General features: G+C 42.5%; 7 protein-coding genes and 1 long non-coding RNA gene across 8 annotated transcripts in view; all 8 read right to left on the reverse strand.

Annotated features, from left to right (window-relative positions):
- Nucleotides 1-450, reverse strand: part of LOC106563974 (uncharacterized) — an 11,374-nt gene extending 10,924 nt beyond the window's left edge. Inside the window, exon 1 of the mRNA XM_082958494.1 lies at nucleotides 398-450. The gene's annotated coding sequence lies outside the window, so the exon portion shown is untranslated. The remainder of the gene's footprint in view (nucleotides 1-397) is intronic.
- A 5,368-nt stretch (nucleotides 451-5,818) lies between these two features.
- On the reverse strand, nucleotides 5,819-12,693 carry LOC106563976 (uncharacterized). Its single transcript, XM_082958495.1, has 2 exons — nucleotides 12,073-12,693; nucleotides 5,819-7,870 (listed from the first exon to the last, which is right to left on the reverse strand). The coding sequence occupies exons 1-2, from the start codon at nucleotides 12,461-12,463 to the stop codon at nucleotides 6,654-6,656; spliced, it is 1,608 nt and encodes a 535-aa protein (XP_082814621.1). The 5' UTR covers nucleotides 12,464-12,693; the 3' UTR covers nucleotides 5,819-6,653.
- A 21,241-nt stretch (nucleotides 12,694-33,934) lies between these two features.
- Nucleotides 33,935-44,857, reverse strand: LOC145859343 (uncharacterized). Its single transcript, XM_082958393.1, has 3 exons — nucleotides 44,854-44,857; nucleotides 43,031-43,168; nucleotides 33,935-36,891 (listed from the first exon to the last, which is right to left on the reverse strand). The coding sequence occupies exons 1-3, from the start codon at nucleotides 44,855-44,857 to the stop codon at nucleotides 35,627-35,629; spliced, it is 1,407 nt and encodes a 468-aa protein (XP_082814519.1). The 3' UTR covers nucleotides 33,935-35,626.
- Nucleotides 44,218-54,037, reverse strand: LOC145859381 (uncharacterized). The gene is made up of 2 exons (XM_082958497.1): nucleotides 53,465-54,037; nucleotides 44,218-46,069 (listed from the first exon to the last, which is right to left on the reverse strand). Exons 1-2 carry the CDS (start codon nucleotides 53,841-53,843, stop codon nucleotides 45,348-45,350), a joined length of 1,101 nt encoding a protein of 366 aa, XP_082814623.1. The 5' UTR covers nucleotides 53,844-54,037; the 3' UTR covers nucleotides 44,218-45,347.
- A 12,568-nt stretch (nucleotides 54,038-66,605) lies between these two features.
- On the reverse strand, nucleotides 66,606-91,467 carry LOC123725377 (uncharacterized). Its single transcript, XM_082958496.1, has 2 exons — nucleotides 90,810-91,467; nucleotides 66,606-68,870 (listed from the first exon to the last, which is right to left on the reverse strand). Exons 1-2 carry the CDS (start codon nucleotides 91,237-91,239, stop codon nucleotides 68,104-68,106), a joined length of 1,197 nt encoding a protein of 398 aa, XP_082814622.1. The 5' UTR covers nucleotides 91,240-91,467; the 3' UTR covers nucleotides 66,606-68,103.
- A 4,121-nt stretch (nucleotides 91,468-95,588) lies between these two features.
- Nucleotides 95,589-105,781, reverse strand: LOC106593405 (uncharacterized). Its single transcript, XM_082958394.1, has 2 exons — nucleotides 105,772-105,781; nucleotides 95,589-98,327 (listed from the first exon to the last, which is right to left on the reverse strand). The coding sequence occupies exons 1-2, from the start codon at nucleotides 105,779-105,781 to the stop codon at nucleotides 97,120-97,122; spliced, it is 1,218 nt and encodes a 405-aa protein (XP_082814520.1). The 3' UTR covers nucleotides 95,589-97,119.
- An 18,078-nt stretch (nucleotides 105,782-123,859) lies between these two features.
- Nucleotides 123,860-132,024, reverse strand: LOC106592793 (uncharacterized). The gene is made up of 2 exons (XR_014379560.1): nucleotides 131,496-132,024; nucleotides 123,860-125,827 (listed from the first exon to the last, which is right to left on the reverse strand). It is a non-coding gene; the product is annotated as an uncharacterized LOC106592793 (long non-coding RNA).
- Nucleotides 132,025-136,517: 4,493 nt separating this feature from the next.
- The window catches only part of LOC106592788 (uncharacterized), an 8,222-nt gene continuing 560 nt past the window's right edge, over nucleotides 136,518-144,179 (reverse strand). The window contains exons 1-2 of the mRNA XM_014184122.3: nucleotides 143,878-144,179; nucleotides 136,518-137,364 (exon numbers count right to left, since the gene is read on the reverse strand). The exon at nucleotides 143,878-144,179 is cut by the window's right edge and continues 560 nt beyond it. Of these exons, the coding sequence (XP_014039597.1) occupies nucleotides 136,598-137,364; nucleotides 143,878-144,179 (1,069 nt within the window). The 3' untranslated portion in view covers nucleotides 136,518-136,597. The remainder of the gene's footprint in view (nucleotides 137,365-143,877) is intronic.

Below are 144,179 nucleotides of genomic sequence, written 5' to 3' on the forward strand. Positions count from 1 at the left end.
GTGTAAACGAGGTAACTGACGTTCGTGAATCACTTTTCTGGAGTCTGGAAATGTCGGTCTAGGTTATTTTCTTTACACAGCTAGTTAACTACAGTGGCTAACTCAATGACTAGTCTAATTCCTCCACAATAGTGTTACTTTTAGTTAGTAGCTAAGTGTAGTTAGCTAGCCTCAACCAAATATATTGTCTGTGCCTCAACGCTCGGTCGTAAAGGCTAATAGGTAGCTAACGTTAGTTAGCTGGCTGGGACTTATCAAACAGAATTAGCTATGGGCAGCTAGCACACTGAATTTAACTTTAGGTCCCTGGATATTTAACAAAAAGTTATATATATAATCAAGAGTTCTCAAATGTAAATAAAAAAAATAAATGCTAGCAAAATAGTTAGTTCACTACCTGAGGTAAAGTAGCGTGCCTCCATCTTTGTTGTTGTTGGAGTGCGGCGTCATGTCCACTATTTTCTACGTCACGCATTATAGCTCACGTCACCCTTCTGCTGACTGGAGTTGGTAACGCAGCAAAATCATTTTAGGACACATTTTACATTACTTCAGTCAAACAAAATAAGCACATAGGTCTATAGCGCCTAAATGGTGTACCAGTCGATATGAAATATTGGTGTTCCACATTTATTGATATTCAGACCAAAATATGTTGCATTAATCAAATAATTTTTATACTGAACAAAAATATAAATGCAACATGCAAACATGTCAACGATTTTACTGAGTTACAGTTCATATAAGGAAATCAGTCAATTGAAATAAATTCATTAGGGCCTAATCTATGGATTTCACATAGATTAGGGTGAGCATAGGCCCACCCACTGGGGAATCAGGCCCATCCAATCAGAATGAGTTTTTCCCCACAAAAGGGATTTATTATAGGCAGAAATAGTCCTCAATTTCATCAATTGTCCGGGTGACTGGTCTCTGACGATCCCGCAGGTGAAGAAGCCGTATGTGGAGATCCTGGGCTGGCGTGGTTACACGTGGTCTACGGGTGTGAGGCCAGTTGGATGTACTGCCAAATTCTCTAAAACGACTTCGGAGGAGGCTTATGGCAGAGAAATGAATATTAAATTCTCTGGCAACAGCTCTGGTGGACACTCCTGCAGTCATCATGCCAATTACACACTTCAAAAGTTGACACATCTGTAGCATTGTGTTGTGTGAACAAACTGCACATTTCAGAGTGGCCTTTTATTGTACCCAGCACAGGGTGCACCTGTGTAATGATCATGCTGTTTAATCAGTTTCTTAATATACCACAGCTATCAGGTGGATGGATTATTTTAGCAAAGTAGAAATAATCACTAACAGGGATGTTAGCAAATTTGTGCACAACATTATAGAGAAAGAAGCTTTTTGTGCGTATGGAACATTTCTGGGCTCTTTTATTTCAGCTCATGAAACATGGGACCAACACTTTGTTTTTGTTCAGTACACAACCAGCGCCTGTGTTTTCTCTGACATGGTGGAATAACATTGATGGAAACATTCATGAGGTTGTGAATGTTTTTCATGTCAACAACTTATCAATGTTATCATAACTAAGAGAGTTCATTCCTTAAGTACAAGACCTCAGCTGAATCTGGTAATAAAGGATGTGGCTGTTGAGCTAGTAGCTAGAGGAAAATACTAAACTAGGCACAAACTGATTGAATCAATGATGTTTCAACGTAATTTGTCAACAAATTGTGACATGGAATCGACGTGGAAAATACATTGGATTTCCAAAAAGTCATCAACGTAAACTATTGTTTTGACAGTGAAATTTCAACCATAGGATTGTCATCATAGTAACCAACGTTCAACAGACAAGCCTTGTATAAAATACAGTGCCTTTTGAAGTAACTTATTTCACATTTTGTTGCATAAGTATTCAGCCTAAATGAGTTCAGGAGTGAAAGTTCCCGAGTGAAGCAGTGGTCTGAGGCACTGCATCTCAGTGTGAGAGGCGTCACCACAGTCCCTGGTTCGAATCCAGGCTACATCACATCCGGCCGTGATCGGGAGTCCAATAGGGCGGCACACAATTGGCCCAGCATTGTCCGGGTTTGGCTAGGGTAGGCCGTCATTGTAAATAATAATTTGTTCATAACTGACTTGCCTAGTTGAATAAAAAAATATATAAAAGTGTGGCTTAACAAATCCCATAATAAGTTACATGGACTCACTCTGTGTGAAATAATAGAGGTTCACATGATCTTTGAATGACTAACTCTTCCTCAGTCCCCCATACATACAGAGTCTGTAAGGTCTCTCAGTCAAGTATTGAATTTCAAGCACTGATTCAACTACAAAGAACAGGGAGCTTTTCGAAGTTCTCATTAAGAAGGGCAGTGATGGGTAACAATAACAAATGTTATTGGGGAAAAATGTACCAAATCATTTTGTTTACATCTTCAACATAGAAATGCTACTGAAACTTGACACATATGACGGAGACACCTGTGATTCACTAAATTATATTTTGAAAGAGGAAGCAAAGTATACTGCTCAAAAAAATAAAGGGAACACTTAAACAACACATCCTAGATCTGAATGAAAGAAATAATCTCATTAAATACTTTTTTCTTTACATAGTTTAATGTGCTGACAACAAAATCACACAAAAATAATCATTGGAAATCCAACATGGAGGTCTGGATTTGGAGTCACAGTCAAAATTAAAGTGGAAAACCACACTACAGGCTGATCCAACTTTGATGTAATGTCCTTAAAACAAGTCAAAATGAGGCTCAGTAGTGTGTGTGGCATCCACGTGCCTGTATTACATTTACATTTAAGTCATTTAGCAGACGCTCTTATCCAGAGCGACTTACAAAATGGTGCATTCACCTTATGATATCCAGTGGAACAACCACTTTACAATAGTGCATCTAAATCTTTTAAGGGGGGGGGGGGGGGTTAGAAGGATTACTTTATCCTATCCTAGGTATTCCTTAAAGAGGTGGGGTTTCAGGTGTCTCCGGAAGGTGGTGATTGACTCCGCTGTCCTGGCGTCGTGAGGGAGCTTGTTCCACCATTGGGGTGCCAGAGCAGCGAACAGTTTTGACTGGGCTGAGCGGGAACTGTGCTTCCTCAGAGGTAGGGGGGCCAGCAGGCCAGTGGTGGATGAACGCAGTGCCCTTGTTTGGGTGTAGGGCCTGATCAGAGCCTGAAGGTATGGAGGTGCCGTTCCCTTCACAGCTCCGTAGGCAATCACCATGGTCTTGTAGCGGATGCGAGCTTCAACTGGAAGCCAGTGGAGAGAGCAGAGGAGCGGGGTGACGTGAGAGAACTTGGGAAGGTTGAACACCAGACGGGCTGCGGCGTTCTGGATGAGTTGTAGGGGTTTAATGGCACAGGCAGGGAGCCCAGCCAACAGCGAGTTGCAGTAATCCAGACGGGAGATGACAAGTGCCTGGATTAGGACCTGCGCCGCTTCCTGTGTGAGGCAGGGTCGTACTCTGCGAATGTTGTAGAGCATGAACCTACAGGATCGGGTCACCGCCTTGATGTTAGTGGAGAACGACAGGGTGTTGTCCAGGATCACGCCAAGGTTCTTAGCACTCTGGGAGGAGGACACAAGGGAGTTGTCAACCGTGATGGCGAGATAATGGAACGGGCAGTCCTTCCCCGGGAGGAAGAGCAGCTCCGTCTTGCCGAGGTTCAGCTTGAGCTGGTGATCCGTCATCCACACTGATATACTGATCATACACACTGTATGACCTCCCTACAATGCCTGGGCATGCTCCTGATGAGGTGGCGGATGGTCTCCTGAGGGATCTCCTCCCAGACCTGGACTAAAGCATCCGCCAACTCCTGGACAGTCTGTGGTGCAACGTGGCGTTGGTGGATGGAGTGAGACATGATGTCCCAGATGTGCTCAATTGGATTCAGGTCTGGGGAACGGGCGGGCCAGTCCATAGCATCAATGCCTTCCTCTTGCAGGAACTGCTGACACACTCCAGCCACATGAGGTCTAGCATTGTCTTGCATTAGGAGGAACCCAGGGCCAACCGCACCAGCATATGGTCTCACAAGGGGTCTGAGGATCTCATCTCGGTACCTAATGGCAGTCAGGCTACCTCTGGCGAGCACATGGAGGGTTGTGCGGCCCCCCAAAGAAATGCCGCCCCACACCATGACTGACCCACCGCCAAACAGTCATGCTGGAGGATGTTGCAGGCAGCAGAACGTTCTCCACGGCGTCTCCAGACTCTGTCACGTCTGTCACGTGCTCAATGTGAACCTGCTTTCATCTGTGAAGAGCACAGGGCGCCAGTGGCGAATTTGCCAATCTTGGTGTTCTCTGGCAAATGCCAAACGTCCTGCACGGTGTTGGGCTGTAAGCACAACCCCCACCTGTGGACGTCGGGCCCTCATACCACCCTCATGGAGTCTGTTTCTGACCATTTGAGCAGACACATGCACATTTGTGGCCTGCTGGAGGTCATTTTGCAGGGCTCTGGCAGTGCTCCTCCTTGCACAAAGGCGGAGGTAGCGGTCCTGCTGCTGAGCTGTTGCCCTCCTACGGCCTCCTCCACGTCTCCTGATGTACTGGCTTGTCTCCTGGTAGCGCTTCCATGCTCTGGACACTACGCTGACAGACACAGCAAACCTTCTTGCCACAGCTCGTATTGATGTGCCATCCTGGATGAGCTGCACTACCTGAGCCACTTGTGTGGGTTGTAGACTCCGTCTCATGCTACCACTAGAGTGAAAGCACCGCCAGCATTCAAAAGTGACCAAAACATCAGCCAGAAAGCATAGGAACTGAGAAGTGGTCTGTGGTCCCCACCTTCAGAACCACTCCTTTATTGGGGGTGTCTTGCTAATTGCCTATAATTTCCACCTGTTGTCTATTCCATTTGCACAACAGCATGTGAAATTTATTGTCAATCAGTGTTGCTTCCTAAGTGGACAGTTTAATTTCACAGAAGTGTGATTGACTTGGAGTTACATTGTGTTGTTTAAGTGTTCCCTTTATTTTTTTGAGCAGTGTACTTTAAGCATATGTTTTCATTTCAAACTCCTCTAACCAAAGCTAATTGTATGGATTTTTTTCCTAATAATAATGTAAAATTAACATCTGTACAGAAAGACTCATGTGAAGGCCAAATTACAGAGGAGGAACTGCTTGATGCAATTAAAGCCTTTAAGGATGGGAAAACTCCAGGGCTGGATGGCATACCAGTGGAGGTATATCAAACCTTTTTGATGTACTCAGAGGACCGTTATTAGCATGTTTTAACCACTCCTATATAAATGGTAGATTATCAGACACTCAACAAGGTCTGATTTCAATATTCATTTTCATTGTGTGTAGATTGATGAGGGGAAAAAAACATATTAGAATAAGGCTGTAATGTAACAAAATGTGGAAAAAGTCAAAGGGTCTGAATACTTTCTGAATGCACTGTACCTCCTTTGAATTATATAATAATTTACATTTAGTAATATCCAAATCATACAATGAAAGACAGATGTTTTATACTTGTATTCACACAATCGACACTCGTAAAAAAAAGGGATTAGATTATCTGATTTTAGACATGATTATATCTCGAGATGAAAACACCACAGTAGCTCTCTCTATCTTAGAATAAGGTCATATTTTAACCCAAAATTGTCACTTTTTACCCCAAAAGTGTCATTTGTCATGAAATGTCCTCTTGGATCGCTGAGATTAGAATGTGTACTATCTATTTCATTATTGTAATTATATATTTATAAAAAATCTGATATTATGCATTTTACCACAATTTCCACAAAGTACTAATTACCATAACTGTTATAAACATTTATATAATTTTTTTTTACATTGCTCTTGTAATGTAAAGGTCTGAGTTAAATAACACTGAAAATATTTTGTATTTTTATTAAATCAGACTTTTTTCCCAACATGTCCACAGACACTGTGTTTGTACATAATAAATATTATAGTATAATGTAAACTTCAACTAATATAGAATTTTTATAATTTATGGACAAACTACAGCAACATACTTTGGGTATTATTTTAAATAAGTTAGGTTTTTCTAAAGTAAAACAGTATAAAATGACCCAAGAATTTAATCCAGACGCATTTTGGAGAATTAGGGTTGAAAATGTACAAACTTCAGGCGAAAATAAAATATATTGAAAATAAGACACTTTGCCTAAACTTAGTCCTCAGAATGATAGTTCATTTTTGCAGATGCATCATGGTTATGTAACTACATTTTCTACAGACATGTTTAAAACTGGTTGCATGAGAATCACCCATATAAACAATTTGATTTCATGTGACATAAACAAAAACACTAATTCTCAGTCAAAAACATCAGACAGAACATAGCTCCTCAATTCTCTCGTGTCTTCTCTTGTGTCAGTTCAGTTTGGTTTTGATCAATGCCCTGTTTTATTTTTTATTTTTTGTAAATATTTATATAGTCGCCAGCATTATTTGTCTACTTGCAAATAAAAAATAACTCTCTCTGGGCAAGAAAAGTTATCTGGTGTGTTTTCCACTGATCGAGAAAATGTCTTTGCACAATGAGAGCAGTGGTATGTCTTCTTTCATGCTTATTCAGGTGTCTTAACCAGTTAAATCTCTTTCCCAACTGGGAGCACTGAAAAGTCTTATCCTCTCCTGTGTGTCCTGTCATGCCTATTCAGGGACCCTAACTTAGTAAAACTCTTTCCACACAGGAAGCAGAGGTGAGGTTTCTCTCCTGTGTGTGTGTTCTCCCATGTTTTTTCAGATACCCAAAGTGGGTAAAACTCTTTCCACACAGGGAGCATTGGTAGGACTTTTCCCGGGTGTGCGTCCTCTCATGCTCTTTTAGGTTCCCCGACCGGGTAAAACTCTTTCCACACTGGGAACATTGGAAAGGCTTTTCTTGTGTGTGTGTCCTCTCATGCTCTTTTAGATTCTCTAACCGGGTAAAACTCTTTCCACACTGGGAACATTTGAAAGGTTTTTCTCCTGTGTGTGTCCTTGCATGCCTATTCAGGTCCCCTAACTGGGTAAAACTCTTTCCACACTGGGAGCAGAGGTGAGGCTTCTCTCCTGTGTGTGTTGTCTCATGTTTTTTCAGATACCCTAATTGGGTAAAACTCTTTCCACACAGGGAGCATGGGTAGGGCTTTTCTCGTGTGTGTGTCCTCTCATGCTCTTTTAGGTTCCCTAACCGGGTGAAATTCTTTCCACACTGGGAACATTGGAAAGGTTTTTCTCCTGTGTGTGTCCTCTCATGCCTATTCAGGTCCCCTAACTGGGTAAAACTCTTTCCACACTGGGAGCAGAGGTGAGGCTTCTCTCCCGTGTGTGCTTTCTCATGGTTTTTCAGATGCGCTAAGTAGGTAAAACTCTTTCCACACTGGGAGCAGTTGAAAGGCTTCTGTCCTGTGTGTATTTTCTCATGATCTTTTAGGTTCCCTAACTGGGTGAAACGCTTTCCACACTGAGAGCATTGGAAAGGCTTCTCTCCTGTGTGTATTCTCTCATGATCTTTTAGGCTCCCTAACTGGGTAAAACGCTTTTCACACTGAGAGCATTGGAAAGGCTTCTCTCCTGTGTGTATTCTCTCGTGCTCCTTAAGGCTCCCTAACAACCTAAAACTCTTTCCACATTGGGAACAGTGGTAAGGCTTCTCTCCTGAGTGTATTTTCTTATGTCTTTTCAGGCTCGCTAACTGAATAAAATTCTTTCCACACTGGGAACATTGGAAAGGCTCTTCTCGTGTGTGTGTTCTCTCATGCTTTTTTAGGTTTCGTAACTTAGTAAAACTCTTTCCACAGTTGAAGCAGTGGCGTCGTCTCGCTGGTTTGGACGTCTCTGTGCCTGGTTCCTCTGAGGGACTCTTCCCGCTGTCAGAGTGAGAGTCTGATCTCTCTCCTGCCAAAGACAAACAGAGTATTTAGTTTAACAGAATATTTAGTTCAACAGAGTATTTAGTTAAACAGAGAGACCTGAATGAAACCTCCACATACATTTTACTTTGACATCTTAGTCATTTAGAAGACACTGCTAATGCTAATTAATGATGCTAAAAATACTTGAAAAAAATCCATCAACAGTTATGATATGACTAGAATGACTAATTAGGGGTTCACAGCGAAGCTCCGAAAACCCATTGTTATTCTCTTTCTTCTTCTTTTTGAACGTTCCCATTTAAATCCTTCATAAATCCACTCTACAAGGGCCTATCAACTTAAAATATTTTAGGGTCATCAAATCCATTACAATGATGAACCATGTTAAGTTTGGCATTGATATCTTTAAAAAATAAGGAAACTATTAACAATTTACTTTTATTTAATGCTAATGATTTCAAATAAATCATTAAACAAATAAACTTCTCATAAACTAAGTCAGATTCACTCCAAATTTGGTCTTTGGACTCATTACATCAGTCTTTAAAGGTTTTGAGAAAAGAATTGGTTGCTGCATTTAAATATGGCCGTACTGTAGCTATAGATGCACGTTACCACATATGCTAATGATAATGCTAATTAATGCTAATGGTAAAAAATACTTGAAAAACCTTCTTCTTATGTACCAGCTATAGATGCACGTTACCACAATTTGCTAATGCTAATGCTAATTAAAGCTAATGCTAAAAATACTTGAAAAATCTTCTCATGAACCACAAGTCAGATTGACTCCAGATTTGGTATATATATATATATATATATACTCAATTAATTAGCCTCTAATGAATTTGAGAATGATTAGTTGCTGCATTCAAAGTCGGACACGCTACACTAGATGGCACCATATCACACCAGGGCTATAGGAATTTAATACATTTGCTTTATAGTCACACAACTTTATAGCTGTGTGACTATAAAGTTGCTGCAACCTTAAGATGGCTGCACCAGACCAGTTGGTGGCACTATAGATATCATTGGCACCAGTGGCAGCATAGGAGCAATAACTATTGATCAAGTGGACTTTGTCTCATGCAAATGAAGGTCAGATTTAAATTATGCAGATGAACAATGTGAAATATCATGATTTGTATAATCACATATTGTTTCCCTATTATGGGGTCTGAACGTAGTGAAAAGTGGATAATTTATTCAGGAAAATGAGAAAGCAGAAGTCCTGCCTGCTTGTGCAGTCAGCGTATCACAGCTGTGAGAGTGTATTGAAGTATTTTGGAACGCTAATGTGGATTTAAAGGGCCTTGTGGTCATGTGGCAGAGCAATTCCCGTACCAGGCTGTGATGCAGCCAGGTCAGGACGCTCTCGACGGTACAACCATAGTATTTTGGAGAAGACCCGGTGAATGCCGAATTTTCTTCAGACGCCTTAAGAATCAGAGGCGCTGTTGCGCCCTCTTAATAAAGACTGGTGGTGTGAGGTTGGCTAGGCGGTTGGATTTTAACAGGAGGCAACAACAGATCTTGACTTTTCTTGCCAAGAGAGAGTTTTTTTATTTGCAAGTGGAGGAATAATTCTGGTGACTGTATTTACCCCCAAAAAACGAAATAAAAACAGGGCGTTGATCAAAGACAAACTGACCTGAATAAAAATAAGTAGAGCTCTATGAAAAAAAAACGACTTAAATATGTGACTTGTTTCAGGAAACTAGGCGTATGTCGCTCGTCACTACTTCACAGGAGAGGCATTTGAACGTAAACATACTTTAAATATTTTTATATTCAAAATGAGTTTTTAGGCAGAAATGCCTTCTGGAACATGTGAACTTTCATGTGCCTTAATAACAAATTTGTATGCCATCTGTAAATACGAATACAATTGTTAAATTACGATCCTAGTTGGTTTAGCCAATAGAAAAAGTCATGAAGCTTCCGCTAGCCATTTATGGCTGAGAATGGATGGGCTGGACATGCCGAGAGATGAGTTCGGATTGGTCTGCCATCTAGCACGCTTCTGTCAATAACATGACCTGCTTAGTATGTGTAGCTAATCCTTTCTAATGCCGCTTTTTGAAAAATATTACAGAGGCCGAGTTTTGAAAATCAGTGGAATGCCCGGTGGAAGCAGATAATCATAAGAAAGGAGATGGAGAAAATGTAGACATTTGATTGTAAATGCGGAGGGAGTCAAAAAGAGAACACAGAAGGCTGATGTATAAAACACCTCCGGATTACAACTTCAAACTGAGGGAAACCTTGGCTAACGCTAGCTGGCTCGCTAGCTAATGTTACGTGTATGATCTGTGTAGAAATATTATTCGTATCTCAGAGCCGCTAACTAAGATTGAACCTAGTTAGTTGGTACACTTTAGTTACTTGTAGATTCATGCAGGGTAGTAAAGTTATGAGTTGGGATTATGGTTCACAATCTAAAACAAATGACTCCACTATGCAAGTAACCATTTCACTGTAGCAATTACACCTTCTGTATCCTGTGCATGTGACAAATACACTTTTATTTTATATAGTGTGTGTTTACCAGATGCGGTAACGCGAACAACAACATGACCTGCACCAAAGTCAAATTAAGATATAACATTAGGCCAACAAGACAGTGTCCAAGTTCTAAAATTCTCCGGTAGAATACTCCGCTTTTATTTCGTCATACTCACAGTCATATGCTATTAACTTCTAAATAACTTGCAAATAATGATCTTGTTGCAAGTTTATTTTCCTGTAATAATTCATACAAATGAGCTAAAGTTAAGACGTTGTCAGCTATATGATATGGTCATTATTTGAACTGGCTAGCCAGCTAACTTATTGTTAGATAGCCAGCTAACTTATTGTTAGATAGCCAGCTAACTTATTGTTAGATAGCCAGCTAACTTATTGTTAGATAGCCAAACTTATTGTTAGATAGCCAGCTAACTTATTGTTAGATAGCCAAACTTATTGTTAGATAGCCAGCTAACTTATTGTTAGATAGCCAGCTAACTTATTGTTAGATAGCCAGCTAACTTATTGTTAGATAGCCAGCTAACTTATTGTTAGATAGCCAGCTAACTTATTGTTAGATAGCCAGCTAACTTATTGTTAGATAGCCAGTTAACTTATTGGCTAACTAACAAACTAGAAACAAACCAAAACATTGTTTAGAAAGTTTGTTTTAGTCGCCTGGTTTGACAGATTGAAATATACTAAATTCATTTTTAAACAGATGGTGTTGGTGTTAAAATACACCAGTTATGCTATTTTGGACCACCAGACTGATAATGTCATGCAGCCTGTCATTTTTGTGTTTATACTTTTTTTTAAACGACAACAAGTTTGACGTCAGACGACAATAGAATGTTAATGATGTCCCTGCGACAACGGTCTATAGACATGTCGATAGACATAGTAGAAACCAGCCTTTAGTCTTGACATCTTTGGTTGTTTACTACGCAATCTTACTCACTCTGTTTAGCACATGGCCTCACATGTGAATCCTTAAAGAGATGGGTGGAGCTCAAGGCTTAAGAGGGTGTGAACGATGCTGAATGGGTATGGACAAAGACGAGCTCTCCAGTAGTTGTACCAAAACATTCAAGAGGCCATTTTCTCTAAAGTTAGGTTACAAGTTTATCAACTTTCAAAGCAAAATGTATTTCCCATTGTTCCTCACCCGCAGTGTATGATACACCATTTTCGTGCTCTGGGTCTCTACTTGACCATGTGACCTAGACACCCCAGACCAACGTTGGATTGATCACAGAGTAGGGACACATATTGCACACCCTTTGGTTTTCCCATAAAGAACTTACACAATTTATACAAATATTTAAAATATGTCTATAGCTCTTCAATCATGTGACCTACCAGCCTTATTTCAACTGTCCATTATTCCTTATATAAGTAGACAAGTTGCCCACCCTTTGGTTTTCTCTCTTTGGTTCTCATAGCATTTCAGCAACATTTGTAGAAGATATATTTAAGTGATTATATATATATGTACGTATATATACTTAAAAAATAACTTAAAATTGAATAGCTCCTTCACAATGTGACCGAAACACCTCAAACCAACTTAAGGGTAGGTTTTCCCATAAAGCACTTTCATGTTTTTAGATAAATATTTGAAACTTTCTATAGCTCTTCAACCATGTGACCTAACAATCTTCAATGATTGAAGAGTTTGTGCCCCTGTTTTAAGACAGTAACATTACTTACTAGTATTAATCAGATCTCCCGTATCTTCCTCTTCTTGTCCCTCCTCCTCCTCCTCTTCTTCTTCCTCCTCCTCCTCCTCCTCCAACGTGACAGTAATCTCCCCCTCCTCCTCCACTCCAAAAACAGCATCCTCCTCTTTCACTCCGAAAGCTTCTTCTTCTTTCACTGTAACTTCTTCCTCTTCTTTCACTGTAACTTCTTCCTCTTCTTTCACTATAACTTCCTCTTTCACTGCAACTTCTTCCTCTTCTTTAACTTTGACAGCCTCACCCTCTACTTCTTGTTTTACTGTGACATTCTCTTCTTCCTTCTCCTCTTTCACGGGAGCTTCTTTCTCTGTCCAGCAGACCTCCTCATCTTTAGTAGGGGGGGAGTAGTTTAGTGAGTTCATGGTCGGGGATGTTAACTAGCTAGATATTTAGTATTAGCAACTAACCTAAGGTTAATGCTAACTTAGCAAGCCAGCTACCCAACAAACAACGTAAATATTACATTAAATGGGCCAACAACTAGATACGACAGAAGTATGTTTAAAACACACTGAATAATATACACCAAAACAGACTAAAGAGATGTACTGTTTTTGGCTATGAAGGTAGCTGACTACTTGTTATTGTTGAAGAAGCGTCCTCCTGTCCACTAGATTATACGTCACACTCTGGCAGCATCACCCGAAAGACGCACATCGCCATCTGCTGACTGGAGTTGGTAACGTGGTAGGGGATTTCTACACTGCCAATTATAGAGTCAATAGGTTTATGTAGTAAAATTGGATTCTAGAGTTCAATGTTAAACAGTAGTGGAAAAAGTACCCAAATGTCATAATTGAGTAAAAGTAAAGATACCTTAATAGAAAATGACTCAAGTAAAAGTGAAAGTTACCCATTAAAATACTACTTGAGTAAAAGTCTAAAGTATTTGGTTTTTAAATATACTTAAGTATCAAAAGTAAATGTAATTGCTCAACTAAGTCAAATTAAAAGTAGAAATAATTTAAAAATCCTTATATTAAGCAAACCAGACAGCACCATTTTCTTGTTTTTTTACATTTACGGATAGCCAGGGGAACACTCAGACATAATTTACAAAAGAATGTGTTTAGTGAGTCCGCCAGATCAGAGGCAATTAGAGACGACCAGGGATGTTCTCTTGATAAGTGTGTGAATTGGACCATTTTCCTGTCCTGTTAAGTATTCAAAATGTAATGAGTACTTTTGGGTGTCAGGGAAAATGTATGGAGTAAAAAGTACATTATTTTCTTTAGGAATGTAGTGATGTACAAGTAAAAGTTGTCCAAAATATCAATAGTAAAGTAAAGTACAGATACCCCCCAAAAAACTCCTTAAGTAGAATTTTAACGTATATTTACTTAAGTTCACTGATGTTAAATGAAATGTCCTTTAAATTAGTCATTTCACTCAGATATAAAACATTAAGGGCCAGTTTCCAGGACACAGAGCCCTGTCCAGACTAAAAAGCCTGTTCTATGTAGAATTTCCATTAAGTTTGCTTTTAAATCCAAGACAACGCTTAATCAGTGTCCAGTAAAAAACACATTTGACTGCTTGTCATATTGTTAACCCAGTAACTAATGTGAACTGATGTACATGTAGTGTAATCCTGTTCTGTACACTGGGTCATATTGTTTACCCAGTAACTAATGTGAACTGATGTACATGTAGTGTAATCCTGTTCTGTACACTGGGTCATATTGTTTACCCAGTAACTAATGTGAACTGATGTACATGTAGTGTAATCCTGTTCTGTACACTGGGTCATATTGTTTACCCAGTAACTAATGTGAACTGATGTACATGTAGTGTAATCCTGTTCTGTACACTGGGTCATATTGTTTACCCAGACATACCCATTGGGTTACCTTCTACCATTCTACACAGACATACCCATTGTGTTACCTCCCACCATTCTACCCAGACTTTTAGCTTTTTTTATGATCATGTATCAAGATGAAAAAAACTAAAGTAGGCCTATTTCTGAGGAAGATTTCATATAAACTATTTGATTTCAGGTGGCATAAATAAACACACAAATTAATGGTGGAAAAAATTATTGGAACCATTTCCCTGTTTGACCACTAGGTTTTATGACACCTCCATTGTGGGGCTCTATTGTGTTAGCTCCCAACCATCCAGGCCAGGTATACCCATTGGGTTACCTCCCAACCATCCTGGCCAGACATACACATTGGGTTACCTCCCAACCATCCAGGCCAGATATACCCATTGTGTTACCTCCCAACCATCCTGGCCATACATACCCATTGTGTTACCTCCCAACCATCCAGGTCAGACATACCCATTGTGTTAGCTCCCAACCATCCTGGCCAGACATACCCATTGTGTTACCACCCAACCATCCTGGCCAGACATACCCATTGGGTTACCTCCCAACCATCCTGGCCAGACATACCCATTGGGTTACCTCCCAACCAAGTCTTTAAACTATTTGTTAATGATCATGTTTCAAGACGAGAAAAACAAAAACATTTGTATTTTATTATAATTTTTTTGTATGATTTCATATAAATAATTTGATTTCATGAACAAAAACACAAATTACCAGTCAAAACATAAGTTACAACACAGCCTCTCTATTCTCATGTGATGTCAGGTCCTCTGATCAGGAACATTTCCACAATGAGAAAAGTAGAAAGGATTCCCTACAGAAAGTGTTATTTCATGTGAATTCAGGTTCTCTAACTGATTAAAACTCTTTCTACAGTGGGAACAGTGGTAGGGCTTCTCTTCTCGGTGTAGGGCCCTATAAAATCTGTTATTCTTTTTGCCTGATTCTGTTGAGTTTTTCCCCCAAATTCCGTTTTCTCCGTTTTGTTTTTCCAGGTTTCCCGTATTCTTTCAGGTTTTTTCTCTCAAAAATCATGCTTTCTTTAATAGATAACCAGCAACATTGGATGTTCTAAGTCCACAACAATAGGTAAACCACATTAGGAGAACACTTTTGAGGTCTGGAAAAAGTAAGAGAAAATTCCATTTCAGTGCACCCATAGCAAGTGGCTGTTCTTTCCACCTTGGAAAGAGAGTTGGGCCTTTTCAGGGCACTCTTGTAAGAATCTGATTGTCCAAAATGGTTCTGACAAGCCTTATGCTGTTGTCCTTCTTTGTAGTTGTCCTGGGGTCCAGTGGCTTGTTGGGTCGTCCTGAACAGAACTACAGAGTTTATTTTCCTTCCATTCGCTCTTGAAGATGCTTCTTTGAATATAGGCTAGCCAGCCGTGTCGATGGTTCCCCAGTGGGGCGATGAGCGTAGCGTAATACAGATGGTTTGAGCAGAGTAGTAGAAGGGTCCTACTTAGATTCGCTTTCGAAGATACTTTAGTTAGGACAGCTAATCAGCCATACCAGTGATTGTCCGTAATGGTGAGTTCATCGTCTCTAATCCTCATGTTGAGATTCAAAGTTTAAACCACTTTAAACGTACAGATGGAGCTTCACGTTTTTCTGGTCTGGTATGTTAATTTCTAACCCATCATTTATAAAGTTTGTTCCAAAGGGGTGTTGAGGATCAGCGTGGCAGATGTGTTGTTACCTACCCTTACCACCTGGGGAGGCCCATCAGGAAGTCCAGGATCCAGTTGCAGAGGGAGGTGTTTATTCCCAAGGTCCTTAGCTTAGTGATGAGCTTTGAGGGCACTATGGTGTTGAACGCTGAGCTGTAGTTAATGAATAGCATTCTCGCATAGTTGTTCCTTTTGTCCAAGTAGGAAAGGGCAGTGTGGAGTGCAATGGAGATTGCATCATCTGTGGGGCTGTATGCAAATTGGAGTGGGTCTAGGGTTTCTGGGATAATGGTGTTGATGTGAGCCATGACCAGCCTTTCCACGTACTTCATGGCTACAGACGTGAGTGCTTTGGTCGGTAGTCATTTAGGCAAGTTACCTTAGTTTTCTTGGGCACAGGCAATATGGTGGTCTGCTTAAAACATGTTGGTATTACAGACTCAGACAGGCAGAGGTTGAAAATGTCAGTGAAGACACTTGCCAGTTGGTCAGTGCATGGTCGCAGTACACGTCCTGGTAATCCGTCTGGCCCTGCAACCTTGTGAATGTTAACCTGTTTAAAGGTCTTACATCGGTTGGGGAGAGTGTGATCACACAGTCTTCCGGAACAGCTGGTGCTCTCATGCATGTTTCAGTGTTATTTGCCTCGAAGCGAGCATAGAAGTAGTTTAGCTCATCTAGTAGGCTTGTGTCACAGGGCAGCTCTCGGCTGTGGTTCCCTTTGTAGTCTGTAATGGTTTGCAAGCACTGCCACATCCAAAGAGTGTCAGAGGCGGTGTAGCACGATTCGATCATAGTATTGACGCTTTGCCTGGGGTTATATCCTGCTTGTTTGGCCCTGTCCGGGGGTATCATCGGATGGGGCCACAGTGTCTCCTGACCCCTCCTGTCTCAGCCTCCAGTATTTATGCTGCAGTAGTTTATGTGTCGAGGGGCTAGGGTCAGTCTGTTATATCTGGAGTATTTCTCCCGTCTTATCCGGTGTCCTGTGTGAATTTAAGTATATTATTTATTTATTTCTTTCTTTCTCTCTCTCTCTCTCGGAGGACCTGAGCCTTAGGACCATGCCTCAGGACTACCTGGCATGATGACTCCTTGCTGTCCCCAGTCCACCTGGCCGTGCTGCTGCTCCAGTTTCAACTCTTCTGCCTGCGGCTATGGAACCCTGACCTGTTCACCGGACGTGCTACCTGTCCCAGACCTGCTGTTTTCAACTCTCTAGAGACAGCAGCAGCGGTAGAGATACTCTCAATGATCGGCTATGAAAAGCCAACTGACATTTACTCTTGAGGTGCTGACTTGTTGCACCCTCGACAACTACTGTGATTATTGTTATTTGACCATGCTGGTCATTTATGAACATTTGAACATCTTGGCCATGTTCTGTTATAATCTCCACCCGGCACAGCCAGAAGAGGACTGGCCACCCCTCATAGCCTGGTTCCTCTCTAGGTTTCGGCCTTTCTAGGGAGTTTTTCCTAGCCACCATGCTTCTACACCTGCATTACTTGCTGTTTGGGGTTTTAGGCTGGGTTTCTGTACAGCACTTTGAGATATCAGCTGATGTAAGAAGGGCTATATAAATAAAATGGATTTGATGGTTCGTCGGAGTGCATAGCGGGATTTCTTATAAGCTTCCGGGTTAGAGTCCCACTCCCTGAAAGCGGCAGCTCTAGCCTTTAGCTCAGTGTTGCCTGTAATCCATGGCTTCTGGTATGTACGTACGGTCACTCTGGGTACAACATCATCAATGCACTTATTGATGAAGCCAGTGACTGATGTGGTGTACTCATCAATGACATCGGAGGAATCCCGTAACATATTCCAGTCTGTGCTAGCAAAACTGTCCTGTAGCTTAGCATCTGCTTCTTTTGACCACTTTTTTATTGATCAAGTCACTTGTGCTTCCTGCTTTAATTTTTGCTTGTAAGCAGGAATCAGGAGGATAGAATTACGGTCAGATTTGCCAAATGGAGGGTGAGGGAGAGCTTTGTATGCGTCTCTGTGTGTGGAGTAAAGGTGGTTTTTTTCCCCTCTGGTTGCACATTTAACATGCTGATAGAAATTAGGTAAAACTGATTTAAGTCCCCGGGTACTAGGAACGCCGCCTCTGGGTGAGTGTTTTCTTGTTTGCTTATGGCGGAATACAGCTCATTCACTGCTGTCTTAGTGCCAGCCTCTGACTGTGGTGGCAGGTAAACAGCTATGAAAAATACAGATGAAAACTTTCTAGGTAGCTAGTGTGGTCTACAGCTTATCATGAGATGATCTACCTCAGGCAAGCAATAGCTCGAGACTTCCTTAGATTTTGTGCACCAGCTGTTATTTACAAAAATACATAGTCGCCGCCCCTTGTCTTACCAGACGCCACTGTTTTATCCTGATGGTGCAGCATATAACCAGCCAGCTGTATGTTGATAGTGTCGTCGTTCAGCCACGACTCCGTGAAGCATAAGCTATTACAGTTTTGAATGTCCCGTTGGTAGTTTAATCTTCCGCGTAGGTCATCTATTTTATTGTCCAAAGATTGCACGTTTGCTAGCAGAATGGAAGGAAGTAAGGGTTTATTCAATCACCTACGAATTCTCAGAAGGCAGCCCGCCCTCCGGCCCCACTTGTGCGAAGTTACGTAAAACAATTATCTCTTATAGCTTCTCAAATCACACCCCTCTCTAAACAAAAACACTTTCATAATTTTCATATTTCATGCACAGACACTTCACACATATAGTGGGTATACTTTCCAAGTTACAGTATTTCCTTTATAACATTTTTAATGACATCACAAAATAACAATTACATTAGTTTTCTTTAGATCGCCTCTGACCATTCCCCACGTTCTATGTTATAAATATTGTTCCCATATTCACTTTTTAACATGTTAGAGAATCGGCGGGAAAAGTCTATTGAAACAAAGGACATTCCTTTGGTGAATCTGGGAGAGGGAGACCTGAATCTTCTCCCCTTGATTTACAACAGGATGTGAGTTGTTGATCCCCAATAGTTCTTTCCTATCCCCTTTCTGCAGGTGAAAGGGGGTCTGATTGAAGTTATTAATTGCAAACCTGATCTGACCTATTTGGATTCTCGTGGACAGTCATGACACTCTTCAGAAAGTTGCAGGAAATATGATTTGCTGAACCATTCTGTTCATGTCATGATGAACGTGGGCAAATTAATACATTTTCAATACATTTAGTTGATTCCCTACTAAGCTCAAAACATTTTAGAATATTGTTGAATTCCGTTTTATTTTCTGGATTCTGTGATTTCATCCGTTTTCTCTGTATCGCAGATTTTATAGGCCCCTATCTGTGTGTCCACTCATGTGAACCCAGACTCCCTAACCAGGTAAAAGTCTTTCCACATTGGGAGCTGTGGAAAGGCTTTTCTCCAGAGTGTATTCTTTTATGTATTTTCAGGTTAACTAACATAGTAAAACACTCTCCACTGTAGGGAGATAAGGCTTTGTTCTCAACTATCTTCATACCATCTATTTGAGAGAACCCTTCACCACACTAAGAACATTGGAAAAGCTTTTCTCCTGTGTGTATTCTCTTATGCTCTTTTAGGTACCGTAACTTGGGAGCATTGGAAAGGTTTTTCTCCTGTGTGTGTTCTCTCGTGAGCTTTGAGGTCCCCTGATCGTGAAAATCTCTTTTCACATTGGGAGCAGTGATAAGGCTTTTCTCCCGTGTGTGTCCACTCATGCTCTTTTAAGTTCCCTAACCGGGTAAAACTCTTTCCACAGTGGGAACAGTGATAAGGCTTTTCTCCAGAGTGTAGTTTCTCATGACTCTTCAGGTTAACTAACCAGCTAAAACTCTTTCCACACTGAGAACATTGGAAAGGCTTTTCTCCTGTGTGTGTCCTCTCATGCCGTTTTAGGTACCCTAACCAGCTAAAACTCTTTCCACAGTGGGAGCTGTGATGTCGTTTGGCTGGTTTGGGCGTCTCTGGTTCTGGTTTCGCTGAAGAACTCTTCCCGCAGACGGAGTGAGAATCTGGTCTCTCTCCTGCCAAAGACAGAGTATTTAGTTAAATACTAAAACAGAGACCTGAATGAAACCTCCACATGATAAAATGGTCTTCTTATGAGGTTTAATCCAGACTAGATCCCTCAATAAAAGAGCAGATGGTATACATCCAAAAGTCAAGTGCAGTTGAGTTTTGTTCGCCCCCTGTGTAAATACATGTCAGAATCACCTTTGGTAGTGATTACAGTTGTGAGTCTCTAAGAGCTTTCCACACCTGGATTGTACAACATTTGCCCATTATTATTTTCGAAATTCTTCAAGCTCTGTCAAATTGGTTGTTGATCATTACTAGACAACCACTTTCAGGTCTTGCTATAGATTTTCAAGCAGATTTAAGTCAAAACTGTAACTTGGCCACTTGGGAATATTCACTGTCTTTCTTGGTAAGAAACTCTATTGTAGATTTGGCCTTGTGTTGTAGGTTATTGTCCTGCTGAAAGGTGAATTCATCTCCCAGTGTCTGGTGGAAACCAGGTTTTCCTCGAAGATATTTATCCTGAAAAACTCCCCAGTCCTTAAAGATGAGAAGCATACCCACAACATTATACAGCCACTACTATGCTTGAAAATATGGACAGTTGTACTCAGTAATGTGTTGTATTGGATTTGAACGAAACATAACACTTTGTATTCAGGATAAAAAGTGACTTGCTTTGCCAAATGTTTTGCATTTTTACTTTAGTGCATTGTTGCAAACAGGATGATTGTTTTGGATTATTTTTCTTTTCACTCTGTCAATTAGTTTAGTATTGTAGAGTAACTACAATGTTGTTGATCCATCCTCAGTTCTCATATCACAGCCATTAAACTCTGGAACTGTTTGAAAGTCACCATTGGCCTCATGGTGAAATCACTGAGTGGTTTCCTTCCTCTCTGGCAACGGCGTTAGGAAGGACGCCTGTATCTTTGTAGTGGCTGGGTGTATTGATACACCATCCAAAGTGTAATTAATAACTTCACCATGCTCAAAGGGGTATTCAATGTCATTTATTTTTGGGCTGTCCGACTAAAAGAAAATATCTTGGTCGACCGAAAGTCCTCTGTTCTTTCGACCAATCGTAAAACTTGTATATCTAAAAACATCTGTTTTTGCTTTGTCATTAAGGGGTTATTGTGTTTAGATTGATTAACCTCTCTGTGGTATGTGGGACGCTACCGTCCCACCTGCGGGACACACTATTCAACAGCCAGTGAAATAGCAGGGCGACAAATTCAAAACAACAAAAATCTCCTAATTCAAATTTCTCAAAGATACAACTATTATATCCCATTTTAAAGATACACTTCTCGTTAATCCAACCACATTGTCCGATTTCAAAAAGGCTTTACGGCGAAAGCATAGCATTAGATTATGTTAGGACACCACCTAGACAAGAAAAACCACACAGCCATTTTCCAAGCAAGGAGAGGTATCACAAAAACCAGAAATACAGCTAAAATTAATCACTAACCTTTGATGATCTTCATCAGATGGCACTAATATTACGTCATGTTACAAAATACATGTATGTTTTGCTCGATAAAGTTCATATTTATATCCAAAAAACCCATTTTACATTGGCGTGTAATGTTCAGAAATGTTTTGCCTCCCAAAACTTCTGGTGAATGAGCACATCAATTTACAGAAATGCACATCAATTTACAGAAATACTCATCATCAACGTTGATAAAATATTAAACTGTTATTCAAAGAATTATAGATACACTTCTCTTTAATGCAACCACTGTGTCAGATTTCAAAAAAACTTTACAGCGAAAGCACACAAGGTCAGATGAAAAGTCAAAAACGTTATATTAGTTTGTAGAAACATGTCAAACGATGTATAGAATCAATCTTTAGGATGTTTTTAACATAAATCTTCCATAACATTCCAACCGGACAATTACTTTGTCTTCAAAAAAGAAAAGGAACAGAGCTGACTCTCACGGGACCGCGCGCCACTAAGCTCATGTAATTCTCTCAGTCATCAACTTCCAGGCCCTCTTGTTCGCTCTCTACTCACGGTAGAAGCATGAAACAACGTTCTAAAGACTGTTTACATGTAGTGGAAGCCTTAGGAAGTGCAAAATTAACCCTAAGTCACTGTTGCTTGGATAGGCAATCAATTGAAAAACTACAAGCCTCAGATTTCCACACTTCCTGGTTGGATTTTTCTCAGGTTTTTGCCTGCCATATGAGTTCTGTTATACTCACAGACATCATTCAAACAGTTTTAGAAACTTCAGAGTGTTTTCTATCCAAATACTAATAATATGCATATCCTACCTTCTGAGCCTGAGTAGCAGGCAGTTTAATTTGGACACGCTTTTCATCCAAAATTCCAAATGCTGCCCCCTACCCTAGTGATTAAGGAAAATAACAATTTGAATCCATTTTAGAATAAGGCTGTAACGTAACAAAATGTGGAAAAAGGTCAAGGGGTCTAAATACTTTCTGAAGGCTCTGTATGTAATGGGGAATTGATAGACACTAACAATCAAACAAACAATTCACACAATGAAGTCATGAAACAATAAATGTGCACAAATTGGCGGGAGAGAGCGCATTCTGGAGAGAGAAGTGCGTCTTAGCCACACTCCCCTTCCAGGCTGTATCACATCCAGCGTCGTCCGGGTTTGGCCTGGGTAGGCCGTCATTGTAAATAAGAATTTGTTCTTAACTGACTTGCCTAGTTAAATAAAAGGTTAAATAACATTTTTAAAAATCTATATATTATTATTGGACTGTGCCATCCCCGTTGCCATGGATTAGTCCACTGAGATGGGCGTGTGCCATAAAAATAAACTGATATATTTGCTACTGAGTGATTAATAGCCTATCGACCAAAATACTAATTGGGGTCAGCCCTAATTCAAAATAATTATAATTCTTAAAATAATGTATACCCTTTTACCAACAGGTGCCCTTCTTTGCGAGGCATTGGAAAACCTCCCATCTACCAACAGGTGCCTTCTGATGCTCACAGGCAATGTGATTTGAAAGAGATTTCTGAATGTTCTTCACCCAGCATACACCCCTCCAACCAGACATGCTTTATCTACTCATTTGCTGGATGCAGAGTTCAACAGAGTTCAAGTGAAGGTCAAGCAAATCATAGAGAAAGCAGACTGTATTGCAATCAGCTCTGATGGGTGGTCGAATGTTCGTGGGCAAGGAATAATTAACTACATCTCAACCCCTCAACCAGTATTCTACAAGAGCACAGACACAAGGGACAACATACACACCGGTCTCTACATTGCAGATGAGCTGAAGGCAGTCATCAATGACCTTGGACCACAGAAGGTATTTGTACTGGTGACAGACAATGCTGCGAACATGAAGGCTGCTTGGTCTGAAGTGGAGGAGTCCTAACCTCACATCACACCCATTGGCTGTGCTGCTCATGCATTGAATCTGCTCCTCAAAGACATCATGGCACTGAAAACAATGGATACACTCTGCAAGAGAGCCAAGGAAATGGTTAGGTATGTGACGTGTCATCAAGTTATAGCAGCAATCTACCTCAACAAGCAAAGTGGGAAGAATAAGAGCACCACATTGAAGCTGCCTAGCAACACCCGTTGGGTTGGTGTTGTCATCATGTTTGACAGTCTCCTGGAGGGGAAGGAGTCTCTCCAAGAAATGGCCATATCACAGTCTGCCAATATGGACAGCCCCATCAAGAGGATCCTCCTGGATGATGTATTTTGGGAGAGAGTGGTAAGCAGCCTGAAACTCCTGAAACCTATAGCAGTAGCCATTGCACGGATTGAGGGAGACAATGCCATCCTGTCTGATGTTCAGACTCTGCTTGCAGATGTAAGAAATCGGTACTGCCCTGCCCACTTCACTGTTGCTCCAAGCAGAGGAAACTGCAGTTCTGAAATACATTAAAAAACGAAGACTTCTGCCTGAAGCCCATACACGCCGCAGCGTACATGTTAGACCCCAAGTATGCTGGCAAGAGTATCCTGTCGGGTGCTGAGATCAACAAGGCCTATGGTGTCATCACTACCATGTCTCGCCACCTTGGCCTGGATGAGGGCAAGGTTCTTATCAGTCTGGCGAAGTACACTTCTAAGCAAGGGCTTGGGATGGAGATGCAATATGGCAGTCGTGCCAGCATATCTCATCAGCCACCTGGTGGAAGGGACTTTGTGGATCTGAGACTCTTTCCCCTGTTGCCTCCATCATCCTCCAAATCCCACCAACATCAGCCGCCTCAGAGCGCAACTGGTCCTTGTTTGGGAACACACACCAAAGCATGCAACAGGCTGACCAATACAAGGGTTTAAAAATTGGTGGCCATCCGGGCAAATATGAGGCTTTTTGAGCCAGACAACGAGCCATCCTCAACAAGGTTGGAAAGTGACAGTGAAGATGAGGCCTCAGAGTCTGATGTTCAAGAGGTGGACATTGAGGAGGTCCAGGGAGAAGACACGGAAGCCCGAGAAGAAGACAACCAAAGCTTTAGTCTCTAGACTATCATTTTAGATGTATGTTGAAAACGTTTTTGGGAGATGCGATGGATCATTGGGGATCATTCAATATTCCCTTTCTTTTGTTGTTCAGTGAAATGTGAAGAGTCAACTCATTTAATTAAAGTTCAATTCGTAACTAAGTTGTTTTTTTATTTCTATTTGAAGGATTTAATAATTTGCAATTATGTCTACTTATGATAAGGTAAAATGTTTATGTTTCTGTCTCCATATATGGTAAATATCCAACGCAAAAAACATCTACATTTAAATGGTATTAATATTAATTTGCATATAATTCCATTAAATATATTCACGTTAATTCCCATATATTCACGTTAATTCTCACGGAAAGTTTCCACCTCTGAATATTCCCCAAAATGTGCAACTCTAGTAGCAACACAACATAACAACAACACAACATGGTAGCAGCACAAAACATGGTACAAACATTATTGGACACAGACAACAGCACAAAGGGCAAGAAGGTAGAGACAACAATACATCACACAAAGCAGCCACAACTGTCAGTAAGAGTGTCCATGTAGCTTAACGGTGAGTTTCAAAAGCATGATACTGTTTTGATGATATGGTTTTGATGTGATTTTCAATTGCATTTTCATTCAGTGGTTAGAGGGACAATAGAGCCCTGAGTACCAGGCCATTAGGACCTGATGGAGGGTCAATAGAGCCCTGAGTAGCAGGCCATTAGGACCTGATGGAGGGTCAATAGAGCCCTGAGTAGCAGGCCATTAGGACCTGATGGAGGGTCAATAGAGCCCTGAGTACTAGGCCATTAGGACCTGATGGAGAGACAATAGAGCCCTGAGTTCCAGACTATTAGCGACCTGATGGAGGGACAATAGAGCCCTGAGTACCAGACCATTAGCAACCTGATGGAGGGACAATAGAGCCCTGAGTACCAGGCCATTAGGACCTGATGGAGGGACAATACAGCTCTGAGTACCAGACCATTAGAGACCTAATGGAGGGACAAGAGACCTGATGGTAGTTAGCAAGTTGAATACTACCAATGCATGTCCAGAGTGCATAAGAGGTGTTTACCAGTGACTCAGCAGTCATGTGGAATTTGACTATGGTCATGACTCATAACTGCCGGTGTGGTGGCAATACGGTCACCACAGCAACAGCCCTGCTTATGACACCTTCAAAATGGACGGGACTAGATACATAAAAGGACTTTCATTGCTAAACAGTTAAACAGATATGAAAATACCCCCCCCCCCAAAAAAACATTCTGTTCTGTCACCTCATAAAACATTTCAGCTCAAATCCAAAATGCTGGAGTATAGAGCCAAATTAAACGGTTTAGCTTCACTGTCGTAATAGATAGGGTATTGTCACTGAAGGATGGGTTTGAAGAAATGGAACGACTCAAATTCATAGACAGAGCGATGAAGCCAAGAACTGACCATCCATGATATAAACATTATAGTTTTAACCATCTTTTTGACAATGTTGGGTTTTATTTCACTTATTAGATGTGATGCATTACCATTTACAGTAGATGTAGGCCTAAGTATGAATGGACTGTAATGCACTAAGAGGTTTATATTGTATTAACATAGATTGAGCAACATATAATAGACATGACTAACTGGAGGGTTGCTGGCTAGTAGGAGTGTAGGCTGAGTAGACTCGTGACACACACACACACTGCCTGGTTGTGGGGCCGCTCAAGGACAGGTGTACGGGAGGGGCTGGTAGAATGGAAGATAGCTGTAGCATAAAAACAGGCACTGTCCTTGAGTGTCTGACTCTCGGTTACACACACGAAGATAAGCTAGAAGACAACTATGCCTGGCAACAAAGATGCGTCTAGAGGCTGGGACCAGCCTGCACGCCAACGATAGGCTGGAGTAAGTCTAAACCACACCCAAGCCTCTACTATGACAGGCCCTCAGGGAGAGGGAACTAAGTCTGTCAAGAAGTATTTAAAGTCAAACTTGTGATGTTATTCCAGTTCTCTGTTTTGCCCTGCGTGGTGAGACAGCGACCCCGTATATACGAGCCACATATTTACTATTCAAGTGTTTGCATTAATTAAAGTACAAAGAAATCAGAAGTTACTATGTGCTGACTATTTTGTTCCGATACCAGATCGAATTGACGCAACTTTAACAACAATTACATCGTTTACACACAATGGAGTAAAACAAGCTTATATTTTTGGTTCCTGGTGGAGGTAGGACAGTTGAACTAAACTCATTCGGGATTTATAAGTTATTTTCTCCAATAAATGATGGCTAAGGCTCTATATCATTAATTCAAAAGTCCCAAAATGTATGTACAAATCGCAGCTTGCCCCTTTAACAATTCCTACAGCACTGAACAACATATTTTTTAAAGGGATACTTTGCCCTTTATCTCCCCCAGAGTCAGAGGAATTTAAGGATAACTTTTTAATCTCTGTGTGCAGTTTGAAAAAAAAGTTGCTAACTAGAATTAGCTCAATGACTGGATGTCTATAGAAAGTCATGCTAACAGATACCCATAGACTTCCAGTTATTGCGCTAATGCTAATTATCATTGGCCAACAAAAACTACATCTAACGTCCTTCATACTGGACACAGAGACATAAAAACAGTATCCATGAGCTCATCGGACTCTGGGGTTAGTAAAAAAAGGGCCTCGTTGCCAAAATCCCAAAGTATCCATTTGAGTCCAGAAATTCAGTGGAATGGCCCCTTTGGCTTTAAAACCACACATAAGTTCAACAACTGCAGAGTTTGTGCCCCTGTTCTAAAGATAATACTCACTGGTGTTAATCAGATCTTCAGGCTCCTCCTCCTCTCCTAAAACGTCTTCCTCCTTCTCTTTCAATGTGATAGCCTCCTCTTCCTCCTTTTTCATTCTGAAAGCTTCTACCTCCTCTTCTTCCACTGTGACAGCCTCTATCTCCTCTTCCTCTTTCACTCCAAAAGGTTCTTTCACTGTAACATCCTCCTCTTCTTTCAATGTGATAGCCTCCTCTTCCTCCCTTTTCATTCTGAAAGCTTCTTCCTCTCCTTTCACTGTAATAGGCTTCTCTTCTTCTTCTTCTTCTTTTACGACAATGTTCAGCCCCTCAGAGTCGTTCTCCATCCAGCAGACCTCCTGTTCTTTAGAAGCGGGGGAGTATATTTGTGAGCTCATGGTCGGGATGTTAGCATTAGCGATTAGCCTAGTGCTAGGTTCAGTATTATCAATCTTAACAAATGTGTATATTGAACAAGCAAATTACGTTAAAGTTAACTAGTAGATACAGGATTGTGTTTAAAAACACTGAGATCAATATACATAAAAATGGTCTAAAGAGCTTAATTGTTTCAGTTTTATGTTGGTTATTTTGGAGTCTGAAGCAGTCTTGTTGTTGAAGCTTTTTGTGGCGTGCAAGAAGCCCATCTAAACGAAGCATATCGCCATCTGCTGACTGGAGTGGGTAACGCAGTATAGAAAAATATTCACTATATTGTTTATTAAAGATGCACTTATGCTCTTCCATTAACTGGTTGCTAAAATTAAAATATGTTGCCTTATTTCAGTTTGTAACAAAACAAACAAGTACACTTGTAGATAATAATTGTACCATCTTAACCGCTGTGAAATATATTTTCCATAACCAAACATGTTGTATTTTCATGTTGTATTTTTCTCTTGAGGGAGCTGTGTGCCTCAATACAGGACGTCGCCACTAGAGGTATCAGTGAACGCTATTACCATCAAATAGGCTTGGGTTTTGCTAGGACATAATCTGAGAGCTCTGGCTCAGAGGGTCACATTTTCAATCCCAGTGGTAGGCACTTGTTTTTATTTTTTTGCAACTTCAAAATGTTACATTTCATCCCAAACGCATCAAAATGTGACATTTCGAGAAAAGTGGGAAAAGGTCTAATTCTGCAGTGAGACTGAGAGCTTGTTGCAGACAGAGCTCCAGATGCCTAATCTAACCCATCCCCGTGTTATTTCTGATAAAGGTGTTGTAATTACAACCAACAGCTGTGGTTTCTATGGTTTCTGACACATCCAGGTCTATGTCCAAATCCCAAATGGAACCCCATTTCCTGTCTGAACTGAAATCTTTACAACTAGAGAAACAGTTTTACAAAGGGTGTTTCAGAGCAAAATGGATTGAAGAAATTGGGGGAAAAGAAACCCTTTGAAAAGAGAAACTACAAAAAGAAAATCTATAAACGGCACTCAAAATGAACGATGTATTATGCAAAGATCCCATAGAAATATCAACGTTTGTCAACTCCTTTTATGGAAAACGTTTAAAACTCACAATTTTAGGAAGACGGTTGCAAAAAAGCTACATTTGCCACATTCAGAACTACAGAACTACATTCAGAACTACAGTCCCTGTGATTGAGGGTGAATTCCACTCCGTTTTCTACAGTATGTGATTGAGGGTGAATTCCACTCCGTTTTCTACAGTATGTCCCTGTAATTGAGAGTGAATTCTACTCCGTTTTCTACAGTATGTCCCTGTGATTGAGGGTGAATTCTACTCCGTTTTCTACAGTATGTCCCTGTGATTGAGGGTGAATTCCACTCCGTTTTCTACAGTATGTCCCTCTGATTGAGGGTGAATTCCACTCCATTTTCTACAGTATGTCACTGTGTTTGAGGGTGAATTATACTCCATTTTCTACAGCATGTCCCTGTGATTGAGGGTGAATTCCACTCCGTTTTGTAAATCACTGAAGAGGTTCTCGCATTAGACTTAGATCTGCCAGGATGTGTTCGGAATTTGACGTAGTCTGGACGCAATCAGGCCACCGAAAATGCATAAGCAATGTAAAGAGACAGGGTGAATGAGTGGGGAAAGTACATTCTACACTGAAGAAAAATGTAAACGTAACATGTAAGGTGCTGGTCCCATATTTCATGAGCTGAAATAAAAGATACCAGAAATGTTCCATATGCACAAAAACCTTATTTTTCTCACATTTTGTGCACAAATTTGTTTACATCCGTTATTATCTGACCCTGCTGGTCATCTATGAACATCTTGGCCATGTTCTGTTATAATCTCCACCCGGCACAGCCAGAAGAGAACTGGCCACCCCTCATAGCCTGGTTCCTCTCTAGGTTTCTTCTTAGGTTACGGCCTTTCTAGAGAGTTTTTCCTAGCCACCGTGCTTCTACACCTGCACTGCTTACTGTTTCGCGTTTTAGGCTGAGTTTCTGTACAGCACTTTGTGACATCAGCTGATGTAAGAAGGGCTTTATAAATAAATTATATTGAAATTTGAATTCCACTCAGTTTTGTAAATCACTAAAGAGGCTTTGAATTCAATGAAACAAAGGAAATCCCCTGGCCCTGACGGCCTGTAAGTTGAATTTTATAGGCAGTTTTGGGAGTGACTAGAAGAGCCTATTTGTTTCCGTCTAATCACGGACTAATTCAGACCTGGGACACCAGGTGAGTGCAATTAACTACCAGGTAGAAACACAAAACCAGGATGTGTTTAAGCCCTCCAAGGACTAATATTGGGCATCCCTGGTCTACCATTAATCTTGTCCGTGTGTGGTTTAATTATTTAAAAAATAAATAAAAACATTTTCAGAAACATATTTTAGGAGGAGGGAGGGATGTAAACAAAAGACAGAAATATTATAATTGCTGCCAGCTCCTGGAAGAATCCTAGATGTTCTGTGATTTACGACGCATTACATTATGATGTCATTTATGACCATCAGCTCCTGGAATCTATATAATCCAATCATACTAGCACTGGTTATAGGGGGAAGAGAGATTGAATATATCCCTATGTTATTGCTTAACACAATATACATTTGGTTTTTATTACCAGTGTGTTATCCAATTACCACAAGTGTAATAATAATCAATACAGATATTTAATCAAAATGATATATTAGCTATTGCTTCCTTAATATTATTGCCTGTAGGTAGTGGTTAACCTCCGTGAGCTGTAATGTTCAGCTCTAACACGCAGGACAAGACTGACCACAGCTCTCTTTGCTGTAACATTACATAACCTGCAAAATCGGCAGTGTTTCCTACTTACAAAGCATGTAGAGGTCTGTAATTTTTATTATAGGTACACTTCAACTGTGAGAGACGGAATCTAAAACAAAAATCCAGAAAATCACATTGTATGATTTTTAAGTAATTAATTCGCATTTTATTGCATGACATAAGTATTTGATACATCAGAAAAGCAGAACTTAATATTTGGTACAGAAACCTTTGTTTGCAATTACAGAGATCATACGTTTCCTGTAGTTCTTGACCAGGTTTGCACACACTGCAGCAGGGATTTTGGCCCACTCCTCCATACAGACCTTCTCCAGATCCTTCAGGTTTCGGGGCTGTCGCTGGGCAATATTGACTTTCAGCTCCCTCCAAAGATTTTCTATTGGGTTCAGGTCTGGAGACTGGCTAGGCCACTCCAGGACCTTGAGATGCTTCTTACGGAGCCACTCCTTAGTTGCCCTGGCTGTGTGTTTCGGGTCGTTGTCATGCTGGAAGACTCAGCCACGACCCATCTTCAATGCGCTTACTGAGGGAAGGAGGTTGTTGGCCAAGATCTCGCGATACATGGCCCCATCCATCCTCCCCTCAATACGGAGCAGTCGTCCTGTCCCCTTTGCAGAAAAGCATCCCCAAAGAATGATGTTTCCACCTCCATGCTTCACGGTTGGGATGGTGTTCTTGGGGTTGTACTCATCCTTCTTCTTCCTCCAAACACGGTGAGTGGAGTTTAGACCAAAAAGCTCTATTTTTGTCTCATCAGACCACATGACCTTCTCCCATTCCTCCTCTGGATCATCCAGATGGTCATTGGCAAACTTCAGACGGGCCTGGACATGCGCTGGCTTGCGCAGGGGGACCTTGCGTGCGCTGTAGGATTTTAATCCATGACGGCATAGTGTGTTACTAATGGTTTTCTTTGAGACTGTGCTCCCAGCTCTCTTCAGATCATTGACCAGGTCCTGCCGTGTAGTTCTGGGCTGATCCCTCACATTCCTCATGATCATTGATGCCCCACGAGGTGAGATCTTGCATGGAGCCCCAGACCGAGGGTGATTGACCGTCATCTTGAAATTCTTCCATTTTCTAATAATTGCGCCAACAGTTGTTGCCTTCTCACCAAGCTGCTTGCCTATTGTCCTGTATCCCATCCCAGCCCTGTGCAGGTCTAAAATTGTATCCCTGATGTCCTTACACAGCTCTCTGGTCTTGGCCATTGTGGAGAGGTTGGAGTCTGTTTGATTGAGTGTGTGGACAGGTGTCTTTTATACAGATAACGAGTTCAAACAGGTGCAGTTAATACAGGTAATGAGTGGAGAACAGGAGGGCTTTTTAAAGAAAAACTAACAGGTCTGTGAGAGCCGGAATTCTTACTGGTTGGTAGGTGATCAAATACTTATGTCATGCAATAAAATGCTAATTAATTACTTAAAAATCATACAATGTGATTTTCTGGATTTTTGTTTTAGATTCCGTCTCTCACAGTTGAAGTGTACCTATAATAAAAATTACAGACCTCTACATGCTTTGTAAGTAGGAAAACCTGCAAAATCGGCAGTGTAGCAAATACTTGTTCTCCCCACTGTATATAATTTAAAGCATTCATTCACACAAAGTACCAGTCCAAAGTTTGGACACACCTACTCACTCGTTCACACCTACTCATTCAAGGGTTTACTTTATAAAAAAAAAAAAAAAATTCTACATTGTAGAATAATAGTGAAGACATCAAAACTATGGAATAACACATATGGAATCATGTAGTAACCAAAAAAAGTGTTAAACAAATCAAAATATATTTTATATTTGAGATTCTTCAAAGTAGCCACCCTTTGTCTTGATGACAACTTTGCACACTCTTGGCATTCTCTCAACCAGCTTCAGGAGGTAGTCACCTGGACTGCATTTCAATTAACAGGTGTGCCTTGATAAAAGTTAATTTGTTGAATAGCTTTCCTTCTTAAATCAAATCAAATTGTATTGGTCACATACACATGGTTAGCAGATGTTAATGCGAGTGTAGCGAAATTATTGTAAATGCATAAAAAAACAAAATACTGCATAGTTTCCTAAGGACTCGAAGCGAGGCGACCATCCCTGTCAGCGCCAGTAAGTGGTTTCCAATCAGTTGTGTTGCGACAAGGTAGTACACAAGGGGTGGTATACAGAAGATAGCCCTATTTGGTAAAAGACCAAATCAAATCAAAGTTTATTTGTCACGTGCGCCGAATACAACAGGTGTAGACCTTACAGTGAAATGTTTACTTACAGGCTCTAACCAATATGTGAACAATACAGTGGGGGAAAAAGTATTTGACCCCCTGCTGATTTTGTACGTTTGCCCACTTACAAGGAAATGATCAGTCTATAATTTTAATAGCAGGTTTATTTGAACAGTGGGAGACAGAACAACAACAAATAAATCCAGAAAAACGCATGTAAAAAATGTTATAAAATTATTTGCATTTTAATGAGGGAAATAAGTATTTGATCCCTCTGCAAAACTTGACTTAGTACTTGGTGGCAAAACCCTTGTTGGCAATCACAGAGGTCAGACGTTTCTTGTAGTTGGCCACCAGGTTTGCACACATCTCAAGAGGGATTTTATCCCACTCCTCTTTGCAGATCTTCTCCAAGTCATTAAGGTTTCGAGGCTGACTTTTGGCAACTCGAACCTTCAGCTCCCTCCACAGATTTTCTATGGGATTAAGGTCTGGAGACTGGCAAGGCCACTCCAGGACCTTAATGTGCTTCTTCTTGAGCCACTCCTTTGTTGCCTCGGCCATGTGTTTTGGGTCATTGTCATGCTGGAATACCCATCCACGACCCATTTTCAATGCCCTGGCTGAGGGAAGGAGGTTCTCACCCAAGATTTGACGGTACATGGCCCCGTCCATCGTCCCTTTGATGCGGTGAAGTTGTCCTGTCCCCTTAGCAGAAAAACACCCCCAAGCATAATGTTTCCACCTCCATGTTTGACGGTGGAGATGGTGTTCTTGGGGTCATAGGCAGCATTCCTCCTCTTCCAAACACGGCGAGTTGAGTTGATGTCAAAGAGCTCCATTTTGGTCTCATCTGACCACAACACTTTCACCAGTTGTCCTCTGAGTCATTCAGATGTTCATTGGCAAACTTCAGACGGGCATGTATATGTATTCTTGAGCAGGGGGACCTTGCGGGCTCTGCAGGATTTCAGTCCTTCACGGCGAAGTGTGTTACAAATTGTTTTCTTGGTGACTATGGTCCCAGCTGCCTTGAGATCATTGACAAGATCCTCCCGTGTAGTTCTGGGCTGATTCCTCACCGTTCTCATGATCATTGCGACTCCACGAGGTGAGATCTTGCATGGAGCCCCCGGCCGAGGGATATTGACAGTTATTTTGTGTTTCTTCCATTTGCGAATAATCGCACCAAATGTTGTCACCTTCTCACCAAGCTGCTTGGCGATGGTCTTGTAGCCCATTCCAGCCTTGTGTAGGTCTACAAACTTGTCCCTGACATCCTTGGAGAGCTCTTTGGTCTTGGCCATGGTGGAGAGTTTGGAATCTGATTGATTGATTGCTTCTGTGGACAGGTGTCGTTTTTACAGGTAACAAGCTGCGGTTAGGAGCACTCCCTTTAAGAGTGTGCTCCTAATCTCAGCTCGTTACCTGTATAAAAGACACCTGGGAGCCAGAAATCTTTCTGATTGAGAGTGGGTCAAATACTTATTTCCCTCATTAAAATGCAAATCAATTTATAACATTTCTGACATGCGTTTTTCTGGAAATTTCTGTTGTTATTCTGTCTCTCACTGTTCAAATAAACTTACCATTAAAATGATAGACTGATCCTTTCTTTGTCAGTGGGCAAATGTACAAAATCAGCAGGGGATCAAATACTTTTTTTCCCCCACTGTAGGTAAGTAAAGAAATAAAACAACAGTAAAAAGACAGTGAAAAATAACTGTAGCGAGGCTATATACAGTAGTGAGGCTATAAAAGTAGCGAGGCTACATACAGACTTAGTCAGGCTGATTGAGGTAGTATGTACATGTAGATATGGTTAAAGTGACTATGCATATATGATGAACAGAGTAGCAGTAGCGTAAAGGAGGGGTTGGCGGGTGGTGGGACACAATGCAGATAGCCCGGTGGACCATAATAATCTCTTTGCTTATTTGAGCTGTTCTTGCTATAATATGGACCATAATAATTGGCCCGACCAACCAGTGCAGAAGCACTGGTTGGTCGGGCCAATTATTATGGTCCATATTATAGCAAGAACAGCTCAAATAAGCAAAGAGAAATGACAGTCCATCATTACTTTAAAACACGAAGGTCAGTCAATACGGAAACTTTCAAGAACTTCTAAAGTTTCTTCATGTGCAGTCACAAAAAAAACTGGCTCTCATGAGAACCACCACAGGAAAGGAAGACCCAGAGTTACCTCTGCTGCAGAGGATAAGTTGATTAGAGTTAACTGCACCTCAGATTGCAGCCCAAATAAATGCTTCACAGAGTTCAAGTAACAGACATCTCAAAATCAACTGTTCATAGGAGACTGTGTGAATCAGGCCTTCATGGTCAAATTGCTGCAAAGAAGCCACTACTAAAGGACACCAATAAGAATAAGAGATTTGCTTGGGTCAAGAAACAAGAGCAATGGACATTAGGCCGGTGGAAATCTGTCCTTTGGTCTGATGATCCACATGTGGGATTTTTGGTTCCAAGCGCCATGTCTTTGTGAGACGCAGAGTAGGTGAACGGATGATCTCCGTATGTGTCGTTCCCACCATGAAGCATGGAGGTGGTGGTGTGATGGTGCTTTGCTGGTGACATTGTCTGTGATTTATTTAGAATTTAAGGCACACTTAACCAGCAAGGCTACCACAGCATTCTGCAGCGATACGCCATCCCATCTGATTTGCACCTAGTGGGACTATCATTTGTTTTTCAACAGGAGAATAACCCAAAATACACCTCCAGGCTGTGTAAAGGCTATTTTACCAAGAAGGAGAGTGATGGAGTGCCTCATCAGATGACCTGACCTCCACAATCACCCGACCTCAACCCAATTGAGATGGTTTGGGATGAGTTGGACCGCAGAGTGAAGAAAAAGCAACCAACAAGTACTCAGCAAATATGGGAACTCCTTCAAGACTGTTGGAAAAGCATTCCAGGTGAAGCTGGTTGAGAGAATGGCAAGAGTGTGCAAAGCTATCATCAAGGCAAAGGGTGGCTACTTTGAAGAAACTCAAATATAAAATATATTTTGATTTGATTAACACTTTTTTGGTTACTACATGATTCCATATGTGTTATTCCATAGTTTTGATGTCTTCACTATTATTCTACAATATAGAAAAGAGTACAAATAAAGAAAAACCCTGGAAAGAGTAGGTGTGTCCAAACCTTTGACTGGAGCTGTATATTGCTACAGACATGTTTAAAACTGGTCTCATGTGAATCACCCACATATACAATTTTATTTAATGTGGCATAAACCAAAAAGACAAATTCTCAGTCGAAAAAAAATCAGACAGAACATAGCTCCTCAATTCTCCCATGTCTTGTCAGGTCCCCTGACTGTGAACATGTCTTTCTACAATGAGAGCAGTGGTATGTCTTCTCCTCCTGTGTATGTATTATTTCATTCTTATTCAGATGCCTTAACCAGTTAAATCTCTTTCCACACTGGGAGCAGTGGTAGGGCTTATCCCCTACAGTGTGTGTCCTGTTATGCCTATTCAGGGCCCCTAACTTTGTAAAACTCTTTCCACACTGGGAGCAGAGGTGAGGCTTCTCTCCTGTGTGTATTCGCTCATGCTCTTTTAAGTTCCCTAACCGAGTAAAATTCTTGTCACACTGGGAACATTGGAAAGGCTTTTCTCCTGTGTGTGTCCTCTCATGCCTTTTCAGGTCCCCTAACTGGGTAAAACTATTTCCACACTGGGAGCAGAGGTGAGGCTTCTCTCCTGTGTGTGTTTTCTCATGTTTTTTCAGATACCGTATGTGGGTAAAACTCTTTCCACACTGGGAGCAGTGGAAAGGCTTCTCTCTTGTGTGTATTCTCTCATGATCTTTTAGGTTCCCTAACGTGGTAAAACTCTTTCCACACTGGGAGCATTGGAAAGGCTTTTCTCCTGTGTGTATTCTCTCGTGATCTTTAAGGCTCCCTATCTGGGTAAAACACTTTCCACACTGAGAGCATTGGAAAGGCTTCTCTCCTGTGTGTATTCTCTCATGCGTTTTCAGGCTCCCTAACCTGGTAAAAGTCATTCCACAGTGGGAGCAGTGGTAAGGCTTATCTCCAGAGTGTATTCTCTGATGGATTTTCAGGCTCCCTAACTGGGTAAAACTCTTTCCACATTGGGAGCAGTGGTAAGCTTTCTCTCCAGAGTGTATTTTCTTGTGTATTTTCAGGCTCCCTAATGGAGTAAAAACCTTTCCACTCTGAGAGCAGTGGCAGGGATTCTCTCCAGGGTGTATTTTCTTATGTATTTTCAGGCTCCCTAACCTGGTAAAACCCTTTCCACAGTGAGAGCAGTGGTATGGCTTCCTTCCTTTTTTGTGTATACCTTGATGCCTTTTCAAGGTCCTTAACCGGGTAAAACTCTTTCCACACTGGGAACATTGGAAAGGCTTTTCTCCTGTGTGTGTCCTCTCATGCTCTTTTAGGTTCCGTAACTTAGTAAAACTTTTTCCACAGTGGGAGCAGTGGCGTCGTCTCGCTGGTTTGGACGTCTCTGTGCCTGGCTCCTCTGAGGGACTCTTCCCGCTGTCAGAATCTGGTCTCTCTCCTGCCAAAGACAAACAGGGTATTTAGTTAAATAAAGACCTGAATAAAACCTCCACATACATTTTACTTTGACATGTTAGTCATTTATAAGATCATTTTATTCAGAGTGCATCCATCAACATTTAAGCTGACATTCCCTGAAATCAACAACGAGAATTATAAATGTTATCGTTTATTACTGTTTTTTTATATATTTTTCCAGACGGTTCAGATGCCTCTCTGTGGAATAAACGTCGTAACCCTAACCCATTCCGATGGACGGCAGTGTCCTAACCAAAACTCACTTCGATGGCGGCAGGGTCCTAACCCACTCCAATGGACGGCAATGTCCTAACCCTAACTCACTTCGATGGCTGCAGGGTCCTAACTCATTCCAATTGGCAGCAATGTCCTAACCCTAACTCACTTCGATGGCGGCAGTATCCTAACCCACTCCAATGGACGGCAATGTCCTAACCCACTCCGATGGACGGCAATGTCCTAACACCTAACCCACTCCAATGGACGGCAGTGTCCTAACACCTAACCCACTCCAATGGACGGCAGTGTCCTAACACCTAACCCACTCCAATGGACAGCAGTGTCCTAACCCTAACTCACTTCGATGGCGGCAGTATCCTAAACCACTCCGATGGACGGCAGTGTCCTAACACCTAACCCACTCCAATGGACAGCAGTGTCCTAACCCTAACTCACTCCGATAGACGGCAGTGTCCTAACCCACTCCAATGGACAGCAGTGTCCTAACACCTAACCCACTCCAATGGACGGCAGTGTCCTAACACCTAACCCACTCCAATGGACGGCAGTGTCCTAACACCTAACCCACTCCGATGGACGGCAGTGTCCAAACCCTAACTCACTCCGATGGACGGCAGTGTCCTAACCCACTCAGATGGATGGCAGTGTCCTAACCCTAACCCACTCCGACGGACGGCAGTGTCCTAACCATAACTCACATCGATGGCGGCAGTGTCCTAACTCACTCCAATGGACGGCAGTGTCCTAACACCTAACCCACTCCAATGGACGGCAGTGTCATAACACCTAACCCACTCCGATGGACGGCAGTGTCCTAACCCTAACTCACTCCGATAGACGGCAGTGTCCTAACCCACTCCAATGGACAGCAGTGTCCTAACACCTAACCCACTCCAATGGACGGCAGTGTCCTAACACCTAACCCACTCCAATGGACGGCAGTGTCCTAACACCTAACCCACTCCGATGGACGGCAGTGTCCAAACCCTAACTCACTCCGATGGACGGCAGTGTCCTAACCCACTCCGATGGATGGCAGTGTCCTAACCCTAACCCACTCCGATGGACGGCAGTGTCCTAACCATAACTCACATCGATGGCGGCAGTGTCTTAACCCTAGCCCACTCCAATGGACGGCAGTGTCCTAACACCTAACCCACTCCAATGGACGGCAGTGTCATAACACCTAACCCACTCCGATGGACGGCAGTGTCCTAAGCCTAACTCACTTCGATGGTGGCAGTGTCCTAACCAACTCCGATAGATGGCAGTGTCCTAACCCTAACCCACTCCAATGGACGGCAGTGTCCTAACCAAAACTCACTTCGATGGCGGCAGGGTCCTAACCCACTCCAATGGATGGCAGTGTCCTAACCCTAACCCACTACGATGGACGGCAGGGTCCTAACTCACTCCAATGGACGGCAGTGTCCTAACCCTAACTCACTTGGATGGCGGCAGTGTCCTAACCCACTCCAATGGACGGCAGTGTCCTAACCCTAACTCACTTCGATGGCTGCAGGGTCCTAACTCACTCCAATGGGCAGCAGTGTCCTAACCCTAACTCACTTCGATGGCGGCAGTATCCTAACCCACTCCGATGGACGGCAATGTCCTAACACCTAACCCACTCCAATGGACGGCAGTGTCCTAACACCTAACCCAGATGGACGGCAGTGTCCTAACCCTAACCCACTCCGATGGACGGCAGTGTCCTAACCCTAACTCACATCGATGGCGGCAGTGTCCTAACCCTAACCCACTCCAATGGACGGCAGTGTCCTAACACCTAACCCACTCCAATGGACGGCAGTGTCCTAACACCTAACCCACTCCGATGGACGGCAGTGTCCTAACACCTAACTCACTCCGATGGACGGCAGTGTCCTAACCCTAACCCACTCCGATGGACGGCAGTGTCCTAACCTTAACTCACATCGATGGCTGCAGTGTCCTAACCCTAGCCCACTCCAATGGACGGCAGTGTACTAACACCTAACCCGCTCCAATGGACGGCAGTGTCCTAACACCTTACCCACTCCAATGGACGGCAGTGTCCTAACACCTAACCCACTCCGATGGACGGCAGTGTCCTAACCCTAACTCACTTCAATGGTGGCAGTGCCCTAACCCACTCCGATGGATGGCAGTGTCCAAACCCTAACCCACTCCAATGGACGGTAGTGTCTTAACACCTGACCCACTCCGATGGACTGCAATGTCCTAACACCTAACCCACTCCGATGGACGGCAGTGTCCTAACCCTAAATCACTTCGATGGTGGCAGTGTCCTAACCCACTCCGATGGATGGCAGTGTCCTAACCCTAACCCACTCCGATGGACGGCAATGTCCTAACACGTAACCCACTCCGATGGACGGCAGTGTCCTAACACCTAACCCACTCCAATGGACGGCAGTGTCCTAACACCTAACCCACTCCGATGGACGGCAATGTCCTAACACCTAACCCACTCCGATGGACGGCAGTGTCCTAACTCACTCCGATGGATGGCAGTATCCTAACCCACTCCGATGGACGGCAGTGTCCTAACACCTAACCCACTCCGATGGACTGCAGTGTCCTAACCCTAACTCACTTCGAAGGCGGCAGTATCCTAACTAGAGGTCGACCGATTATGATTTTTCAACGCCGATGCCGATTAATCGGCCGATTTTTTAAAAATGGATTTATTTATTTGTAAAAATGACAATTACAACAATACTGAATGAACACTTATTTTAACTTAATAGAATACATCTATCAAAACAATTTAGCCTCAAATAAATAATTACAAAAACAAAGTGTTGGAGAAGAAAGTAAAAGTGCAATATGTGCCAATATGTGTAAAAAAGCTAACGTTTAAGTTCCTTGCTCAGAACATTAGAACATATGAAAGCTGGTGGTTCCTTTTAACATGAGTCTTCAATATTCCCAGGTAAGAAGTTTTAGGTTGTATTTATTATAGGAATTATAGGACTATTTCTCTCTATACCATTTGTATTTCATATACATTTGACTATTGGATGTTCTAATAGGCACTTTAGTATTGCCAGTGTAACAGTATAGCTTCTGTCCCTCTCCTCGCTCCTACCTGGGCTCGAACCAGGAACACATCGACAACAGCCACCCTCGAAGCAGCGTTACCCATGCAGAGCAAGGGGAACAACTACTCCAAGTCTCAGAGCGAGTGACGTTTGAAACGCTATTAGCGCGCACCCCGCTAACTAGCTAGCCATTTCACATCGGTTACACCAGCCTAATCTTGAGAGTTGATAGGCTTGAAGTCATAAACAGCGCGAAGAGCTGCTGGCAAAACGCACGAAAGTGCTGTTTGAATGAATGCTTACGAGCCTGCTGGTGCCTACCACCGCTCAGTCAGACTGCTCTATCAAATCATAGACTTAATTATAATATAATAAACACACAGAAATATGAGCCTTAGGTCATTAATATGGTCGAATCCGGAAACTATCATCTCGAAAACAAAACGTTTTTTTCTTTCAGTGAAATACAGAACCGTTCCGTATTTTATCTAACGGGTGGCATCCCTAAGTCTAAATATTCCTGTTACATTGCACAACCTTCAATGTCATGTCATAATTATGTAAAATTCTGGCAAATTAGTTCGCAACGAGCCAGGTGGCCCAAACTGTTGAATATACCCTGACTCTGCGTGCAATGAACGTAAGAGAAGAGACACAATTTCACCTGGTTAATATTGCCTGCTAACCTGGATTTATTTTAGCTAAATATGCAGGTTTAAAAATATATACTTGTGTATTGATTTTAAGAAAGACGTTGATGTTTATGGTTAGGTACACGTTGGAGCAATGACAGTCCTTTTTCGCGAATGCGCATCGATTATATGCAACGCAGGACAGGCTAGATAAACTAGTAATATCATCAACCATGTGTAGTTAACTAGTGATTATGATTGATTGATTGATTGTTTTTTATAAGATAAGTTTAATGCTAGCTAGCAACTTACCTTGGCTTCTTACTGCATTTGCGTAACAGGCAGGCTCCTCGTGGAGTGCAATGTAAAGCAGGTGGTTAGAGCGTTGGACTAGTTAACCGTAAGGTTGCAAGATTGAATACCCAATCTGACAAGGTATAAATCTGTCGTTCTGCCCCTGAACAAGGCAGTTAACCCACCGTTCCTAGGCCGTCATTGAAAATAAGAATGTGTTCTTAACTGACTTGCCTAGTTAAATAAAAGGTGTAAAAAAATAATTTAAAAAATAAATATATATATCTAATTTTTGTATATAATTTATTTATTTTTAATCGACAAATCGGTGTCCAAAAATATCGATTACCGATTGTTATGAAAACTTTAAATCAACCCTAATAAATCAGCCATTCCAATTAATCGGTCGACCTCTAGTAGAAACTGCAGTCATTTTCAGTATTCTTAGCAATGATTTAGGAATCCTTGTGAGTAAGTATTAGCTTGGTTGCCACTTGTTGTTCGCCTATTGAAATTGAACTTTAGTTCATGAAAATAAATAATGTTAGCTAGTCAGCTACTTAACCCTGTTGCCCAAAGCTAACGTTATAAGCAGCCAGCTAGCTTCATCTGACTAGTGACGCTCGACCGGACTTGGTTATGTGTTGTAAAGCTAGCCACAATAAGGATTAGTCACAATAGTGAAATTGCGGTGTGCCTTCAAAGTAAAAGTGTCATTGACAGTGAAGCAAATGAATACAAATAGTAGAATTATCCCAGACTTTTATTTTGAAGGCTAACCACAAAGTTCACCATTGTGGCTAATCCTTATTGTGGCTAGCTTCACGTAGATGGGTCCACACCACCATTAATCAAATAAAAACTGTCTTATAAATGTAGGGTTATTTTAGATGATGACACCTAGCTATATAGTTAGCTAGCTACAGAGCTAGCTAGCTTTTCTTTTATAACCAGCATTGTAGGTGCGCAAGACAATTTTACCAGCATCGATGAATCGTTGTGGCATGAAATACAAGTGATAGTGTAATCAATGTCTAATAACTACGTAAAAAATGTATTTTTTACATTTAGGCACCCTTTCCAATTTTGACGGTCCATGACCTTGGCTGTCTATGCTGATGATACGTTTGACTTTGAATGTGAGTTTGCATGACCTCAGCTCAACCTATTAGAAAACCGGGCCGGCCCATTTTGGTAGGGGGGCCAGCCATTACCCACTGATCTTAACAGGCCCAGGGGCCGCCGGCCACGTCACCATTACCCACTGATCTTAACAGGCCACAGGGGCTGCCGGCCATGTCACCATTTTAATATACAAAATATATTTTTGTATGTGTCAATTTTGACCAGCCCACCCAACAAAAAAGGGTCCATCCCATCTGGCATATTTCAGAATTGCCAGATGACCAATCTGCTTCTGCATAGACACCTTGAACCAATTTAGGATTGTTCACACAATAGGGACACCCATTGCAAACCCTTTGGTTTTCTCATGAAGCACTTATACAAATGTATCTAAATATTCGATTTTTAAAAACAATTTAAAAAGCTCTTTCACCACGTGATTTAGAAACATAATTACAACTGTCCATTATTCCTAACATAGAGGGATGTTGCACACTCTATATTTGTAAAAAAAAATAGAAACTTTTTAAGAAAATGAACATGTTTTTAAAAAGCACTTCCGTTTTCAATAGGTCCTTGGCCATGTAACCTAGACACCCCAACCCAACGTTCAATTATTCACAGGGTCGGGACACACATTGCGCACCCTATGGTTTTCCCATAAAGTACACATTTTTCTATAAATACTTGAAACTTTCTATAGCTCTTCAACCATGTGACCTTGCAATCTTCAATGATTGAAGAGTTTGTGCCCCTGTTTTAAGACAGTAACATGACTTACTAGTATTAATCAGATCTCCCGTATCTTCCTCTTCTTGTCCCTCCTTCTCCTCCTCTTGTCCCTCCTCTTTCAACCTGTGACATTCTCTTCTTCCTTCTCCTCTTTCACGGGAGCTTCTTTCTCTGTCCAGCAGACCTCCTCATCTTTAGTAGGGGGGGAGTAGTTTAGTGAGTTCATGGTCGGGGATGTTAACTAGCTAGATATTTAGTATTAGCAACTAACCTAAGGTTAATGCTAACTTAGCAAGCCAGCTACCCAACAAACAACGTAAATATTACATTAAATGGGCCAACAACTAGATACGACAGAAGTATGTTTAAAACACACTGAATAATATACACCAAAACAGACTAAAGAGATGTACTGTTTTTGGCTATGAAGGTAGCTGACTACTTGTTATTGTTGAAGAAGCGTCCTCCTGTCCACTAGATTATACGTCACACTCTGGCAGCATCACCCGAAAGACGCACATCGCCATCTGCTGACTGGAGTTGGTAACGCAGTTGAGGAAAATATTTTCAGACAAAACGTTTATTTTTTATTTAATTGAAGTGTGATATTATATGGAAACGTACAAAAACAAACATGTGATGATTGACTAGTGCAGATTTTTAAAGAGTGAGAATTTAAATACTATTGGTAGAGCATGGCTCAGTTGGTAGAGCATTTTCTTTCGTACTGGTCCCCCGTGGGAATCGAACAGTAATGCCAAGATTGTGGGTTTGATTCCCACGGAGGACCTGTACGAATGAAAATGTATGTACTCACTACTGTAAGTCTCTCTAGATAAAAGCGTCTGCTAATAGACAAAAAAAGATGTGTGTATATATATATATTATATATAAACAAGCATTTAAGACCATTTCATATTCATTCACTTAAACAGATGAACAGCTAGATCTATACTCCTTCTACATACTGTAACAATTTATACATGTATATAATGACCCCCCACTAGTGGCTAACACTTTTAAACAATATGAGTACTTTTTGTATTGAGGAAAATATGTTGCATTAATCAAATCCTTTTAACAATCAGCACCTGTGTTTTCTCTGACATGGTGGAATAATACTGATGGGAACATGCACGAGGTAGTGAATGTTTTTCATGACAACATCTTATCAATGTTGGCAGAACAAATGGAAATCAAATTGTCGGATGCCGCGTTAACGTGCTAGACATGGCATGAATGTGGTGTGTGGTGGCCAAGGTATCTCTTTAGTATTGTTATAGTAGATGTATATTGTTTGTAGTTACCTCTGGTTAAGAGTGCTAAGTGATATTCAAAGCCTGTTTATTGCTAGAAACATTACCAAGTGTATTGTATATAGTTTTAGAACTTTGTTGAAGTGTATTTCATTTAGTGCCCATGTGGATATTCCTTGTTTGACCCTGTTTCGGTTTCCATTCAATATCCTAGTGAAACCATCCTTACATCTACAATCATCTATCCACCCTAGTGAAACCATCCTTACATCTATAATCATCTATACATCCTAGTGAAACCATCCTTATCTCTACAATCATCTATCCACCCTAGTGAAACCATCCTTACATCTATAATCATCTATACATCATAGTGAAACCATCCTTATCTCTACAATCCTCTATCCACCCTAGTGAAACCATCCTTAAATATGCAATAATTTCTCCATCCTTACATCTACAGTACAATCCTCTATTCACCCACAGAAGACCAAAGAGCAAAACCTGTTTTAATAGAAGGTCAAAAGGCTACCCAGAGATACCCATTGTGTTACCTCCCACCGTTCTACCCAGAGATACCCATTGTGTTACCTCCCACCGTTCTACCCAGACATACCCATTGGGTTACCGCCCACCCAGCCTTTGAGCTATTTTCTCAAGATGATTTTTTTTTTTAAGTAGGCCTATTTTTATAGGAAGATTTCATATAAACTATTTGATTTCAGGTGGCATAAAGAAAAACCCAAATTATCAGTCAAAAACAGAACACAGCCTCTATCACCTTGTGTGATTTCATCTTCTCTAACTGGTTAAAACTTGTTCCACAGTGGGACCAGTGGTAGTGCTTCTCTTCTCTGTGTGTCCCCTCATGTAAACCCAGACTCCCTAACCTGGTAAAAGTATTTCCATATTAGGAGCAGTGGAAAGGCTTTTCTCCAGAGTGTATTCTTTTATGTATTTTCAGGTTAACTAACATGGTAAAACATTCTCCACTGTAGGGACATAAGGCTTTGTTCTCAACTATCTTCATACCATCTATTTGAGAGAACCCTTCACCACACTAAGAACATTGGATAAGCTTTTCCCCTGTGTGTATTCTCTTATGCTCTTTTAGGTAGCGTGACTTAATATAACTCTTTCCACACTGGGAACATTGGAAAGGCTTTTCTCCTGTGTGTGTGTTGTCTCATGAGTTTTTAGGTCCCCTGATCGTGAAAATCTCTTTCCACAGTGGGAACAGTGATAAGGCTTTTCTCCTGTGTGTGTCCACTCGTGCTTTTTTAGGTGCCCTAACTGAGTAAAACTCTTTCCACAATGGGAACATTGGAATGGCTTTTCTCCAGTGTGTATTCTCTCATGCCTTTTCAGGTTAGCTACCACGGTAAAACTCTTTCCACACTGGGAACATTGGAAAGGCTTTTCTCCTGTGTGTGTTCGCTCATGAGCTTTGAGGTCCACTGATCGTGAAAATCTATTTTCACATTGGAAGCAGTGGTAAGGCTTTTCTCCTGTGTGTGTCCACTCATGCTGTTTTAGGTTCCCTAACTGAGTAAAACTCTTTCCACAGTGGGAACAGTGATAAGGTTTTTCTCCAGAGTGTATTTTCTCATGCCTTTTCAGGTTAACTAACACGGTAAAATTCTTTCCACACTGAGAACATTGGAAAGGCTTTTCTCCTGTGTGTGTCCTCTCATGCCGTTTTAGGTACCCTAACCAGCTAAAACTCTTTCCACAGTGGGAGCAGTGATGTTGTCTTGCTGGTTTTGGCGTCTCCAAGTCTGGTTCCCCTGAAGGACTCTTCCCGCTGTCAGAGTGAGAGTCTGGTCTCTCTCCTACCAAAAACAGACAGAGTATCTAGTTAAACAGAGACCTGAATGAAACCTCCACATGATAAAACAGTCTTCCTATGAGGTTTAATCCAGACTAGATCCCTCAATAAAAGAGAGCTTGTTCTGACAAAGTGGATGTAGGGTAAATCCAATACATTTTTGAAAGCATCCCTTTTGATATATTAAAAAAAAAAAGAAATTTCCATACATGTTTGCCAATGGAAGTAGTGCTCAGAAAGTGACTTTTTGGACTTCAATGCCAAAACATACAGGAGATAAAGGTGCTCAAAGTTGACCCATTTTGCATACCCCACCATACCATGAGACATTCATGTCTTCATCACAGGAAAAGATAAACAGTTTGAGTTTGATATAATTTAAAACCTTCCATACAGTGTTGTCAAACCATTTGATTATTTCTTGATTTGTTTTATAAAAATTATGTACTAGGTTGCTTTGCTGCCTCTGGTACTGCGGGCCTTGAACGTGCGCAAGACATCATGAAATCAGCAGATTATCAGAGTGGCCAAAAACTGGGTCTCCATTGAAGGTTGTGGCTCTTCCAGCAGGACAACGACCCCAAACACACATGAAAATGCACCCAGGAATGGTTAAGAAGAGACGCGGGACTGTTCTGGAGTCACCAGGCAAGAGTCCAGATCAGAAACATTAAAAACCTATGGTGAGAGCTGAAAACAGCAGTTGGTGGAGGACACAAATGTTACATCTAATATATATTTTTTTATAACTGAGCAAAAGGTGTGTGAGTGCAAACTTGAATGTTGTGAAAATTCTGTGCAATTTATAATAAAATACATAATTATTCCCATACCATTATTACACAGAATCAGACACATTATGCTACCCTCTGCCTATTGGCTACTTAGCTACTCACTGCCCCTTTAAGACAAAAAAAAGCTCTTTACCTGACTCTCTTTTCAAAGATGGCTAGAAATGTACACATTTTGTGCTCTTGTAGGAAACAATCCCTCCCCTATTGCTGACTACAAATGACCTATAACTGGGCTAATAACTCACTAATTAGCAAACGATATGAACAAATGCACAAATGTGCCCACGTGGCTACATGCAGCTCTCGCTTTGATCTCAAAACAAGCGCATCTACTCACGACCGCTCATGCTGTAAACACAGTCCAGTTCAAAATGAACAGCATAGATCCATATATGGCAATTGTTTATTTGCATATAGGCCTACTGCAGCTCTGACTGGTTATGGCGCACCGGTCTGTGTAGAGTATGGGCCTGAGTCATGCCTATCAATACAATAGCGTTCTGCCTACAACAAAATATCTCGCATAGTTAGTTTTGCATACTAAGTCTTGCATAATTAGTTTTGTTTCGTTACATTGCATTGAAAGTTGTTCATATACACCCCCAGGAAGAATATGACACTTTTTGTTTTACAATTTCTGACAAGCGAGCACTTAGATATGGTCATTGTCACGTTTTTATAAATTCTTAGAATGTTTGGGAATGACCTATACTGAGGCATTTGTGAATATTCTATAGCAAAACAGAATGGGAAAGTGGTCGTGTGTTTGGAGAATTAATAGACTCTGTAGTAAATACAACCTAATAAAACATCTGTCTCGTCCAGGACCAGAGTCTACACGGTGCGCCATAGCCAATCAGAGCTACAGTAGCTCTTTATACAAACGAGCCATTTGCTACACGGGCCCTGACATCATTCACTTTGAACTGGACTGTGTGTTTACAGGCAGGACCCACAGTCTACCCGGTGCGCTATAGCCAATCAGAGCTACAGTAGATCTGTGTGTTTACAACTGTAGATCATTAGAACACATTTGGCAAAAAGCCTCAAAATGCACCTGGATGGATTTCTGTAACTATGGAAACACCACGGGAGTCCTCTTTACATTTGGGAACTTTACAGTCCTATTGATCAAACAGCCATGAAAAGGTAGGCTATATTTCCCTATATGCACAACAACAACTAATGCTAGCCAGACCAAGGATGAGCTAAAATCTAACAAAGGAACATTAGATAAAACCCTCTCAAATGTCAAAATTGCACTGATAAACGATGGGTATGCAATAGTAACCAGCCTGTTTGTCCTTCTGTCCTTGTCTGCCAATGTATGCTTGTCCCAACCAAGCACCCAAGCTAACTGGCTAAAGTTGGCTAGCTTGCTAGCTAGCTACTTCCATATACAAATGAGAGAACACCTCACTCGGAACCTTTTCCTCATCCTAGCAGAGCAGGTTAAGCTGTTTACATGTTATCTAGCCGGTTCGTGACTAACTTACTTTTTTTGCCAACGTTTACTGTCACCGGCCATATTCAACGGGTGTTGGCGTGTTCGTAAAATCATCAGTTATTCTGTGCTCTGGCACACTCAGACGAGAGTGCTCTGAAATCAGAGTAGCTAGCCAGAGTGAATTTCTGAAGAGATATGCTAACTGGACAACAGTCGTTCATGTTCAGCATAGCTAGCTAGCATAGTGTTGGGTTATATTTCATTAAACTAGATGTGTTGCATAGCATATGAATACATTAATGTTAAACATAACAGGTTTGTATTGCATTAACATAGAACAGACGTGACTAACTGGAGGGTTGCTGGGCAGCTAGGGTGTAGGCTGAGTAGACTCGTGACACACACACACACAATGCCTGGTTGTGAAGCTGCTCAAGGACATGTGTTCGTGAGGAACTGATAGAGGGGAGAATAACTGTAGCATAATAAAAAGACTGTCCTTGGGGTTACTGACTTTTGGGTGAAAAACACAAAGATAAGCTGGAAGACAACTACGCCTGGCAACAGTGATGTGCCAAGCTCAGCCTCTACTCTGACAGGCCCGCTCTGAGCGGGAACTATCTGTCAGAGCATTAAAAAATAACTTTGTGTTTAAACAGTTAGTTCTCTGTTTGCCCTGCGAGGTGTTACAGTGAACCCGTATATACGAAAATTGCATTTACCATTTATTCTGCCTGACTAATTCTATTAATAAACAGCTGAAAATATATTTAGTAGCCTAGTGTTAAATTCTGTTCTGATACCAGATTCGAAAAGGTCAGTCACTCACCGACTCCTCCAATGACATGACATCCTCCCAGCACCTAGCTAGCTAAGGTTAGGCTCCATGTTTTTAGCATGCTAAATAAAGAGCTACATACATAGATACGCTAGCCTATTAGCCACTGACTTGTGATCATTTGCCTTGCTAATCTGATTGTATTGACATTCCCAGCCTTCATTACATTCGTCTGTTTTTGTCCAAAATATTGAGTCATTGAAACTGAAACAGTACATCCCGAATGGAGGCAGCAAACAATGTACCAGGCCAGCTGTAATTTACAACCTGATAGCAATATGTTTTGGCCTATCAAGAAATGTGCTTTGACCTCTTTCTCCCCTCTCTCTCCAGATGAAATCTCGCGTCTTGTGACGGCCGGCCGCCCAACAACCTGCCCGCTTGACCCTATCCCCTCCTCTCTTTTCCAGACCATTTCCGGAGACCTTCTTCCTTACCTCACCTCGCTCATCAACTCATCCTTGACCGCTGGCTACGTCCCTTCCGTCTTCAAGAGAGCGAGAGTTGCACCCCTTCTCAAAAAACCTACACTTGATCCCTCCGATGTCAACAACTACAGACCAGTATCCCTTCTTTCTTTTCTCTCCAAAACTCTTTGAGCGTGCCGTCCTTGGCCAGCTCTCCTGCTATCTCTCTCAGAATGACCTTCTTGATCCAAATCAGTCAGGTTTCAAGACTGGTCATTCAACTGAGACTGCTCTTCTCTGTGTCACGGAGGCTCTCCGCACTGCTAAAGCTAACTCTCTCTCCTCTGCTCTCATCCTCCTAGACCTATCTGCTGCCTTTGATACGGTGAACCATCAGATCCTCCTCTCCACCTTCTCCGAGTTGGGCATCTCCGGCACGGCCCACGCTTGGATTGCGTCCTACCTGACAGGTCGCTCCTACCAGGTGGCGTGGCGAGAATCTGTCTCCGCACCACGTGCTCTCACCACTGGTGTCCCCCAGGGCTCTGTTCTAGGCCCTCTCCTATTCTCGCTATACACCAAGTCACTTGGCTCTGTCATATCCTCACATGGTCTCTCCTATCATTGCTATGCAGACGACACACAATTAATCTTCTCCTTTCCCCCTTCTGATAACCAGGTGGCGAATCGCATCTCTGCATGTCTGGCAGACATATCAGTGTGGATGACGGATCACCACCTCAAGCTGAACCTCGGCAAGACTGAGCTGCTCTTCCTCCCGGGGAAGGACTGCCCGTTCCATGATCTCGCCATCACGGTTGACAACTCCATTGTGTCCTCCTCCCAGAGTGCTAAGAACCTTGGCGTGACCCTGGACAACACCTTGTCGTTCTCTACTAACATCAAGGCGGTGACCCGATCCTGTAGGTTCATGCTCTACAACATTCGCAGAGTACGACCCTGCCTCACACAGGAAGCGGCGCAGGTCCTAATCCAGGCACTTGTCATCTCCCGTCTGGATTACTGCAACTCGCTGTTGGCTGGGCTCCCTGCCTGTGCCATTAAACCCCTACAACTCATCCAGAACGCCGCAGCCCGTCTGGTGTTCAACCTTCCCAAGTTCTCTCACGTCACCCCGCTCCTCCGCTCTCTCCACTGGCTTCCTGTTGAAGCTCGCATCCGCTACAAGACCATGGTGCTTGCCTACGGAGCTGTGAGGGGAACGGCACCTCCGTACCTTCAGGCTCTGATCAGGCCCTACACCCAAACAAGGGCACTGCGTTCATCCACCTCTGGCCTGCTCGCCTCCCTACCTCTGAGGAAGCACAGTTCCCGCTCAGCCCAGTCAAAACTGTTCGCTGCTCTGGCACCCCAATGGTGGAACAAGCTCCCTCACGACGCCAGGACAGCGGAGTCAATCACCACCTTCCGGAGACACCTGAAACCCCACCTCTTTAAGAAATACCTAGGATAGGATAAAGTAATCCTTCTAACCCCCCCCCCTCCCCCCCTTAAAAGATTTAGATGTACTATTGTAAAGTGGTTGTTCCACTGGATATCATAAGGTGAATCCACCAATTTGTAAGTCGCTCTGGATAAGAGCGTCTGCTAAATGACTTAAATGTAAATGTAAATGTATTGGTGAATTATATTAATTATCCATTGAACTGCATCCATCTATTCTACCAACAATGCCTTAGTGTACATCATGGAACGTTGAATCAAGTAGAACCTATTTTAAAAACCTCATATAGAGTTGGTTTTGTAGCATAAACTGGGAATTTGACTGATATTATGATTGACTGTTTCCTTCATGTCTGCAAAATAGTTAAAAACACTACCAGTTCCATTTGAAAGTGGCAGAAAAAAAAATATCCACAACTAAATATAAGTGTTGATATTAGTTGGCGGGGCCTTTACTCCAACATTGTGTTTTGATGTATTTCTGATACCTTCTCTGGGGTCTTAGAGGTTCTCTAAGGTTCCCCTTTTCATCTGTTTGACAATAAATCAAAGCCTTTACTTATTCCTAATTTATAGGGATGGAAAATGGTTCAAATGTACATATGCCTTAATTTTAAAAAATATATATACAATCTCTTAGCTTTCATTTGATACCCAATTTCACATGAACTTCTCATTGGTGCTCATTGGTCCTTTTTACATGGAAATGACCATTTAGAAATGAAATCACTATATGCATCTAGTCTCCCCATTTAAAAGGTGTCAAAAGTACTTGGACAAATTCACTTAGGCCTGTATGTGTATTAAAGTAGTCAAACGTGTAGAATTTGGTCCCATATTCATAGCACGCAATGACCTCATCAAGTTTGTGACTCAAACTTGTCGGATGCAATTTGCAATTTGTTTTGGTTGTGTTTTAGATTATGTTGTGCCTAATATAAATGAATGTTAAATAATGTATTATGTCATTTTGGAGTCACTTTTATTGTAAACAAGAATAGTACATGTTTCTGAACACTTCTATATTCATGTGGATGCTACTATGGTTACAGATAATCATGAATGAATCATGAATAATGATTAGTGAGAAAGTTAGAGGCATGAATATCATACCACAAAAACATTCTAACCTACCCTGTTATTGGTAATGGTGAAAGGTTAGCATGTCTTAGGGGGTCTGAGGTTTATGCCTCTGTAATGGTGAGAGGTTAGCATGTCTTAGGGGGTCTGAGGTTTATGCCTCTAACTTTCTTAGTCATCAATATTCACAATTCATTTATGATAATCCATAATCCTGGTAGCATGTAGAAACATATTATATTCTTGTTTACCCTCCAACAAAAGGTTGGAGGGTATTCTGTACTGTGGCCTCATGAAACATTTGAGCTCAAATCCAAAACGTTGGAGTATAGAGGCTAAATTAAAAGTTTTAGCGTCACCTTGCAGTAGTGAAAAGTACTTAAGTAAAAATACTTTAAAGTACTACTTAAGTCATTTTTTGGGGTTATCTGTACTTTACTATTTATAATTTTTTTTACAACTTTTACTCCACTACATTCCCAAAGAAAATAATGTACTTTTTACTCCTGACACCCAAAAGTACTTGTTACATTTCGAATGCTTAACAGGACAGGAAACTGATTCAATTCACGCACTTATCATACTGCCTCTGATCTGGCAGACTCACTAAAACAAAAATGATTTGTTTGTAAATTATGTCTGAGTGTTGGAGTGTGCCCCTGGTTATCAAAAAATGTATTAATTAAATTGACAATTGTGCCGTTTGGTTTGCTTAATATAAGGAATGTGAAATTATTTAAACTTTTACTTTTAATACTTCAGTATATTTTAGCAATGACATTTACTTTTGATAGTTAAAATATTTGGTTTTAAATATACCTAAGACTTACTCAAGTAGTGTTTTACTGGGTTACTTTCACTTGAGTAATTTTCTAATAAGGTATCTTTACTTTTACTCAAGTATGACAATTGGGTACTTTTTCCCACCACTGTCACTGATGGATGAGTTTGGAGAAAGGTAACCACTCTCAAATTCATAGACAGAGCTATGGATGCAAGGACTGACCATGCCTGAGATCAAAATGACCATTTCAACCACGTTTTGAGGCTATAGAGTATTTGTTTACAATTACATCGTTTACACACAATGGAGTACACCAGGTTTGGGTTCTGGTGAGGTAGGACAGTTGAACTAAGCTCATTGGGTATTTCTAAGTTATATTCTCTAAGAATCTATGGCTAGGCCTCTGTATCATTCATTTGAAAGTCCAAACATGTAGGTACCAATCGCAGATTTCCCATTTAACAATTCCTACGGTACTGAACAACATATTTAATTGTAAAACTATGGTGGAATGCCCCTTTGGCTTTAAAGCCATACATTAAATCAACAACTGAGTTGTGTGTCCGTGTTTAAGACAATACTCACTAGTGTCAATCAGATCTCCAGTCTCCACTTCCTCTCCTTCAACCTCCTCCTTTTTCACTCCCAAAACATTTTCCTCCTCTTTTATTGAGATAGCCTCCTTTTCCTCTTTCACTCCAAAAGGTTCTTTCTCTTCTTTCACTGTAACATCCTCCTCTTCTTTCAACGTGAAAGCCTCCTCGTCCTCCTGTTTTATTCTGAAAGCTTCTTCCTCTTCTTTCACTGTAATATTCTCCTCTTCCTCTTTTACGACAATGTTCAGACCCAGAGCTTCTTTCTCCGTCCAGCAGATCTCCTCTTCTTTAACAGGGGTGAAGTATCTTTGTGAGTTAATGGTTGAGTGTCTTTGTGAGTTCATGGTTGGGCTACCTAAAATTAGCATTAGCCTAGTGCTAGGCTCAGTATAATCAACCTTAACAAATGTGTAAACTTAACAAGCAAATTACACCGAGATCAATACACACAAAAATGGTCTAAAGAGCTTCAATGTTTTGGTTTTACGTTGGCTAGCTACCGAGTGGCGACTGAATGTATCAGTAGCCGTGTTGTTGTTGAAGAAGCGTCCCGTGTCACGTGGGCCACTAGATTCTTCTTCTTCGATTAGGTTTAACGGCAGTTGGCGTGCAATGTTGCATTACCGCCACCTACTAGACTGGAGTAGAACTCAATTATACTTGCGTTCCATCCCTGCAGTACAGTTGATAACCATTGCTATAAATTGGAAGATGGCATCGGAGGAGATGGCTGCTGTTTTATTGTCTCTTAACCAACCGTTGTATTTTGTTTGTTTTTTCACGTTGTTCGTAACTTGTTTTATACATAATGTTGCTGCAACCGTCTCTTATGACCGAAAAGAGCTTCTGGACATCAGAACAGCGATTACTCACCTCAAATTGGACGAATCATTTTAATTTAATGAGTCGGATGGGAAGGATATACTCCAAACACCAAAACAGGCCCTCATCACAGTCATTCGTTTGAGAAGGAGACTGAGATTTCGCGGAAAGAGATCAGGGTGCCTTGTGAGGATCAGGCCACGAGTGGCTAACCTGCCTTTGCCCTCCGTAATGCTAGTTAACGTTCAATCGCTGGAAAATAAATGGGACAAACGGAAAACACTTATATCCTTCCAACCGGACATTAAAAACTGTAATATCCTATGTTTCACCGACTCGTGGCTGAACGACGACATCAATAACATACAGCTGGTGGGTTATACACTATTGGCAGGATAGAACAGCAGCCTCTGGTAAGACACAGGGCGAGGGCCTGTGTACAGTCATGGCCAAAAGTTTTGAGAATGACACAAATATACATTTTCACAAAGTCTGCTGCCTCAGTTTGTATGATGGCAATTTGCATATTCTCCAGAATGTTATGAAGAGTGATCAGATGAATTGCAATTAATTGCAAAGTCCCTCTTTGCCATGCAAATGAACTGAATCCCCAACTAACATTTCCACTGCATTTCAGCCCTGCCACAAAAAGACCAGCTGACATCATGTCAGTGATTCTTTCTAACCCACAGGTGTGAGTGTTGACGAGGACAAGGCTGGAGATCACTCTGTCATGCTGATTGAGTTCGAATAACAGACTGGAAGCTTCAAACGGAGGGTGATGCTTGGAATCATTGTTCTTCCTCTGTCAATCATGGTTAACTGCAAGGAAACACGTGCCGTCATCATTGCTTTGCACAAAAGGGCTTCACAGGCAAGGATATTTCTGCCAGTAAGATTGAGCCTAAACCCTTTATCGGATCATCAACAACTTCAAGGAGAGCGGTTCAATTGTTGTGAAGAAGGCTTCAGGGTGCCCAAGAAAGTCCAGCAAGAGCCAGGACCATCTCCTAAAGTTGATTCAGCTGCGGGATCGGGGCACCACCAGTACAGAGCTTGCTCAGGAATGGCAGCAGGCAGGTGTGAGCGCATCTGCGCTCACAGTGAGGCAAAGACTTTTGGAGGATGGCCTGGTGTCAAGAAGGGCAGCAAAGAAGCCACTTCTCTCCAGGAAAAACATTAGGGACAGACTGATATTCTGCAAAAGGTACAGGGATTGGACTGCTGAGGACTGGGGTAAAGTCATTTTCTCTGATGAATCCCCTTTCCGATTGTTTGGGGCATCCGGAAAAAAGCTTGTCCGGAGAAGACAAGGTGAGCGCTACCAGCCAAGGGAGTGAGCTCACTCACAATTTTGCCTAAGAACACAGCCATGAATAAAGAAGGGTACCAACACATCCTCCGAGAGCAACTTCTCCATCCAGGAACAGTTTGGTGATGAACAATGCCTTTTCCAGCATGATGGAGCACCTTGCCATAAGGCAAAAGTGATAGCTAAGTGGTTCGGGGAACAAAACATTGATATTTTGGGTCCATGGACAGGAAAGTCCCCAGACCTTAATCCCCACAAATTCTGTCAAACTCCAAGCATTGATTATGCAAGAATGGGCTGCCATCAGTCAGGATGTGGCCCAGAAGTTAATTGACAGCATGCTAGGGCGGATTGCAGAGGTCTTGAAAAAGCAGGGTCAACATTGCAAATATTGACTCTGCATCAACTTCATGTAATTGTCAATAAAAGCATTTGACACATATGAAATGCTTGTAATTATACTTCTGACAAAAATATCTTAAGACACAGAAGCAGCAAACTTTGTGGAAATTAATATTTGTGTCATTCTCAAAACTTTTGGCCATGACTGTATATTTCTAAACAACAGCTGGTGCACGATATCTAAGGAAGTCTTGCGGTTTTGCTTGCCTGAGGTAGAGTATCTCATGATACGCTGTAGACCACACTATCTACCTAGAGAGTTCTCATCTGTATTATTCGTAATTGTCTACATACCACCACAGACTGATGCTGGCACTAAAACCTCGCTCAATGAGCTGTATACCGCCATGAGCAAACAGAAAAATTGTCATCCAGCGGCGGCGCTCCTAGTGGCTGGGGACTTTAATGCAGGGAAACTTAAATCAGTTTTACCTCATTTCTATCAGCATGTTAAATGTGCAACCAGAGGGGAAAAAACTCTGGACCACCTTTACTCCACACAGAGATGCATTCAAAGGGCTCCCTCGCCCTCCATTTGGCAAATCTGACCATAATTCTATCCTCCTGATTCCTGCTTAGAAGCAAAAATTAAAGCAGGAAGCACAAGTGACTTGATCAATAAAAAAGTGGTCAAAAGAAGCAGATGCTAAGCTACAGGACAGGACAGTTTTGCTAGCACAGACTGGAATATGTTACGGGATTCCTCCGATGTCATTGATGAGTACACCACATCAGTCACTGACCAACTGGTAAGTGTCTTCACTGACATTTACAACCTCTTCCTGTCGGAGTCTGTAATACCAACATGTTTCAAGCCGACCACCATAGTCCTTGTGCCCAAGAACACTAAAGTAACCTGCCTAAATGACTACCAACCCGTAGCACTCATGTCTGTAATCATGAAATGCTTTGAAAGGCTGGTCATGGCTCACATCGACAACATTATCCCAGAAACTCTAGACCCACTCTAATTTGCATACTGCACCAACAGATCCACAGATGATGCAATCTCTATTGAACTCCACACTGCCCTTTCACACCTGGACAAAAGAAACACCTATGTGAGAATGCTATTCATTGACTACAGCTCAACGTGATCAAGACAAAGGAGCTGATTATGAACTACAGTAAAAGGAGGACCGAGCACGGCCCCATTCTCATTGATGGGGCTGTAGTGGAGCAAGTTGAAAGCTTCAAGTTCTTTGGCGTCCCATCACCAACAAACTAACATGGTCCAAGCACACCAAGACAGACATGAAGAGGACACGACAAAACCTATTCCTCCTTGAGGAGACTGAAAAGATTTGGCATGGGTCCTCAGATCCTCAGATGGTTTTACAGCTGCACCAACGAGAGCATCCTGACGGGTTGCATCCCTGTCTGGTATGGCAACTGCTCGGCCTCCGACCGCATGGCATTACAGAGGGTAGTGCGTATGGCCCAGTACATCACCAGGGCCAAGCTTCCTGCCATCCAGGACCTCTATACCAAGCGGTGTCAGAGGAAGGCCCTAAAAATTGTCAAAGACTCCAGCCACCCTAGTCATAGACTGTTCTCTCTGCTACCGCACGGAAAGCAGTACCGCAGAGCCAAGTCTAGGTCCAAGAGGCTTCTAAACAGCTTCATCCCTCAAGCCATAAGACTCCTGAACACCTAATCAAATGACCACCCAGACTATTGGCATTGCCCCATCCCCCAGCCCCTTCTTCTACGCTGCTGCTACTCTCTGTTACTATCTATTTATAGTCACTTTAATAACTCTACCTACATGTACATCTTACCTCAATTACCTCGACACCGGTGCCCCCGCACATTGACTCTGTACATTGATTCACCCCCTGTAAGGACCAACGCTGGAGATGAGAAGCAGGTACGGGGAGTCAACATTTAATCAGGAACAAACATGTAACAAGACAGGCAAAGCGTCAGCACACGGGTAAACAACGACATACGACAATCAGTGCTGAAGCAGGGAACAGAGCGGGGAACCAGACATATATAGGGAAGGTAATGACAGAGGTGATAGAGTCCAAGTGAATCCAATAATCGCTGATGCGCGTGACGGGGGGAAGGCAGGTGTGCGTAATGATGGTGGCAGGAGTGTGCAATGCTGGGGAGCATGGCGCCCTCAAACGCCGGTGGGGAGAGCGGGAGCAGGCATGACACCCCCTGTATATAGCCCCGCTATTGTTATTTACTGCTGCTCTTTAATTATTTGTTATCTTACTTTTTTTGTATTTTCTTAAAACTGCATTGTTGGTTAATTAAGGGCTTGTAAGCAAGCATTTCACTGTAAGGCACATCACTGTGCCTTCTTCAGGGTGATGCCGAAACGTTGGTGGTTTACCCAATAAATTATATTTATTTAATTTTTATAGCCCTCAGTTTACTCACCATTAGTCAGAACCTCTACCAACGTTTTGGGGGGGGGGGGGGAAGCCCAGCTCATGGTTTTTATTAGACTCTTCATCAACACTTCATTCATTTCTGCTATAAAGTCCATCAAAGTAATCCTCTCCGTACGTCCCAAATCTCGGCTCCTTCCATCTGCAGACAGAGGGGCAGCTATAACTCTGAGGAAGACAAAGACCTTCCGTACTGAGCACCTGGACATCCTGCTGAAAGAGCGAGACTTCTCTGAGTGAGGGGATGTGTACCGCTCAGCTTTGACCACTAGGAGAGCCGTTGAATGGATGTTGAGCTGGACATCACTATTGAAAGGGGAGAGAGGGGTTTGTACTGCTATCATTGACCACTAGGGGAGCCCTAGAGGGGATGTTCAAAGGGACATCCTGTTGAAAGGGGAGAGAGGGGTTTGTACTGTTATCATTGACCACTAGGGGAGCCCTAGAGGGGATGTTCAAAGGGACATCCCGTTGAAAGGGGAGAGAGGGGTTTGTACTGTTATCATTGACCACTAGGGGAGCCCTAGAGGGGATGTTCAAAGGGACATCCCGTTGAAAGGGGAGAGAGGGGTTTGTACTGTTATCATTGACCACTAGGGGAGCCCTAGAGGGGATGTTCAAAGGGACATCCCGTTGAAAGGGGAGAGAGGGGTTTGTACTGTTATCATTGACCACTAGGGGAGCCCTATGGGGGATGTTGAAAGGGACATCCTGTTGAAAGAGCGAAACATCTTGGGGAGAGAGGGATGTCTAGTTTTCTGGATGCAAGGACATCTCTGTCAAGGAAAGCCACCGTACAGAACAAGGAACAAGGAAAGTCACTGTACAGAACAAGGAACAATGAAAGCCACTGTACAGAACAAGGAACAAGGAAAGTCACTGTACAGAACAAGGAACAAGGAAAGCCACTGTACAGAACAAGGAACAATGAAAGCCACTGTACAGAACAAGGAACAAGGAAAGTCACTGTACAGAACAAGGAACAAGGAAAGCCACTGTACAGAACAAGGAACAAGGAAAGTCACTGTACAGAACAAGGAACAAGGAAAGTCACTGTACAGAACAAGGAACAAGGAAAGTCACTGTACAGAACAAGGAACAAGGAAAGTCACTGTACAGAACAAGGAAAGCCCCTGTACAGAACAAGGAACAAGGAAAGCCACTGTACAGAACAAGGAATAAGGAAAGCCACTGTACAGAACAAGGAACAAGGAAAGCCACTGTACAGAAAACAAGGAACAAGGAAAGCCACTGTACAGAACAAGGAACAAGGAAAGCCACTGTACAGAACAAGGAACAAGGAAAGTCACTGTACAGAACAAGGAACAAGGAAAGCCACTGTACAGAACAAGGAACAAGGAAAGTCACTGTACAGAACAAGGAACATTGTTCTGATTTGCATTTTGCATGTACATTTCATAATACTTGTTTTTTTTTTCTAACATGCTTACAGTATATGTTTGTTTTGGACTGTTTAAGACATTAAACTCAGCTGTTATTGTTGCAAACAATTATTACTGAAGTAGCAGTCAGGCTAGCTAGCATGCTAGCTTACCATCAGAATAATAGTAGAGAGAATTATTTATTTCAGCTTTTATTTCTTTCATCACATTCCCAGTGGGGCAGAAGGTTACATACACTCAATTAGTATTTGGTAAAATTGCCTTTAAATAGTATAACTTGGGCCAAATATTTTGGGTAGCCTTCCACAAGCTTCCCACCTTAATTTGTGTGAATTTTGAACCATTCCTCCTGACAGAGCTGGTGTAACTGAGTCAGGTTTGTAGGCCTCCTTGCTCGCACACGCTTTTTCAGTTCTGCCCACAAATTTCCTATGGGATTGAGGTCAGGGCTTTGTGATGGGCACTCCAATACCTTGACTTTGTTGTCCTTAGGCCATTTTGCCACAACTTTGGAAGTATGCTTGGGGTCATTGTCCATTTGGAAGACCCACTTGTGACCAAGCTTTAACTTCCTTACTGATGTCTTGAGATGTTGCTTCAATATATCCACACTTTTCATCCTCATGATGCCATCTATTTTGTGAAGTGCACCAGTCCCTCCTGCAGCAAAGCACCCCCACAACATGATGCTGCCACCCCCATGCTTCACGGTTGGGATGGTGTTCTTCGGCTTGCAAGCCTCCCCTTTTTCCTCCAAACATAATGGTGGTCATTATGGCCAAACAGCTCTATTTTTGTTTCATCAGACCAGAGGACATTTCTCCAAAAAGTACAGTCTTTGTCCCCATGTGCAGTTGCAAAATGTAGTCTGGCTTTTTTTATGGCGGTTTTGGAGCAGTGGCTTCTTCCTTGCTGAGTAGCCTTTCAGGTTATGTCGATATAGGACTCGTTTTACTGTGGATATAGATACTTGTGTACCTGTTTCCTCCAGAATCTTCACAAGGTCCTTTGCTGTTGTTTTTGGATTGATTTGCACTTTTCGCACCAAAGTACGTTCATCTCTAGGAGACAGAACGCGTCTCCTTCCTGAGCGGTATGACGGCTGCGTGGTCCCATGATGTTTACACTTGCGTACTATTGTTTGTACAGATGAACGTGGTACCTTCAGGCGTTTGGAAATTGCTCACAAGGATGAATCAGACTTGTGGAGGTCTACAATTTTTAGATTGTGGAGGTCTACAAATTTTTCTTGGCTGATTTATTTTGATTTTGCCATGATGTCAAGCAAAGAGGCACTGAGGTTGAAGGTAGGCCTTGAAATACATACACAGGCACTCCTCCAATTGACTCAAATTATGTCAATTAGCCTATCAGAAGCTTTTAAAGCCATGACATCATTTTCTGGAATTTTCCAAGCTGTTTAAAGGCACAGTCAACTTAGTGTATGTAAACTTCTGACCCACTGGAATTGTGATACAGTGAATTATAAGTGAAATAATCTGTCTGTAAACAATTGTTGGAAAAATTACTTATGTCATGCACAAAGTAGATGTCCTAACTGACTTGCCAAAACTATAGTTTGTTAACAAGAAATTGATGGAGTCGTTGAAAATCTAGTTTTAATGACTCCAACCTAAGTGTAGTTAGGGCTAGGGGGCAGTATTGACACAGCTGGATAAAAAACATACCCGATTTAATCTGGTTACCACTCCTCCCAGTAACTAGAATATGCATATACTTATTACATATGGATAGAAAACACCCTAAATTTTCTAAAACTGTTTGAATGGTGTCTGTGAGTATAACAGAACTCAAATGGCAGGTCAAAACCTGAGAGATTCCTTTACAGGAAGTGGCCTGTCTGACCATTTCTTGAACTTCTTTTCCATCTCTATCTTTTACTAAGGATCTCTGCTCTAACGTGACACTTCCCACGTCTTCCATAGGCTCTCAGAGCCCGGGAAAAAACAGAATGTCGTCATTCCAGCCCCAGGCTGAAACACATTATCGCCTTTCTCAAGTGGCCGATCAAGGGACTCTGGGCTTATGCGCGTGACCCGACCGCCCCCGCCTTTGTGATTTTTTCCTCTGTTTGCCGAAAAGGAGATTCCCTGTCGGAATATTATCGCTTTTCTACGAGAAAAATTGCGTAAAAATTGATTTTAAACAGCGGTTGACATGCTTCGAAGTACGGTAATGGAATATTTAGAATTTTATTGTCACGAATTGCGCCATGCGCGCGACACTTCTTTACCATTTCGGATAGTGTCTGGAACGCACGAACAAAACGCCGCTATTCGGATATAACGATGGATTATTTTGGACCAAACCAACATTTGTTATTGAAGTAGCAGTCCTGGGAGTGCATTCTGACGAAGACAACAAAAGGTAATCAAACTTTTATAATAGTAAATATGATTATGGTGAGTGCTAAACTTGCCGGGTGTCTAAATAGCGAGCCCGTGATGCCTGGGCTATGTACTTAGAATATTGCAAAATGTGCTTTCACCAAAAAGCTATTTTAAAATCGGACATAATGAGTGCATAGAGGAGGTCTGTATCTATAATTCTTAAAATAATTGTTATGCTTTTTGTGAACGTTTATCGTGAGTAATTTAGTAAAATGTTAGCGAATTCCCCGGAAGTATGCTAGTTCTGAACGTCACATGCTAATGTAAAAAGCTGGTTTTTGATATAAATATGAACTTGATTGAACAAAACATGCATGTATTGTATAACATAATGTCCTAGGGTTGTCATCTGATGAAGATCATCAAAGGTGAGTGCTGCATTTAGCTGTCTTCTGGGTTTTGGTGACATTATATGCCGGCTTGAAAAATGGGTGTCTGATTATTTCTGGCTTGGTACTCTGCTGACATAATCTAATGTTTTGCTTTCGTTGTAAAGCCTTTTTGAAATCGGACAGTGTGGTTAGATTAACGAGAGTCTTGTCTTTAAATAGCTGTAAAATAGTCATATGTTTGAGAAATTGAAGTAGAATGGAGGTTTAATGAGGCCAGCTGCATATTAGCCAATACATATGGCATAGCCTACAGATACAGCATAGCCTACACATACAGCATAGCCTACAAATATAGCATAGACTACACATATAGCATAGCCTACACATATAGCATAGACTACACATATAGCATAGCCTACACATATAGCATAGCTTACACATATTGCATAGCCTACACATATAGCATAGCCTACACATATAGCATATCCTACACATATAGCATATCCTACACATATAGCATATCCTACACATACGGCATAGCCTACACATATAGCACACCTTGCAGTACAATCTTCTCTAAAAACAGTTGTACAATGTGCTGTGCAATAAAATACCCAGAGTTTGATTTCTAAACCAGATGAGTTCTCAAATAGCAGCTGCCCAATACCATGGTGGGCATGCATAATGTTGGATGCATTGGAATATAAGGTATGGAAACTGATAAAGAGCCTGTAGGATTATAGAAAAAGCCGTTTGGGAAATGAATGTTTGAGTTTCAAATACTAAATGTTCACATGAATGTGAGTACATGTAAATGGTTTACATGATTCACTTTCCTACTAATCTTCTAAAATCTTACCAATCCATTCATTATTCTACTAACTATGACTGAGAGAAATGGACGATTCATACAGATACATTGGAACAAAGGACACCATCACAAATAGTGGGGCTCCCGAGTGTTCTAAGGCACTGCATCTCAGTGCAAGAGGCGTCACTACAGTCCCTGGTTCCATTCCAGGCTGTATCACATCCGGCCGTGATTGAGAGTCCCATAGGGCGGCGCACAATTTGGCCCAGTGTTGTCCGGGTTTGGCCGGGGTAGGCTGTCATTGTAAATAAGAATTTGCTCTTAACTGACTTGCCTAGTTAAATAAAGGTTTAAAAAATAAATAAATAGTGTTTCACCATTTATTGAGTACGGAGACAATTATCAAAGGTGTCTCAGGATTTCTCTGAATGTCCTTGAGTTGCCCAGCCAGAGCCCGGACTTGAACCCAATCGAACATCTCTGGAGACCTGAAAATAGCTGTACAACGACGCTCCCCATCCAACCTGACAGAGCTTGAGAGGCTCTGCAGAGAAAAATGGGAGAAACTTCCCAAATACAGGTGTGCAAAGCTTGTAGCATCATACCAAAGAAGACTCAAGGCTGTAATCGCTGCCAAAGGTGCTTCAACAAAGTACTGAGTAAATGGTCTGAATACTTGAATACTTAAATGGTCCGAATAATGTAATTGTGATTTTTACTTTTATTTTTTAATTTTTTTAATTTGCAAAATATCTCAAATCTGTTTTTGCTTTGTCATTATGGGGTATTGAGAATTTTAGAATAAGGCTGTAACGTTACAAAATGTGGAAAAAGTCAAGGGGTCTAAATACTTTCTGAAGGCACTGTATAAGCATATATGCACGGTCTCTAACATCTCTCATAGCATATATGCTCGGTCTCTAACTGTGCATCTCTGCTCAATCATTTAATGCTAATACATCAATTGCAAGATATTAGCTCCTTGTTCCTCAACTTAATAATAATTGCATAATGGTAAACCTAGACACTTGCATCTTAAAATATTCTGAGTGTTGATGCAAGGCTCACAACCTTGGCTATATCCACTGGATTCTATTATGGGCCCTATAGCATTCACATGGTAATGGAGTCAGATTGATTAATGTAGTTTATTATTATTATTCAACATCATTATTACACATCTACAGTGCCCTCCACTAATATTGGCACTCTTGGTAAATATGAGCAAAATCGGGCTGTGAAAACAATGTATTTGCTGTTTATCCTCTTTGTGTTTCACAGAAAAATATTCACACAAATTGAGCCTTTAATTGAAGTAAAATGGTTGAAAAAGAAATTCTCCGAAACATGTGTGCCACAATTATTGGCACCCCTAGAAATTCTTATTAGTAAAATCTAACAGATGTATATTAAAATTCATATTTTACGTTTTTTTAAATTCACCTGAGTGATTAGGAACACTTACGTGGTAAGCCATGACTTCCTGTTTCACTGGGGTATAAATATAAGCTGACACAGGCCAAGTTCCCATAGCGTAACGGTTGAAAATGCCCATTTCCACAATCAGGGCAATAATTAAGAAGTTTAAAGCAACTGAAGATGTTAACAATCGGCTTGAAAGAAGACGTGTCTATATTGACCCCACACACAGTGAGGAGGATGGTTAGAGTGGCCAAAACAATCTCTAAGGATCACAGCTGGACAATTGCAGACGTTAGTTGGGTCTTGGCGTCAGAAAGTCTCCAAAACTACGATCAGACGCCACCTACGTAACCACAAGTTGTTTGGGATGGTAGACATGAAAAAATCCTTTGCTGTCATCAAACAACAAACTCAAGCGCCTACAGTTTGCCAAACGTTACTGGAACTTTCAATGGGACCGGGTTCTATGTTCAGATGAGACCAAAATATAGCTTTTTGGAGACAAACACCAGAGGTGGGTTTGGCGTAGACAGAAAGATATCCATGCAGAAAAGTACCTCATCCCCACTGTGAACTATGGTGGTGGATCTTTGATGTTGTGGGGCTGTTTTTCTTCCAAAGGCCCTGGACAACTTGTTAGGAAACATATTATCATGGACTCCATCAAGTACCAGCAGATATTAAACCAAAACCTGACTGCCTCTGCTAGGAAGCTTAAACTGGGCCGTGGTTGGATCTTCCAGCAGGACAATGATCCAAAGAACACCTCAAAATCAACCCAAAAATGGTTCACTGACCACAGAATCAAGGTTTTGCCATGGCCATCCCAGTCCCCTGACCTAAACCCCATAGAAAACCTGTGGGATGAGCTGAAGAGGAGAGTTAACAAGTGTGGACCTCAGCATCAGAGATTCTGTATGGAGGAATGGTCTCAGATCCCTTGCCATGTGTTCTCCAACCTCATTACGCATTATAGGAGAAGACTCAGTCAGAGATGTTATCTTGGCAAAGGGAAGTTGCACAAAGTATTGAATGAAGGGGTGCCTATAATTGTGCCACACATATATTTGATGATAAGAATGTATTTTTTCTTTTAATTATGTTACTTTAATTAAAGGTTAGAGTTATGTGAATATTTTGAATGAAAGACCAAGAGGATAAACGTTTTGCTCATATTTACCAAGAGTGCCAATGTTAGTGGAGGGCACTGAAAGTAAATGGTGACTCATTCAGTCGATGGGGATTTCCACCAACCTACATAATGTTTGGATCATTTCCACCAACCTACATAATGGTTGGATCATTTCCACCAACCTACATAATGTTTGGATCATTTCCACCAACCTACATAATGGTTGGATCATTTCCACCAACCTACATAATGGATGGATCATTTTCACCAACCTACATAATGGTTGGATCATTTTCACCAACCAACATAATGGTTGGATAATTTCCACCAACCTACATAATGGATGAATCAATCATTTCCACCAACCTACATAATGGTTGGATCATGTCCACCAACCTACATAATGGTTGGATCATTTCCAAACTATATGGTGACTCAGCCAGTTGATGAGTATTTCTATATTACACTACAATTTCAAAATGTTCAACAAAAATGTACTGGATTAGTTGAAAAGTGATAAGGAACTTACATACTATGCACGATTTAGACATAGTGGAAGATACACTGAATATATACTGAGATGGACCAAGATTTGTGTTGCTTTTGCACATATTTCATCATTGGTTTTGATAGAGTCTGTTGATTGGTCGGTGGTTGGGATATTGTTTTTACAATATGTTCAAATCAAATCAAGCTTTATTTATACAGCACATTTCAGACATGGATGCAACTAATAAAAACGATGAAAATAAAAACTACACTAAATATTTACACCACAACAAACATAAGAGGATAAAAACTCAAGAATAGCAATAAAAACTGAAATACTAATGAGCATTCTAAGGAAATGCCATTGATTAAAATAGTAAGAATAGGATGTAATATCCGACCAAAAATATAAGCTTGTTTATTCCATTCTTTGTAAACAATATAATTGTACCAAAAAATGGTCAGTTGGTTGCATAAATAATAATTATGATTACTAAATGTGACATGAAATGTAAATATGACGAAATATCAAAACAAAATGTACACCCCTTTGTTAATATGTATTGGCAGTAATTCACTTAATGGTGAGGCATGGAATAATAAAAAATGTAATCGTTGAAAAAATACGTCTTTAAATAAATGTAAAAAAAAAAACGTAGATTGGATGTAAGGGCAGTCTTCTTTTCAACGACATTTTGCTATGTGGGAGGAGCCCAATGTCAAAACACAGTTTTAACGTGTCCAAATCAATAACCAATATGAAGAATCTGTTTGTGATATATTGAAAACCTAAACATAAAATGTACTATCTACAAAAACACAATAGTAATCATATTACTTGTATTTTTTTAAACAACCACCTTATAAAACTGCCCAACCACCAAAAACACTGTTGTAACAATAAATCACTGATGGGGGGAAATCAGGTTGTACGTGCTGTTGAAACTAACACAACTAAAATAACACATGGAAATGGGAGATGTATTTTACCTCACTGATTAGAGGACAACCTGCAAAAGACAGTCAGCTACATTTTGGAGTGATGCATTTAAATGTAGGGGTCATTAAACAAAGGAACGCAACACTTATTTGTCATCACTCATCGATATCATGTTGAAATCAATTGTGGAGAGGAGGGAGATGAGGTTGCACGTCCTGTTAAAACTAACAGCTCAAAAACCACACGGAATCTGGGAATAATGTGTACATCACTGGTTAGAGGACAACTTGTAGAAAATAGCTAGATACATTTTGAAGTGTTACATTTTGATTCAAGTGGGTCGCCAACGTGGTAAGTGTAACACAACACTTTTTGTTAATCACATAAATAGTACTCTTTCATTTCAGAACCTGTATTTTTTTTCCCCTGATGAGGCTAATATCCATATCATGCTGGAATCAATAGAACAGGGGGCAAACGTTTAGGGTTCTACATTGTGACATTATTCATTAAAATACTCCTACTACAATGTTTAAACATTCTACACTGTGACATCATCGTATTGATGTCATGAAACAACTCCATGTATTTCTTTCACCAGCGTTTCTCTTCCCACATCGATCACAGCTATGAGGTGTCTCTCCTATGTGTGTTCTCTGGTGTGATATCAGGATGTTTGGCTGAGTAAAACTCTTCCCACATCGATTACAGCTACAAGGGTTCTCTCGTGTGTCCGCTGGTGTATAGTCAGTCTGCTAGATGTAACACATCGCTTCCCACATTGATCACAGCTATAAAAGATTTCTCTCCTGTGTGTGTTCTCTGATGTACCTTCAGCAAGCTTGAGTGATTAAAACTCTTCCTACATTGATTACAGCTATAAAGTTTCTCCCCAGTGTGAATTGTCTGGTGTAATTGTAATGTATATAATTTTGAAAAGGTCTTCCCACAGTCAGAGCAACTAAAAGATTTCTCCCCTGTGTGTGTTGTCTGGTGTGTTTTCAGGCCACTTCGAACATTAAAACCTTTCCCACATTGATCACAGCTATAAGGTTTCTCTCCTGTGTGTGTTCTCTGGTGTATAGTCAGACGGCTAGATGTAACAAATCTCTTCTCACATTGATCACAGCTATAAGGTTTCTCTCCAGTGTGTGTTCTCTGATGTACCTTCAGGCAGCTTGAGTGAGTAAATCTCTTCCCACATTGATCACAGCTATAAGGCTTCTCTCCTGTATGGATTCTCTCATGTCTTTTTAGGTCTGCTGAAGAGGTGAATCTCTTCCCACAGTCAGAGCAGTGAGCTGTATCGCCTGTGTGAATTCTCTGGTGTACTTTTAGTGAATCTAATCTTGAGTAACTCTTCCCACAGTCAGAGCAGTGGTGAGATTTCTTCCCTGTGTGTTTCCGCTGGTATTTCTTGTGGTGTTCTGATGTAGAAAGACTCTTCTCTGCCTCGTCAGCTTCATGAGGTTGTTGAGGCTCCCCAGACGATCCACGATAGTCATGTCTCTCTCCTGTGTGAACAACAAAGTCAGACAGATGGTTAAAGACCACAACAGCAGAAATCCACTGTTTCTTTTAGCTGAAAGGTGATGCCCATGATGTTGTACAACAACTTACATCTGTAATGAATGTTTAAATGGTTTTATAAACTTATTTGAAAATTGTCTTAACATGACAGTCAGTGATCAACAACAGTCATATTTTGTCTTATTTTTTTCACTTGAGTAGTAAAGTTGATGACTCTAGGCTAGAATATAGTCCCCTTTCTGTGCTGAAATTGCCGCATGAGGGCGATGCACATGCAATATGTTGCAGAAACTCCTCCCTGCTAATACAGAAACCACTAGTTATGGATGTAGTATATCTGCATGGAGCAAAAATGGTGAGCGAAGACTTTAGTTTTTCACAATGTATTCTGCATATTACCACACAATATCAGGACAAGATCAGGAGTGCTACTCAAGGAAACTCACATTAAGTTCTGTGTCGCTATTCACTAATTCACCACCATGGGGGAAAACTCAGGGGAGTTCTCATAGGCTGACAGCAAATATAGCCTCCATTTCCAGGTTGCTTGTGAGTGCATTTCACACTACTTTTGGATTATAATTGCAAGGCTCGCTTGAATCTCCTGCTTAATATAATGTTTGTGCAATCGTCGCAAATCAGCTGCTTTCTACTTAAAAAACACTTCAATCAGTAAAATGCTCTTTGGCTAGCTTTGCTACCAGCACGCCAATGAGCATTACCATTCAGGCTAACAACTGCTGCATCCAAAATAGGTATTTTGCAACGATCAAAACCAAATATCTTAGCGACTCAAGAAATAATCAAAACAACAATTGTAAGCCTATGAGAACCCCAAAAAGAAGTAATAACCTGGAAAATCTAGACTGTTGAATGGTCCCAGATGGTGAACAGTTTATTTAGTAATAACCTGGTAAATCTAGACTGTTGAATGGTCCCAGATGGTGAACAGTTTATTTAGTAATAACCTGGTAAATCTGTCGTGTTTATTGTTTTTTGTCCTGTGGATGCTTTACTCGTGTTTATAAAAAATATGAGTATCCACATTCCCGCTGCGCCTTGGTCCATTCCTGACGACAGTCCTTACAGAACTACCCACCACATAAGGACCAAGCAGCGGAGGAGGAAGGAGCATCGGGTTGATGAATGGACTTGGCAGAGTGAACGACGATTCTGGGAGGACAAACGAAGGGAGCTAAGGGAACCCGAAAGGCAGCCCCAATAAAAAATTTTGGGGGGGCACAAGGGCTGTTTGGCGGGGCGAGATTGGAGCCCCAGGCCAGCTCCCCGTACCCTTGTGGGGCAGAGACAGACTGGACAGGTCCCGTGCTTTGTGGTAGGGGCTGTGGTGAGGCCTGGGATTTTCAGGCCGGCACGCACAGTACCAGCGCCCCGCATATGCCAGGGAGGAGTGAGCATCAAGCCTGAAGGGGTGATGCCAACCCTGCGCTCAAGACCGCCAGTGCGCCTCTACGGTCCGGTGTTTCCCGCTATACACACTAGCATTGTGGTGCGTGTCTCCAGGCTGGCATGTCCAGTACCAGCCCCACGCATCAGGCGTCTAGTGCGTCAGCCCAGCCTTGCCAGTCAGGAGCTGCCAGAGCCGACCGCCAGTCAGGAGTCGCCAGAGCCGCCCGCCAGTCAGGAGTCGCCAGAGCCGCCCGCCAGTCAGGAGCCGCCAGAGCCGCCCGCCTGTCAGGAGCCGCCAGAGCCGCCCGCCTGTCAGGAGCCGCCAGAGCCGCCCGCCTGTCAGGAGCCGCCAGAGCCGCCGCCTGTCAGGAGCCGCCAGAGCCGCCCGCCTGTCAGGAGCCGCCAGAGCCGCCCGCTAGTCAGGAGATGCCAGAGCGGCCCGTCTTCCCGGATCAGCCAGAGTGGCCCGCTAGTCAGGAGATGCCAGAGTGGCCCGACTGCCCGGAGCTGCCAGAGTGGCCCGACTGCCCGGAGCTGCCAGAGTGGCCCGACTGCCCGAAGCTGCCAGAGTGGCCCGACTGCCCGGAGCTGCCAGAGTGGCCCGACTGCCCGGATCAGCCAGTGGCCCGCCTGCCCGGATCAGCCAATGGCCCGCCTGCCCGGATCAGCCAGAGTGGCCCGCCTGCCCGGATCAGCCAGAGTGGCCCGCCTGCCCGGATCAGCCAGAGTGGCCCGCCTGCCCGGATCAGCCAGAGTGGCCCGCCTGCCCGGATCAGCCAGAGTGGCCCGCCTGCCCGGATCTGCCAGGGTGCCCCGCCTGTCCTCCGGTCCAGCCCGCCTGTCCTCCGGGCCAGCCTGAGTGGCCCGCCTGTCCTCCGGCCCAGCCCGAGTGGCCCGCCTGTCCTCCGGCCCAGCCCGAGTGGCCCGCCTGTCCTCCGGCCCAGCCCGAGTGACCCGCCTGTCCTCCGGCCCAGCCAGAGTGGCCCGCCTGTCCTCCGGCCCAGCCAGAGTGGTCCGTCTGCCCGGGTCAGCCCGAGTGGCCCGTCTGCCCGGTGCAGCCATCGGTGCCACCGAAGTGGGCAACGCGGAAGGTGGAGCGAGGTCCACGTCACTCACCTGAGCCACCTCCAGGATAGGTGGGTTGGGGAGGGAGGGTGTAGCACAGTGCCGTCGTTGACGACAGCCACCCTCCCTTCCCTCCCTTATTGTTTACGGGGTATTGTTTATTGGTTTTGTTGGGGTATTGGGGATTTTTTGTGTTTTCTTTTTTAAGGTGCATTCCGGGGTCTGCACCTTTGGGGGGGGGGGGGGGGGGGGGTACTGTCACGTCCTGACCAGCAGAGGGAGCAATTGTATTAGTTTTGGTCAGGACGTGGCAGAGGTTTTTGTGTTATGGGTAGATTGGTTGTTGGACTCTCAATTGGAGGCAGGTGGTTCTAGTTGCCTCTGATTGGGAGTCCTATAAACAGGTGTGTGTTTTTCTTTGGGGTTGTGGGTAGTTGTTTTTGCATTGCGTTTTGTGTGCCTGCAAAACTGTTCCTGTCGTGTTTATTGTTTTTTGTCCTGTGGATGCTTTACTCGTGTTTATTAAAAATATGAGTATCCACATTCCGCTGCGCCTTGGTCCATTCCTGATGACAGTCCTTACAGGTGAACAGTTTATTTAGTAATAACCTGGTAAATCTAGACTGTTGAATGGTCCCAGATGGTGAACAGTTTATTTAGTAATAACCTGGTAAATCTAGACTGTTGAATGGTCCCAGATGGTGAACAGTTTATTTAGTAATAACCTGGTAAATCTAGACTGTTGAATGGTCCCAGATGGTGAACAGTTTATTTAGTAATAACCTGGTAAATCTAGGCTGTTGAATGGTCCCAGATGGTGAACAGTTTATTTAGTAATAACCTGGTAAATCTAGGCTGTTGAATGGTCCCAGATGGTGAACAGTTTATTTAGTAATAACCTGGTAAATCTAGACTGTTGAATGGTCCCAGATGGTGAACAGTTTATTTAGTAATAACCTGGTAAATCTAGACTGTTGAATGGTCCCAGATGGTGAACAGTTTATTTAGTAATAACCTGGTAAATCTAGACTGTTGAATGGTCCCAGATGGTTAACAGTTTATTTAGTAATAACCTGGTAAATCTAGACTGTTGAATGGTCCCAGATGGTGAACAGTTTATTTAGTAATAACCTGGTAAATCTAGACTGTTGAATGGTCCCAGATGGTGAACAGTTTATTTAGTAATAACCTGGTAAATCTAGACTGTTGAATGGTCCCAGATGGTGAACAGTTTATTTAGTAATAACCTGGTAAATCTAGACTGTTGAATGGTCCCAGATGGTGAACAGTTTATTTAGTAATAACCTGGTAAATCTAGGCTGTTGAATGGTCCCAGATGGTGAACAGTTTATTTAGTAATAACCTGGTAAATCTAGGCTGTTGAATGGTCCCAGATGGTGAACAGTTTATTTAGTAATAACCTGGTAAATCTAGGCTGTTGAATGGTCCCAGATGGTTAACAGTTTATTTAATAATAACCTGGTAAATCTAGACTGTTGAATGGTCCCAGATGGTGAACATCAGTTGTTTTCCCCCACGGTGGTCATTCTACTTGTTTATGACGTGACTCTGAGTCATCAGGTTGCCATGGGCTACATGGGGTGTTTTGGTTTCACTCTGGGTTGAGCAGACAAACAGAGAGGGGACAAAGTCTGTCCTATTTCAGTGGCTGATAATACAGGGGGCGATCCAGGATTGGTCCATTTTAGTTTTAAACTAATACTATACTGTATATGAGTCTTTCTATTAATAAAGAGGACAATGTGGGACATTGGGATCACATTTCTAAATGACTGGAAACAAAAACACATTTCATGCAGTTCCACATGTGAACTTACAGGAATAAAAGACTATATACACTGAGTGTACAAAACATTATGAACACCTGCTCTTTCCACGACAGACTGACCAGGAGAATCCAGGTGAAAGATATGATCCTTATTGATGTCACTTGTTAAATCCAGTCCAAATCAGTGTAGATGAGGGGGGAGGAGACAGGTTAACCCCTTAGAGTTGATGTGTTCACACCCACTGAAACGTAATTCGTATAATACTAAAATCACCATAAGAATCTGTCTGTTTAATCTACAGATATCTGTATCTGTATATAGGCTGCATCTCAATCCACTGCATCTGCCGATATCAGCCTTCCTCATCAGCGCCGAAAGGTGGCAGAGCTACAGTGGTGTTGTAAAAATCAGTCTTCTCACAGGAAGAAAAAAAAAAACGTTTGTAGCGTCCAAACAGTTTGGGCTCCAACACTAATATGATCACCTACATTGTTTTGCTTTAGGAGGCCCAGAAACCTGACAAGACTGGTTTGAAGGTAGTTCGGTACCAGTCTAATAAATGAATGGAAGTCTACAGAATATAGAAGTTGTTTGGTGCCTAAAATAGGGGTTTAATATGTGTTAAATAAAATAGTTTCGTTTTTAGGTTATTCATTGTTAAGCCTACAACATGTTTAAACTTTCAGTCTGGTAGATAGCATTAGTGTTATGATACAGCACACTGGCTGGCTCGTGTGTGGGTCTGTGTGTGGATCTGGGAAGTGGGGTGTGTCTGTGGCAATCCACTGACGTTAGGCGTGCAGCACGTTGGCAGTGCTTTCTGGGACTTGTAGTGCAGCGCATCACGGGCGGTATGGAAGCAGGCCAAACTGAATTGACAAGCCAAATAACTGCGCGGGCCGTATAGAAATGTGTCACGGACCGGAGGTCCTTGTGTTTGACACGTGCTCTAGACAGTCTGAATTATTATTACAGATGACTGGGGAAACACAGACAGTGATGATGTCATCTGTAATAATAATTCTCAGACAGTGATGATGTCATCTGTAATAATAATTCCCAGACAGTGATGATGTCATCTGTAATAATAATTCACAGACAGTGATGATGTCATCTCACGGGGACATACAGTTTGTTGCCATCTTGCTGCAAGTCTCTTTCAGGACATGAACCTCTCCCTGGGAGACCTGTAAACTGTTCTTAAGGTCTTGCACCTCTCTGGTCAGATCGTCCTTTCTTTTGTTAGTTGAGTCCACCAGTATTTGGACAAGGCTGTTGAAGCTATTTTCCTGTTGCTGTAACGATTGCTTGTGGACATATTTGTGTTGATGTAAAAGATCACATACCTGTCATAGTTAAACACTGTTCTCTCCATTACTCCAACCTTCTTTAACTTTGGGCGGCATGATGGTAGCAACGTAGGCTAACGCTGGTACTCCACGAAATTCCAACCAGCACAGCTCATAAAGCCAATCACAACAAAACAGCAGGAATTGAAATATCCACAAGCACATGATTAACTGAGAGCAAACGCGTCATTGGATTCAAATTTAACAGGCTAGTAAACCAAAATGTTTTAAAGGAAAAACTTTCTGGAAAAGTTTTAAAAGTTTCCAAACATTAACGCCCGTCCAACAGACTGTCGACCAATCGAGTTCACGTTGTCATGCTGCGTCACGTGCTTGCTAAGCTAATAGTTACGAAACCCCTTCTAAAAACCAGTCAAGAAACCTGCCTATTTTCCTCGAAAGTACATAATGTCACGATTTCAAAGCTATACTATATTACAGAGAAGGTAATTATCTCACATCCATTAAAATATATTGTGCTTCTTGTTCACGTAGTCTAATTCGTGAAAATTGTATTTAGAATGGTGCTGCATTGGAAAGCGGACGTTTTATTGGCTCCTGACCAATTGTGGTATTTTGTGAGGTTTTTTATGATGATCATAACTTGTTTTAAACATAATGTTTCCACCATTGTTTCCTATGACCGAAAAGAGCTTCTGGATATCAGAACACTTTTCACTGACCTTGACTTGGACGAGGACTTTTACTTCAATAAGTCAGAGGAGAAAGACATATTGATTGTCCGGGATCAGGCCCAAATCCCCGACACTTGAAGAAGGTTCTATAGAGGCCGGCGCAGGGGGCACCCTGATGAGACTAGAGTGAATAAATCTCCTCTACCCTCAGTTCTATTGGCGAATGTGCAATCACTGGAGAATAAACTGGACGAGGTCTGTTTGAGACTCTCCTATCAACGGAACATTAAGAACTGTAATATACTAATATAATATAGCTGCTTCTCAGAGTCATGGCTGAAAAAGGACAATATACATCTAGCTGGTTTTTCTATGCATCGACAGGATTGAACGGCAGAGTCTGGTAAGATCAGGGGGGACTAGAGGGAAAAACTAGATCAGAACAGCAGAATCTGGTAAGATCAGGGGGGACTAGAGGGAAAAACTAGATCAGAACAGCAGAGTCTGGTAAGATCAGGGGGACTAGAGGGAAAAACTAGATCAGAACAGCAGAGTCTGGTAAGATCAGGGGGACTAGAGGGAAAAACTAGATCAGAACAGCAGAGTCTGGTAAGATCAGGGGGGACTAGAGGGAAAAACTAGATCAGAACAGCAGAGTCTGGTAAGATCAGGGGGACTAGAGGGAAAAACTAGATCAGAACAGCAGAGTCTGGTAAGATCAGGGGGACTAGAGGGAAAAACTAGATCAGAACAGCAGAGTCTGGGAAGATCAGGGGGAACTAGAGGGAAAAACTAGATCAGAACAGCAGAGTCTGGTAAGATCAGGGGGGACTAGAGGGAAAACTAGATCAGAACAGCAGAGTCTGGTAAGATCAGGGGGGACTAGAGGGAAAACTAGATCAGAACAGCAGAGTCTGGTAAGATCAGGGGGGACTAGAGGGAAAAACTAGATCAGAACAGCAGAATCTGGTAAGATCAGGGGGACTAGAGGGAAAATCTAGATCAGAACAGCAGAGTCTGGTAAGATCAGGGGGACAAGAGGGAAAAACTAGATCAGAACAGCAGAGTCTGGGAAGATCAGGGGGAACTAGAGGGAAAAACTAGATCAGAACAGCAGAGTCTGGTAAGATCAGGGGGGACTAGAGGGAAAACTAGATCAGAACAGCAGAGTCTGGTAAGATCAGGGGGGACTAGAGGGAAAACTAGATCAGAACAGCAGAGTCTGGTAAGATCAGGGGGGACTAGAGGGAAAAACTAGATCAGAACAGCAGAGTCTGGTAAGATCAGGGGGGACTAGAGGGAAAAACTAGATCAGAACAGCAGAGTCTGGTAAGATCAGGGGGGACTAGAGGGAAAAACTAGATCAGAACAGCAGAATCTGGTAAGATCAGGGGGACTAGAGGGAAAATCTAGATCAGAACAGCAGAGTCTGGTAAGATCAGGGGGGACTAGAGGGGAAAACTAGATCAGAACAGCAGAGTCTGGTAAGATCAGGGGGACTAGAGGGAAAACTAGATCAGAACAGCAGAGTCTGGTAAGATCAGGGGGGACTAGAGGGAAAAACTAGATCAGAACAGCAGAGTCTGGTAAGATCAGGGGGGACTAGAGGGAAAAACTAGATCAGAACAGCAGAGTCTGGTAAGATCAGGGGGGACTAGAGGGAAAAACTAGATCAGAACAGCAGAATCTGGTAAGATCAGGGGGGACTAGAGGGAAAAACTAGATCAGAACAGCAGAGTCTGGTAAGATCAGGGGGACTAGAGGGAAAAACTAGATCAGAACAGCAGAGTCTGGTAAGATCGGGGGGACTAGAGGGAAAAACTAGATCAGAACAGCAGAATCTGGTAAGATCAGGGGGGACTAGAGGGAAAAACTAGATCAGAACAGCAGAGTCTGGTAAGATCAGGGGGGACTAGAGGGGAAAACTAGATCAGAACAGCAGAGTCTGGTAAGATCAGGGGGGACTAGAGGGAAAAACTAGATCAGAACAGCAGAATCTGGTAAGATCAGGGGGACTAGAGGGAAAAACTAGATCAGAACAGCAGAGTCTGGTAAGATCAGGGGGACTAGAGGGAAAACTAGATCAGAACAGCAGAGTCTGGTAAGATCAGGGGGGACTAGAGGGAAAAACTAGATCAGAACAGCAGAGTCTGGTAAGATCAGGGGGGACTAGAGGGAAAAACTAGATCAGAACAGCAGAGTCTGGTAAGATCAGGGGGGACTAGAGGGAAAAACTAGATCAGAACAGCAGAGTCTGGTAAGATCAGGGGGGACTAGAGGGAAAAACTAGATCAGAACAGCAGAATCTGGTAAGATCAGGGGGGACTAGAGGGAAAAACTAGATCAGAACAGCAGAGTCTGGTAAGATCAGGGGGGACTAGAGGGAAAAACTAGATCAGAACAGCAGAGTCTGGTAAGATCAGGGGGGACTAGAGGGAAAAACTAGATCAGAACAGCAGAGTCTGGTAAGATCAGGGGGGACTAGAGGGAAAAACTAGATCAGAACAGCAGAGTCTGGTAAGATCAGGGGGGACTAGAGGGAAAAACTAGATCAGAGCAGCAGAGTCTGGTAAGATCAGGGGGGACTAGAGGGAAAAACTAGATCAGAACAGCAGAGTCTGGTAAGATCAGGGGGGAATTGAGGGGAAAACTAGATCAGAACAGCAGAGTCTGGTAAGATCAGGGGGGACTAGAGGGAAAAACTAGATCAGAACAGAAGAATCTGGTAAGATCAGGGGGACTAGAGGGAAAAACTAGATCAGAACAGCAGAGTCTGGTAAGATCAGGGGGACTAGAGGGAAAACTAGATCAGAACAGCAGAGTCTGGTAAGATCAGGGGGGACTAGAGGGAAAAACTAGATCAGAACAGCAGAGTCTGGTAAGATCAGGGGGGACTAGAGGGAAAAACTAGATCAGAACAGCAGAGTCTGGTAAGATCAGGGGGGACTAGAGGGAAAAACTAGATCAGAACAGCAGAGTCTGGTAAGATCAGGGGGGACTAGAGGGAAAAACTAGATCAGAACAGCAGAGTCTGGTATGATCAGGGGGGACAAGAGGGAAAAACTAGATCAGAACAGCAGAGTCTGGTAAGATCAGGGGGGACTAGAGGGGAAAACTAGATCAGAACAGCAGAGTCTGGTAAGATCAGGGGGGACTAGAGGGGAAAACTAGATCAGAACAGCAGAGTCTGGTAAGATCAGGGGGGACTAGAGGGAAAAACTAGATCAGAACAGCAGAATCTGGTAAGATCAGGGGGACTAGAGGGAAAAACTAGATCAGAACAGCAGAGTCTGGTAAGATCAGGGGGGACTAGAGGGAAAAACTAGATCAGAACAGCAGAATCTGGTAAGATCAGGGGGACTAGAGGGAAAAACTAGATCAGAACAGCAGAGTCTGGTAAGATCAGGGGGGACTAGAGGGAAAAACTAGATCAGAACAGCAGAGTCTGGTAAGATCAGGGGGGACTAGAGGGAAAAACTAGATCAGAACAGCAGAGTCTGGTAAGATCAGGGGGGACTAGAGGGAAAAACTAGATCAGAACAGCAGAGTCTGGTAAGATCAGGGGGGACTAGAGGGAAAAACTAGATCAGAACAGCAGAGTCTGGTAAGATCAGGGGGGACTAGAGGGAAAAACTAGATCAGAACAGCAGAGTCTGGTAAGATCAGGGGGGACTAGAGGGAAAAACTAGACCAGAACAGCAGAGTCTGGTAAGATCAGGGGGACTAGAGGGAAAACTAGATCAGAACAGCAGAGTCTGGTAAGATCAGGGGGACTAGAGGGAAAAACTAGATCAGAACAGCAGAATCTGGTAAGATCAGGGGGGACTAGAGGGAAAACTAGATCAGAACAGCAGAGTCTGGTAAGATCAGGGGGGACTAGAGGGAAAACTAGATCAGAACAGCAGAGTCTGGTAAGATCAGGGGGGACTAGAGGGAAAACTAGATCAGAACAGCAGAGTCTGGTAAGATCAGGGGGACTAGAGGGAAAACTAGATCAGAACAGCAGAGTCTGGTAAGATCAGGGGGGACTAGAGGGAAAACTAGATCAGAACAGCAGAGTCTGGTAAGATCAGGGGGGACTAGAGGGAAAAACTAGATCAGAACAGCAGAGTCTGGTAAGATCAGGGGGGACTAGAGGGAAAAACTAGATCAGAACAGCAGAGTCTGGTAAGATCAGGGGGGACTAGAGGGAAAAACTAGATCAGAACAGCAGAGTCTGGTAAGATCAGGGGGGACTAGAGGGAAAAACTAGATCAGAACAGCAGAATCTGGTAAGATCAGGGGGACTAGAGGGGAAAACTAGATCAGAACAGCAGAGTCTGGTAAGATCAGGGGGGACAAGAGGGAAAAACTAGATCAGAACAGCAGAGTCTGGTAAGATCAGGGGGGACTAGAGGGGAAATCTAGATCAGAACAGCAGAGTCTGGTAAGATCAGGGGGGACTAGAGGGAAAAACTAGATCAGAACAGCAGAGTCTGGTAAGATCAGGGGGGACTAGAGGGGAAATCTAGATCAGAACAGCAGAGTCTGGTAAGATCAGGGGGGACTAGAGGGAAAAACTAGATCAGAACAAAAGAGTCTGGTAAGATCAGGGGGGACTAGAGGGGAAAACTAGATCAGAACAGCAGAGTCTGGTAAGATCAGGGGGGACTAGAGGGAAAACTAGATCAGAACAGCAGAGTCTGGTAAGATCAGGGGGACTAGAGGGAAAAACTAGATCAGAACAGCAGAGTCTGGTGAGATCAGGGGGGACTAGAGGGGAAAACTAGATCAGAACAGCAGAGTCTGGTAAGATCAGGGGGACTAGAGGGAAAACTAGATCAGAACAGCAGAGTCTGGTAAGATCAGGGGGGACTAGAGGGAAAAACTAGATCAGAACAGCAGAGTCTGGTAAGATCAGGGGGGACAAGAGGGAAAAACTAGATCAGAACAGCAGAGTCTGGTAAGATCAGGGGGGACTAGAGGGGAAATCTAGATCAGAACAGCAGAGTCTGGTAAGATCAGGGGGGACTAGAGGGAAAAACTAGATCAGAACAGCAGAGTCTGGTAAGATCAGGGGGGACTAGAGGGAAAAACTAGATCAGAACAGCAGAGTCTGGTAAGATCAGGGGGACTAGAGGGAAAAACTAGATCAGAACAGCAGAGTCTGGTAAGATCAGGGGGGACTAGAGGGAAAAACTAGATCAGAACAGCAGAGTCTGGTAAGATCAGGGGGGACTAGAGGGGAAATCTAGATCAGAACAGCAGAGTCTGGTAAGATCAGGGGGGACTAGAGGGAAAAACTAGACCAGAACAGCAGAGTCTGGTAAGATCAGGGGGACTAGAGGGAAAACTAGATCAGAAAAGCAGAGTCTGGTAAGATCAGGGGGACTAGAGGGAAAAACTAGATCAGAACAGCAGAATCTGGTAAGATCAGGGGGGACTAGAGGGAAAACTAGATCAGAACAGCAGAGTCTGGTAAGATCAGGGGGGACTAGAGGGAAAACTAGATCAGAACAGCAGAGTCTGGTAAGATCAGGGGGACTAGAGGGAAAACTAGATCAGAACAGCAGAGTCTGGTAAGATCAGGGGGGACTAGAGGGAAAACTAGATCAGAACAGCAGAGTCTGGTAAGATCAGGGGGGACTAGAGGGAAAAACTAGATCAGAACAGCAGAGTCTGGTAAGATCAGGGGGGACTAGAGGGAAAAACTAGATCAGAACAGCAGAGTCTGGTAAGATCAGGGGGGACTAGAGGGAAAAACTAGATCAGAACAGCAGAGTCTGGTAAGATCAGGGGGGACTAGAGGGAAAAACTAGATCAGAACAGCAGAATCTGGTAAGATCAGGGGGACTAGAGGGGAAAACTAGATCAGAACAGCAGAGTCTGGTAAGATCAGGGGGGACAAGAGGGAAAAACTAGATCAGAACAGCAGAGTCTGGTAAGATCAGGGGGGACTAGAGGGGAAATCTAGATCAGAACAGCAGAGTCTGGTAAGATCAGGGGGGACTAGAGGGAAAAACTAGATCAGAACAGCAGAGTCTGGTAAGATCAGGGGGGACTAGAGGGGAAATCTAGATCAGAACAGCAGAGTCTGGTAAGATCAGGGGGGACTAGAGGGAAAAACTAGATCAGAACAGCAGAGTCTGGTAAGATCAGGGGGACTAGAGGGAAAAACTAGATCAGAACAGCAGAGTCTGGTAAGATCAGGGGGACTAGAGGGAAAACTAGATCAGAACAGCAGAGTCTGGTAAGATCAGGGGGGACTAGAGGGAAAAACTAGATCAGAACAGCAGAGTCTGGTAAGATCAGGGGGGACTAGAGGGAAAAACTAGATCAGAACAGCAGAGTCTGGTAAGATCAGGGGGGACTAGAGGGAAAAACTAGATCAGAACAGCAGAGTCTGGTAAGATCAGGGGGGACTAGAGGGAAAAACTAGATCAGAACAGCAGAGTCTGGTATGATCAGGGGGGACAAGAGGGAAAAACTAGATCAGAACAGCAGAGTCTGGTAAGATCAGGGGGGACTAGAGGGGAAAACTAGATCAGAACAGCAGAGTCTGGTAAGATCAGGGGGGACTAGAGGGGAAAACTAGATCAGAACAGCAGAGTCTGGTAAGATCAGGGGGGACTAGAGGGAAAAACTAGATCAGAACAGCAGAATCTGGTAAGATCAGGGGGACTAGAGGGAAAAACTAGATCAGAACAGCAGAGTCTGGTAAGATCAGGGGGGACTAGAGGGAAAAACTAGATCAGAACAGCAGAATCTGGTAAGATCAGGGGGACTAGAGGGAAAAACTAGATCAGAACAGCAGAGTCTGGTAAGATCAGGGGGGACTAGAGGGAAAAACTAGATCAGAACAGCAGAGTCTGGTAAGATCAGGGGGGACTAGAGGGAAAAACTAGATCAGAACAGCAGAGTCTGGTAAGATCAGGGGGGACTAGAGGGAAAAACTAGATCAGAACAGCAGAGTCTGGTAAGATCAGGGGGGACTAGAGGGAAAAACTAGACCAGAACAGCAGAGTCTGGTAAGATCAGGGGGACTAGAGGGAAAACTAGATCAGAACAGCAGAGTCTGGTAAGATCAGGGGGACTAGAGGGAAAAACTAGATCAGAACAGCAGAATCTGGTAAGATCAGGGGGGACTAGAGGGAAAACTAGATCAGAACAGCAGAGTCTGGTAAGATCAGGGGGGACTAGAGGGAAAACTAGATCAGAACAGCAGAGTCTGGTAAGATCAGGGGGGACTAGAGGGAAAACTAGATCAGAACAGCAGAGTCTGGTAAGATCAGGGGGACTAGAGGGAAAACTAGATCAGAACAGCAGAGTCTGGTAAGATCAGGGGGGACTAGAGGGAAAACTAGATCAGAACAGCAGAGTCTGGTAAGATCAGGGGGGACTAGAGGGAAAAACTAGATCAGAACAGCAGAGTCTGGTAAGATCAGGGGGGACTAGAGGGAAAAACTAGATCAGAACAGCAGAGTCTGGTAAGATCAGGGGGGACTAGAGGGAAAAACTAGATCAGAACAGCAGAGTCTGGTAAGATCAGGGGGGACTAGAGGGAAAAACTAGATCAGAACAGCAGAATCTGGTAAGATCAGGGGGACTAGAGGGGAAAACTAGATCAGAACAGCAGAGTCTGGTAAGATCAGGGGGGACAAGAGGGAAAAACTAGATCAGAACAGCAGAGTCTGGTAAGATCAGGGGGGACTAGAGGGGAAATCTAGATCAGAACAGCAGAGTCTGGTAAGATCAGGGGGGACTAGAGGGAAAAACTAGATCAGAACAGCAGAGTCTGGTAAGATCAGGGGGTACTAGAGGGGAAATCTAGATCAGAACAGCAGAGTCTGGTAAGATCAGGGGGGACTAGAGGGAAAAACTAGATCAGAACAAAAGAGTCTGGTAAGATCAGGGGGGACTAGAGGGGAAAACTAGATCAGAACAGCAGAGTCTGGTAAGATCAGGGGGGACTAGAGGGAAAACTAGATCAGAACAGCAGAGTCTGGTAAGATCAGGGGGACTAGAGGGAAAAACTAGATCAGAACAGCAGAGTCTGGTGAGATCAGGGGGGACTAGAGGGGAAAACTAGATCAGAACAGCAGAGTCTGGTAAGATCAGGGGGACTAGAGGGAAAACTAGATCAGAACAGCAGAGTCTGGTAAGATCAGGGGGGACTAGAGGGAAAAACTAGATCAGAACAGCAGAGTCTGGTAAGATCAGGGGGGACTAGAGGGAAAAACTAGATCAGAACAGCAGAGTCTGGTAAGATCAGGGGGACTAGAGGGAAAACTAGATCAGAACAGCAGAGTCTGGTAAGATCAGGGGGACTAGAGGGAAAAACTAGATCAGAACAGCAGAATCTGGTAAGATCAGGGGGGACTAGAGGGAAAACTAGATCAGAACAGCAGAGTCTGGTAAGATCAGGGGGGACTAGAGGGAAAACTAGATCAGAACAGCAGAGTCTGGTAAGATCAGGGGGGACTAGAGGGAAAACTAGATCAGAACAGCAGAGTCTGGTAAGATCAGGGGGACTAGAGGGAAAACTAGATCAGAACAGCAGAGTCTGGTAAGATCAGGGGGGACTAGAGGGAAAAACTAGATCAGAACAGCAGAGTCTGGTAAGATCAGGGGGGACTAGAGGGAAAACTAGATCAGAACAGCAGAGTCTGGTAAGATCAGGGGGGACTAGAGGGAAAAACTAGATCAGAACAGCAGAGTCTGGTAAGATCAGGGGGGACTAGAGGGAAAAACTAGATCAGAACAGCAGAGTCTGGTAAGATCAGGGGGGACTAGAGGGAAAAACTAGATCAGAACAGCAGAGTCTGGTAAGATCAGGGGGGACTAGAGGGGAAAACTAGATCAGAACAGCAGAGTCTGGTAAGATCAGGGGGGACAAGAGGGAAAAACTAGATCAGAACAGCAGAGTCTGGTGAGATCAGGGGGGACTAGAGGGGAAAACTAGATCAGAACAGCAGAGTCTGGTAAGATCAGGGGGACTAGAGGGAAAACTAGATCAGAACAGCAGAGTCTGGTAAGATCAGGGGGGACTAGAGGGAAAAACTAGATCAGAACAGCAGAGTCTGGTAAGATCAGGGGGGACTAGAGGTAAAAACTAGATCAGAACAGCAGAGTCTGGTAAGATCAGGGGGGACTAGAGGGAAAAACTAGATCAGAACAGCAGAGTCTGGTAAGATCAGGGGGGACAAGAGGGAAAAACTAGATCAGAACAGCAGAGTCTGGTAAGATTAGGGGGGACTAGAGGGAAAAACTAGATCAGAACAGCAGAGTCTGGTAAGATCAGGGGGACTAGAGGGAAAAACTAGATCAGAACAGCAGAATCTGGTAAGATCAGGGGGGACTAGAGGGAAAACTAGATCAGAACAGCAGAGTCTGGTAAGATCAGGGGGGACTAGAGGGAAAACTAGATCAGAACAGCAGAGTCTGGTAAGATCAGGGGGGACTAGAGGGAAAACTAGATCAGAACAGCAGAGTCTGGTAAGATCAGGGGGACTAGAGGGAAAACTAGATCAGAACAGCAGAGTCTGGTAAGATCAGGGGGGACTAGAGGGAAAACTAGATCAGAACAGCAGAGTCTGGTAAGATCAGGGGGGACTAGAGGGAAAAACTAGATCAGAACAGCAGAGTCTGGTAAGATCAGGGGGGACTAGAGGGAAAACTAGATCAGAACAGCAGAGTCTGGTAAGATCAGGGGGGACTAGAGGGAAAAACTAGATCAGAACAGCAGAGTCTGGTAAGATCAGGGGGGACTAGAGGGAAAAACTAGATCAGAACAGCAGAGTCTGGTGAGATCAGGGGGGACTAGAGGGAAAAACTAGATCAGAACAGCAGAGTCTGGTAAGATCAGGGGGGACTAGAGGGAAAAACTAGATCAGAACAGCAGAATCTGGTAAGATCAGGGGGACTAGAGGGGAAAACTAGATCAGAACAGCAGAGTCTGGTAAGATCAGGGGGGACTAGAGGGAAAAACTAGATCAGAACAGCAGAGTCTGGTAAGATCAGGGGGGACTAGAGGGAAAACTAGATCAGAACAGCAGAGTCTGGTAAGATCAGGGGGGACTAGAGGGAAAAACTAGATCAGAACAGCAGAGTCTGGTAAGATCAGGGGGGACTAGAGGGAAAAACTAGATCAGAACAGCAGAGTCTGGTAAGATCAGGGGGGACTAGAGGGAAAAACTAGATCAGAACAGCAGAGTCTGTTAAGATCAGGGGGGACTAGAGGGAAAAACTAGATCAGAACAGCAGAGTCTGGTAAGATCAGGGGGGACTAGAGGGAAAACTAGATCAGAACAGCAGAGTCTGGTAAGATCAGGGGGACTAGAGGGAAAAACTAGATCAGAACAGCAGAGTCTGGTAAGATCAGGGGGACTAGAGGGAAAAACTAGATCAGAACAGCAGAGTCTGGTAAGATCAGGGGGGACTAGAGGGGAAAACTAGATCAGAACAGCAGAGTCTGGTAAGATCAGGGGGGACTAGAGGGAAAAACTAGATCAGAACAGCAGAGTCTGGTAAGATCAGGGGGACTAGAGGGAAAAACTAGATCAGAACAGCAGAGTCTGGTAAGATCAGGGGGGACTAGAGGGAAAAACTAGATCAGAACAGCAGAGTCTGGTAAGATCAGGGGGGACTAGAGGGAAAAACTAGATCAGAACAGCAGAGTCTGGTAAGATCAGGGGGGACTAGAGGGAAAACTAGATCAGAACAGCAGAGTCTGGTAAGATCAGGGGGGACTAGAGGGAAAAACTAGATCAGAACAGCAGAGTCTGGTAAGATCAGGGGGACTAGAGGGAAAAACTAGATCAGAACAGCAGAGTCTGGTAAGATCAGGGGGGACAAGAGGGAAAAACTAGATCAGAACAGCAGAGTCTGGTAAGATCAGGGGGGACTAGAGGGAAAACTAGATCAGAACAGCAGAGTCTGGTAAGATCAGGGGGACTAGAGGGAAAACTAGATCAGAACAGCAGAGTCTGGTAAGATCAGGGGGACTAGAGGGGAAAACTAGATCAGAACAGCAGAGTCTGGTAAGATCAGGGGGACTAGAGGGAAAAACTAGATCAGAACAGCAGAATCTGGTAAGATCAGGGGGACTAGAGGGAAAACTAGATCAGAACAGCAGAGTCTGGTAAGATCAGGGGGGACTAGAGGGGAAAACTAGATCAGAACAGCAGAGTCTGGTAAGATCAGGGGGGACTAGAGGGAAAAACTAGATCAGAACAGCAGAGTCTGGTAAGATCAGGGGGGACTAGAGGGAAAAACTAGATCAGAACAGCAGAGTCTGGTAAGATCAGGGGGGACTAGAGGGAAAAACTAGATCAGAACAGCAGAGTCTGGTAAGATCAGGGGGGACTAGAGGGAAAAACTAGATCAGAACAGCAGAGTCTGGTAAGATCAGGGGGACTAGAGGGAAAAACTAGATCAGAACAGCAGAGTCTGGTAAGATCAGGGGGACTAGAGGGAAAAACTAGATCAGAACAGCAGAGTCTGGTAAGATCAGGGGGGACTAGAGGGAAAAACTAGATCAGAACAGCAGAGTCTGGTAAGATCAGGGGGGACTAGAGGGAAAAACTAGATCAGAACAGCAGAGTCTGGTAAGATCAGGGGGACTAGAGGGAAAAACTAGATCAGAACAGCAGAATCTGGTAAGATCAGGGGGGACTAGAGGGGAAAACTAGATCAGAACAGCAGAGTCTGGTAAGATCAGGGGGGACTAGAGGGAAAAACTAGATCAGAACAGCAGAGTCTGGTAAGATCAGGGGGACTAGAGGGAAAAACTAGATCAGAACAGCAGAGTCTGGTAAGATCAGGGGGGACTAGAGGGAAAACTAGATCAGAACAGCAGAGTCTGGTAAGATCAGGGGGGACTAGAGGGAAAACTAGATCAGAACAGCAGAGTCTGGTAAGATCAGGGGGGACTAGAGGGAAAAACTAGATCAGAACAGCAGAGTCTGGTAAGATCAGGGGGACTAGAGGGAAAAACTAGATCAGAACAGCAGAGTCTGGTAAGATCAGGGGGGACTAGAGGGAAAACTAGATCAGAACAGCAGAGTCTGGTAAGATCAGGGGGACTAGAGGGAAAACTAGATCAGAACAGCAGAGTCTGGTAAGATCAGGGGGACTAGAGGGGAAAACTAGATCAGAACAGCAGAGTCTGGTAAGATCAGGGGGGACTAGAGGGGAAAACTAGATCAGAACAGCAGAGTCTGGTAAGATCAGGGGGACTAGAAGGAAAACTAGATCAGAACAGCAGAGTCTGGTAAGATCAGGGGGGACTAGAGGGAAAAACTAGATCAGAACAGCAGAGTCTGGTAAGATCAGGGGGGACTAGAGGGAAAAACTAGATCAGAACAGCAGAGTCTGTTAGATCAGGGGGGACTAGAGGGAAAAACTAGATCAGAACAGCAGAGTCTGGTAAGATCAGGGGGGACTAGAGGGAAAACTAGATCAGAACAGCAGAGTCTGGTAAGATCAGGGGGGACTAGAGGGAAAAACTAGATCAGAACAGCAGAGTCTGGTAAGATCAGGGGGACTAGAGGGAAAAACTAGATCAGAACAGCAGAGTCTGGTAAGATCAGGGGGGACTAGAGGGAAAACTAGATCAGAACAGCAGAGTCTGGTAAGATCAGGGGGACTAGAGGGAAAACTAGATCAGAACAGCAGAGTCTGGTAAGATCAGGGGGACTAGAGGGGAAAACTAGATCAGAACAGCAGAGTCTGGTAAGATCAGGGGGACTAGAGGGAAAACTAGATCAGAACAGCAGAGTCTGGTAAGATCAGGGGGACTAGAGGGGAAAACTAGATCAGAACAGCAGAGTCTGGTAAGATCAGGGGGGACTAGAGGGGAAAACTAGATCAGAACAGCAGAGTCTGGTAAGATCAGGGGGACTAGAGGGAAAACTAGATCAGAACAGCAGAGTCTGGTAAGATCAGGGGGGACTAGAGGGAAAAACTAGATCAGAACAGCAGAGTCTGGTAAGATCAGGGGGGACTAGAGGGAAAAACTAGATCAGAACAGCAGAGTCTGGTAAGATCAGGGGGGACTAGAGGGAAAACTAGATCAGAACAGCAGAGTCTGGTAAGATCAGGGGGGACTAGAGGGAAAAACTAGATCAGAACAGCAGAGTCTGGTAAGATCAGGGGGGACTAGAGGGAAAAACTAGATCAGAACAGCAGAGTCTGGTAAGATCAGGGGGGACTAGAGGGAAAAACTAGATCAGAACAGCAGAGTCTGGTAAGATCAGGGGGGACTAGAGGGGAAAACTAGATGAGAACAGCAGAGTCTGGTAAGATCAGGGGGGACTAGAGGGAAAAACTAGATCAGAACAGCAGAGTCTGGTAAGATCAGGGGGGACTAGAGGGGAAAACTAGATCAGAACAGCAGAGTCTGGTAAGATCAGGGGGACTAGAGGGAAAAACTAGATCAGAACAGCAGAATCTGGTAAGATCAGGGGGACTAGAGGGAAAACTAGATCAGAACAGCAGAGTCTGGTAAGATCAGGGGGGACTAGAGGGGAAAACTAGATCAGAACAGCAGAGTCTGGTAAGATCAGGGGGGACTAGAGGGAAAAACTAGATCAGAACAGCAGAGTCTGGTAAGATCAGGGGGACTAGAGGGAAAAACTAGATCAGAACAGCAGAGTCTGGTAAGATCAGGGGGGACTAGAGAGAAAAACTAGATCAGAACAGCAGAGTCTGGTAAGATCAGGGGGACTAGAGGGAAAAACTAGATCAGAACAGCAGAGTCTGGTAAGATCAGGGGGGACTAGAGGGAAAAGAAACTCTAGATCACTTTTACTCCACACATAGGGACACATACAAAGCTCTCCCTCACCCTCCATCTGGTAAATATGAACATAACTCTATCCTACTGATTCCTGCTACAAGCAAACCCTGAAACAGGAAGTACCAGCTCAATAAGGAGGTGGTCCGATGAAGCGGATGCTCAGCTACAGGACTGTTTCACTAAAACAGACTGGAATATGTTCAGGGATTCATCCGGTGGCATTGAGGAGTTTACCACATCAGTCAACGGCTTCATTAATAAGTGCATCGACGCCACAGTGACTGTACGTACATAAGTATATATTTGCGACAGTTTGACTAAAACAATCTGACCGAACAAACGACTAAATAGGGTCAGCCATAATAGCTATTGATTCTTGAAGAATATAACTTAGAAATGACTCAAATGTTTCAGCTGTTTTGAACCCCATCAGAAACCAAAACATAAGCTTGTATAACCCCAACAGAAACCAAAACATAAACTTGTATAACCCCAACAGAAACCAAAACATAAGCTTGTATAACCCCATCAGAAACCAAAACATAAACTTGTATAACCCCAACAGAAACCAAAACATAAGCTTGTATAACCCCAACAGAAACCAAAACATAAGCTTGTATAACCCCATCAGAAACCAAAACATAAGCTTGTATAACCCCAACAGAAACCAAAACATAAACTTGTATAACCCCAACAGAAACCAAAACATAAGCTTGTATAACCCCAACAGAAACCAAAACATAAGCTTGTATAACCCCAACAGAAACCAAAACATAAGCTTGTATAACCCCAACAGAAACCAAAACATAAGCTTGTATAACCCCATCAGAAACCAAAACATAGGCTTGTATAACCCCAACAGAAACCAAAACATAAACTTGTATAACCCCAACAGAAACCAAAACATAAACTTGTGTAACCCCAACAGAAACCAAAACATAAGCTTGTATAACCCCATCAGAAACCAAAACATAAGCTTGTATAACCCCAACAGAAACCAAAACATAAACTTGTGTAAACAAACACTGTAGAGCATCAAAATCTGGTGAAAACTATCATTTTGACCTTATGGATGGCCAGTCCTTGTATTCATAGTGTAGTGAATTCAGGGGGAAGCCCTGAGCTGAACTCAAACCTGGGTCCAGCGACTGTCAAGCCAACACCTTATAACTGTTACACCAAGATGTCTGAACTTCTTAAAGAGGTCTCTAGGTTTTGGGTTAAGGTTGCTACAATTGCTTTCTCTATGAATTTGAGAGTGGTTATATTTCTCCAGCCCCCATTCCTAAACCGTTTACCAAACCAAGTCTCAGGCAGCCATTTTGTTGCTGTTTAAATCCTAGGTTGCCCCTTTAAAAAAGCCACACATCAATCAACTAATCTGCAGTCCAAACAATAACAAAGCTGTCATTCCACCACTGTTTAGGTAGTAAGATGATGGATGGGTCTGGAGAAATGTAACTACTCTCAAATTCATAGACAGACCTATGGACGCAAGGACTGAACATCCATGATATCAACATTATAGTTTTAACAATGTTGAGGCTATACAGTGTTGATTTACATTGTTTCTAAACATTGGAGTAAACAAGCTTATTTGAGGTTCTGATGGGGTACAACAGTTGAACTAAGCTCATGAGGCATGTGTTATATTCTTCAAGAATCAATGGCTATAAATAAATAGTCTGACTATGGATGTAGCAACGGCAGATTTCCCCTTTAACACACATCAGTTCAACAACTGCAGATTTCCCTTTTAACACACATCAGTTCAACAACTGCAGATTTCCCCTTTAACACCACACATCAGTTCAACAACTGCAGATTTCCCCTTTAACACCAAACATCAGTTCAACAACTGCAGAGTTTGTGCGTCTGTTTTTAAGACCGTACTTACTAGTGTTAATCAGGGAACGGTTTCTCAAAACCATCTTACTGCTAAGTTCATCATTAGAACCACTGGATGCCTTTAGATGCGTTTGGGAAACAGGGCCCAGATATCCAGTTTCCTCCTCTTCTTCCTCCTCCTTTTTCGATGTGACAGTCATCTCCCCCTCCTCTTTCACTCCAAAAACGTTCTCTTCCTCCTCTTCTTTTACAGTAACATCCTCTTCTTTTACAGTAACATCCTCTTCTTTCACTCTGAACGCGTCTTCTTCTTTCACTGTAACGTCTTTCTCTTCTTCTTTCACGGTAACAGCCTCACCCTCTACTTGTTTTTGTATTGTGACATCCTCCTCTTCCTCCTCCTCTTTTACGAAGGCTTCTTTCTCCGTCCAGCAGGCCTCCTCTTCTTCAGCAGGAGGAGAGTAGCTTAGTGAACTCATGGTCGGGAATGTTAGCTAGCTAGGCTAGTGCTAACTTAACCAGCCCGCTAGCTGACTAATAACAACGTAACAATTTAAAATAAATGGGGTAACAAACAAGACGAAAGAAGTGGGTTTAAAACACAGTGGCTGATATACACGAAAGCGTCTAAAGAGCCTTATTGGATGGGCTATTTTGTCTAGCAAGCTACCGAGGTGTCTTACTAACTGTTGCTGCTGTTGAAAGAAGAGTTCCGTCCACTACATTATACGTCTCACTAACAGCATTGCCTTAAATTCCCATACCGCCATCTGCTGACTGGAGTGGGTAACGCAGTTGAGTAAAATGTATATTTTATTTTCAGACAACAAGTTAACGGTTCGGGGGCCTTCGGTTAGGAGGCATTCGTTTTTACTCACCAATGTAACAACACAGTGTGGTTAAAGACTTAGAAACGTAGTTGCAGTCACGATCTGGATACCTATAAGTACAAACAGCTATGTTTTTGCGTTATTACATATTTATTAACTTGTTTCCGGCTATCTTCTAAACTACTGATAATGCAATATTTCGCAACGTCATATTGATCTACTCTGTTCTACCAAGTTCGTATGCTTCATACTCTATCTTTATATCTTGACAGTAAAATAAGCAAGGAGATAGACCAGAAACTTTTCAACTTTCTGTGGAGAAACCGTATCCATTACGTTAGGGCAACTGTTGTAATGAACACTTATGAGAATGGTGGGCTGAATTTTCTGGACTTTACTACCTTAAATAATACTTTTAAGATCAAATGGATAAAACAATTCCTTAGAAGACCCACTTCTATGTGGAATTTTATTCCTCATCATGTCTTCTCTACTTTTGGTGGCCTTAACTTCATGTTGGTTTGCAATTATAATATTGACAAAGTTCCAGTGAAACTTTCTGCTTTTCATCAGCAGGTTTTCTTGTCATGGTCCTTCATTTATAAGCATAATTTTTCTCCACACAGATTATATATGGAATAATCGGGACATATTGTATGAAAATACTTATTTGTTTTTATAATATTGGTTCCGAAATAATATCCTATTGGTGAGCCAACTGGTAAATAATATCCTATTGGTGAGCCAACTGGTAAATAATATCCTATTGGTGAGCCAACTGGTAAATAATATCCTATTGGTGAGCCAACTGGTAAATAATATCCTATTGGTGAGCCAACTGGTAAATAATATCCTATTGGTGAGCCAACTGGTAAATAATATCCTATTGGTGAGCCAACTGGTAAATAATATCCTATTGGTGAGCCAACTGGTAAATAATATCCTATTGGTGAGCCAACTGGTAAATGCAGAGGGTCTTTTACTCAGTTATAAGGAATTCTTATCACTTTACAAGGTCCCTGTAACAACTAAAGATTTTGCCATTGTTTTAGCTGCCATTCCCTCGGGTGTTGTTTTATTATTCAGGAACATGTCAAGACCTGACCCTCAGAACATACCTACGATTACCCCTGTTGACTCATCAGTAGGAAAGATTTGTTTTTCTTTTAGTCCATTCAACAACAATAGAGCTATACATGCCTTGTTTCAACAGGATGTTGTGTCTATTCCTTAAGTCATGTTGGTCAATTCAACAACAATAGATCTATAGGAACCTTGTTTCAACAGGATGTTGTATCTTATGTCATGTCTTATTGGAATGGATTTATTGATAACATCTGTTGGAAAAAAGTTTGGATGTTGCCACACACATACCTTCTTGTTAACAAAATTAAGGGAGTTTCCTTTAAAATTATTCATAAATATTATCCTGCAAACCACTATATGAAGAAGTAGGAAAACAAACTCAAATTGTACCTTTTGTAATGACCACCCAGAAACAGCGTTGCATCTTTTTTGGCATTGTATTCATGTAAGGAATCTGTGGCAAGACATCAGTAAACTTTTAATTGAACACATTTATGAAGATCTTACACTATTGTGGAGAGATGTACTGCTTGGATTCTTTATTTAGCTAGCTAACCTGCAGTTGCTAGCTAATTTGTCATAGGATATAAACAAGGTCCTCTACTCCGAAATTAATCCACACATAAAACGATCAAACCAAATCCTTTCTATTCATCTCACCTCCTTCCAGGCTTCTTTTTCTTTTTTTGGACTTTTTACGGCAATTTGGAAACTAACTTTCATAATGAAATGCATTACCACGACCGATCTCAGCTCATCTTTCAATCACCCACATGAGTATATGTTCCTAAAAACCAATGAGGAGATGGCACGTGGGTATATGCTTCTAAAAACCAATGAGGAGATGGCACGTGGGTATATGTTCCTAAAAACCAATGAGGAGATGGCACGTGGGTATATGTTCCTAAAAACCAATGAGGAGATGGCACGTGGGTATATGCTTCTAAAAACCAATGAGGAGATGGGAGAGGCAGGACTTGCAGCGCATTCTGCATCACAAATAGAATCAACTTCTATTTTAGCGCTTGGCAACGCAGACGCTCGTCGGCGCACGTGAGCAGTGTGGGTGCAACGATTGAATAACATGTATGTGTAAATTTATTTTGCAACGCTCGCACATGCGATGTGTCAGGTTTGGGCATGGTGTTAGGGTTAGCAGTGTGGAAAAGGTTGGAGTTATTTAAGGTAAGGTTTAGGCATTAGTGGTATCAGTGTGATTAAAGTAAGGGTTAGGCATTAGGGTTAAAGTTAGGTTTCAAATCAGATTTTATTACTGTGGTACTAACCTTTGCCTCTTAAGGGGAAAGTAATCTAAAAGTAACAAAGTAATCAGATTATGTAACTCAGTTTGGGGAATCCAACAGTTACGTTACTGATGGCACTTTCAGACAGGAACTAGTAACTAACGGATTACATTTAGAAAGTAACCTACCCAACCCTGGACACAGTATATAGGTCTCTCCATGGGTGGGAGATGGACATTTAAGATGATCAACACTCTCTTTATATTACTGACTTGTTGACTGATTGATCCATTCATCCTTCCATCCCTCCTCAGCATTCCTCTTCTCTGAAGACCCGGTGAGGGTGGAGCTCAGTCAGAGAGCTGTTGAGGGAGTGGTTAGGAAGAACACTTCTACAGCCAGAGAGGTGAGAGGTCACACATGGTTTAGACGGTAAATATTTATGTCCCCTTAGCGGTTCATCACGTCAGCAAAAGGGAGTATGTTCCATCTATGTTTATTTACATTAGTGCAAATTGTCCACTGATATTGGTGTAATTTCTCACCCTTTTGTCTGTATGTAAGTTCATTTCCCCTCAGGCACACACGTTTGTTCTTTGTTAGTATGAATGTAATTTGTCTATACTGAACAAAAATATAAATGCAACAATTTCAAAGATTTTACTGAGTTAAAGTTCATATAAGGAAATCAGTCAATTGAAATAAATAAATTGGGCCCTAATCTATGGACTTCACATGACTGGGAATACAGATATCTGTTGATCATGCTGTTTAATCAGCTTCTTGATATGCCACGCCTGTCAGGTGGATGGATTATCTTGGTAAAGGAGAAATGCTCACTAACAGGGATGTAACAAATTTGTGCACAAAATGTGAGGGAAATAAGGTTTTTGTGCTTCTGGAAAATGTCTGTGATCTTTTATTTCAGCTCATGAAACATGGGACCATCACTTTACATGTTACGTTTATATTTTTGTTCAGTGTAGAATGTACTTTTCCCACTCATTCACCCCGTCTCTTTACATTTCTTATGCATATTCGGTGGCCTGATTGCGTCCAGACTGTCAAATTCCGGACACAATGCCCATCCCGGCAAATCTAAATCTAATGCGAGCACATTGTGACTTTTGTGAATCCAGACCAGCTTCATCGGATGACGGAAGTCACATTTAGGTGCCAGGTGTAACTGAGGCCGTAGATGCTCCATATCCATTACTTTGAGTGTTTTATATAATATGACTAAATGTGTTTCTGTGTTGCAGGGGCAGTCAAGAAATGGAACAGCAAGGCCACAGAACATGACATAAGCAGAGCTGTGGGAGACCACCTCAAGCCCCTGGTAGAGCCGGGGGTGGTGTTTACCACTCCACCACACCTTCAGCAGGCTGGAAACGTGGGATTGATCTGTTTGATCCATTTGTTTGTTTGAGTTTTCAGTAGTTGAATCCTTTGACATATTTCTTTATTTAAAAAAATATATTTTTCAACAAAAAAAATGTACTGGATTGGTTGAAAAAAGATACTAAGCTTACATACAATGTACTATTTTGACAGTGGAAAATATACTGAATTTAATCTGTTTTTCATACTAGAATGGACCAAGATACGTGTTGCTTTTGCACATATTTGTTCATTGGTTTTGCAAGAGTCTGTTGATTGGTCGGTCATTGGGTTCGTTTGTTTTACAATATGTTCAAATCAAGCTTTATTTATACAGCACATTTCAGACATGGACGAATAAAAGCAATAATAATAAAAACATAAATATTTACTACAAAACAATCATAAGGATAAAAAAACTAAAGAATAACAATAAAAACTGAAAGACTAATGAGCATTCTAAGGAAAAACTTGTTTTATTCCATTCTTTGTAAACAATATAATTTGAACCCCAAAATTGTCAGTTGGTTGCATAAATAATTAAGATTACTAAATGTTACATGAAATGCAAATATGATGAAATATCAAAACAGAATGTTAATATGTATTGGCAATAATTCACTTAATTAATGGTGAGGAATGGAATTATTAAACATTTATATTTTTTCAGGCTGAATGTTTGAAATAGAAATAATATTTATATTATATATTATATTATATGAATAAAATATAGTAGGTGATTTGAGTCATACTTCTTCAGTGGAAAGAAGACAACTACAACCTGAATGTTGTAAAGAAATACTGGAGTGATGATGGATTGTTCATAGATCCATTTTTTTTAATACTGCGTCCATGTGTATAGGCTGCAAGTACGTTGAATTAAGTTGTTTTCAAGTCTTTGAAACAAGGACCTGAAAAATACATATTTTCAACTTTAAACCAAAACCGAACGTAGTTTGGACCTCGGGCATAGACTTCTTGTCTTTTCAATGTCATTTTGCTAGGTGGGAGAGCCCAATGTCAAAACAGTTTTAACGTGTCCTAATCAATAACCAATATGCAGAAACAGTTTGTGATATATTGACAACCTAAACATGAAATGTACTATCTACACAAACACAATAGTAATCATATTACTTTAAAAAAAAAATGTAAACGAGCACCTACTAAACTGCACATGCACCAAAAACACTGTTTTAACAACTGATAATGATTAGGGGGGAAATCAGGTTGTACGTGCTGTTGAAACTAACACAACAAAAAAAAACACAAGGAGATGGGAGATATCTTTTGCCTCACTGGTTAGAGGACAACCTGTAGAAGACAGTCAGCTACATTTTGGAGTGAGGCATTTAAATGTGGGGGTCCCCAGAACGAAGAGAAACGCAACACTTATTTGTCATCACTCATATCGATATGAAATCAATTGCGCGAAAGGGGGAGATGAGATTGCACGTACGGTTAGAACAGTTAAAAAAACACATGGAGTCTGGGAATAACGTGTACATCACTGGTTAGAGGACAATTAGTAGAAAACAGCCAGCTAAAGTTTGAAGTGATGCATTTTGATTTAAGTGGGTTGCCAACGTAAGTGTAACGCAACACTTTATTTGTCAATCACTTTTTGTTAATGACATAAATAGTACTTTTTGTTAATTCAGAGCCTGGATTTTTCCCCAGATGAGGCTAATATCACGCTGAAATCAATAGAAAAGGGGGAAAACGTTTAGGGTTCTACATTGTGACATTATTAATTAACATACTCATACTACAATGTTAAACATTCTACATTGTGACATTATTTCATTGATAAACTCCTTCATGTATGAATTTTCTGATGTTTAATCAGAGATCTTTTATCAGAGTATCTCTTGTCACATTGATCACAGCTATGCAATTTGTCTCCTGTGTGGGTTCTCTGGTGTGATTTTAAACATCCTGATGAAACAAAACTCTTCCCACAGTCAGAGCAGTGATAAGGTTTCTCTCCTGTGTGTGTTCTTTTGTGTATAGTACAACAGCTAGATGTAACAAAACTCTTCCCACATTGATCACAGCTATAAGGCTTCTCTCCTGTGTGTGTTCTCTGGTGTCTTTTCAGGCTGCCAGATGTAACAAAACTATTCCCGCAATGATTACAGCTATAAGGCTTCTCTCCTGTGTGTGTTGTCTGGTGTACTTTTAAATGTCCTGTCGAAACAAAATTCTTTCCGCAGTCAGAGCAGTGGTAAGGTTTCTCTCCTGTGTGTGTTCTCTGGTGTATATTACGACTATTAGATGTAACAAATCTCTTCCCACATTGATCACAGCTATAAGGTTTCTCTCCTGTATGGATTCTCTGATGTACTATCAGGCCGCCTGAGTGACTAAAACTCTTCCCACATTGATCACACCTATAAGGTTTATCTCCTGTGTGTGTTCTCTGGTGTAATTTTAAATGTCCTGACAAACCAAAACACTTCCCACAGTCAGCACAGCTATAAGGTTTCTCTCCTGTATGGATTCTCTGATGTATTTTAAGGGTTGCTAGAGATGTGCATCTCTTCCCACAATGAGAGCAGCTGTGAGATTTCTCTCCAGTGTGTATTCTCAAGTGTGATATCAGTGTGTTTGAGTGAGAAAAGCTCTTCCCACATTGATGACAGCTATAAGGCTTCTCTCCTGTGTGTGTTCTCTGGTGTGATTGTAAATATCCTGAGACAGCAAAACTCTTTCCACAGTCAGAGCAATGGTAAGGCTTCTCTCCTGTGTGTTTTCTCTGGTGTATAGTCAGCTGGCTAGATGTAGTGAAACTCTTCCCACATTGATAACAGCTATTCGTTTTTTCTCCAGTGTGAATTCTCTGGTGTACCTTTAGTGAATCTAATCTTGAGTAACTCTTCCCACAGTCAGAGCAGTGGTGAGGTTTCTTCCCTCTGGGTCTCTGCTGGTGTTTGAGACGTTCTGATGTGGAGAGACTCTTCTCTGCCTCATCAGCTTCATGATGTTGAGGCTCCCCAGAGGATCCACAATAGTCACGTCTCTCTCCTGTGTGAACAACAAAGTCAGACAGATGGTTAAGTAGAAATCTACAGTAGAAATCTACAGTTGATTGAGCTAAAAGGTGATGCCCATGATGTTGTACAACAACTTACATCTGTATGATGAATGTTTAAATGGTTTTATAAACTTATTTGAAAATAGTATTAATAAAACAGTCAAGTGAGCAACAACATCCATATTCTGTGTTAAAGTTGCTGAAACCCTAAGCAGTGTGCCAGACGACTCTTGGTCACCAATATAGGCCCCTCCAATATAGGCCCCTTTCTTGTGATTACAAAAATTGCTGCATTAAAGATCTGTGTCGCTATTCACTAATTCACTCTCATTGGGGGCAAACTCAGGGGAGTTCTCATAGGCTGACAGCAAAAATAGCATCCATTTACAGGTTGCTTATGAGTCCCTTTCACACTACTTTTGAATTACAATTGTAAGGCTCATTTGAAAGTATAATGTTTGCGTCATCGTCACAAATCAATTGCTTTATACTTAAAAAACACTTGCTCTTTGGCTACCTTTGCTACCAGCCTATGTCAATGAGCGTTAGCATTCAAGCTAACAACCGCTGCATCCAAAATTAGGTATTTTGCCACCATCACAACTTCAAAAAAGGCACTCGCACATCTGAGCTGATCTTTTTGTTGCAGGTGCCTGGTATCAATGGAATAACATGAGAGAAAAGAGGAAACATTAGAAAGATACTGAGCAGCTCATGTTATAGACAGAAGCATGCTACATGGCAGACCAATCCAAACTCATCTCTCGGCATGTCCAGCCCATCAATTATCTCAGCCAATCGTGGCTAGAGGGAAGGTTCCTGACTTTTTCCGTGGCTAAACCAACTAAATTGTAACAATTTTATTGGGATTTATAGATGGCATACAAGTTTGTTATTAAGGCACATGAAAGATCACATGTTCCAGAAGGCATTTCTGAAAAAAGAATGGTTTCGTTCAAATGCCTCTCTTGTGAAGTGGTGATGTGCGACACACACACAGTTTTCTGTAACAGATCACATATTATCTTAGCGACTGTTCAAGCAATAATCAAAACAACAATTGTGAAATCATGAGAACCCTAAAAAGTGTTTTTATTTAGAAGTAATAACCTGGTAAATCTAGGCTGTTGAATGGTCCCAGATGGTGAACAGTTTATTTAGTAATAACCTGGTAAATCTAGACTGTTTGTTACGAATCCCTTTGGCCCAGTGGTCTAGGGGGGATGGATACGAGACCCGTAACATAAATCATGCAAATTATAATCGTGACAAGTAACAGTGAGAACCAAAAACAACTGAAATCTACCGTCAAACTCAAAAGGTTTATTTTAAACACACGGTAAAGGGGTGTGAGAAAAGGGGCTGAGCTGGACCCCAGCAAAGAAACAATAATAAAAAAAAACCCTAAGCTAGACTAGCCTATTTCCACAACAGCTAGCTACCAAACCAAAAATACAGAGGGTGGTCCGCCCAGTTCTAACTAGGGTACTTAGACACAGTATTCCTGCGGGTAATGTATGCCCATGGGCGACTTGTCTTGGTACCCCTTTTTCCCACCAAACAAACAGTCAAACAACAAAACAATACTCACAGGATTACCAGACAAATGTGACATGTAGTTGCAAAAACAAAAGAGATCAATACAGAGATAGAGAAAGGGACACAGAGCAATTGAGAGAATGAACACAAAGATTGATCTGGGGAGAAAACAACTGACTGGGTTTTTAAACCAAGGGAAAGGGGCTGTGATAGGTTGAGGGAAAAGGAACAGGTGTCTTCTGATTGGGGACTGATTGGGGAGTGATGATTGTCACCTGTGAGGAGGAGAAGGAGAGAAAAGAAGCACACACCGGATACATACACAGGATACCTGTATCCGTAACACTGTTGAATGGTCCCAGATGGTGAACAGTTTATTTAGTAATAACCTGGTAACTCTAGACTGTTGAATGGTCCCAGATGGTGAACAGTTTATTTAGTAATAATCTGGTAAATCTAGACTGTTGAATGGTCCCAGATGGTGAACAGTTTATTTAGTAATAACCTGGTAAATCTAGACTGTTGAATGGTCCCAGATGGTGAACAGTTTATTTAGTAATAACCTGGTAAATCTAGACTGTTGAATGGTCCCAGATGATGAACAGTTTATTTAGAAGTAATAACCTGGTAAATCTAGACTGTTGAATGGTCCCAGATGGTGAACAGTTTATTTAGTAATAACCTGGTAAATCTAGACTGTTGAATGGTCCCAGATGGTGAACAGTTTATTTAGTAATAACCTGGTAAATCTAGACTGTTGAATGGTCCCAGATGGTGAACAGTTTATTTAGTAATAACCTGGTAAATCTAGACTGTTGAATGGTCCCAGATGGTGAACAGTTTATTTAGTAATAACCTGGTAAATCTAGACTGTTGAATGGTCCCAGATGGTGAACAGTTTATTTAGTAATAACCTGGTAAATCTAGACTGTTGAATGGTCCCAGATGGTGAACAGTTTATTTAGTAATAACCTGGTAAATCTAGGCTGTTGAATGGTCCCAGATGGTGAACAGTTTATTTAGTAATAACCTGGTAAATCTAGACTGTTGAATGGTCCCAGATGGTGAACAGTTTATTTAGTAATAACCTGGTAAATCTAGGCTGTTGAATGGTCCCAGATGGTGAACAGTTTATTTAGAAGTAATACCCTGGTAAATCTAGACTGTTGAATGGTCCCAGATGGTGAACAGTTTATATAGTAATAACCTGGTAAATCTAGGCTGTTGAATGGTCCCATATGGTGAACAGTTTATTTAGAAGTAATAACCTGGTAAATCTAGACTGTTGAATGGTCCCAGATGGTGAACAGTTTATTTAGTAATAACCTGGTAAATCTAGACTGTTGAATGGTCCCAGATGGTGAACAGATTATTTAGTAATAACCTGGTAAATCTAGACTGTTGAATGGTCCCAGAAGGTGAACAGTTTATTTAGAAGTTATAACCTGGTAAATCTAGACTGTTGAATGGTCCCAGATGGTGAGCAGTTTATTTAGTAATAACCTGGTAAATCTACACTGTTGAATGGTCCCAGATGGTGAACAGTTTATTTAGTAATAACCAGGTAAATCTAGACTGTTGAATGGTCCCAGATGGTGAACAGTTTATTTAGTAATAACCTGGTAAATCTAGGCTGTTGAATGGTCCCAGACGGTGAACAGTTTATTTAGTAATAACCTGGTAAATCTAGACTGTTGAATGGTCCCAGATGGTGAACAGTTTATTTAGTAATAACCTGGTAAATCTAGGCTGTTGAATGGTCTCAGATGGTGAACAGTTTATTTAGTAATAACCTGGTAAATCTAGGCTGTTGAATGGTCCCAGATGGTGAACAGTTTATTTAGTAATAACCTGGTAAATCTAGACTGTTGAATGGTCCCAGATGGTGAACAGTTTATTTAGTAATAACCTGGTAAATCTAGACTGTTGAATGGTCCCAGATGGTGAACAGTTTATTTAGTAATAACCTGGTAAATCTAGACTGTTGAATGGTCCCAGATGGTGAACAGTTTATTTAGTAATAACCTGGTAAATCTAGACTGTTGAATGGTCCCAGATGGTGAACAGTTTATTTAGTAATAACCTGGTAAATCTAGGCTGTTGAATGGTCCCAGATGGTGAACAGTTTATTTAGAAGTAATAGCCTGGTAAATCTAGGCTGTTGAATGGTCCCAGATGGTGAACAGGTTATTTAGTAATAACCTGGTAAATCTAGACTGTTGAATGGTCCCAGATGGTGAACAGTTTATTTAGTAATAACCTGGTAAATCTAGACTGTTGAATGGTCCCAGATGGTGAACAGTTTATTTAGTAATAACCTGGTAAATCTAGACTGTTGAATGGTCCCAGATGGTGAACAGTTTATTTAGTAATAACCTGGTAAATCTAGACTGTTGAATGGTCCCAGATGGTGAACAGTTTATTTAGTAATAACCTGGTAAATCTAGACTGTTGAATGGTCCCAGATGGTGAACAGTTTATTTAGTAATAACCTGGTAAATCTAGACTGTTGAATGGTCCCAGATGGTGAACAGTTTATTTAGTAATAACCTGGTAAATCTAGACTGTTGAATGGTCCCAGATGGTGAACAGTTTATTTAGTAATAACCTGGTAAATCTAGGCTGTTGAATGGTCCCAGATGGTGAACAGTTTATTTAGAAGTAATACCCTGGTAAATCTAGACTGTTGAATGGTCCCAGATGGTGAACAGTTTATATAGTAATAACCTGGTAAATCTAGGCTGTTGAATGGTCCCAGATGGTGAACAGTTTATTTAGAAGTAATAACCTGGTAAATCTAGACTGTTGAATGGTCCCAGATGGTGAACAGTTTATTTAGTAATAACCTGGTAAATCTAGACTGTTGAATGGTCCCAGATGGTGAACAGATTATTTAGTAATAACCTGGTAAATCTAGACTGTTGAATGGTCCCAGAAGGTGAACAGTTTATTTAGAAGTTATAACCTGGTAAATCTAGACTGTTGAATGGTCCCAGATGGTGAGCAGTTTATTTAGTAATAACCTGGTAAATCTACACTGTTGAATGGTCCCAGATGGTGAACAGTTTATTTAGTAATAACCAGGTAAATCTAGACTGTTGAATGGTCCCAGATGGTGAACAGTTTATTTAGTAATAACCTGGTAAATCTAGGCTGTTGAATGGTCCCAGATGGTGAACAGTTTATTTAGAAGTAATACCCTGGTAAATCTAGACTGTTGAATGGTCCCAGATGGTGAACAGTTTATATAGTAATAACCTGGTAAATCTAGGCTGTTGAATGGTCCCAGATGGTGAACAGTTTATTTAGAAGTAATAACCTGGTAAATCTAGACTGTTGAATGGTCCCAGATGGTGAACAGTTTATTTAGTAATAACCTGGTAAATCTAGACTGTTGAATGGTCCCAGATGGTGAACAGATTATTTAGTAATAACCTGGTAAATCTAGACTGTTGAATGGTCCCAGAAGGTGAACAGTTTATTTAGAAGTTATAACCTGGTAAATCTAGACTGTTGAATGGTCCCAGATGGTGAGCAGTTTATTTAGTAATAACCTGGTAAATCTACACTGTTGAATGGTCCCAGATGGTGAACAGTTTATTTAGTAATAACCAGGTAAATCTAGACTGTTGAATGGTCCCAGATGGTGAACAGTTTATTTAGTAATAACCTGGTAAATCTAGGCTGTTGAATGGTCCCAGACGGTGAACAGTTTATTTAGTAATAACCTGGTAAATCTAGACTGTTGAATGGTCCCAGATGGTGAACAGTTTATTTAGTAATAACCTGGTAAATCTAGGCTGTTGAATGGTCTCAGATGGTGAACAGTTTATTTAGTAATAACCTGGTAAATCTAGGCTGTTGAATGGTCCCAGATGGTGAACAGTTTATTTAGTAATAACCTGGTAAATCTAGACTGTTGAATGGTCCCAGATGGTGAACAGTTTATTTAGTAATAACCTGGTAAATCTAGACTGTTGAATGGTCCCAGATGGTGAACAGTTTATTTAGTAATAACCTGGTAAATCTAGACTGTTGAATGGTCCCAGATGGTGAACAGTTTATTTAGTAATAACCTGGTAAATCTAGACTGTTGAATGGTCCCAGATGGTGAACAGTTTATTTAGTAATAACCTGGTAAATCTAGGCTGTTGAATGGTCCCAGATGGTGAACAGTTTATTTAGAAGTAATAACCTGGTAAATCTAGGCTGTTGAATGGTCCCAGATGGTGAACACTTTATTTAGAAGTAATAACCTGGTAAATCTAGACTGTTGAATGGTCCCAGATGGTGAACAGTTTATTTAGTAATAACCTGGTAAATCTAGACTGTTGAATGGTCCCAGATGGTGAACAGTTTATTTAGTAATAACCTGGTAAATCTAGGCTGTTGAATGGTCCCAAACGGTGAACAGTTTATTTTGTAATAACCTGGTAAATCTAGACTGTTGAATGGTCCCAGACGGTGAACAGTTTATTTAGTAATAACCTGGTAAATCTAGACTGTTGAATGGTCCCAGATGGTGAACAGTTTATTTAGAAGTAATAACCTGGTAAATCTAGACTGTTGAATGGTCCCAGATGGTGAACAGTTTATTTAGTAATAACCTGGTAAATCTAGGCTGTTGAATGGTCCCAGATGGTGAACACTTTATTTAGAAGTAATAACCTGGTAAATCTAGACTGTTGAATGGTCCCAGATGGTGAACAGTTTATTTAGTAATAACCTGGTAAATCTAGGCTGTTGAATGGTCCCAGATGGTGAACAGTTTATTTAGTAATAACCTGGTAAATCTAGGCTGTTGAATGGTCCCAGATGGTGAACAGTTTATTTAGTAATAATCTGGTAAATCTAGACTGTTGAATGGTCCCAGATGGTGAACAGTTTATTTAGTAATAACCTGGTAAATCTAGGCTGTTGAATGGTCCCAGATGGTGAACAGTTTATTTAGTAATAACCTGGTAAATCTAGACTGTTGAATGGTCCCAGATGGTGAACAGTTTATTTAGTAATAACCTGGTAAATCTAGACTGTTGAATGGTCCCAGATGGTGAACAGTTTATTTAGTAATAACCTGGTAAATCTAGACTGTTGAATGGTCCCAGATGGTGAACAGTTTATTTAGTTATAACCTGGTAAATCTAGACTGTTGAATGGTCCCAGATGGTGAACAGTTTATTTAGTAATAACCTGGTAAATCTAGGCTATTGAATGGTCCCAGATGGTGAACAGTTTATTTAGTAATAACCTGGTAAATCTAGGCTGTTGAATGGTCCCAGATGGTGAACATCAGTTGTTTTCCCCCACGGTGGTCATTCTACTTGTTTATGACGTGACTCTGAGTCATCAGGTTGACATGGGCTGCATGGGATGTTTTGGTTTCACTCTGGGTTGAGTAGACAAACAGAGAGGCGACAAAGTCTCTCCTATTTCAGTGGCTGATAATACAGGGAGCGATCCAGGATTGGTCCATTTTAGTTTTAAACTAATACTATACTGTATATGAGTCTTTCTATTAATAAAGAGGACAATGTGGGACATTGGGATCACATTTCTAAATGACTGGAAACTAAAACACATTTCATGCAGTTCCACATGTGAACTTACAGGGACAGAAGACTTTATACACTGAGTGTACAAAACATTATGAACACCTGCTCTTTCCACGACAGACTGACCAGGTGAATCCAGGTGAAAGATATGATCCTTATTGATGTCACTTGTTAAATCCACTTCAATCAGTGTAGATGAATGGGAGGAGACAGGTTAACCCCCTCGAGTTGATGTGGTCACCTCCACTGTAATCTAATTAGCATAATACAAACCAATGCCATAAAAATCTGTCTGTTTAAGATGCGGTGAAAGGTGGTAGAGATACATCGGTGTTTGTCAGACCATGAGACATTCCGAAAATCAGTCTTCTCACAAAAACATCTGAACAGTTTTTGGCAACACAATAATATGATCCCTCTGTGGAAAGGTAAGTCCCTCACAAACACATACATGTGTACACGCAGAAGCCTGACAAGACTGGTCTGAACGTAGTCCGGTACCAGTTTAATAAAGGAATGTTAGTCTACAGTATATAATTTGGTGGCAAAAAAAAGGGGTATAACATGTGTTAATTCAATTTGTTTTTAGATTAGATTCGTTTTTTTTTCTATCTGTTATTCCATGTATGGATCTGTTATTCAATGTATGGATCTGTTATTCCATGTATGGATCTGTTATTCCATGTATGGATCTGTTATTCCATGTATGGATCTGTTATTCCATGTATGGATCTGTTATTCCATGTATGGATCTGTTATTCCATGTATGGATCTGTTATTCCATGTATGGATCTGTTATTCAATGCATTTCTGTGGGCTCATAGCAGTGAGGCAAAATTCAATGTTTCATCAAATATTTTTTTTTATATATATATTTTGAAACCTAAAAGAGGTCCTAAAATTCGAAATAGCTAAATGATCCACCTTAAAACAATTCCATATGTTAGCTTAGTAGAACCGCCAACGCTGCTGGGTTTTCATGATCAACAGTTTCCCGGGGTGTATCAAGAATGGTCCACCCCCCAAAGGACATCCAGCAAACTTGACACAGCTGTGGGAAGCATTGGATTCAACATGGGCCAAACCCCCTGTGGTACGCTTTCGACACCTTGTAGAGTCCATGTACCGACGAATTGATGCTGTTCAACTCAATATTAGGAGGGTGTTCCTAATGTTTAACATAGGCCTAGGACCCATAATTTCACCTAACAATAACAATGACCTACTGTAGGACCTATAACTTCACCTAATAATAACAATGACCTACTGTAGGACCCAATAATACTTCGTGAATAATCCCACTAGGCTACTCTGTAATGAGTTGTCATTCTAAATGTCCTGAATAAAGGAAAATAGCTCTGTGTGTTGTACAATAGCCTATCCATCAAGGAACAGTTCTCTACACATTATGTGGAAACTATCTCCGTGTCCAAACTGACACACAGAAATACATAAAACCTTATCACATTACCTTGATGCTTTCTGTTAGATCTAATCAGACCATACTGTAAATCAATCAGACTAGAACCTACTGTAAATCAGACTAGACTCTCTACTGTAAATCAATCAAACTCTGCTGTAAATCAATCAGACTAGACTCTATTGTAAATCAATCAAACTGTGCTGTGAATCAATCAGACTAGAACCTACTGTAAATCTTATGAACATACATTTGTTAGGGATATTGAATCCAATGTGGAGAACAGTATTGTTCCCTGATAGATATTGTAGACATTCCTTCTGAACGTTTTCCCCGCACTTTGGCTGTTGCCTCGCATGCAGTTTGTCATTTGCAGTGGTGTAAAGTACTTAAGTAAAAATACTTTAAAGTACTACTAAAGTTGGTTTTTGGGGTTATCTGTACTTTACTATTTATAATTTTTTTTACAACTTCTACTCCACTACATTCCCAAAGAAAATAATGTACTTTTTACTCCTGACACCCAAAAGTACTTGTTACATTTTGACAGGAAAATGGTCCAATTCACACACCTATCAAGATAACATCCCAAGTCATCCCTACTGCCTCTGATCTGGCAGACTCACTAAACATAAAATGCTTCATTTGTAAATTATGTCTGAGTGTTGGGAGTGTGCCCCTGGCTATCCGTCAATAAAACAAAAATATTAAATTGTGCCGTCGGGATTGCTTGATATAAAGAATGAAATTATTTTTACTTTTGATACGTAAGTATGTTTTACCAAATCTAATTACTTTTGATACTTAAGTATTTTAAAACCAAAATACTTTTCGACTTCAACTCAATAACTATTTTACTGGGTGACTTTCAGTTTTACTTGATTCATTTTCTATTAAGGTATCTTTACTTTTACTCAATTATGACAATTGAGTACTTCTTCCACCACTGGTCATTTGTCAACTTATATCAACCATTGGATTTTTCAAACTCTGAAATAATGTAGGATTTCTGTGCACATGAAAACTGTTTTTCCCAGCGTAATGTAAGGAGACACTAAATGTTACGTAGTTTGAGTCCATTTCAGAGATATGAATACAAAAAACTGTCCGAAAGCAAGATCCAGTATTTAAGTTGAAGTTCAATGCCGAGGCCTAATTTAACTCTTAAGCGCTTAATACATCATATGACAAGCGTAACATTATGACTATAACTACTGTTCCCTGAAGGAGGGAAACGAGGCACAACATACTATTAAATCTGCGCCTGGCTGGCTGTCCAGCCTTCCACCGGTGATAAGTGTGAGGCTCGGATTCATTCCTTCAATTTAATACCACTCTTTATTGAGCTCAGAAATGGGTGGTGCGAGGCCAAACAGGTGTTGTTCCTCGTTTACCTCCTTCAGGGAACAGTAGTTAAAGTCATGACATTACGTTCCGTTTCAGTCGGTCAACATCGGTACAACATACTATGGGGGAATAGAATCCCATCCCAAGCCAACCCCAACGGACACTAAATGAAACGGCCCCACAAGATGTGGCAGTCTGGGTATTGCGCACATGGTGCGCTGCCTAGTGATGTTCCCCTTTCCCGGCTGTAAGCACAGCTAAGTAATAAAACCTCACACAAATGGGTGGTGATGCCCAACTCACCGCAGCACAAATATCTCCTACAGTCAAACCTTTAAATATTGCCCAAGACGCTGCCAGACCCCTGGTGGAGTGGGCGTGTACACCTCTAGTTAACCTTTGCCCCTTGCTGCTATATGCCAGTGGGAGAGACGCTGCAAAAAGCTGGTCACATAACCGGATATCGCGGGTTCGAAAAGCTCGGATCGGATACAGGGCATGTGACCTCTGTTGCGCTTCAGAAGCCGCCCCCCCCCCCCCCAAAAAAAGAGAGGCAAAAAGGAAATTTGCTGAAAAGCTAAGGACACAATCAAATGCCGACCGTATTATCTGCAGAGAGAATTCTCATCGGTTATAGCCACGGCCGTGTATATCCCCCTTCAAGCTGATACCACGACGGCCCTCAAACTGATACCACAACGGCCCTCAAACTGATACAACGACCCTCAAACTGATACCACAACGGCCCTCAAACTGATACCACAACGACCCTCAAACTGATACCACAATGGCCCTCAAACTGATACCACGACGGCCCTCAAGCTGATACCACGACAGCCCTCAAGCTGATACCACGACAGCCCTCAAGCTGATACCCGGACGGTCCTCAAAGAACTCCACTGGACTTTATGCAAACTGGAAACCACATATCCTAAGGCTGCATTTATTGTACTCGGGAATTTTAACAAAGCAAATTTGAGAAAAGGAATGCTGAAGTTCTATCAACATATTGACTCTAGTACTCGCGCTGCCAAAACACTCGACCACTGTTACTCCAATTTCCGGGATGCCTATAAGACCATCCCCCGCCCTCCTTCGGCAAATCTGACCACGACTCCATTTGGCTCCTCCCTTCCTATAGGCTCTAAGTCCTATTCAACGCTGGTCTGACCAATCGGAATCCACGTTTCAAGATTGTTTTGATCACGCGGACTGTTCCAGGTAGCTTCCAAGAATAACATTGACGAATACACTGATTCCGTGACTGAGTTTATCAGGAAGTGTATAGACGATGTTGTACCCACTGTGACTATTAAAATCTACCCTAACCAGAAACATTGAATAGATGGCAGCATTCACGCAAAACTGAAAGTGTGAACCACCGCATTTAACCATGGCAAGGTGACTGGGAATATGGCCGAATACAAACAGTGTAGTTATTCCCTCCGCAAGGCAATCAAACAAGCAAAGCGTCAGTATAGAGACAAAGTGGAGTTGCAATTCAACGGCTCAGACACAAGACATACGTGGCAGGGTCTACAGACAATCACGGACTACAAAAGGAAAACCAGCCATGTTGCGGATACCGACGTCTTGCTTCCAGACAAGCTAAACCTTCTCTGCCACTTTGAGGATAACACAGAGCAACCGATGCGGCCCGCTACCAAGGACTGTGGGCTCTCCTTCTCCGTGGCCGATGTGAGTAAGACATTTAAGAGTGTTAACCCTTGCAAGGCTCCCGGCCCACTAGGCATCCCTAGCCGCGTCCTCAGAGCATGAGCAGACCAGCTGGCTGGTGGGTTTACAGACATTTCCAATCTCTCCCTATGCCAGTCTGCTGTCCCCACATGCTTCAAGATGTCCACCATTGTTCCTGTACCCAAGTAAGCAAAGGTAGGAAACAACACCACTTCACTGATCCTCAACACAGAAGCCCCTCAGAGCTGCGTACTCAGTCCCCTCCTGTACTCCTTGTTCACCCATGACTGCGTGGCCAAGCACACCTCCAACTTAACCATCAAGTTTGCAGCTTGGCACGGCAACTGCACAGTCCGCAACCGCAGGGCTCTCCATAGAGTGGTGCGGTCTGCCCAACGCATCACCGGGGGCAAACTACCTGCCCTCCAGGACACCTACAGCACCCGATGTCACGGGAAGGCCAAAAATATCATTAAGGACAACAACCACCTGAGCCACTGCCTGTTCTCCTCGCTATCATCCAGAAGGCGAGGTCAGTACAGGTGCATCAAAGCTGGGACCGAGAGACTGAAAAATAGTTTCTCAAGCCATCAGACTGTTAAATAGCCATCACTAACACAGAGAAGCGGCTGTCTACATAGACTTGAAATCAATGGCCACTTTAATAAATGGATCACTAGTCACTTTAATAATGTCACTTTAATAATGTTTACATATCTCGCATTACTCATATATTTATATACTGTATTTTATCCTATTCTACTGCATCTTATTCTTTGCCTCTCTGACATTGCTCGTCCATATAATTTTATATTCTTAATTCCACTCCTTTACTAGTGTCACGCTTGTGTGTAGGAACGGACCAAGGCGCAGCATGAGTATCGTTCCACATCTTTTATTTGAATGTGAAACTTTGCAAGACAAAACAATAAACTATAAACAAACCGTGACGACAGAGGTGCAACATGCACTAATTCCAAAATAATCTCCCACAAACAGAGGTGGGAAAAACAACTACTTAAATATGATCCCCAATTAGAGACAACGATGGCCTCTAAATGGGGATCATCCAAAAAACCCAACATAGAAAAACAGAAACTAGAACCAAACAACATAGAACTAAATAAACCCCCCCAGTCACGCCCTGACCTACTCTACCATAGAAAATAAGAGCTCTCTATGGTCAGGACGTGACAACTAGATGTGTGTATTGGGTATATGTTGTGTAATTGTTAGATATTACTTTTAGATATTACTGCACTGTTGGAGCTAGAAGCACAAGCATTTCGCTACACCCGCAATAACATCTACTAAACACGTGTATGTGACCAATACAATTTTTGATTTGATTTAGCCATGACTTTCGTGGGCAAAGGCCGCATTTGGACGAAAATGTGACCTTAAGAGATGCCCGAGGCGAACTGAGTGCAGGAAGGGTGTATGGATAACATGTGGAGGTCCCCAGCACATTTACCTGAGGACAAAGCCACAAGCAAGGAGATTTTATAGGAGAGGATCTTCAGATCCACAGACTCCAGAGAGGTTCAAAAGGCGGAGCATTCTACACCAAATCCCAAGTCGGGCTGGGCAATATGGCCAAAATATCATAGAACCGTAGAAAACAAAAAGATGGTATTTGATGTTTTTGAATAATACAAATTCTAAATGTTCTTTATGATTAGTATTGTGACCCTGGGGTGACAACACATACATTCTAAATGGTCTTTATGAGTAGTGTGTGACCCTGAGGTGACAACACATACATTCTAAATGTTCTTTACGAGTAGTATTGTGACCCTGGGGTGACAACACATACATTCGAAGTGATTTCAATGGGTCTTTCTCCATTCTAATTGTTTTATACTGTTCAACTCCAACCTAAAATAATATTCTGCATTATCATCAACTTCTACATTTCCTGGTGGTGATCCTAACTGACCTAAGACAGAGAATTTTACTAGGATTAAATGTCAGGAATTGTGAAAAACTGAGTTTAAATGTATTTGGCTAAGGTGTATGTAAAGGGTAGGAACCAAGGTGTTGATAAGTGTTTCCTAAAGCACCGTTTAATCTTTGGCTACATATTTTCTCTTAGCTACTTCATGTAGCTAACATATTCTTGCTTCACGTATTCCTCTTTGATTTAGAAGATACTGTTGCACAAACAACATGCTGATTTAGGTATACACCATTACTGGTATTATCAGGCTGTATAGCTAAATCAAATCCAATTTTATTTGTTAAATGCGCCGAATACAAACAGGTGTAGAGCTTACCGTGAAATGCTTACTTACAGCAATTAACCAACAATGCAGTTAAGAAAATATAGTTAAAAAAATATTTACAAAATAAACTAAAGTAAAAAATGAAATACACAAAAAAAATTCATAAAAACAATGAAAAATATTTGCTCTGACAGTACATTTATTAGCTCTGGGATGCTGGCCTTTCAGGCTGAGTTCCTCTGTCCAGTGTCTGTGTTCTTTTGCCAATCTTAATCTTTTATTTTTATTGGCCAGTCTGAGATATGGCTTTTTCTTTGCAACTCTGGCTAGATGGCCAGCATCCCGGAGTCGCCTTTTCACTGTTGACGTTGAGACTGGTGTTTTGTGGGTACTATTTAATGAAACTGCCAATTGAGGACTTGTGAGGCAAACCACACACAAAGTGAAAAACATGTTTAATTTACAATTAGAGGATTTAGAACACCCACAGTCCTCTACACCAGATTGTGCTCCTGATGCCAAGTCCCATAGCAGTCTCTTTTTGGTGTGAAGCAGAGGGTAACAGCACAAGTAGTGCAGGTGATGGGAGATTTCTTGTGGCACAGAATACAACGACGCCTCCCTGCTGTGCTCTTTTTGCCCAGAGGCACATTTAGGTCTGCAGTGATGTGTTTTGGCAGGTGAACACCTCTGGTGACAGGAGTAGAGGGGACAGATGTAGAGCAGACAGAAGGTGCTGCTGTGGACTTTGTGCCATAGTCAGCAAGCTCCTGGATGAGCAGCTCTCTGAAGGCTAGCTGTGTCATGGAGGTCTGTCCAGAGCTCTTAGCCATTTCCTTATGAAGGATGAATGCATTCACCACAGCGATGTCAATGAAGTGATAGAACAATGTTCTGTACCATTTCCTTGTCTTGTGGAGAACATTGTTGTAGCCTATCAGAGTGTCTGACAGGTCCACACCTCCCATGCTCTTGTTGTAGTCCTTTACAGCAGCAGGAATGGGGACATTTTTCTTGGTCCATGCCCCATTAGCGTCCTTCACACGCCTGCTGATGTGATCGCCACTGTACGATTTGTGGATACTGGAGCACATGACCACCTGTCTGGTATCCATCCACTTTACAAAGAGCAGGTCATCTTTACGAATCCATCGCATGGTACCCCTATCAGCCCTCTTAGGCATGTCATTTACTTTTGTTTTGGGAAAACCTACTCTGTTGGGACAAATGGTGCCACAAGACCATACATTCAGCTTCTTCAGGTCTGTAAACAGGGTAGGGCTTGTGTAAAAGTTGTCCACAAACAGTTTGTAGCCCGTCCCAAGCAATGGAAAATCCAATAATTCCATAACGGAATCATAACTAAGTCCCTTACCAGTGGCTGAGATGGATTTACCCTCATAAACAAAAAAATTCCAAGTGTAGGCACACACAGAATCGGCCAAAACAAACAGTTTGTAAGCCCATTTTGTTGGCTTGTTACGCATATATTGTTTGAGGCCAATTCTAGCCTTTGAGGCTACCATCCTCTCATCTATGGACAGGTTCTGGTTGGGCTGAAAATGGGTCTGGCAGGCCTCAACCATGCTGGGGTAGAGAGGTTTGATTTTGCAGAGCCTATCAAAGCTTGATGTGCCTCTCTTCTTGTCATTGTCCTCATCAACTTGTGGGTCACTGATATGAAGCGCCCGCGAGATAGCCAGAAACCTTTTACAAGACATGACAGTGGTGGGGAAAGGCAGTTGGTAGAGTGTTGACGATCTCCAGTAGTCCTTCAGGTTTTTCAACTTCACAAGCTCCATGTAAATGACCAGTGAGATGTAACAGTATAGGTCTTGGATGGAAATGGGCTTCCATGCCTCTTTCTTGCCTGCTTGTTTCTTAGCCCCATACTTGTTGGTGTTAGACACCAGCGAATCAAGAACTGACAAGGAGAAAAACATCTGGAAAAGATGAAGGGGGCTGTACTTTGCAGTCATGTCCAGCTGAGGTCCTGGCTGCCTTTTAGGTTGAAATGATGGTGGAAGTGGCTCCACGTCATCCTCTAGCACAGTGTGCCAGCGGTCCTCTGCCTCGCTGGTAGTTACCGCTGGTTCACTGGCCCTCCTCCGCTTCTGGGCTGACCTCATCACACCTCTAGATGGCCGGGCCGGGGTGGGTGTGGAGCCAGAGACAGCAGCAGCAGGGGTCATACTGGAGGAACCAGTTCCTACGTTTGAATGAGTTGGGGATGGAGGACTGTGGTCTCTTTGGAGTGGCACCCAGAGGTCATCAGAGTCAGAGTCTCTACCACTATTGAGGATTAAAACACATTCAGTTAGATCTCAAGTTTACTGTTATTTTATTTAACCTTTATTTTAGTAGAGGTGAGCCCTGCATCAATACATTACGTGTGAGCTCTGCATCAATACATCAAATACACATATCTATAAACATATATATTATATAGAGTATAAGGAACTACACATATCTATAAACATATATATTATATAGAGTATAAGGAACACAATCACTATAATGAAATATGTGGAACAATAAGACAGTCAAAAAGCCACAACATGTCATAGCCAACTAAACACACAATGTATTAGCATAGCCTATGTGTATACCTCAACAAGGTTGAACAAGGTACACCTGTTAATTGAAATGCATTCTGGGTGACTACCTCATGAAGCTGGTTGAGAGAATGCCAAGAGTGTGCAAAGCTCTCATCAAGGCAAAGGTGACTACTTTGAAGAATCTCAAATATGAAATCTATTTTGTTTAGCACTTTTTGTTTGGTTACTACATACTTCCATATGTGTTATTTCATAATTTTGATGTCTTCACAATTTTTCTACAATGTAGAAAGTAGTACAAATACAGAAAAACCATGGAATGAGTAGGTGTGTCGAAACTTTTGACTGGTACTCTGTGTGTATAGATATATATAAATCAAATAAAAAATATCTGAAATGAATATGCAACCATTTAAACAACTGCATTAGCATGAGAAGCAAAAACCTATTTTACTTACTGATCTAAAAGTGGATCTTTTCCTTCCAAAAACATTTCTTCTGCGCTGGAATCAAAACTGTGGTCACTCACAGATTCGTCATCCATTCCATCTGTGTCACTCTCCCGGTCAATTTCTGCAATAATATCATCAAAATGTGTATACTTGGATTTCCATTTAGTTTTTCCACTCTTAGTAGCCATGTTTAACTTTTTCAACTTTGAGAAAAGTTTGAAGAAGAGAACGAACCGCTGGGTAACGTAAACTACCGTGCGTCCTGTTTCCTTTCACCAGAGAATGAACTCTGTTGCGCACAGCTCTAGCATGATGGCTGTTTGTCCTACAAACGGCGTTCACATACTGCTGGAAAGCCCAGCTCATTGGCTGTCTAGCTAGGTTTCAAAATGATAGGTGGTCATTGGACCAAGACACTGTCAATCAAGTGAACAATGATCGTGTCATTGGTGCGTAATGATGGCTGACCTTCATGGGATAATTGACGTGTTGTGTAGCCAATACGTAATGTAGAATGATGAAACAAGTTTGGTTGTCTTCTTGAGTGTCTGAGGATTGCACAGGAACCGAACTTGACCGGGTTAAACAACGTTTTGCTGATTAGATTTCATAAATTGTTTTGTTGCAAGTTCAAAGAGTTGGAATTCATGCAAAATGCTGTATACAACATGGAACGGTTAGGATATAAAAATGGATTTTATCAAACAAAACAAGACCCTCAGGATGACAAATCAGAGCAAGATTAATGAATGTAAGTACATTATTTACCGTCAGAGTAGCAACTGTCCAGATTTCGAGACACTGATCCTGTAGAAGTAAAGAAATGGCACATCAATCAACCAACCAATCTGCAGTTCAAACAATAACAAAACACCACTGTTTTGGTAATAAGATGATGGATGGGGCTGGAGAAATGTAACTACTCTCAAATTCATAGACAGACCTATGGATGCAAGGACTGACCATCCATGATATCAACATTACAGTTTTAACCATGTTGAGGCTATACTGTTGGTTTACATTTAGATTGTTTCTAAACATTGGAGTAAAAAAAGCTTATTTTGGATTCTGACAGTTTAACTCATGAGACATGTGTTATAGGCATGTGTTATATTTAAGCAATAAGGTAGGAGGGGGTGTGGTATATGGCCAATATACCACTGCTAAGGGCTGTTCTTAGGCACGCAACATCGCGGACAAAGCCCTTAGCCGTGGTAAATTGGCCATTTACTACAAACCCCCGAGGTGCCTTATTGCTATTATAAACTGGTTACCAACATAATTGGAGCTGTAAAAATAAATGTTTTGCCATACCCGTGTGGTATACAGTCTGATATGCCATGGCTATCAGCATTCAGGGTTAATGGTTATATAGAAATCATTTAAAAGTCAAATTATGAATGTAGCAACTGCAGATTTCCCCTTTAACACCAAACATCAGTTCAACAACTGCAGATTTCGCCTTTAACACACATCAGTTCAACAACTGCAGAGTTTGTGCGTCTGTTTTTAAGACAGTACTTACTAGTGTTAATCAGGGAACGGTTTCCCAAAACCATCTTACTGCTAAGTTCATCATTAGAACCACTGGATGCCTTTAGATGCGTTTGGGAAACAGGGCCCAGATATCCAGTTTCCTCCTCTTCTTCCTCCTCCTTTTTCGATGTGACAGTCATCTCCCCCTCCTCCTCTTTCATTCGAAAAACTGCATCCTCCTCTTTCTCTTCTTTTATAGTAACATCCTCCTCCTCTTTCACTCTGAACGAGTCTTCCTCTTCTTTCACTGTAATGTCTTTCTCTTCTTCTTCCACAATAACAGCATCAACCTCTACTTGTTTTTGTATAGTGACATCCTCCTCTTCCTTCTCCTCTTTTACGGCAATGTTCAGCCACAGACCCTCTTTCTCCGTCCAGCAGACCTCTTCTTTAGCAGGAGGAGAGTAGCTTAGTGAACTCATGGTCGGGGGTGTTAGCTAGCTAGGCTAATGCTAACTTAACCAGCCAGCTAGCTGACTAATAACAGCAACAACGCAAATATGAAAGTAAGTGGGATAACTAACTAGACGACAGAAGTGTGTTTAGAACACAGTTGCTAATATACACGAAAGCGTCTAAAGAGCTTTATTGGTTCGGCTATTTTGTCTAGCAAGCTACCGAGGTGTCTTACTAACTGTTGCTGCTGTTGAAAGAAGAGTTCCGTCCACTACATATTACGTCACACTAGCAGCGTTACCTTAAACCCTCACATCGCCATCTGTTGACTGGAGTGGGTAACGCAGTTGAGTAAAATGTGTATTTTATTTTCAGTTAAAGGGTAGGAAGCATGAGTTTTTACTCACCAGTGTAACAACACAGTGTGGTTAAAGACTTAGTAACGGAGTTGTAGTCACGATCTGGTTACCTATAAGTACAAACAGTTATGTTTTTGCGTTATTACATATTTATTAACTTATTTTCGGCTATATTCTAAACTACCCACAATGCAATATTTCGCAACGTCATATTATTTTATTTCTTTTTAATTTCACCTTTATTTATTTAACCAGGTAGGCCAGTTGAGAACAAGTTCTCATTTACAACTGCGACCTGGCCAAGATAAAGCAAAGCATTGCGACAAAAACAACAACACAGAGGTACACATGGGATAAACAAACCTACAGTCAATAACACAATAGAAAAATCTATGTACAGTGTGTGCAAATGTAGTAAGATTAGGGAGGTAAGGCAATAAATAGGCCATAGAGGCGAAATAATTACAATTTAGCATAAACACTGGAGTGATAGATGTGCAGATGATGATATGCAAGTAGAGAATAGAAACCCTCTGCTTTATATCAGCAGCTTTTCTTTTCGTGCTCCTTCATTTATAAGCATCATTTTTCTCCACACATATATTATATATGGAATAATCGGGACATATTATATAAAAATACTTCTTGGTTTTTAGAATATTGTTTCCTAAATAATATCCTATTGGTGAGCCAACTGGTAAATAATATCATATTGGTGAGCCAACTGGTAAATAATATCCTATTGGTGAGCCAACTGGTAAATAATATCCTATTGGTGAGCCAACTGGTAAATAATATCCTATTGGTGAGCCAACTGGTAAATAATATCCTATTGGTGAGCCAACTGGTAAATAATATCCTATTGGTGAGCCAACTGGTAAATAATATCCTATTGGTGAGCCAACTGGTAAATAATATCCTATTGGTGAGCCAACTGGTAAATAATATCCTATTGGTGAGCCAACTGGTAAATAATATCCGATTGGTGAGCCAACTGGTAAATAATATCCTATTGGTGAGCCAACTGGTAAATAATATCCTATTGGTGAGCCAACTGGTAAATAATATCCTATTGGTGAGCCAACTGGTAAATAATATCCTATTGGTGAGCCAACTGGTAAATAATATCCCATTGGTGAGCCAACTGGTAAATAATATCCTATTGGTGAGCCAACTGGTAAATAATATCCCATTGGTGAGCCAACTGGTAAATAATATCCTATTGGTGAGCCAACTGGTAAATAATATCCCATTGGTGAGCCAACTGGTAAATAATATCCTATTGGTGAGCCAACTGGTAAATAATATCCTATTGGTGAGCCAACTTGTAAATAATATCCTATTGGTGAGCCAACTGGTAAATAATATCCTATTGGTGAGCCAACTGGTAAATAATATCCTATTGGTGAGCCAACTGGTAATTGGGTGAGGGCATTCCCAGCCGACCGCTCAGACGGGCGAGGGCATTCACAGCCGACCGCTCAGATGGGTGAGGGCATTCACAGCCAACCGCTCAGACGGGTGAGGGCATTCACAGCCGACCGCTCAGACGGGCGAGGGTATTCACAGCCGACCGCTCAGACAGGTGAGGGCATTTCCAGCCGACCGCTCAGACGGGCGAGGGCATTCACAGCCGACCGCTCAGACGGGCGAGGGCATTCACAGCCGACCGCTCAGACAGGTGAGGGCATTCACAGCCGACCGCTCAGACGGGTGAGGGCATTCACAGCCAACCGTTTTTACGTGGTCCTTCTAGCCGGATATAGTGACCAACAGTTTTTTACATGGTCCGTAATTTCTCAGGATTTAGCGAAAAATAGTTTTTACAGGTAGGCTTCCCAGCTGGCACCAGGGATAGGGCCGAACTCAGTTGAGTGAAGGAACGATAAGCGTCTAGTTGCGTCAAGTGGGCCAAATTGCCAACAGCCTGGCAGATGTTGGGGAAATGTTATACTTGAGATTAATATTTTAGATGGGAAGGGATGGGAGACGTTTTCATGTCCCCAGAAACATATTTTGTCCAGAATTCTGCTCGGTAGGTGTCCCAGTCCGTACCAATTGAGAAATCTCCTTGGCGGTTATTGAAATCTTGAAGAAGTCGCAGAGAGATGATGCGTCACTGTTCCAGCTGTTTTTCTTCACTCCGCCGTCGATATTTCAGACTTAGTTTTGACCAAATTGATTTTTATAACATTGACTGTGTGTTCACAGAATTTGGTCAGACACTCCTATCCTTAAGGAGCCCCCTGCCAGACACTCCTATCCTTAGAGAGCCCCCTGCCAGACACTCCTATCCTTAGGGAGCCCCCTGCCAGACACTCCTATCCTTAAGGAGCCCCCTGCCAGACACTCCTATCCTTAGGGAGCCCCCTGCCAGACACTCCTATCCTTAGGAGCCCCCTGCCAGACACTCCTATCTTTAAGGAGCCCCCTGCCAGACACTCCTATCCTTAAGGAGCCCCCTGCCAGACACTCCTATCCTTAGGGAGCCCCCTGCCAGACACTCCTATCCTTAGGGAGCCCCCTGCCAGACACTCCTATCCTTAGGGAGCCCCCTGCCAGACACTCCTATCCTTAGAGAGCCCCCTGCCAGACACTCCTATCCTTAGGGAGCCCCCTGTCAGACACTCCTATCCTTAGGGAGCCCCCTGCCAGACACTCCTATCCTTAGGGAGCCCCCTGCCAGACACTGACCACTCCTATCCTTAGAGAGCCCCCTGCCAGACACTCCTATCCTTAGGGAGCCCCCTGCCAGACACTGACCACTCCTATCCTTAGAGAGCCCCCTGCCAGACACTCCTATCCTTAGGGAGCCCCCTGCCAGACACTGACCACTCCTATCCTTAGAGAGCCCCCTGTCAGACACTCCTATCCTTAGGGAGCCCCCTGCCAGACACTCCTATCCTTAGGGAGCCCCCTGCCAGACACTCCTATCCTTAGGGAGCCCCCTGCCAGACACTGACCCACTCCTATCCTTAGAGAGCCCCCTGCCAGACACTCCTATCCTTAGGGAGCCCCCTGCCAGACACTCCTATCCTTAGGGAGCCCCCTGCCAGACACTCCTATCCTTAGGGAGCCCCCTGCCAGACACTCCTATCCTTAGGGAGCCCCCTGCAACACTGACCCACTCCTATCCTTAGCGAGCCCCCTGCCAGACACTCCTATCCTTAAGGAGCCCCCTGCCAGACACTCCTATCCTTAGGAGCCCCCTGCCAGACACTCCTATCCTTAGGGAGCCCCCTGCCAGACACTCCTATCCTTAGGGAGCCCCCTGCCAGACACTCCTATCCTTAGGGAGCCCCCTGCCAGACACTGACCACTCCTATCCTTAGAGGAGCCCCCTGCCAGACACTCCTATCCTTAGGGAGCCCCCTGCCAGACACTGACCACTCCTATCCTTAGAGAGCCCCCTGCCAGACACTCCTATCCTTAGGGAGCCCCCTGCCAGACACTCCTATCCTTAGGGAGCCCCCTGCCAGACACTCCTATCCTTAGAGAGCCCCCTGCCAGACACTCCTATCCTTAGGGAGCCCCCTGTCAGACACTCCTTTCCTTAGGGAGCCCCCTGCCAGACACTCCTATCCTTAGGGAGCCCCCTGCCAGACACTCCTATCCTTAGGGAGCCCCCTGCCAGACACTGACCACTCCTATCCTTAGAGAGCCCCCTGCCAGACACTCCTATCCTTAGGGAGCCCCCTGCCAGACACTGACCACTCCTATCCTTAGAGAGCCCCCTGCCAGACACTCCTATCCTTAGAGAGCCCCCTGCCAGACACTCCTATCCTTAGGGAGCCCCCTGCCAGACACTGACCACTCCTATCCTTAGAGAGCCCCCTGTCAGACACTCCTATCCTTAGGGAGCCCCCTGCCAGACACTCCTATCCTTAGGGAGCCCCCTGCCAGACACTCCTATCCTTAGGGAGCCCCCTGTCCACTGACCCACTCCTATCCTTAGGAGCCCCCTGCCAGACACTCCTATCCTTAGAGAGCCCCCTGCCAGACACTCCTATCCTTAGGGAGCCCCCTGCCAGACACTCCTATCCTTAGAGAGCCCCCTGCCAGACACTCCTATCCTTAGCGAGCCCCCTGCCAGACACTCCTATCCTTAGGGAGCCCCCTGCCAGACACTCCTATCCTTAGAGAGCCCCCTGCCAGACATTAACCCACTCCTATCCTTAGCGAGCCCCCTGCCAGACACTCCTATCCTTAGGGAGCCCCCTGCCAGACACTCCTATCCTTAGGGAGCCCCCTGCCAGACACTCCTATCCTTAGGGAGCCCCCTGCCAGACACTCCTATCCTTAGGGAGCCCCCTGCCAGACACTCCTATCCTTAGGGAGCCCCCTGTCAGACACTGACCCACTCCTATCCTTAGAGAGCCCCCTGGGATGTATTTATATGTCAACTTACCCATGTTTTTCAGCAACAGTTGTCGACAACCATCCACCTCCCCACCACCACCACCACCATCTATAATAACCTTAAGGCCCGTCATTTGGAACGCCTTTCCCCCAGCAGGGCGGTTTCGATGTCATCTGCACAGCAAAGTGCTACTTGTCATCAGCATCTGACTTCGAGGAGCATTCCTCGCAGACAAGGCCATACCCTAAACGATTTAACTAAATTACATATTGCATTCTGTCTCTGTTATTTAAACAGTTAAGCCAGTACTGAATTTAACTCATAATCAAGCTTTGTTTATTTGAATCGGCTGTGTAATGAAGTTAAAAAAACAACTAAATATGCACCCCTTGGTGTCTTCAGATCCGAGTTTTGGAAACGCTGACCTAAAGAATAAGGTAAGATGTCAATAGTGTGGTTTCAGGGATGTTTTTCTCATTGTGTAAAGCAGCCTTTCTTAAAGTATGGGTCGGACATGTTAATGGTTGGTCGCAACGTGTCATTGTAAATTCATAATTATTTAATTGATTACTGGAATTGATTTGGCCAAATGCATCGGCACTCGATGCTTAGCAGCGCTCTCTGCTCAGTTTGGCAGCTTCGCGAAAGGGAGATGCCCGTGTTCTTCGCGGTTAACCTGATCTTTTTTTCTGCAGTTTTCTTGAAGATCACTTCTCGACCCACACGCTGCAGCGCGGTCGTTCCGCAGCAGATGATGCGCTGTCAGCCACTGACATGTCATTCCCACTCGCCGCTGTATTAAACGGTGTCAAGCTAGCCACACGTTCTGACTGAGCTCAATCATCACGAAACGCACATACAGCGATGAGTTTCTCTCTCTTGGTTTCACACAAACTTTGAGAAATAACGAGGAGCGCCCACAATGCGTTTTGTGCGGGGAAGTGCTTAGTAACGAGTCTCTCAACACGAACAAATGAATATAATGACACGTCCTGACCAAACATCCAGAGCATGACGGTGAACCGAGGGAGTTAGTTCAGAACAGGGCAGAATGCTTCAGGAAACAGTTCTTCGACAGTGGAAAAGTAAGTCAGCTAGCAAGGCATTATTGTCATTTTATAACAGGTGATGATAAGCAGAAATAAGTACTATCTCTCATAGTAGTAGATGTGAGTTTCTCTTTTAAACAGTCCCCTGGCCTTGTACACAGCTAATAGCTAACGTTAGCTAAAGCAAGCTAGCTAGCTACTGATAGTGCAACCGTAAGTGACAGTAAATACAGATGAAGATGAAAAATGATCAGAACGACTGTATAGAACTACTGTACATAGATTGGAAACAAATCTAGATTGGAACTGTTGCTGTTAAAATACAAGTAATACGTTTTATTCTGAACTGGAATAAACTGATTGAAGCTAGATGCTTTTTGATGCAAACACACTCGCATAGTTTCCCGGGTTGCTCGTCTACAGCAGGAAGTGGTCTCCTGCCTGACTGAGAAATCAGGAGATGTTCTGACACAGTTTGGCACTACATACCTATGCGAGTCAGGGTTCTCAACTCTGGCATACTTAAAAAAAAAAAAACAAGTACAGAAACAGACTCAATGCTGAGCATGACCTCCCGTGTTGCCCTGTCAAAACCGGAGTCCAGAATAGACATGCTTGTTGAAAACTTCAACCTATGTGGTTTGATCAATTTATTCCAGTTCAGAATAATACAAATAGTTATTGTATTTTAACAGAAAGAGTTCCTACTTAGACTTTTATTCAACAATACTTTCTACAGTAAGATGTACAGTAGGCCTGACCATTTTTCATCTGTACTGTTACTTAGGGTTGCACTATCAAAAACTGAGCCTGTGTGTGTGTGTTCTGTTATACATCTGTGTGATGTGATCAATCAGTTTATTCCAGTTCAGAATGAAAATTATTTATTGTATTTTAACAGCAACAGTTTTTTTATGGGGAAAAATAAACATGAATAGGCTTTATATGGGTATTTCATTTAATTTCATTGTTATTTGTTTTTGTTTATATTGCATTTGTTTTAGGCATAAGGGCAATGAAATCAACCAATATTTACACAAAGTTGCATATTTTAATAAGCTTGGGTCCCAGGAAAACACCACATTTTTAATTTGGGTCCCAGGCTGAAAAAGGTTTAACCTGTTGGGGCTACAGGTTAGCAATGAACCCCGAGCCGGGATTGCTAACAAGGCTGGAAATTCAAAACATCAAAAATCTAATAATTTCAATTTCTCAAACAATCAACTATTTTACACAATTGAAATGATAAACATCTCCTTAATCTAACCACATTGTTCGATTTTCAAAGAGGCTTTACGGCAAAAGCATAAAGTTAGATTATGTTAGGACAGTACATAGCCACAAAAGTACAAACATCCATTTTCAATTCAAGGTCAGGCGTCACCAAAAGCAGAAACCAGCTTGAATTATGCACTAACTTTTGTCAATCTCCATCAGATGACACTCCTAGGACATTATGTTATACAATACATGCATTTTTTGTTCCATCAAGTTCATATTTATATCCAAAAACAGCATTTTACAGTAGCGTGAAATTCAGATTTTTTTCTTCTCTGAAATGCTTCCGGTGAACATAACAAAATTACTATTCGAAAACATTGGTAAATTATAATATTGTCATTCAAAGAATAATAGATTATCATCTCGTAATTGCTACCGAATGGCCAGATCTCAAAATAACTTTACTGGGAAATCACATTTTGCAATAAACGGGGTGCTATGCTAAGAACAACCGGCTATGCTGAACCCCTGGTGTAAAGGGTGGGCACAGTCAGACAGGATGGACTTCCCACTGTCCAGACCAACTGGTACAAACACTTCTTTAACCTTACGGCCATTGCCCTTTGAATACAGGGAAGAGGAGGAGGTAGGCTAGTCTGAACTGGAACTGCTATCATTGTCCTTGGTTGTCATAACATGGGGATGATGATGGTAATGTGAGGTTGATGGTGGTGAAGACTTTACTGATGATGATTTTGGTCAGCATATTTATGTTTCGTCACCATCTAAACAAATAATAGTCCGCTTGGATTGGCCGACCAAGAGGTCAAGCGAGCTGGCCCTGGACCAAGGTAACGTTGCCGTCTCCCTGGGAATTCAACACCTAGGTCCATGAACTGATTTGTCACATAAATGCATACATTCATTCAGGTTACAGACCATGTAACTAGGCTTAGCACCCCTACACAAAGTGAGTGCAACAACATCCGTGGGTTAGTTACTGGGTTGGTAACACTTGATGAAGTTCTGGATCCATACGTGCTAAGAGACGAGATAGAACTGGGATTGGAACCGGAACCAAAAGCTCCACCCTTCTCCAAGTTACAGGCAAGTCTAGAGGCCAAATGTCCGAAATTGTAAATATGCGGAAATCATAGCCCTGGAACTAAAATGTCTTTACGCAATGAGAGCAGTGGAAAGGCTTCTCTCCTAAATGTTTTATTTCATGTGATTTCAGGTGCTTAACTGGTTAAAACTCTTTCCACATTGAGAACATTAGTAAGGCTTTTCTCCGGTGTGTGTCCTCTCATGTTTTTTCTGGTTCCCTAACCCCCTAAAACTCTTTCCACAGTGGGAGCATTGGTAGGGCTTCTCTCCGGTGTGTATTCTCTTGTGCTCTTTTAGGCTCCCTAACACAGTAAAACTCTTTCCACACTGGGAACATTGGAAAGGCTTTTCTCCTGAGTGTGTCCTCCCATGAACTTTTAGGTTACCTAACTGGGTAAAACCCTTTCCACACTGGGAGCATTGGAAGGGCTTTTCTCCTGCGTGTGTCCTCTCGTGCTTTTTAAAATCCTGTGAACATGAAAATCCTTTTTCACACTGGAAGCATTGAAAAGGCTTTTCTCCTTTGTGTGTCCTCTCATGCTGTTTTAGGTTCTGTAACTTGGTAAAATGCTTTCCACACTGGGAGCAGTGGTGTCGTCTGGCTGGATTGGGCATCTCTGGGTCTGGTTCCCCTGATGGGCTCTTCCCGTTGTGAGAGTGTGGTCTTTCTCCTGTCAAAGACAACAGATTATTTAGCTAAATACTAAACAGAGACCTGAATAAGACCTCCACATGGTAAAACTATCTTCCTATAAGGTTTAATCTAGACTAGATCCCCCCCCCCCAATGAAGGGTAATTTAGAAAGAGATATTTATAATAATAATTGTAATTTATAATCGTATTTTATTTTAATATTTAATCTTTATATTAATCTAATCTATAAATTAATGTGAAATACTCCATATGTTAGAGCTATAAGGAGCATAACGACATCATATCTGTATCATCTAAACTGAAGTTTTATAATAGTATTAAGGAGCATAACGACATCATGTCTGTATCATCTAAACTGAAGTTTTATAATAGTATTTTTTTTATTATAAAAAATGACAAATGGCATAGATAAAACTATTGGAACCCTGGAGCTAGTATTTGGTTGCACAGCCTTTGGCCAAGATAACCGATAGCCCAACCGTCTACCCAGAGCGACCGTTAGGCTGCAGTAGCATCCAGGGGAACACACACAGGTCCCATCCAACAGAACTACAACAGAGCTCCAGAACAGTCAGCTGAGAGAATCCCAGGAGCTCAGCCAGAGTGCTATGCTGAGATATAACACGCAGGGCCTGTAAACCCTGCAGCATCCAAACTTAATCAGACATCTCCTGAACATCATCTGGAATCGAGTGAATCATTTAGTTGGATTCATTTAGTTGGATTCATTTTCATATTATCACACCGATCTCGACAAACCATTTCTTTATGGACCTGGCTTTGTGCACTTGGGGGCATGTTCATGCTGAAACAGGAAAGGGCCTTCCCATAACTGTTGCCACAAAGATGGAAGCACAGAATCGCCTAGATAAGATAAGGGGCCTAGCCTGAACCATGAAAAACAGCCCGAGACCATTATTCCTCCTCCACCAAACTTTACAGTTGGCACTATGCATTGGGGCAGGTAACGTTCTCCTGGAATCCGCCAAACCCAGAATCTTCCGTCGGACTTCCAGATGGTGACGCGTGAATCATCACTCCAGAGAACGCGTTTCCACTACCCCAGAGTCAAATGGTGATGAGCTTTACACCACTCCAGCCGACGCTTGGCATTGAGCATGGTGATCTTAGGCTTGTGTGTGGCTGCTCAGCCATGGAAAACCATTTCATGAAGCTTCCAGAGGCAGTTTGGAACTCGGTAGTGAGTGTTGCAACCAAGGACAGATGATTTTTACACGCTAAGCGCGTCAGCACTTGGCGGTCCCGTTCTGTGTGCTTGTGTGGCCTACCACTTTACGGCTAAGCCGTTGTTGATCCTATACATTTCCACATCACAATAACAAAACTTACAGTTGACCGGGGCAGCTCTAGCAGGGCAGAAATTTTACAAGCTGATTTGTTGGAAAGGTGGCATCCTATGACTGAGTCACGTTGAAAGTCACTGAGCTCTTCAGTAAGGCCATTCTACTACCAATGGTTGTCTATGGAGATTACATGGCTGTGTGCTCGATTTTATACACCTGTCAGCAACGGGTGTACCTGAAATAGCCGAATCCACTCATTTGAAGGGGTGTCCACATAATTTTGCATATATAGTGTAATTTCAATGCACTTTTATGATTCAAGAGAAGAGCCTTCAACTATAAGGTGCTCTTTTTGAGCTCTCCTAGCTTTGCAGTTGAGGAACTGAAGCCCAATTGTCATTTTTTGTTTGGAACACAGCCCTGCTTCCCCACCAACACACAATTACTGTTGTTGTTTACACAATCCACAAAACATTCCAATAGAAATCAGAATCTGGGTCAGGTGGGCGTCATTTGAATGCTTATTATATTGCCAAACTGGATAAGCTATAAACTACGATTTTACAGTGTTAGGCTTTCACAAGGCACTTCAGACAAACAGATTGTCATTTTTCTTCACAATACAACGAACATAGGCTCATTCTGTTCAGGACAACCCAGGGTGTGTTTACGGACATATTCAATCTCTCCCTATTCCAGTCTGCTGTCCCCACATGCTTCAAGATGGCCACCATTGTTCCTGTTCCCAAGAAAGCCAAGGTAACTGAACTAAATAACAATCGCCCCGTAGCACTCACTTCTGTCATCATGAAGTGCTTTGAGAGACTAGTCAAGGAGCATATCGCCTCCACCCAACCTGTCACCCTACACCCACTCCAATTTGCTTACCGGGTCCATAGACGATGCAATCGCCATCACACTGCCCTATTCCATCTAGACCAGAGGAATACCTATGTAGAATGCTGTTCATTGACTACAGCTCAGCATTCAACACCATAGTACCCTCCAAACTCATCATTAAGCTGGAGCCCCTGGGTCTTGACCCTTTCCTGTGCAACTGGGTCCTGGACTTCCTGACGGGCCACCCCCAGGTGGTGAAGGTAGGAAACAACATCTCCACTCCGCTGATCCTCAACACTGGGGCCCCACAAGGGTGCATGCTCAGCCCGCTCCTGTACTCCCTGTTCACCCACGACTGCATGGCCAACTCAATCATCAAGTTTGCAGATGACACAACAGTGGTAGGCTTGATTACCAACAATGACGAGACTGTCTACAGGGAGGAAGTGAGGGCCATCAGGGTGTGGTGTCAGGAAAATAACCTCTCACTCAATGTCAGCAAAACAAAAGAGATGATCGTGGACTTCAGGAAACAGCAAAGGGAGCACCCCCCTATCCACATCGACAGGACAGCAGTGGAGAAAGTGGAAAGTTTCAAGTTCTTCTGTGTACATATCACCGACAAACTGAAATGGTCCACACACACAGACAAGTGTGGTGAAGGCTGAACCTCAGGAAGCTGAAAAAATGTGGCTTGTCACCGAAAACCCTCACTAACTTTTACAGATGCACAATTGAGAGCATCCTGTCGGGCAGTATCACCGCCTGGTACGGCAACTGCACCGCCCACAACCGCAGGGCTCTCCAGAGGGTGGTGCGGTCTGCACAACGCATCACCGGGGGCTAACTACCTGCCCTCCAGGACACCTACAACAACCAATGTCACAGGAAGGCAAAAAAGATCATCAAGGACAACAACCACCCGAGCCACTGCCTGTTCACCCCGTTATCATCCAGAAGGCGAGGTCAGTACAGGTGCATCAAAGCTGGGACCGAGAGACTGAAAAACAGCTTCTATCTCAAGGCCATCAGACTGTTAAACAGCCATCACTAGCACAGAGAGGTGGCTGCCTACCTACAAACTTGATATCATTGGCCACTTTAATAAATGGAACACTAGTCACTTTAATAATTGCACTTTAAGAATGTTTACATATCTCGCATTACTTATCTCTTAAGTATATACTGTATACTGAATCCTTCACTATCTATTCTTTACTATCTATTGCATCTTAGTCACTCTGTCACTGCTCAACCATATATTTATATGTATATATTCTCATCCCATTCCTTTACTAGATTGTGTATATTAGGTTTTGTTGTGGAATTGTTAGATATTACCTGTTAGATACTGCTGCACTGTAGGATCTAGAAGCACAAGCATTTCACTACACTCACAATAACATCTGCTAACCATGTGTATGTAACAATAACATCTGCTAACCATGTGTATGTCACCAACAACATCTGCTAACCATGTGTATGTAACAATAACATCTACTAACATGTGTATGTGACCAATAACATCTGCTAACCATGTGTATGTGACCAATAACATCTGCTAACCATGTGTATGTGACCAATAACATCTGCTAACCATGTGTATGTGACCAATAACATCTGCTAACCATGTGTATGTGACCAATAACATCTGCTAACCATGTGTATGTGACAATAACATCTGCTAACCATGTGTATGTGACCAATAACATGTGCTAACCATGTGTATGTGACCAATAACATCTGCTAACCATGTGTATGTGACCAATACAATTTGATTTGATTATAATGCATGCCATCCTTGTAACTGTGGATCCAACATACGGATCATAAACCTTGATATTGTAAATGATGTGAAGTGAACAATTTGGACTCATTCTGCTGTGTCGTTTGTTTCTATGACATCAAAGCGGTATTTCTTACAATCCTCAACATCTCATCTTTCAGACAACATCAACTCCTCTTGATTTACAGCGTTCCACTCAGACAACCACTAATGTGCAGAAGTAGCCCCATTAGTGGGAGGGAGGGAGGGCCGCGCTCCAGTTTATAACGGCTGTCAGTCGAACCCCACACAGCGCTGTGAAGCAGAGAAAGTGAGCTCTGACGTCATGTATAGCATGTTAATGTACAGCCACTGAGCTCTGACGTCATGTATAGCATGTTACTGTACAGCCACTGAGCTCTGACCTCATGTATATCATGTTAATGTACAGCCACTGAGCTCTGACGTCATGTATAGCATGTTACTGTACAGCCACTGAGCTCTGACCTCATGTATAGCATGTTACTGTACAGCCACTGAGCTCTGACCTCATGTATAGCATGTTAATGTACAGCCACTGAGCTCTGACCTCATGTATAGCATGTTACTGTACAGCCACTGAGCTCTGACGTCATGTATAGCATGTTACTGTACAGTCACTGAGCTCTGACGTCATGTATAGCGTGACAAAATCTGCCATTTTCAACCCGTAAACTGGATGACATATGGGCTGTGAGTGATGGAAAGGGCTACAACTCTTATAACTGGATGACTAGTAGTCCAGACCAGTTTAGAATATTTAGCACTGGTTCTGATGTTTCTATGACAACCAATGAAAAAAGTTATTACGAACAAGATATATTTAAATGCAGAGGCTGTTACAGTGAAAGAAGAAGAGACTGTTAAAAGAGAAGAAGAGGGTGAGGCTGTTACAGTGAAAGAAGAAGAGACTGTTAAAAGAGAAGTAGAGGGTGAGGCTGTTACTGTGAAAGAAGAAGAGACTGTTAAAAGAGAAGAAGAGGGTGAGGCTGTTACTGTGAAAGAAGAAGAGACTGTTAAAAGAGAAGTAGAGGGTGAGGCTGTTACTGTGAAAGAAGAAGAGACTGTTAAAAGAGAAGAAGAGGGTGAGGCTGTTACTGTGAAAGAAGAAGAGACTGTTAAAAGAGAAGTAGAGGGTGAGGCTGTTACTGTGAAAGAAGAAGAGACTGTTAAAAGAGAATAAGAGGGTGAGGCTGTTACTGTGAAAGAAGAAGAGACTGTTAAAAGAGAAGTAGAGGGTGAGGCTGTTACTGTGAAAGAAGAAGAGACTGTTAAAAGAGAAGAAGAGGGTGAGGCTGTTACTGTGAAAGAAGAGATGGATGTTAGAGTGAATGAAGACAAAGGAGAGTTCAGAGTGAAAGAGGAGGGAGGTGTTACCAAAGATGTTTATATCTGTGATGTAAAAAGAAAAAGGAGGAAGAGGACGCAGTTTGATTTGATCATTTCTAATCAACACTTTACTTTTGATACAAATCAAAGATTTTAAAAATAGGCCAGATGTTTTTAGAATAATTCGTATTTTTAGCTTGATGTTTCTATGACAATCCATGAAAAACGTTATTGCAGATCAGAGATTTAAATGCATTTTTTTAATGTCTTGATGTGTTTCTATCAAATCAACACTTCGATGCAAATCATAGGTTGTAAAAGTAGGCAAGGCTTATTTTGAATAATTTAATATAATTTGAACATATTTTAATGTTGGATATAAAAACAACGGTACTTCGGTTACTTACTGTTGTTAATCAGATCTCCTGTCTCTTCTTCTTCTTCTTCCAATGTGACAGTTATCTCTCCCTCCACTCCAAAAACTGCATCCTCCTCCTCTTCCTCCTCTTTTTTTACATCACAGACATAAAACTCTTTGGTAACATCTCCCTCCTCTTTCACTCTGAACTCTCCTTTGTCTTCATTCACTCTAACGTCCATCTCTTCTTCTTTCACAGTAACAGCCTTGCCCTCTATTTCTTTTTTAACTGCAACATCATCCTCTTCCTTCTCCTCTTTCACGAGAGTTTCTTTCTCCGTCCACCAGATCTCTTCTTTAGTATGGGGGCAGTATCTTAGTGAGCTAATTAGCTAGTTAGCATTAGCGATTAGACTAGTGATAGGCTAATTTAACCAGCTAGCTAGCCAACAACGTAAATATAAAATTAAACTGGTAGACGTGTGTTTAAAACTCAATGGCTAATATACACCGAAACATTATAAAGACCTTGAACATTTCGGCGAGGTGGCTAACTGTTGTTGTTGAAGTGTCCCGTCCACTAGATTATACGTCACGCCAGTAGTATCGCGAGAAATACGAACATCGCTAACTGCTGACTAGAGTGGGTAACGCAGTTAAGGAAAATATTTTATTTTCAGACAAAAAGTTTATTATAGAAGTCAATATTATATGGAAACGTACAAAGAGAAGCATTTTTTGATCCATTGGTGGAGATTTTTATTGAGTGAGAATTTAAATGCAATACATCTACATTTAAGATAATTTCATATTTATTCACCTAAACATATATTACAATTAACAACAAGGTCTATACTGCTCCTACATGGTGTAACAATACATAATGTAGATGTATATAATGAACAGACTAGGTCTATACGGCTCCTACATGGTGTAACAATACATCATGTAGATGTATATAATGAACAGACTAGGTCTATACTGCTCCTACATGGTGTAACAATACATCATGTAGGTGTATATAATGAACAGACTAGGTCTATACTGCTCCTACATGGTGTAACAATACATCATGTAGGTGTATATAATGAACAGACTAGGTCTATACTGCTCCTACATGGTGTAACAATACATCATGTAGGTGTATATAATGAACAGACTAGGTCTATACTGCTCCTACATGGTGTAACAATACATCATGTAGGTGTATATAATGAACAGACTAGGTCTATACTGCTCCTACATGGTGTAACAATACATCATGTAGATGTATATAATGAACAGACTAGGTCTATACTGCTCCTACATGGTGTAACAATACATCCAGTACACTACCAGTCAAACGTTTGGACGCACCTACTCATTCAAGGATGTTTCTTTCTTTTTACTATTTTATACATTGTATAAAAATAGTGAAGACATCAAAACTATAAAATAACACATATGGAATCATGTAGTAACCAAAAAAAGTGTTAAACAAATCAAAATATATTTTTTATTGGAGATTCTTCAAAGTGGCCACCCTTCGCCTTGATGACAGATTTTTTTTTTTTAACACACTGCAATGACACCTCATCAACCTGAAAGGGGTGGGGCTAAACCTTTAAATGCCCCCACCTGCAGTCATCAGTCCTCTCTCCAACCAAACCAGCATGGAACCCTAGAGATGTGTTATTGACTGAGTATGGACCAGCATGAAACCCTAGAGATGTGTTATTGACTGAGTATGGACCAGCACGGAACCCTAGAGATGTGTTATTGACTGTGAGTATGGACCAGCATGGAACCCTAGAGATGTGTTATTGACTGTGACTATGGACCAGCATGGAATCCTAGAGATGTGTTATTGACTGTGAGTATGGACCAGCATGGAACCCTAGAGATGTGTTATTGACTGTGAGTATGGACCAGCACAGAACCCTAGAGATGTGTTATTGACTGTGAGTATGGACCAGCATGGAACCCTAGAGATGTGTTATTGACTGTGTGTATCACATGAATGTGGTGTGTGGTGGCCAAGGTACACTATATATTAAAAAAAGTATGTGGACACCCCTTCAAATTAGTGGATTCTGCTATTTTCAGCCAGACCCGCTGCTGACAGGTGTATAAAATCAAGCACACAGCCTTGCAATCTCCATAGACGAACATTGGCCCTTACTGAAGAGCTCAGTGACTTTCAATGTGGCACCGTCATAGGATGCCACCTTTCCATCAAGTCAGTTTGTCAAATTTCTGCCCCGGTCAACCGTAAGTGCTGTTATTGTGAAGTGGAAACTTCTTGTATCAACAACGGCTCAGCCGCGAAGTAGTAGGAGAGTACTGAAGCACGTAGCGCGTAAAAATCGTCTGCAACGTCAACACAAGAACTGTTCTTCGGGAGTTTCATGAAATGGGTTTCCTTGGACGAGTAGCCGCACACAAGCCTAAAATCACCATGCGCAATGCCAAGCATCGGCTGGAGTGCTGTAAAGCTCGCCTCCATTGGACTCTGGAGCAGTGGGAACACTTTCTCTGGAGTGATGAATCATGCTTCAACATCTGGCAGACCGACGGATGAGTCTGGGTTTGGCGGATGCCAGGAGAACGCTACCTGTCCCAAAGCATAGAGCCAAAGTTTGGTGGAGGAGGAATAATGGTCTGGGGCTGTTTTTCATGGTTCGGGCTGGGCCCCTTAGTTCCAGTGAAGGGAAATCTTAACACTACAGCATGCAATGACATTCTAGATGATTCTATGCTTCCACCTTTGTAGCAACAGTTTGGGGAAGGCCCTTTCCTGTTTCAGCATGACAATGCTTGGTGCACAAAGCATACAGAAATGGTTTGTCGAGATCGGTGTGGGAAAACTTGACTGGCCTGCACAGAGCCCTGACCTCAACCCCATTGAATACCGTTGGGATGGATTGAAACGCCGACTGCTCTTGTGGCTGAATGGAAGCAAGTCCCTGCAGCAATGTTCCAACATCTAGTGGAAAGCATTCCCAGAAGAGTGGAGGCTGTTATAGCAGCAAAAGGGGGGTACTAACTCCATATTAATGCCCATGATTTTGGAATAAGCTCTTTGACAACAGGTGTCCACATACACTAGGTCATGACCAAGAGTAACTCTTTAGTATTGTTGTTATCACCTCTGACTAAGAGTTCTACATAATATTCAAAGCCTGTTTACTGCTAGAAACCTTACCAAGTGTTGATTCATATTGTATATATACAGTCGTGGCCAAAAGTTTTGAGAATGACACAAATATTAATTTTCACAAAGTCTGCTGCTTCAGTGTCTTTAGATATTTTTGTCAGATGTTACTATGGAATACTGAAGTATAATTACAGGCATTTCATAAGTGTCAAAGACTTTTATTGACAATTACATGAAGTTGATGCAAAGAGTCAATATTTGCAGTGTTGACCCTTCTTTTTCATGACCTCTGCAATCTGCCCTGGCATGCTGCCAATTAACTTCTGGGCCACATCCTGACTGATGGCAGCCCATTCTTGCATAATCAATGCTTGGAGTCTGTCAGAATTTGTGGATTTGTTTGTCCACCCGCCTCTTGAGGATTGACCACAAGTTCTCAATGGGATTAAGGTCTGGGGAGTTTCCTGGCCATGGACCCAAAATATTGATGTTTTGTTCCCCGAGCCACTTAGTTATCACTTTTGCCTTATGGCAAGGTGCTCCATCATGCTGGAAAATGAATTGTTTGTCACCAAACTGTTCCTGGATGGTTGGGAGAAGTTGCTCTAGGAGGATGTGTTGGTACCATTCTTTATTCATGGCTGTGTTCTTAGGCAAAATCGTGAGTGAGCCCACTTCCTTGGCTGAGAAGCAACCCCACACATGAATAGTCTCAGGATGCTTTACTGTTGGCATGACACAGGACTGATGGTAGTGCTCACCTTGTCTTCTCCTGACAAGCTCTTTTCCAGATGCCCCAAACAATCGGAAAGGGGATTCATCAGAGAAAATGACTTTACCCCAGTCCTCAGCAGTCCAATCCCTGTACCTTTTGCAGAATATCAGTCCGTCCCTGATGTTTTTCCTGGAGAGAAGTGGCTTCTTTGCTGCCCTTCTTGACACCAGGCCATCCTCCAAAAGTCTTCGCCTCACTGTGCGTGCAGATGCACTCACACCTGCCTGCTGCCATTCCTGAGCAAGCTCTGTACTGGTGGTGCCCCGATCCCACAGCTGAATCAACTTTAGGAGACGGTCCTGGCGCTTGCTGGACTTTCTTGGGCGCCCTGAAGCCTTCTTCACAACAATTGAACCACTCTCCTTGAAGTTCTTGATGATCCAATAAATGGTTGATTTAGGTGCAATCTTACTGGAAGCAATATCCATGACTTTGAAGCCCTTTTTGTGCAAAGCAATGATGACGGCACGTGTTTCCTTGCAGGTAACCATGTTTGACAGAGGAAGAACAATGATTCCAAGCACCACCCTCCTTTTGAAGTTTCCAGTCTGTTATTCGAACTCAATCAGCATGACAGAGTGATCTCCAGCCTTGTCCTCATCAACACTCACACCTGTGTTAACGAGAGAATCACTGACATGATGTCAGCTGTTCCTTTTGTGGCAGGGCTGAAATGCAGTGGAAATGTTTTTTGGGGATTCAGTTCATTTGCATGGCTAAGAGGGACTTTGCAATTAATTGCAATTCATCTGATCACTCTTCATAACATTCTGGAGTACATGCAAATTGCCATCATACAAACCGAAGCAGCAGACTTTGAAAATTAATATTTGTGTCATTCTCAAAACTTTTGGCCAAGACTGTAGAGTTGGAACTTTGTTGAAGTGTATTTCATTTACTGCCCATGTAGATATGCCTTGTTTGACACTGTTTCAGTTTCCTTTCGATAACCTAGGAAAGCCATCCTTGCATCTACAATCATCTATCCACCAATGAAGCCAAACCTGTTTTAATAAAAGGTCAAAAGGCTACCCAGGCATACCCATTGGGTTACCTCCCACCCAGCCTACCCAGACTTAGAGATATTTATAATTGACCGTCTCGGGATGAAAAAAACAAGGGTAGACCTATTTGGTTTCATATAAACAATGTCAGTCAGGTTTAATATAAACAATATATTTTATATTTGTGAGTCAGGTTTCATATAAACAATATGATTTCAAAACACACACATTTCCGATCAAAAACATAAGTCAGAGCACAGCCTCTCTATTCTCTCATGTGATTTCAGGTCTTCTGACTGGGAAAACGTTTTTCCACAATAAGAGCAGCGGAAAGGCTTCTCTCCTGAATGTGTTCTTTCATGTGATTTCAGGTGCTCCAACTGGTTGAAACACTTTTCACATTGGGAGCAGTGGTAAGGAATCTCTCCTCTGTGTGTCCACTCATGCGAATTCAGACTCCCTAACCATGTAAAACTCTTTCCACATTGGGAGCAATGGTAAGGCTTCTCTCCAGAGTGTATTCTATTATGTATTTTCAGGTTCCCTACCTGGGTGAAACTCTTCTCACACTGAGAACATTGGTAAGGCTTTTCTCCTGTGTGTGTCCTCTCATGACTTTTTAGGTCCCCTGATCTTGAAAATCTCTTTTCACATTGGGAGCAGTGGTAAGGCTTTTCTCCTGTGTGTGTCCTCTCATGCTCTTTTAAGTGCCCTAACCGGGTAAAACTTGTTCCACACTGGGAACATTGGAATGGCTTTTCTCCAGAGTGTAGTTTCTCATGCCTTTTCAGGTTGACTAACACATTAAAACTCTTTCCACACTGGGAACATTGGAAAGGCTTTTCTCCTGTGTGTGTTCTCTCATGCTGTTTTAGGTACCCTAACCAGGTAAAACTCTTTCCACAGTGGGAAGAGTGATGCGGTCTTGCTGGTTTGGGCGTCTCTGGGTCTGGTTCCCCTGAAGGACTCTTCCCGCTGTCAGAGTGAGAGTCTGGTCTCTCTCCTGCCAAAGACAAGGTATGTAGTTAAACAGAGACCTGAATGATACCTCCACATGGTAAAACTGTCTTCCTATTAGGGTTGAGTTCCCAGAATTCCCAGGCTTTTCAGAAATCCTGGTTTGGTGGATTTCAGATTTCCTGCTTATTCGCTAATGATTCTGGGCATCTTGGAAAACCAGGAAAATTGGGGAAAGTGACCAGATATTTATAATCCTACTGCCTATGAGGTTTAATCCAGACTAGATCCCTCAATAACCTAAAAGGTCAGAACATTTGAGGTCAGGTTTTCAGAACATTTCCAATTTCCGTCATAATAAATATAGCTGCAAGCAGCATTGTAACAGGATGCTGTCTTATGAGCGGGCTGAAAGAGACCGTTGCATGGAAGCATTAAACATCCTCCCTTGTGGACTCCTAACAATTCAAAACACTTAAATGGGTCAAGGTTCAAGTTGATTAAGAGAAGAGAAGTGGAGTTATTAGGGTTTAATAGAAAACACTTTTTATGTTTTACTACCACCACCACCGCTACTACTGCTACCACTGCTAATACTACTACTACTACCACTACTACTACCAGTACTATTGCTACAACCACTACCTCTGATACTACTACCTCTACCTCGCCACTACAACCGCTACTACTACCACAACTACCACTGCTAATACTACTGCTGCTGCTCCTACTACTACTATTACTGCTACTAATACTACCACCGCTACTCTTACTACCACCGCTCCTACCGTTACTGCTGCTACTATTACTACCACTACTACTACCATTACTACTACAACTACTACTACTACCACCACTATTGCTACTACTACTACTACCACTATTGCTACTACTACCACTATTGCTGCTGCTACTACTACTACTACCACCATTACTGCTGCCTACTACTACTACCACTACTTATGCCACTACTACCACTATGGCTACTACCATTATTGCTGCTACTACTACTACCACCAACACTACTACTGCTACTACCATTACTGCAACTACTACTACTGCTACTACCACTACTGCTGCTACTACCATTACTGCTGCTACTACCACTACTACTACAACCGCTATCGCTGCTACTACTACTACAACTGCTACTATTACTACCACTAAAACTACTACAAATGCTACTACTACCGCTACTGCTACTACCGTTATTGCTGCTACTACTACTACCAACACTACTGCTACTACTACCACTACTGCTGCTACCACAACTACTGCTACCACTGCTACTGCTACCGCTCCTACCGTTACTGCTGCTACTATTACTACCACTACTACTACCACCATTACTGCTACTACTACTACCACAAACACTACTACTGCTACTACCATTACTGCTACCACTACTGCTACTACTACTACCACAAACACTACTACTGCTACTACCATTACTGCTACCACTACTGCAACTACTACTACTGCTACTACCACTACTGCTGCTACTACCATTACTGCTGCTACTACCACTACTACTACTACAACCGCTATCGTTGCTACTACTACTACATCTGCTACTACCACTAAAACTACTACAAATGCTACTACTACCGCTACTGCTACTACCGTTATTGCTGCTACTACTACTGCTACTACCACCGCTCCTACCGTTACTGCTGCTACTATTACTACCACTACTACTACCACCATTACTGCTGCTACTACTACTACCGCTGCTACTACTACTACCACCAACACTACTACTGCTACTACCATTACTGCTACCACTACTGCTACTACAACTACTACTACTGCTACTACCACTACTGCTGCTACTACCATTACTGCTGCTACTACCACTACTACTACTACAACCGCTATCGTTGCTACTACAACATCTGCTACTACCACTAAAACTACTACAAATGCTACTACTACCGCTACTGCTACTACCGTTATTGCTGCTACTACTACTACCAACACTACTACTGCTACTACTACCACTACTGCTGCTACCAATACTACCACAACTACTGCTACCACCGCTACTGCTACTACCACCGCTCCTACCGTTACTGCTGCTACTATTACTACCACTACTACTACCACCATTACTGCTGCTACTACTACCGCTACAACTACTACCACTATTGCTACTACCACTACTACTACTAATGCCACTAATACCACCGCTACTACTACTACCAACACTACAACTACTATTGCTACTACTATTACTGCTGCTACTACCGTTATTGCTGCTACTACTACTACCACCAAAACTACTACTGCTACTACTACCACTACTGCTGCTACCACAACTACTGCTACCACCGCTACTACCACCGCTCCTACCGTTACTGCTGCTACTATTACTACCACTACTACTACCACCATTACTGCTGCTACTACTACTACCACTATTGCTACTACTACTACCACCGCTACTACCAACACTACTACTACTATTGCTACTACTATTACTGCTGCTACTACCGTTATTGCTGCTACTACTACTACCACCAACACTACTACTGCTACTACTACCACTACTGCTGCTACCACAACTACTGCTACCACCGCTACTGCTACTACCACCGCTCCTACCGTTACTGCTGCTACTATTACTACCACTACTACTACCACCATTACTGCTGCTACTACTACTACCACTATTGCTACTACTACTACCACCGCTACTACCAACACTACTACTACTATTGCTACTACTATTACTGCTGCTACTACTACTACCACCACTATTAGTACTACTACTACTACAACCGCTATCGCTGCTACTACTACCACTACTGCTGCTACTACCACTACTGCTGCCGCTACTACTACTACTACCGCCGCTAATACTACTACTACCACCGCTAATACTACTACTAATGCTGCTCCTACTACTACGAATACTACCACTGCTACTAATACTACCACCGCTACTAATACTACCACCGCTACTACCACCGCTACTGCTACTACCACCGCTACTACCACCGCACCTACCGTTACTGCTGCTACTATTACTACCACTACTACTACCACCATTACTGCTGCTACCACTACTACCGCTACTGCTGCCGCTAATGCTACTACTATTGCTGCTACTACTACCACTACTACTACTACTGCTGCTACTACTACTGCTACTACTACACCTACTGCTACCACTACTACAACTGCAGCTGCTACCACTGCTACCAGTACTACTGCTACCGCTACCAGTACTACTGCTACCCCTACCAGTACTACTGCTACCCTACCAGTACTACTACTACCCCTACCAGTACTACCCCTACCACTACTAATACTACTACTACTACTACTGCAGCTGCTACCACTGCTACCACTACCAGTACCACTACTACCGCTACTACCATTACTACTGCTACCACTGCTACCACTACTACTGCTACCGCTACCACTACTACTATCGCTACCACTGCTACCACTACCAGTACTACTACTACCGCTACCAGTACTACTGCTACCGCTACCAGTACTACTGCTACCGCTACCAGTACTACTGCTACCCCTACCAATACTACCCCTACCAGTACTACTACTACCACCACTACTGCTACTACTACTACTACTACACCTACTACTACCACCACCACTACTACTACTGCAGCTGCTACCACTGCTACCACTACTACTGCTACCACTGCTACCGCTACCACTACTACAACTACTACTGCTACCACTACTACTGGGCCGTACGCACTACCCTCTGTAGTGCCTTGCGGTCGGAGGCTGAGCAGTTGCCATACCAGGTAGTGATGCAACCCATCAGGATGCTCTCGATGGTGCAACTGTAATACCTTTTGAGGATCTGAGGACCCATGCCAAATCTTTCCAGTCTCTTGAGAGTGAATAGGTTTTGTCGTGCCCTCCTCACGACTGTCTTGGTTAGCTTGGACCATGTTAGTTTGTTGGTGATGTGGACGCCAAAGAACTTGAAGCTCTCAACCTGCTCCACTACAGCCCCGTCGATGAGAATGGTGGCTTGCTCGGTCCTCCTTTTCCAGTAGTCCACAATAATCTCCTTTGTCTTGATCACGTTGAGAGAGAGGTCGTTGTCCTTGCACCACACGGTCAGGTCACTGACCTCCTCCCTATAGGCTGTCTCATCGTTGATCAGGCCTACCCCTGTTGTCATCTGCAAACTTAATGATGGTGCACTACTACTACCACTACTACTACTGCTGCTGCTGCTGCTACTACCACTGCTGCTACTACCACTACTGCTACTACCACTACTACTGCTACCACTACTACTACTACTACCACTACTACTACTACCACAGACATATGATTAACAGACTACTACCACCACCAAAAATAAACGTCCTCTCACTGTCAACTGCGTTCATTTTCAGCAAACATAACATGTGTAAATATTTGTATGAACATAACAAGATTCAACAACTGAGACATAAACTGAACAAGTTCCACAGACATGTGACTAACAGAAATTGAATAATGTGTCCCTGAACAAAGGGGGGGTCAAAGTCAAAAGTAACAGTCAGTATCTGGTGTGGCCATCAGCTGCATTAAGTACTGCAGTGCATCTCCTCCTCATGGACTGCACCAGATTTGCCAGTTCTTGCTGTGAGATGTTACCCCACTCTTCCACCAAGGCACCTGCAAGTTCCCGGAGATTTCTAGGAAAAATGGCCCTAGCCCTCACTCCGATCCAACAGGTCCCAGACGTGCTCAATGGGATTGAGATCCGGGCTTTTCGTTGGCCATGGCAAAACACTGACATTCCTGTCTTGCAGGAACTCACGCACAGAAAGAGCAGTATGGCTGGTGGCATTGTCATGCTGGAGGGTCATGTCAGGATGAGCCTGCAGGAAGGGTACCACAAGAGGGAGGAGGATGTCTACCCTGAAACGCACAGCATTGAGATTGCCTGCAATGACAGCAAGCTCAGTCCGATGATGCTGTGACACACCGCCCCAGACCATGACGGACCCTCCACCTCCAAATCGATCCCGCTCCAGAGTACAGGCCTCGGTGTAACGCTCATTCCTTCGACAATGAACACGAATCCAACCATCACCCCTGGTGAGACAAAACCGCAACTCATCAGCGAAGAGCACTTTTTGCCAGTCCTCCTTGGTCCAGCGACGGTGGGTTTGTGCCCATAGGCGACGTTGTTGCCGGTGATGTCTGGGGTGAGGACCTTCCTTACAAAAGGCCTACAAGCCCTCAGTCCAGCCTCTCTCAGCCTATTGCGGACAGTCTGAGCACTGATGGAGGGATTGTGCGTTCCTGGTGTAACTCGGGCACTTGTTGTTGCCATCCTGTACCTGTCCCGCAGGTGTGATGTTCGGATGTACCAATCCTGTGCAGGTGTTGTTACACGTGGTCTGCGACTGTGAGGATGATCAGCTGTCCGTCCTGTCTCCCTGTAGCGCCGTCTTAGGCGTCTCAGAGTACGGCCATTGCAATTTATTGCCCTGGCCACATCTGCAGTCCTCATGCCTCCTTGCAGCATGCCTAAGGCATGTTCACGCAGATGAGCAGGGACCCTGGGCATCTTTCTTTTGGTGTTTTTCCAGAGTCAGTAGAAAGGCCTCTTTAGTGTCCTACGTTTTCATAACTGTGACCTTAATTGCCTACCGTCTGTAAGCTGTTAGTGTCTTAACGACCGTTCCACAGGTGCATGTTCATTAATTGTTTATGGTTCATTGAACAAACATGGGAAACAGTGTTTAAACCCTTTACAATGAAAATCTGTGAAGTTATTTGGATTTTTACCAAGTATCTTTGAAAGACAGGGTCCTGAAAAAGGGACGTTTCTTTTTTTGCTGAGTTTACTACTACTAGAGACAGACATGATTAACAGACTATTACTGAGCAAAGCTCTATAATAATAGATAATGTCATGTTTATAGGCTGAGCAGAGCTCTATTATAGATAGATAATGTCATGTTTACAGGCTGAATAGAGTTCTATAATAATAGATAATGTCATGTTTATAGGCTGAGCAGAGCTCTACAATAATAGATCATGTCATGTTTATAGGCTGAGCAGAGCTCTATAATAATAGATCATGTCATGTTTATAGGCTGAGCAGAGCTCTATTATAGATAAATAATGTCATGTTTACAGGCTGAGCAGAGCTCTATAATAATAGATAATGTCATGTTTATAGGCTGAGCAGAGCTCTATTATAGATAGATAATGTCATGTTTACAGGCTGAATAGAGTTCTATAATAATAGATAATGTCATGTTTAGGCTGAGCAGAGCTCTATAATAATAGATAATGTCATGTTTACAGACTGAGCAGAGCTCCATAATAGATCATGAGGACTACAGTATTTAAATCCATGTCATGAATTTTAATGCATTTGATCCATCATTAACGTTTTGTTGGTGGCCCGCTCTTTAATTGTATACAAACCTTACATTGTAGCTTTAACAATTCCTACAGTAAAGAACAACATATTCAAGTATAAAACGTCAGTAGAACGCCCTTTGAAAACCACACATTAGTTCAACAACTGCAGAGTTCAGCCCGTTTCTAAAATAGTCCTACTCACTGGCGTTAATCAGCTCTCCCGTCTCTTTCTCCTCTTTCGATGTGCCATTTATCTCTCCCTCGTTCATTCCTCCAAAAACGGCATCCTCCTCTTTCTCCTCTTCTTTTACTGTAACATCCTCCTCCTCTTTCACTCTGAACGTGTCTTCCTCTTCTTTCACTGTCACTTCTTTCACTGTAACAGCCTCACCCTCTACTTTTACTGTGACATCCTCTTCTTCCTTCTCCTCTTTCACGACAATGTTCAGCCACATGCCTTCTTTCTCCGTCCAGCAGATCTCCTCTCCTTTTGCAGGAGCAGAG

Source organism: Salmo salar, chromosome 12, assembly GCF_965601325.2.
Source record: "Salmo salar chromosome 12, fSalSal1, whole genome shotgun sequence".
NCBI lineage: Eukaryota > Metazoa > Chordata > Actinopteri > Salmoniformes > Salmonidae > Salmo > Salmo salar.

Coding starts and splice junctions, on each gene's coding strand:
- LOC106563976 (XM_082958495.1), bottom strand. CDS start 12,463: ATGAACTCACTAAACTACTCCCCCCCTACTAAAGATGAGGAGGTCTGC. Junction 7,871..12,072: donor GGGAGATCTGATTAATACTA/GTAAGTAATGTT, acceptor TGTCTTTGGCAG/GAGAGAGATCAGACTCTCAC.
- LOC145859343 (XM_082958393.1), bottom strand. Junction 36,892..43,030: donor GGGAGATCTGATTAATACTA/GTAAGTCATGTT, acceptor TGTCTTTGGCAG/GAGAGAGACCAGATTCTGAC.
- LOC145859381 (XM_082958497.1), bottom strand. CDS start 53,843: ATGCTAATTTTAGGTAGCCCAACCATGAACTCACAAAGACACTCAACC. Junction 46,070..53,464: donor TGGAGATCTGATTGACACTA/GTGAGTATTGTC, acceptor TGTTTTTGGTAG/GAGAGAGACCAGACTCTCAC.
- LOC123725377 (XM_082958496.1), bottom strand. CDS start 91,239: ATGAGTTCACTAAGCTACTCTCCTCCTGCTGAAGAAGAGGAGGCCTGC. Junction 68,871..90,809: donor CCGTTCCCTGATTAACACTA/GTAAGTACGGTC, acceptor TTGTTCACACAG/GAGAGAGACATGACTATCGT.